At 37.3% G+C, this 144179-nt stretch overlaps 6 protein-coding genes across 8 annotated transcripts; all 6 read right to left on the bottom strand.

Moving 5' to 3' along the window:
- Window positions 1-2017: 2017 nt before the first annotated feature.
- Window positions 2018-27895, bottom strand: LOC127961082 (ras and Rab interactor 3-like). Its single transcript, XM_052560016.1, has 11 exons — window positions 27337-27895; window positions 15700-15816; window positions 15251-15353; window positions 14844-14916; window positions 14659-14750; window positions 13627-13997; window positions 11198-11702; window positions 7487-7792; window positions 6396-6527; window positions 5575-5741; window positions 2018-4575 (listed from the first exon to the last, which is right to left on the bottom strand). Exons 2-11 carry the CDS (start codon window positions 15814-15816, stop codon window positions 4258-4260), a joined length of 2184 nt encoding a protein of 727 aa, XP_052415976.1. The 5' UTR covers window positions 27337-27895; the 3' UTR covers window positions 2018-4257.
- A 13194-nt stretch (window positions 27896-41089) lies between these two features.
- LOC127961179 (galactose-3-O-sulfotransferase 3-like) lies at window positions 41090-65520 on the bottom strand. Its single transcript, XM_052560167.1, has 3 exons — window positions 65227-65520; window positions 46686-46783; window positions 41090-45093 (listed from the first exon to the last, which is right to left on the bottom strand). The coding sequence occupies exons 2-3, from the start codon at window positions 46766-46768 to the stop codon at window positions 43827-43829; spliced, it is 1350 nt and encodes a 449-aa protein (XP_052416127.1). The 5' UTR covers window positions 46769-46783; window positions 65227-65520; the 3' UTR covers window positions 41090-43826.
- A 4808-nt stretch (window positions 65521-70328) lies between these two features.
- LOC127961312 (alpha-actinin-3-like) lies at window positions 70329-96575 on the bottom strand. Its single transcript, XM_052560372.1, has 21 exons — window positions 96228-96575; window positions 86314-86428; window positions 85601-85720; window positions 85415-85501; window positions 85241-85328; window positions 84172-84250; window positions 83705-83786; window positions 80077-80162; window positions 79787-79879; window positions 78704-78934; window positions 78319-78466; window positions 77501-77655; window positions 77287-77391; window positions 76995-77135; window positions 76302-76484; window positions 76091-76225; window positions 75110-75289; window positions 73888-74034; window positions 73750-73815; window positions 73450-73608; window positions 70329-72439 (listed from the first exon to the last, which is right to left on the bottom strand). Exons 1-21 carry the CDS (start codon window positions 96363-96365, stop codon window positions 72281-72283), a joined length of 2697 nt encoding a protein of 898 aa, XP_052416332.1. The 5' UTR covers window positions 96366-96575; the 3' UTR covers window positions 70329-72280.
- A 593-nt stretch (window positions 96576-97168) lies between these two features.
- On the bottom strand, window positions 97169-106393 carry LOC127961313 (RNA-binding protein 14-like). Of its 2 annotated transcripts, XR_008154419.1 has the most exons (5): window positions 106235-106393; window positions 104287-104639; window positions 102162-103155; window positions 99773-101883; window positions 97169-99362 (listed from the first exon to the last, which is right to left on the bottom strand). XR_008154419.1 is itself a non-coding variant. In XM_052560373.1 (4 exons), the coding sequence occupies exons 2-4, from the start codon at window positions 104633-104635 to the stop codon at window positions 101577-101579; spliced, it is 1650 nt and encodes a 549-aa protein (XP_052416333.1). In that variant the 5' UTR covers window positions 104636-104639; window positions 106235-106393; the 3' UTR covers window positions 97169-101576. The 2 variants fall into 2 exon arrangements, 1 of the variants encoding a protein (XP_052416333.1); XM_052560373.1 differs by having other exon boundaries at window positions 97169-101883.
- Window positions 106394-110730: 4337 nt separating this feature from the next.
- On the bottom strand, window positions 110731-130554 carry LOC127962680 (serine/threonine-protein kinase D3-like). Of its 2 annotated transcripts, XM_052562322.1 has the most exons (18): window positions 130045-130554; window positions 129597-129757; window positions 119214-119352; window positions 118992-119123; window positions 118376-118530; window positions 117259-117463; window positions 115968-116045; window positions 115731-115836; window positions 115515-115638; window positions 114447-114524; window positions 114120-114333; window positions 113524-113552; window positions 113247-113426; window positions 113003-113164; window positions 112609-112707; window positions 111895-112162; window positions 111128-111213; window positions 110731-111033 (listed from the first exon to the last, which is right to left on the bottom strand). In XM_052562322.1, exons 1-18 carry the CDS (start codon window positions 130097-130099, stop codon window positions 110848-110850), a joined length of 2457 nt encoding a protein of 818 aa, XP_052418282.1. In that variant the 5' UTR covers window positions 130100-130554; the 3' UTR covers window positions 110731-110847. The 2 variants fall into 2 exon arrangements, with proteins under 2 accessions (XP_052418282.1, XP_052418283.1); XM_052562323.1 differs by lacking the exons at window positions 129597-129757; window positions 130045-130554 and adding an exon at window positions 123210-123365.
- A 312-nt stretch (window positions 130555-130866) lies between these two features.
- LOC127962459 (kinesin light chain 2) lies at window positions 130867-143934 on the bottom strand. The gene is made up of 14 exons (XM_052562027.1): window positions 143655-143934; window positions 141292-141532; window positions 140869-141172; window positions 139321-139537; window positions 138094-138283; window positions 137025-137198; window positions 135568-135667; window positions 135153-135202; window positions 134553-134620; window positions 134367-134475; window positions 134044-134181; window positions 133409-133533; window positions 133267-133324; window positions 130867-133064 (listed from the first exon to the last, which is right to left on the bottom strand). Exons 2-14 carry the CDS (start codon window positions 141517-141519, stop codon window positions 132981-132983), a joined length of 1845 nt encoding a protein of 614 aa, XP_052417987.1. The 5' UTR covers window positions 141520-141532; window positions 143655-143934; the 3' UTR covers window positions 130867-132980.
- Between the last annotated feature and the right edge of the window lie 245 nt (window positions 143935-144179).

Here is a 144179-nt window from a genome sequence, read left to right as displayed (position 1 = left end):
TCTTTTTTTCTCAGAATTGTATTATAAAGTCAGATTGCAAGATATGAACCATCTTCTGAGAAAAAAAAAAGCTAATTTTTATTTAGTGGCAGAAACAGGCTTCCATATAAACTTGACTGGGCTTTTTACAGAAAATAAAAGTTTGACTGACCTTTCTTGTGTGCAGTTACCAGACGATAATGTTTGGAGGAGAGAGGTTTTGAGGCTCTCATCTCATCTCATTAACGTGGAGGGTGTTGGTGTGCCATCCAGGCAGCACACATTGACCCCAGGTCAGCATCATCCTCAATTAGACCCTTAATGCTTGACCCTGTGCAGAAGTTGCCCTGACGTATGGTCAGTAATTGGACAGATTTGTTCTGCAAATGCAAAAGTTAGGGGACATTTTTATCCAAGACCTTCCGGAGAGACATTTCAGGGTAGATACAACCGAAGCACTTTTTCCGAGGCCATTCTCAGCATGTCACAGTTGTTCCTGCATCTGGATTTCTCCCTCATGTCTTACCGTCCATCTGAAGGTCAGATTTCCTCAAGCTCATCGTCCTCTGTCTGGAGGAAGCACCATGTTCCCGTCTGGAGCGAGAGATCAAGCAGCTGGAGACACTGAGAGACTGTCTGTAAGCTGTTATAACGCTAATGATGCTCATTTATATGCTGGGATGTCTGTATGATTCCCCCTCGTAGAAACACCCTCAAAACTAGATACATTTATATAATAATGTTCAATACTGAGACTTTGTTTTAAGCTTACTTGTAGTATTTTCCCATTAGAAATATATATTTTAAGCATAAACCTTATGCTTAAAACAAGACAAAAACTAATTGCAATTGATAAAAATAAAACAGATAATAAAATATAAAAACGAATTCAAAATATGAAATAAAACTATAATAATTATATCGCAATAATACTAAAATAACCCTCATAGTTTAGACTTCATACCATATTGATTATTTCTAATAAGACTAAATATTATTACTGTTGTCTTACTAAACTGAAACACCAAACCTTATCATTTTAAAAATAAAAATGAATATTTTTTTTCTCTATTTATGAGCTGTTTTAATTTCGATTTTGTCTAACTCCTGGAGATTTCGACCAAGCAAATTTGTCATCAACATGCTAAACATGCTTTTTTTTTACATTTTAAAATAGATCAATTAAAGTAATTTGTTGATCATGCATATTTCTAATTGTTATTTTTCCAACCAATCCACCAAATAATTAAAACAGAAAAAGAGCTGTAAAACTACACTATCCTCGCTACTGTAAGCTGCTGCTGCCATCTGGTGGACTACAAACTAATGCTGAGGTTAATGTGAATAACCCAGAGAGACAGAAGTCAGGCGTTTGCATTCATAACACGGTATGTTTAATACTGCATGTCAGTGAACAAGGCAGTACACATTCAGAGAAATTAATCTGAGCGAGATGATGCCATATGAAGCATATTGTTCACTCATGCATCACAATGAACCGCATCACAAACGAGCGCATGCATCGGCCACGAGTTCAACTGATCGCGCGAGAAGAAGCATCGAAGTCATCACCAGAGCCCCATCAATCATAGAAGAAGCATTACATAAGAGCTGCACAGTTCACTGTAGAAAGAAAGCATCACATCGTCACATTCAGAGAGAGGGAGTCTGGAGGGAGATTCGCGGGAAACGCTGCCGTGTGTGTGTGTGTGTGTGTGTGTGTGTCCAATGATCAATCATTCAGAAATTATACATTTGCATATTATACCCATACATCACTATTTCATTGTAATAGGATAAATAGTGTTAGAATAAACTAATATGAACCAAAATATTAGACATTTTGACACTGATGTTCAAGCCTGAATGATTGGTAATACTAATAATTATATATGTGTGTGTGTGTGTGTGTGTGTTTATTATCAAAAACAGATAACCAGTTTTGATAAAAATCATGATTTATGAAATTTATTGTTTTCACGTTTTGATTGTGTTAGATTACTTATTTTGTATTCATTATTATTTAATAATAATAATAATAATAATAATAATAATAATAATAAACAAGTGCAGTTTGATTTATATTAATTGCAATGCGAGATAAAAATATAATATAACAATATCTATTTATTTGGAGTTGAACAGCAGCGCAAAAATGTCCCACAAAAATAAATAAGAAATGTCAAAATTAATTCAATTAAAATGCAAAAACTATGTGATTGCATTTTTAAATGCAAGTATAATTTTAAATACATTTTTTAAAATTTAATGTTGTAAGGCACACACAACTATTGATACTACTAGAATTATCTTTTGTCAAAACTGTTTTTTTTATGGTAACGGTTACATTAAATGCTGTGTAATAGTTAGTCATTTAAATGGGTTATTAATTCTGGTTCAAACAATAAAATCTTTTGTAAAAATCAGGCATTTTTCAGGCACAAACGCCACCGTTTCATGCATATGCCCCTGGTTTAAAACTAAAGCTTGGCCATGTTGAGAATCACATTCCTCTCCTCAGCCGAGAGGGAAATTCATCCCGACTTAACAAAATTTGCTTCCCAGTATGAGCTGAGTTGTGGGCAGCTCCTGACAGTTTTATCTGCCCACCGTGAGCTGAAACCCGAGCCGCACACAACTCACAATATCAGCGCCGAACACAACCAGCTGCTTCTTTGGAGTCTATTTACACGAGTATTCACAAATGATCATAATGCCACGTTTACTACATCCTTCACACAATGAAATAGTCTTGCTTTCTGAAGAATATGAAGGAAAAAAATCTAATAAACACAAATATCAGGCCAGTGGTGATCAGTTAATAATGTTCAGCGAACAAAACAGCCAGAGCATTTCAAGTAAAACTGGTAAGACTCACTCCAGAATCACACTGTATTCACACTGGAAGCGTGTCGCTGTCCACACTGGAGGTGCTGAAGCTGCACGGCATCTCATGAACAGATACACATACAGTACATACGCAATACAGGTCAATGTTACAAGCTCAGCAAGAGAAAAATTAAGAAATTACTTCTTTTTGTCAGCAAAGATGCATTGGATTGATCGTAAGTGACACTAGAGACGCTTATGTCTCAAATAAAGGCTGCTCTATTTAACTAGCTATTTAGCAAAAAATTAAGGTTTAACAAAAATATGAATCAGTTTTCAGCACTGATGATAATCAGAAATGAATTATCATATTACACTGACTTCTGAAGATCATGTGACACTGAAGACTGCAGTAATGATGCTGGAAATACAGCTTTGATCACAGGAATAAATTATTCTTGAATATATATTCACACAGAAAACGGTTATTTAAAATTATAATAATATTTCAGAAATATTACTGTTTTTACTGTATTTTTTAAAACATAAATGCAGCCTTGGTGAGCAGAAGAGATAAAACATTAAAATACCTTTAGGTTTTCGAATGGTAAAAATACAAACACATATTTTAACGAAATAAACTGGTGTACAAAGGTATTTATGAAATAGACGTTACATATGAAATTATCATTTTTGCCTATTTCTCTAATTTGCTAAACCGTGTTTATTAAAAATAAATGAATCAGCATTTCAGTGAAGTTGATGCATTTGGGATCTCGAGCTACAACGGAGCTTCAAATAAAAAATCTAAATTGGATTTTTTTGTGCTTTTTTTTAAAGGGTATAATCTTAGGCCAAAATTAAATCAATAAAAAAATTACAGATTTTATGTAATCTTATGGGCACCAATGTAGAATTAAATTAAATGAAATAAAATTAAATAAAATCAATATCTATCAATTAACATGTATGATATTAGTAAATAAGTTTTTGTATGTCAGATGAATGAAAGCATGAAGTGAAAGTGCAGTCCAGTGTAAACAGCTCCAGTGATTCAATGCAGCATGCTACATGCATCCAGTGCAGACACAGTGCCGTTACTCAGATGTGCACATATACTGTTTAAACATTACTCATTTTTATTTAGATTTTTTTTGTGTGTATAGTCAACACTTTGGTATTACTCTGCAATGCACACCTCTGCAAGCCAATCGATAAGTGACGGTTTGGCAGATATTGCTTTTTGCATTATTACCAAGTATCCATTTGAAATGCTATTGTGCTTTCTGATTACACGCGACACACCCAAACACACAAAAATAATCACCATCATCCATAGAACTGAACACATGTACAGCATTCAAATACTTTATGACATCCATAATCCTCTTGCCACCGACGTGACAACAAATATAAATGGTAAAAGTCACATTGTGCACCTGCGTCTCTTCACTCCTCGCACACCGACTCGCCCAGATCTACAGCGCCTCCTCTGGTCAGTCTGCGCATCTTGCTGAAGTCGTGATCGGAGCGGAGGTAAGACAGCGACACTGCCTCGTGCATGCCCAGCTGATGTGGCTGAATATGGGCCGGTAGAGGGCGCATTTCCCCTTCACTCCTCCAGAACAGACAGTAGTGCTGCGGCTCCGTCACGCCGAACAGACCGGCGCAGGTTTGGGATAAAGCCTCCACATTTTCCCCCGCCTTCCAGAGGAGCGTTCGCACTCCACTACGACAGTCGTCCTGGAACAACACTCGCACAAACCTCTGCACTCCGGCAGGAAACAACAGAAACAAACACAAAACACAAAACACATTTAAAGCTGATTTAAAGGAATAGTTCCCAAGCTGAAAATGATGAGAAATGTAGCAATGGATGCTCTGCAGTGAATGGGTGCCGTCAGAATGAGAGTCCAAACAGCTGATAAAAACATCACAATAATCCACAAGTAACCCACAAGCCCATATTCTATAATAATGCATTATCCATTTCAAAAGTCCTCTTACTTCAAAATCCATCAACGTTATTTGTTATGATTATGTTGTAAACGGTACCTGATTTGTGCATATTTCTCTCCTGATTCAGAGCACTGGAGAAATCAATATTATTGACACATATTTTAGCTGGAACAAATGGTTTAAAGTTAAAAAATGATCTTAATGATCACTTTGTTTCTTACAAACACACATCTTTCACTTCACAAGTCATTAACTGATGGACTGGAGCGCTGTGGATTATTGTGATGTTTTTATCAGCTGTTTTTTACTCTCATTCTGACGGCACCCATTCACTGCAGAGCATGCATTGGTGAGCAAATGAAGCTACATTTCTCCAAATCTGATGAGGAAACAAACTCATTTATGTCTTGGATGGCCTGGACGGGTGTACCTTTTCAGCATATTTCCATTTTTGCATGAACTATTAAACTAGTAAATAAATATATAATCAACCAACTGTTTATAGTGTTAATACAGTTTCAGTGTGCATTACTTAACTGTTCACACTATTAAATGTTTAATCAAATTTGTCCTAAAACCTAAAACCAAAACGTGTTTGATGAAATTTTTTGATCCTCTTCAAATCTCGACCACTTATATTATAAAATATTATTACAAGTCAGTTGATTTGGACCTACCATCCCTTTAAAAATTACTTTTGACTACACGGAAGACAAATCCACAACAGTAAATTATTAAATATAAAATGTAAAAGAGGAATAATATATATATACATAAAAATATATATATGTAGACTATGGTTTCAACCTGTTTCAGCTGATTGTCTTTCTGTGTCTTGGCTTCTTGGCCCCGCCTCCTGCTCCACTCCCTCAAGTACTCTTGAGCCTCATTGGTTATACTGCAGGTGGGCGTGGCCCCAGGCTTGTTCTGGATCAGACATAGGCTGGCATACACACTCGTCAAATAATATCCACCTACAAACAAACAAAAATACATCAAAACTCCTCAGTCCAGGGTCATCAACAATGAACACTTCCAAATCGAAGAAAATCTGAATTCATTAAGAGAATACATAACTAGTTTTAAAGCGTAGGTAGATCAACCGGATTACATAATTCATAAGACTTTATGGAAGTCTGCTGGGTTTCCATGGTAACAGCAACTTGTGATTGCCATTGCTGTGTTCAGGTAGTGTAGTTCTTCACTGGGAGTACGGCTACTGAAGTTGATGGAGATAAATGATAAATGATGTGGAAATCACACCCACTCGCAGCTCGGAGCTCAAGGTAGGTCTGTCTTGAAAGGTCTGTGTTTTATTATAAAAAATCACGAGTTTCATGATCTTTAGAGCTGATTCATTTTTAAATGAAATTATTTTGATTTACATTTTCCTGTAATTAATGTAAATTTGCATATTTATAATTGCCTTTGTATATCCCTTTGATTCTGTTCCTCGCAGTCCGGGATTTTGTGAAGGATGCATGCAGTACCTGTTATCTAACAAATTATCTTACACGGTAGCATAAAAGTGCTTGTCTGCTCAGTGGATCTGATTGAGTCTAACAAACATGGATTTTAGACATACAGTAGTCTGTTTTTGTTTATTTCTGAGGCAAATTCTCCTTTACCTTCTCCTGTCAGCCATGACGGCTCAAGCAGCTCCATCATGTACTCTGTCTCCAGCAGCAGTTGTGGGATGTTACATTGAACTAGCACGTAGGACAGCGCTGGTAGGAAGTCCTCAGACCCCACGTCCTGATCTGCAAAGAAGAAATACGTCATGAACTAAGACACCAAATTCCCTTGATGTTTTGACATATAAGAAAGATGTCACTGTACTATAAAAACATCCTGTATGTTTCAGAAAACGTTCTCCTTAGTCTAAAAACAGCTTATATTGAAGGCAGTTTGAAAAAATGACACTTTGCTTGTGGAATGTACAACGTTATGATGTAATAGTGTGGAGCTCCGCCTCCTCAGAAGAAGATCAACGCCTGCTTCTACATCACTGCCTGTTTAGCTCCGCCCACCGATTCTCACATGTAGTGTGAATAACAAGAGAGTCAAATGCAGGACTGTGCAGAAACCAAACTAATAAATACGCACTAAAGACAACAAGTAGCTGTGCAGGGCTTAGCTGTGGAAAAACTGGGCATTGCCTTCCTTCTGATCCCAGCGTTAGGAAACAGGTAATGAACTTTATTTTAAATGAAGATCATGACCACATCAGTAAGAACTTGGTCCTTTGTTCTCTTAATATTACCACGGATTAGTTTACAAACAAGGCACAATTCGATACGGGATTTTCAGAAAGAAATCAACACAATTGTAACAACTCTTTTATTACGTGATCACTATTGCTTTGTCTTTAAACAGATCGTTTGAAATGATCATTTAATGCATTTTTAACCTAAATCACTGAAGCGTTCATCTGTGTAGGATGTGGCTTTCAATCATACATAACTGTTAGCCAATCACAGCAGTGGGCGTTTACTTCCGAGTCTGAATCTGTCATGCCTATTCAAACAAAGCATTCTGATGAGGGGGGTCAAAAACAAAACAGACGGAAAATAAAGAAAATAGCCAATTACAAATTCTTGATAACATTATAAGTGGACCTCAGAGAACAGTGTGAAAAAAACAAAAACAAGAGGCAGTTCATGACCCCTTTAAATTCCTGCCCTAAAGATGACAAACCAGTCTCTAAATCTTTGCTCACCAGGTTGTGTTCCCATGGCTTTGTACACACTCTTGCACACCTGCAGCAGAAGCAGCACCTTGTCAATGGGCGAATGGCTGCGCTGCATCAGTGTGAGCTTTGCCTTCGCTCTGTCCATGCCGCGAACGTCCAGGACGCCGACTCGTACAGCCAGGCGCTCCAGTGCGCCCTCCTGGTAGGCCAGCAAGCTGTCTGTGATCTTCTGTAAGGAGCCGTCCTTAGTGTGGAGGGAAACGAGCGTCTGCTGCAGCTGAACCTTCAACGGCTTCAACACGCAGCCAAACAGAGCCTTTTCCAGGGCAAGATCTGTGGGTCACATAACAGAAAATATGCATCTTTTATTGTTGGTAAAGCACATGGTGTTATTTAAAGCTGTAAAGTAAATTGTCCCTGTGAAATACTGTGGGTGGATATTTCTGAATGATAACAGTCTCTTTGTGTGCCAGTTACATTATTTGCTGGCTTTGTATGGCCTTGTCAGGGACTGAAATATAGAATGGAACTTTTAATAGACAATGTTAATGATTTTAAATGAATTTCACACAACGTTGATGCTATACTTTATAAATAATCTGTATCTCAATGTGTATTGTGGTGCAAGGCCTTGGCCTGTAGACTAACATTGTAAATGCATTACTATGCATGCACATTTTTCTGTCAATGCTGCCAACAGAGCATTACAGATCTTTTATTGAACCCAGAATACTTCTTTATACATTCATTTCTAATTTAATAATGCTTTGATCAACCAAAATGAATGCTTACGTTTTACACTGATTTGGCAGAAAATTAGAAGATATGGCACAGATTGCATAATGGCCTACTCATGTTTGGCTAAAGCTATTTGAAACGTGCACGTTTTCTCCTGTAGCTCTGTATAAACATGGTTATGTCTTTGGTAGTGAACACAAAGGCACACAGCCACTGAGCAGCTTGACGAAAATAAATAAGCTCTGTTCAATAGCAAATTAATGTTTGTACAGCAGAAGAAAGAGCCAGACACATTACAGCAAACAAGAAAATCTGTGCACTGATCAAAATCTCCTCCCCATCCCTCCTTCTATATCTTCTCTCTCTCTCCACACGCTTCCTGAAGTATGCGTGGGAATGTGCTATGTGCTAATGATAAATGCAAAGTGGAAAATGCGAATGCCTCCACCAACATCTGAAACAGCATCCATCTCCAGGGATGTGGCCAGCTTTTAGATTTCTTGCTTTGATTTGGGGGAGATATCTCATAATCAGCTCATAATCCCAGCTATGCAGGCTTATAAAGTATTGGATGTTCTTATTTGACTGATGTAATTGTTCTGCAGTATAAAAATAGAGCTACAGTAACTTAAACTTGTGTCTTAAGCTCTGCTGTGCTGCCAGAAGTTAGCATGCTGCATTAACAGTAACACATTTTCCTACAGAAACTCTGCAAAGAACATTTTTGAAAATATATACAATTTTACAAGTACACCACAGAACAGCAGTCATCATCTCACACCAAAACTGTTAAAGCTGTGCTAATAAAAGCTACATATAACATTGAAATTCAAACATGAATGCTATTTCCCAGAAATTCATTATTTTAAAGGATTCTAGGAAACCAATCAAATCTTTTATCCACTCCAGTGGTTTTAGAGTTTTTAAAACCTATTGATTGGATTCCATGATGCAATCCATAGCGTTGAGCCGTTTACTTCCTGTAAAAGCCTTAGTGATGTTTGCCAAGTCAAGCATCACAATTAATATTGCTCATGCTTAGAGTTAATTATCTGAACAAACTCCTAGTGCATCCTAGGTGTATTAAACCTACCTTCATTAAAATTAACTTAACTGCACCATTTGTGTTGTGAACAGAACTTGAATGATGCATCATGCTTCTTGTTGATTGTTTACTTTCATGAACAATCAGACCTTCAGTTTCCACTAGACAGACATTAACATGAGCAAACACTCATTTAAAGACATCAAAACGATATTAAAACAGGGACATATTTAAAGACAAGACTATCATGAGGATGACCCATCTACAAACTGCTCAGAACATCCAGGCAACATTCTAGCAATGTCCCACCAACTTAGTCACATTTTATTTAATTAAAAGAAAACAGGTCTACTTTCATTAATATATGACTGGTAAAAATTGGGGGTGGTATGGCCTAGTGCAGGGGTTTTCAACTCTGGCCCTCAAGGTCTGCTTTCCTGCAGAGTTTAGCTCCAACCCCAATCAAGCACACCTGAACAATCTAATAAACATCTTCAGAATTACTAGAAAGTTTACTAGAATTACTAGAAGAGTTTGATAAAGGTTGGAGGTAAACTCTACAGAAGGGGTGGGGAACGTTGATCCTGGAGGGCTTGTGTCCCTTCAGAGTTTAGCTCCAACCTTAATCAAACACACCTGAACAAGCTAATCAAGGTACAGGTAAACAGGTTGGAACTAAACTCTGCAGGGAAACAGGCCCTCCAGGATCGACGTTCCCCACCCCTGCTCTGGTAACCAAAACTTGGAGGTTTGACTTATATTGCATGCAAATGTGAACCCCTTCAGCCCTAACCACCCCGCTCCAAGGAGGACTCAATCCCAGCTCGCCATTATGGCAGGCGGGCACACAAACAAGAATGTTAAAGACCGCAGCCTATAACGGTTTTTACACTCATTCCCTTAAACCTCTATCCCATCCGGGTCACGGCACCAATGTAACCCCTCCGGTCCTAACTACCTTACTCTGAGCAGGAATAAAACCTAGGTCACCAGAACTCAAACCCAGGTCACCAATATGGGAGGTGGCCACACTAACAAGAACGTTAAAGACTGCAGTCTATAGCCTTCTTTACACTGACCCCCTAAATTTCATCCGGGACACTGCACCAATGTAACCCCTCCGGTCCTAACCACCTTACTCTGATCAGGACTCAAACCTAGGTCACCATGACTTGAACCCAGGTCGCCAATATGGGAGGCGGGCATACTAACAAGGACGTTAAAGACCGCAGCCTATAAAGGTCTTTACACTCATCCCATTAAACCTCACTCCCATCCGGGTCACGGCACCAATGTAACTCCTCCGGTCCTAACCACCTTACTCTGAGCAGGAATAAAACCTAGGTCACCAGAACTCTAACCCAGGTCACCAATATGGGAGGCAGCCACGCTAACAAGAACGTTAAAGACTGCAGTCTATAGCCTTCTTTACACTGAGCCCCTAAACTTCATCCGGGACACTGCACCAATGTAACCCCTCCGGTCCTAACCACCTTACTCTGATCAGGACTCAAACCTAGGTCACCATGACTTGAACCCAGGTCGCCAATATGGGAGGCGGGCATACTAACAAGGACGTTAAAGGCCACAGTCTATAGCCATCTTTATACTGACCCCCTAAACCTTATTCAGGTCATGGCACCAATGTAACCACTCCGGTCCTAACTGCCTCTCTCTGAGCATGACTCAAACTCAGGTTGCTGGAATGGGAGGCACTAACCCTAACCCAATGTTAACAAGGATGCTACAGACCAAAGTGGCTAGCGTCAGTTGTAGTGCACCTTCTGAAATCAGGGGAGTGAGGTTTACTTACGCACCTCTTACCAGCTGGTAAAGTTCACTGGAAATTTAACTCCTAACCTTGGCATTGTTAGCATCTGCTCTGCTGTTTGAGATACAGGAATTAATGCATCAAAACTGGGTCACTGATTAAATCTCAAGTGATGCCTCCTTACCTTTCTCATTCTCAGGCACCAGTGTCTCAATTGGAGGTTCTATTTCTCCTGCTTCCAGAAGGAGACTTTTGGCTTGGGACAGAAATCTTCTCATCCCCTGAAGCAGCTCCACAGCAGAACTATGCTTTGAGGCCTCCATCTCCTGCCTCTGCTTCTCTAAAAAGTCCTGCACCAGCGACCCAAATGTGGAGCGCTTGTCACATGAGAGTTCATCCACCAATCTGGCAACTCTGCGCTCAGGAGCGAACACGCAAACAAAGGCGGCGGTCATGCGGCGCAAAGTCGATGTGGGGTTTGCTGAGGGAAAACGGGTACCACGTGCGGCAGGTGGCCATTGGTGGGCAAGGTCCGCCTGGGCTTCCTCCTCTTCCAGACTGCTGAAGGAACTATTGCTGTCCAATTCAGCAAGGGAAGGAGCTCGAGTCCTTTCCAAAGCCAGACACACCTCACCATCTTCAGTATCTTTGTTGAGGTTAGTGTTGCCTTGCTGGGGTAAGGAATTACTCTAGAGAACCACACAATGTGGAGGGGGGTAAGGTAAAAAAAAAAAGGAAAACGTTATTTTTAGAAAATTGACACTAGGGAAACAGTTTCAAACACACATCACGATCATGACCTTCCAGAACCACAAGTGCAGTGTAGGCACAGTATGTGGAATATCATTATATTGTTTGTAGGAGGCAGTTAAGCAGTAATGGTTATATTTGTGCAAACCTCTTTCCACCCGCGCTAACTACTGCACAGTTGCATGGGGACTGTGATTTAATCCAGTGGTTTTCAGTCCTTGTCCTGGGGACCCATCACTCTCATTTAACACACCTATTTAAGATCATCAGCTGGTTTGAAAGAAGCTCCATAAACTTAAAGGCGTGAGTCAGATAAAAGAGAGCAGTGTGTCCTCGGGACCATGACTGAAATCCAAAAATGTAGCCAAGTAGGATGTGCTGCTGTGTTGCATTTTTTTGGTGCCAAAACAATGTTACTGTAAAACAAAGACACCCTAAACCCTTTCCATATGCAGCTATTAATTATTAACTATCTCTAATATGAGAGTGAAATGAGAGTTGATCAGAATGTTGCTGCTGCTGCTAGAGGGCAATTTTCCTGAGTTTAGCTCCAACACACCTGCCCAAAAGTTTCAGTAGACCTTGATTAGCTCACTCAAGTCTTTTAATTAGGACTAGAACAAATTCTGAAATACACTGATCCTAGCAAACATAGTCTTAACTCCAAGCCTACTCCCACTTTAACCATTAACTAGCCCTAAAAACACAGATAAATAATAGGTTGCTAATGTTGTTTAAGACCTTTATCCAGGTGTGTGTAATCCTGGGAGGGCAAAGGGAAGGATGAAAGATTCTAGAGTTAAAGCCATAAACACACTGCACGATTTTTGGCTGTCCCAGAGGAGAGATGGCATCGTGAAACAATTGCGACAATTTCTGTGATTGTGGCTCCTAATTGGTGGTCCTGTGTCATACAGTGAGAGAGGTTCAAAGACGGCCATTTTCATGGTCTTGCGACCAAAGACACAGTGTGTTTGCTGGTATGATCCACGTTTACTCACCAGCCAATAAAAATGTGACATGAAATCAACGCGACTTGGCGATAAAACAACATAAAACAAGATCTTATACTTTCCTCTCTTGCCGCTTCCACTTTTTTTCAGCACACATAAAAATACCTCACCTTATCATGCTCTTTTTGTTTACCACTAGTGCATGCTGATGACATTTCTTCTTCCATAGAAACGTGCATCTTATTGTACAAGTTAATAATTGTAATCATCGTACAGTCTACACACAAATTTATTACATTTACCAGATGCTTTTATCCAAAGCGACATACAGTGCATTCAGGCTGCACATTTTTTTTACCAGTATGTGTGCTCCCTGGGAATTGAACCCACAACCTTCTGTGTTGCTAACGCAATGTTCTACCACTGAGCCACAGGAACCATACTAGATACCATATATTATCACACAGTGTGACATGCAGTGATCTTATGGGATTGCTAAAATTGTGCAGTGTTCTTTTGGGTTTAAGGAGAGATTAGCTCTAGCTCTAATTAGACACCCTATCCAGCAAATCAAGGTCTTCAAGACAGTGCTTCTCCAACCTGTCCTGGGCACCCCAGCCACTGTACATTTCATATGTCTCCCTCAAAGGTCACAACCAAGACTTGCAGACTCTACTTATGAGCTGTTGAGTTGAATCGGGTGTGTTAAATGAGGGATACATACAAATATTCCGTGGCTGGGGGCCTCGAGGACAGGTTTGAGGCAGGTGTATTGGAGCGAAACTAGAAAATGGACCTACAAGACTAAGGGTTGGACAATCATGTCCGAATCACACCCTTGAGCCACAGTAACCCTTAACGTTGTCCCAAGACCAAGAAGTTTCAGTCAGCCAAAGGTACATAAACTTACAGGTGGTATATATCCCAACATCTGTTCATCTTCCTCTTGTGAAGTGGGAGTAAGTGCCGGGGTCCTCCTGAGCACGCTTAATCCCCCCGCTCGTCTCGGGCCACCCTGGTTGGAATTCTGTCCATGTGTCTCCCCTTGGGTTAGGTCCGATTCTCCACCCGACAAGCTGAGGGAGGTTTCATTGGACACACGGACCCTGAGGCTGCGTTTAAAGCGGTGGCGTTTGTGTGAGGCAGATCTGCTGGGTTGGGGAGGCTGAAGGAATAGGGGGTTTACAAAACATGGGCTGATCAATCTGAATGTCCGGTGTGGCACTGAGGGTGGAGGGGGGCCGTTAGGAAGGCCAGGAGATGTCTGAGAGCTCCAGAACTCTGAAAAATCCATGGAAGTTTGCAAAGAATGGAATTGAGAAAGAAAAGATAGTATTTCAGAGCATTTGTGCCATATTCTAGTATCTATCGAAACTACAGCCTTCAATGTATCATGAAAACATAAGAAGATCATTTTGCGTCCATCGCGTCCATCTGTTTTGTGAAACGTGACCTGCCCTGTTTTGGTATGATAATAAGGATGCTATTTGGCATGCTTGTTGGAATTGCTTAGGCATGTGGTATTTGTCCGTTGGTAATTAAAAGTAAGGGTAAGTTGTTGGGAAAGTTTGCCAAATGTTGTTGAGTCACTCTTGCTCCCAGTACCAATTAATTATCCCGGAGTTTGAGCAGTACATTTCAGCACTTTTTCAGATGTACATTTCAACAGATTTTTTGACAGTGTCAAAAGGAAACACTAACTTTGCAAAGAGGCTGTTATTGAAGCATGGATGGGAAAATTAAAAACTATAGAGGACAAAACTGCACACCCGCAGGTGGGCATAAGCACAGAAAATTGCTGCAGCTGGTTGCAAGAGGGTGTTAAGGATGCTTAGTTGGTGTTTACATATAAGCATTAAAGGTACATCAGAAAAAATAGCTAGTTTAGATTTAAAGGTCAGAAAGAGGGGTGGAAATGGTCGTGATAAACATGCATTCTTACCTAGACCCAAATGTGAAATGCTTTCCAGCTGGGTGTGTGTTGTGGCCTGTATAATTGCATCTGGGAGCTCCAGTGGGAAAGGCAATACATCTCTGTTGAACACATACATAAAGAGCAGAGATTATATATAAAACACTTGTTTAATTTACACTAATCATTTTCCTATGATGTTTGATGTGTGTTACCTGCTAATGGTGTAAAATGCCACTAGTCTGCAGAGATCAGGGAAGCTCAGGGCAGAACTTGCAAGAGAAAATGCTAAACAGTGTGAAAGAAGATGCAAAAATTTGACAAAGATATTGCTACCAGGCATAAACCTTTTTTGGGGATAGTGAAACTGTGCATGCTTGTCTTATTGGTGAAAATAAAATAAAATGCATGTCAGGTAGTCATGCATAGACACAATAATAGCTTACATTGCAAGTTAAAATACCAGTTGTTTAGGATTTTAATTAGCTTTAAAATAATAGAAGCTCCACAGCACAATACAACAACAAATAAACAGTATATGGGACCAAAGGATTGTTTGTTAGGTTTAGGGGATAGAAAATACCATTAGCTTAGTTTAAAAGCTGTGACATGTTGAACTCACTGGAGTCTTCCTCACGGATGGGATACTGTGACACTCCTCCCTCCTGCAGCCGCACACACAAAACCTTCCTGTGGGACGCACTACACTTACACACCAGAAACGTCTGTGGACGAAGAGGGGATATACAGCATCCATTACCTCTCATTAGATGATGTTGTACACATGTTAAATTATTATACTTTATATAACTACAAAGTTGATATTTAATGGAATAGGGGTGGGTGATAAACCTTAAAATAAAATGACTGTATATGAAGGTAATGCAGCAGGCTGTCTGTAGTTCAGTGTAATTAGTTGATTTGTTGCAGATTACACCCACCATACTGGACATTGTTATGCAGTCAAAGGTAATACTGAGGTGCATCTCTGCATTATTACTGTAATTATGACTTTAGGTTGTGAAGAAAACATGATGATTTGATTGTAAGAGGCTGTTGGCATTCCCTCACCCCAACTATCTCTCGTTGCAGGATCTGGTGGGCGGAGTCTGGGTTGATTGACAGCTGCAACCATATGGAGTGTGTGAGGAGAAGACGATCCAAAACACTCAAACTCCTCGCGTCCATCTATAACACATGGGACAGGGGTCAACAAACATGCAATAACTTCACAGAAAGTCAAATATAATGTTATATAATGGCTCTATTTGTGTAGTTAACATGAACAGTTCAAAATGTATATTTTAAATTAATTTTAAATTATTAATGTACTGTTATCAATGAACAGTTGTGCATTATAAGTTCATTATTATTTCATTATGTTCATTATTAGTGCATGCCAATATCATTACATCTTTAACATTGTCATTAGATTACTAATGTCTCTTTCTAAGTGCATAGTAGTTAAGGCCACTAAAACTGCATACATTATTACTGAATGGATCAGAGCATTTAAAGGGAGAAGGTTACATTAAAAACATGCATTAATTTTTTTATGTTAAATCCACTATGTTTTATATAGAATTGTTCCATAGTCTTAGTAAATAGTAGTAGTATAACATTTACATATACATTTAATCATTTAGCAGACGCTTTTATCCAAAGCGACTTACAAATGAGAGCAATAGAAGCAGTCAGGTCAACAAGAGATCAACAACAGTATACAAGTGCCATGACAAGTCTCAGTTAGTCTAGTAGAGAACGCACAGCAAGGTTTTTTTAAAAATTTTTTATATATATATATATATAAATGAAAAGACAAGAAAAGGAAAAGTGCTGGTGTTAGTTGGTTAAGTGCAGGCGAAAAAGATGAGTCTTTAGATGTTTCTTGAAAATGAGTAAAGACTCAGCTTTACGAATTGAGATTGGGAGTTGATTCCACCAGCTGGACACAGTCCAGAAAAAGGTCTGTGAGAGTGATTTTGAACTTCTTTGGGATGGCACCACAAGGCGTCGTTCACTTGCAGAGCACAAAATAATGATGTCATGTAGATGGAGAAGAGAAGTGGTCCAAGTACTGAGCCTTGAGGAACCCCAGTAGCAAGGTGGTGTGACTTTGAAACATCAGTTTGATTGTACAAGTTCGAGTAGCAATGAACTTCTTCACACAGCCTGCACATGTGCAATGGTGCTTTTGAACAACGCACACTCTCTGATGATGATTGTTAAGTCACGCCTACCATAGAGGATGCAGAGACTATAACACAGGCTTTACACCCAACGCTGTTCATAACACTAATGGAGATATGCTCAGCAGTTCTCTCTGCACTTTTTACCCGCAGAGGAACTGTGGAAAAACTCTGCAGGTTCTGTCTGAGCCTACATGAAACACGCAGACAGTGAGCCGTGCAGCAGTCACCGCTTCAAACGCTCGCTCTCTCTCTAAATATCATTGCGATGACACTGTGTGGGCGGCCCGAGAGGAAGCTTATGCATAACAGCAGATGGTTGTCATGGCAACAGATGCCTACACGTCCTACCAGGCAGTCCCACTCATCCACAGACACCTACTCACCCGAAACACGCTCGCTCGCGCACAAGACAGACTGCGCTTTAAACAGGAGAGAGTAGAGAGGATGTTTTTTAATTCCTGCTCCTCTTGCCCTTTCCCAGCGGTGTCAGAGAGCTCTCCTGCACAATCAGGGCTCGTTGTGATATTTTTATATCGTTTTTGAAGCCCACGTCCCTTCCTCAAACACTATCCGACAGGTAGATTCAGCTGCCGTCGGTGTTTTATTCGCTTCGGAATGAAGAAAGGCGAGCGATGACATAAAAGTAACCATGCAACAGTGCTGAAACTGTGAGGTTTAGGTTTAGTAATATGATCTGCTTCTGTAAATGGCACGAGCACAATATACATACATTGGCTTTACAGCTTCCAAAAGCAGAAATGTGCATGTAATTGCATTCGTGCATCAAGAGTCTCAATACAGAGAGGTCTGCTAAGCACACAAACACACAGAGTTTGACAGTGTTACATTAACAAATTCAGTGTGTTGGTTTTCTTTATCGTTCATTCTCAGAAATTGGTGCGTTTTGTGCCTAAAACTGTCAGGAATTAATTAGCACATCAAATCAGCATATCAGCTTGAATAGAAGACTGATAGTATCACAGTAAATTAATTAATTAATTAACATGCGTACCCTTTATCTTTCAAAACTGGCTTTGTGCTTTAATTGAGCTCTATTACAATGTTCTGGCAAAAAAACAAAAAAAAAACATCTCACGGCCAAGAAAATATCACTGCATCATAATTTACAGTCCAAATGCTTGTGCCAAGATTATTATATATATTTTTGTTTTACAGTCAAATATTTATTAATATTTAGTCTAATGATGAGATACACTTAAATATATATAAACACTTCAAGTCAAGTCAAGTTACCATTAGTCATATATTTCTTTTTACAATGCAGATTGTGTCAAGGCAGATTTACGGTATCACACAGGGAAATCGTGTGTCGCAAGCCAATATACAGCAAGGATTAAAGCTGCGGTAGGTAACTTTTGGTAACTACTTCTCTCTGTTTATGTCTTTGAAGAATCACAAAGGTACTGGGTTACTCCGCCGCGGTACCCCCGAAGCAATCTAAAATAGTCTGAATATAAACACTTATTATAGGTGCACCCTAGTGATTCAGGACAAGCTAAAAACACGGTTTGGAAAATGGATTCATGGTGTACTCGCTTATTATGTAAATTTTTCTACATTTTGAAAACAAACAAAGTTACGGACCGCAGCTCTGATTGGTTGTTTTTTACCGGGAGCGATGGAGTTTCTGCAAATGGCAATAGGACACTGGGAGGAGCTTTTTCACAGATTATCTGTCTCATATTCTACTGTCAGGACATAATGACAGGTTTAACAAATATGTAAAAAATATATTTTTACAAAAGTTACCTACTGCAGCTTTAATACAATTTTATAAGATTAATAAAAAAATTATATTACTAATAAATTATGTCTCTTTTGAACCCAAAATAAAAAAAAATGGAAAACTGCATCACTTTCTCTACATTATGAAGCAACTGTTTTCAACACTGATAATAATCAGAAATGTTTCTTGAGCAGCAAATCAGTTTATTAGAATGATTTCTGAAGGATCCTGAAGGAAGACTGGAGGAATGATGGTGAAAATTCTGATTTGATCACAGAAATAAATTACAATCTACAATATATTCAAATAGTAAACAGCTTTTTAAAATTCTAATAACATTGAACTGTTTTTATGGTATTTTTCTCACATTCTCACAATTTTTTAAATAAAAAAATACATTAAATTAATTAATTTAACAAATCAAATACACTCTTAAAATAAAGGTTCTTCACAGCGATGCTATATTATGGATATATTCTGTCTAAATGGTTCTATAAAGAATGTTTAACATCTGAGGAAACTTTCTGTTTCACAAAAAGTTATTTGTGGTGAAAGAAGGTTCTTATAAGATAAGAAAGAGATGGTTCTTTAAGGAATCTTTGACTGAATGGTTATTCTATGGCATCGCTGTGAAGATCCTTTAAGCACCTACAATAAATCACATTCTCCTCTGGCTAAACGCAGCCTTGACTGGAAATTGTGAAGAAAACGGTTCAATGGTGTGAATGGTATCCAAAATATACCAGACGCTCCATTCAACAGCACAATGCCAGCTATTATATCTCAGTCCTGCTTTGTTTATTCCATGTGTACGTTGTAGACCTCTAACACCCATCTGAGGTTTATGTAGAGGGTTTATTACATAAACATCACATCATGACTTTACCACCCACAAACGCAAGCACTAACCCACTGCAAGAGAATCTGAGAGCGAGTGCCATCAGCACACAAAACTGATGGGTCAGTAACCTCCAAACCGCAAACCCTAACCAGATAACAACTGAAGAGAGACAGATGATGTCCGATTGCAGCGTAGGCCTCCTTACATAAAGCCCAAGCAGCCTACACACAGAGTTATGCAATTAAGCGTCACACGGGGAGAAACACGGGAAGAGAAGCAGAGAACGAACAGGAGAAGAGGGAGGTGAGTTCGATTTCAGCAGCGAGTCGCTTTCTCCACGTCAACAACCTTTTTTTTTTCTTGATGCTATTTTTGAGTCTGAGTTCAGGAAGATTATAATTACGAATCAAGCTAGTTTTAAATGAGCACATAAAAAGGCAGATTTAAGAATCACTGTCTTTTAAATACGCAGAGGGTTTTTATTGCTCAACGTCTGAGACATTGTTGAGATATCTACAGCGAATGCATGTGAGATTACCGGGGTTCTTAGGAAAGATATTAAATAGAGAGTTTATAATATTTCGAGTAAACTTAGTTTTGAAAGTTTGCTAAAATGTTTCTCAGATTTCAGAGAAATTTAACATTGCATCACTTTCTCACCAATGGAGGCTCTGCAGTGAATGGGTGCCGTCAGAATGAGAGTCCAAACAGCTGATAAAAACATCACAATAATCCACACCACCCCAGTCCATCAGTTAATGCCTTGGGAATTTAGTTTTTAAGAAAATTAAAACTTTTACTTTTAGCTATCCACATTAATATTTTTCACTCCAGTTAATGGTCTTGTCTGGATCGGGAGAGAAATCTGCACGAATCAAACATTGTTTACAAGAAAAACCAGTCTAAAACTGTTTTAAACTAATATGTGAGAGGACAACAGTGAATGGACTTTTTCCACTGGAGGAAGTGTTGTTATGGATTGTAGACACATATTTTGGGCAGAAGCAATGGTTTAAATGTAAAAACTCTCTAATGATGGATTTGTTTCTTACAAACATGTAGCTTTTGTCTTCTCAAGACATTTATAGATGGACTGGAGTGGTGTGGATTATTGTGATGTTTTTATCAGCTGTTTGGACTCTCATTCTGACGGCACCCATTCACTGTTGGTGAGCATGTAATGCTAAGTTTCTCCAAATCTGATGAAGAAACAAACTCATCTACATCTTGAAACTTCACTTTAAAGTAGTTTGACTGTAAATGAGATTTGAGAGTTACAGCAAAATGATCAATTCTGAGAACAGCTCAGATTGAGTTTTTGGAAACCAATGAAATTAATGCATTCCTCAAATTAAGTATCCAAGGCCACTCGGGGAAAAAAAACATGAAACGAGCGAGCCGTGGAGCAGGTGGTCATTTCGGCTGCTCTGCCGAGATGAAAAACTGAACTTCAGTGACATGAAGACAGTCTGTCAGACAGCTCACAACATTTCCAGTAACAAGCGCAGAGATGGAGAGAAAGAGAGGACGAGGACTTGGAGACACTCAGAGAGGTGGTTTCATGAAGCAGAAGCGTGTGGGAGACCAAACACGAGTCGCAGCAAAAGCCTGTTGAGAAACATCTCCAGGGACAGAAACGAGAGAAAGAGCGACTGGAGGAAGTGAGGAGAGATGGAGGGAGAGAGACAGGAAGCAGAGGAGCTGCATCTTCAGCTGGAAATGAGCAGCAGCAGCTGTCAGAATAAAAGAGCTCAAACGAAGAACGTCTCAGATGAGATCCAGCCACCTATGATGGTGGAGGGGAAGATTTTGAGAAGAAAATGTGGAGCATGCAGAGCACAGACGTCAGACTGAATCACTCTACAATCTCATACACTCAATTTAATCTGAATTGTGATATGTCTTACATGTTATACATATTATGTTGGTTAATCTTACACAATTTTATATATATATATATATATATATATATATATATATCTCTATATATATATATATATATATCTATATATATATATATAGATATATATATATATATATATAGAGATATATATATATATATATATATATATAGAGATATATATATATACACACACCACAAAACCAGTCTTAAGTGTCAATTTTTCCAAATTGAGATTTATAAATCATCTGAAAGCTGAATAAATAAGATTTCCATTGATGTATGGTTTATTAGGAGCAGAAAATATTTGTCTGAGATACAACTATTTGAAAATCTGTAATCTGAGGGTGCAATAAAATCTAAATAATGAGAAAATCACCTTTGAAGTTGTCCAGATTAATTCTTAGCAATGCATGTTACTAATCAAAAATAATCTTCATAGAACATGATCTTTACCTAATATCCTAATGATTTTTGACATAAAAGAAAAATCGATAATTTTGATCCATGCAATGTTTTTTGGCTATTGCTACAAATATACCCCAGAGACTTAAGACTCCAGGGTCACATATACATATATAATTAATAATTTTATGGGTGTGTGTGACTTTCTGCAAGCTTTTAAACAATGCATATAGGAAAAATACACTTTACAGTTAAATTAGATTTTACACAAATAAATATATAAAAGACTCATGCTACTGCTAGAATTACAGTTCATTTAATCTGAAGTCAGCCTGGTACAATTTAAGTTTAAATTTAAGTTTACTTAAGCATACTCAACCCCAAAACAAAAATGTTGTCATTAATCACTTACCCCCAACCCGTAAAATCTTTGTTCATCATCGGAACACAATCTAAGATATTTTGGACGAGAACCGGAAGGCTTGAGACTGTCCCATAGACTGCCAAATAACTTACACTGTCATCTGCTATCAGTAGTTCAACCGTAACATTATGAAGCAACAAAAATACTTTTTGTACGAAAAGAAAACAAAATTAATGACTGTCCTCTGTGGGAGAATATGAGCTGAACACAGGCAGCGTATCCTCTTCTGTGTCACAAGGATGCACTGTTTTCTTTCAAATCAAAGCGTAAATACACGTAGAGAATGTATCCGTGTGGCGTGGCTGACACAGAAGAGCGTACACTGCCTGCGTTCAGCTCATATTCTCCAAAATGGTGCTACGGTGATGTGGAGAGACACAGAGAAGTAAAATTGTTGAATAAAGTCATTAATTTTGTTTACTTCTCATACAAAGAGTATACTCGTGGCTTCATTGCGTTTCGATACTGATGGCAGGTGGACTATTCTGACAACATCTTTCATACTTTTCTGGACCTTGACAGTGTAAGTTATTTGGCAGTCTATGGGACAGTCTCAAACCTCCCGGTTTTCATCCAAAATATCTTAAATTGTGTTATGAAGACGAACGAAGCTTTAACGGGCTTGGAACGACATGGGGGTAAGTGATTAATGACTAAATTTTCATTTTGGGATGGAGTATCCCTTTTAAAAAAATTAAGTCAGCAACTGAACTTAAGTTTTTAAGTTGAAATGTTTTCTGATTAAAAAGGAAATAGTTAATTAATTTAATCTGAATTCACTTCCATTTTACTTCAGTCAGCTCAATTACATGTTCACTAAATTAATCTCCGCAACTTTAAATGAACTTAAACTCAATAATTTAAAGGGATAGTTCACCCCCTAAAAATAAAACTGTCATTATTTACTATCCTTCATGTTGTCCCAAATACATTTGACTTCATTCCTTCTAATAGAAATGTTTGTTGAATATTTTGAAAAAAAAAGTTTGTTTCTTTTCAATACAATGAAAGTCAGAAGGGTCCAAAGTTGTTTGGTGAACTATCCCTTCAATATAATTCATCTCACCTCATCTTAACTCAGTTAAACTCATCTCATCCAATTTGATTCAGTTGTTAGCGACTACTATTAAGCGTTAAAATCTGTCCATGTTCTCATGTCATCTGAGTGAAATGTGTCTGAATGTGACTGTCATTATTAGCGCAGCGATGCTGTCATACTCTATTTAAGCGGCTGATGAATGATGACACAGCGCAGCCGAAGCGGATTGAGCTTGTGTCTAAAACAGGCCTAAAGTGACGGATAAGATGAGGTGGGATGTGTGAAATCAGGGGTCCTAATGCCAGCTGCCCACTGATGAGCCCGAATATAAAGCTAGCCTTTATTAAAACAGATGACGGAAGTGAGAGAAGAGAAACGGAGTTAACATTCACTCGCACGCAAACAAACATGACACACAGATGAAGGGCTATTAAAATGACCGTGATTATGACGAAGACCCCGCCATTTGAGTATATTAAGTATCACGTGACACACCTCAGTCTGTGTGTCTCACAGAGATTCAGAGGAAATATCAACCCTATCAAGACCACATTATACAATTACACATCAGAGAGATCAACGTGAACTCAAACAAATTCAGTTCAATCTCAAAACATACAAGCTCTGAGCAATAACTTTGCAGCTCCTTGAAATGTTTTAGTAAAGTTAATGAAAAAAAATCAACAACAAATAAATCCTACAGTAAAATATTTGTACTGGTTAATTATAGTTGAATATGGTGGAAAAAAATGAATAAAGTACATTTATTTACACATTTCTTGGCACTAAAAGGCATGAAATACCTTTTTAATTTACAAATAAAAAATATCTATAATATATTTGTAAAGAAATATATGTATAATAATAATAATATGAAACTAAATAAATATAATAATAAAAATATTTATTTAATTTTGTTACATTATACTAAACATTTATTTATATTTCATATCATGAATGATATAATGTAATTTCATTTATGTTAAATGCATACATAAATGATTAATGAATTATGGTAATAATAATAGTTGTTGTTTTTCAAAAAATATATATTAATTTGTTATATTTATTATACTTTATTTTAATTTATCTTTGTAATAAACAAGATAACATACTTTCATAATATTGTACTGCAATGCTATCTAAATAAATAGAAAACTAATAACTAATAACTAATAATAATAATAACAACATATAACACAAACTATAAACATAATAAAAAAAAGAAAGAAAGAAAAGAAGAAAAGCACAAGTAACTTTTTAATTTAGAGGAAAAACAAACTATGCTTCCATAAAACTTACAAAATTACACCCCTCACATTTTGAATGCTGATTACTCTTAACGGCATTTCAGAAAAAAACAAACACTTCCTAAAATGCCTTTATTATAGTTTTAAACCTGTTCTCTCTCTCCAAAACAATCATGTAATCAAATAAAGCATCACTAGAGTAAAGATGAGGAGCTCACAGCGATGGAAAGCTCTGCTGTGGTGTGATGGAGGGAATGACTCATGTAAGCACACACGGCTGGCTGCTGAAGGGCTCTCCACATGCAGAAACACCGTTTATAATGTCCTAAAGCAGGGAGCTGGTGACTGTGAGCTCATTCAGACGTGTGATCGTTCTGCCACAGGTGCTCTCGCCACGTCTGAACACCACTCACATCCAGCAGAAGTTTACAAACCATACTTTGTGTGAAGAACAGATCAAAACTTCAGTCAGTACTCGCTGAAAATATACATTTTTATGCACTTCATCATATGTTTCTTCATCAGATTCGGAGAAATGTAGCATTGCGTCACTTGCTCATCAACGGATGCTCTGAAGTGAATGGGTGCCGTCAGAATGAGAGTCCAAACAGCTGATAAAAACATCACAATAATCCACACCACTCATGTTCATGTCATGTCAAGTGAAAAGCAATGTGTAAATAAGAAACAAATCCACCATTAAGACGTTTTGTCTTTAAACTATTGCTAAAACAATCCTCAATCATAATTTTTTCCTCCAGTGAAAAATGTCTGAATCGGGAGAGAAATATGCAGTGATTAAGCACCGTTTACAAACGAAAACTGTTCTAACCAAATATGTGGATGGATTTTCACTGGAGGAAGTGTTATTATGGATTATGGACTCGTATTTTAGCCAAAAGCGACAGTTTGAAGTTAAAACCCCTTTATAACATATTTGTTTCTTACAAACATGCATCATCACTTCACAAAGCATTACCTGATGGACTGGAGTGGTGTGGATTATTGTGATGTTTTTATCAGCTGTTTGGACTCTCATTCTGACGGCACCCATTCACTGCAGAGCATCCTTTGATGAGCAAGTGACGCAATGCTACATTTCTCCAAATCTGTTTCTGATGGAGAAACAAACTCATCTACATCTTGGATAGGGGTGGATAAAATTTTCAGCAATTTCCCATTTCTGGATGAACTATTCCTTTAAATCAAATGCATTCCCTATAAATCCAGGCATGGTAAGCGGCATGCGCTACTGTCTGTGCTTGCTAATTTGTCATGTGAGTAGGAAATTGCATTTTAATGAAAAAAGGGAAAGAAAGGCAAATGGGTTTGACTTCTTTCAAAACTAATAATGGTGAGGGTGTTATGCATGCATATCAGTGACAAAACAGGATACATATATCTATATATAAATATATATACAGTGTCAACAATGAGTGATTATGACATGACAGCACAAATGACATCATTCTAATAGACTGATCATTATAGCACTGGAAAAACAAGAGTTTCATCCATCAGTCAATGTGCTGCGAACAAAGCCACTGCGAGTGTGAACAGACTGCTTCTGTGTGTGTGTGTGTGTGTGTGTGTGTGTTTCTCCCAGGAGGCTCACCACCACACTTTTCACACTGCCACCCCCGCAGCCAAAGATGCTCAGAGCCGCGGTGGTTTTTCTGTCTAACTACCACCAGGCAACAAACCTTTACTGTACATGCTAAAAAAAAAAAAAAAGGATGTTTTCCAAACCAAAAGAATAAGACATTTTAGAGAGTGCCTCATCCAAACTCTTCATTTAACAAGAAACCTGAATCATTGTAGAGATCGTCTATAAAAAAAATAACAATAAATAAAAAAGAAGCAGATGGACCACCCAGATTCACTGTAGAAAATCAAAACTATCAATCCAAAACACAGACTATAATCACTCATTATACTTAATAGCTATATTCTGACATTCTGCATTCAATATCCTCTTTACGATTCACTGTGTTTGATGTAATTATATCCTGGCTTCACATGGAAAATATCTTACCTTAAATACCATAGTATTCATGTGGTACCCCAAGTTGCATTAAAAGATAACATAGTATTACAATGGTGCATGTGCCAAAAACGCATGGTAATACTTTTAGGTGACAGTACCATGTCAAACTGATGGTATCTGACAGTAATACCATAGTACTCAATGATGGCTATATTATGTACAGTACTATAGTAATTCAAGGAATATCATGGTGCACATCCAAACAAACTGCATGGTAATACTTAAGTACTTTTTGTTAATCCTTTTATCCATTCACCTACCTGTCCTGCATCTCTTGAGATTACTGTGGTGACAAATGCATCGGTACAGTAATGTATAATACCATGATACTGCATGGATATCATATATTTATACCAAGGTATTGACATGGTACCTCAGGTTGCTTCAAAGTATAACATGATATTACCATGTTACATGTGCACATAAGTACTTCTCCTTGGCATTTCTTAGCATATTCAACTATTCCTAAAAATACAGTAGCAGTATCATGTGACACTGATGGTTTCGGATTGTAATAGCATGGTACTGAATAATGACCATATACAGTACTACAGTAATTCAAAGGATATCTCTTGTTCACATCCAAACGAAAAAAGCCTGGTATTGGTACTTTTTGTCAGTTCTTTTATCCATTCACCTACCTGTCCTGAAAGTACTGTGGTGATACCATGGGATTAAATTATGACCAATTTGGTACTCCAAAGAATACCAGATATAAGATTACAGACGCTTCAAATAATGCCATAAAATATTTTATCATAAAAAACATGGTATTACCATGGTAGACGCCACAATAATGCTAATTATTTTTAATTAGTGTCAAATGTTGTTGAAAAAGACTCTAGACGCGTGAATAACTTTACCTTCTCCGTTAATAGTTCTTCACCTCTTCGTCCATCATCATCATCATCATCAGGTTGGTGAATTCAGCTTTCGGTTGAGCATCGTTTGATCCGTTCGGCGGCACCGGGGCTTGTGAGGATGTGTTTGATCTGATGAGGTGATCCTTGTTCATGTGATATGATGAGTTTGATATCATTAAACGATGCTCCGTGTTCATCACATCGTGATTCACGAGCACTGGAGCTCCGCGCGCAACTTTACCCACGCGACACAAACTCTCGTGTCACTGCGTGCGCAGGTACAGAAAAACAACAAGAATAATACACCTCAGCCAAGTCAAAATAATACGATTACGCACGAATATTTGGTACCAAGATATAAAATCAAGTAGAGTATAAATAATTTAAGTCGTTTGTCGCAATCATTCTTTGTCACGGTTGTCGAATAGTCGGCTACAATAAAATCTGCTGAGTTGTATGTAAAAATAAAGGAATAAACGAATATGCAAACACTGAAATATGTCAATTATAGCTCATAAATGAGACAGAAAGAGTGGAAGACAGCCTACATGACAGCGCCTGCGTTTCACGTCATATCCGCTGGATGTCGCTAGAGGAGAGAGAGAGAGAGACAGAGAGAGGGGGGCAAAGCGCGCGAAAGAAAACGACCGTTAGATGATAGACGGGTCAGATGTGAGAAACTTAGACTTGAGATGACTAAGTCATGTTTTAACAATATAAAGTGCTTTTTAAAAACGAATAGGCGTTTAATTCACGACCTCACTTAGCCCTTAGCATGAACACAATATCATATGCTTGTGGATACTTTTGACATCCATCATTCCCAAATGTAAGGTAGGCTAATTAAAATCTCTCTTACTCGTTTTTTTTCTTAATTGGTGGTTTAGGTATGGTTTTGTAGTTTCAATGCAGACAGTATTCGTTTAAGCTTTAGATTTTCATGTGTAATTATCAAATTTTTAAAAGGCGTATTATAATTGCTCAAAATATTATTAGTATGTTTTGTTTCTACGAAGTTACATTGTTATCTACTATACTGTTGTATGCATTATTTATTTAGCCTATTGATCTAATATTTTTTATAATTTAAATGTTTAATAATAATAAAAAAAACATTGAATAAATAATTTAATAAATTATTATTGTAAATAATAAAAAATAGCAAACTTAAATAATACTATTGGTAAAATGTTTAGTCTCTATGAAGTTATATTGTCGTCGTCGCCCCCCCCCCCCCCCCCCCCATTCTCATTACAGTACTATACTGTTATTTGCATTATTTATTAACTTTCTTAAATTCACATTTAATTATTATTTAATTATTTTATAAAAAATAATTAATATAAAAAAATAGAATAAATACAATCAATGAAAAATATTTTTTTTAAATAAAAAACGGAAAACTTTACGAATAATATTAGTTATACATTCCAATATTTATTATACTTTTATAATTTTTATTTATTAATTTATTTTAATCACATTTTTCATAATTTATTTTAATCAAATTTGTTTATATATTTATTTAATGGTTTTATTATATATTTTTTTAATATTTTTATTTTCATTTTTATTTCATGTTTTTTTTTTTTTTTTTTTTACACAATTTTTTTTATTTTTCCATGGACCGCCTAGCACTCCCTTGTGGCCTCCTGGGGGTTGGCCACTATTTTATGGTACATTTTATCCTTTTCTAAGCTTGATAACCCAAGCAAGTTTCTTGTTCCTACAAAAAAAAAAAAAAAAAAAGGCCAAATAAGACTGTGAATGAGAGTGAGTGAAATGACAGAACTGTTCCTTTACAGGGAAGAAATGTCATCATCACATGCTTAACAAACATACAGGCCTACGGTTCACACACAATTGTGAAAAAAAAATTGTGATTTGTGAAAAAACTTTTCAACCGAAAACCAAACACTTCAGATCTGCAGACTTATTTAAATATTGTGCAGGAAAGACAGATCCGATCGGTTATCCAGATAGAGAAGTCAGCTGATGAAGTGTAAACACTCCGTGTTCTGATTGACTTATGATCTGATGTGCTTGATCGGATCACGATGATCGCATGTTAATGCCAAGTGTAAACAGCCAAAAAAATCTCTGCTTCAGCAGCAAGAGGTTAAAAAAAGCAACACGCCACAATCTCCTCGCGCTCCAGTGCCCTTATCCTCAGCCGTAATTAGTGCCGAGAGCTGACTGCTGCGCCTCTAGCAATCTCCATGCCTGAATAAGGTGGACGTTTCCCCTTCAGCGAAGAGCAGAGGACCACACCGCTGCGACAGAAGGCAGAAAGAGATACATCTCTCTAACAACAACCACGGGACAGTTTATAGAGGCATATAAGGACAGGGTCAACCCAGAGCAGGCTAAGCTCAGGGGGGGAAAAAAAAAACTTGTTGTTTAATTATAGTCTGCAGGCAAACTCTGGAGACGTGCCCCTCACAAAGCAATCATGCATGACCTAGGAACAAAATATGCTGCTCTGTCTCTTTGGTCAAGCTGTTGTATTGGGTCAGATTGAATCAGTGCTTCAATCAGGTAAACTCAGCTTGTCACAGTAATTAGGCTTGTCATTATGCCACATTGGTAGAAACGTTACAGTATCCTCAATACTGCCACATAACGAATTGATAACTCTAACTACAGCAGTGTAAGTATATCCAACTGTACCACATATATAGTAAAAGTAAACTGGTGTTTTCAATGCAAATTGCAGTGTGAACAGCCCTTTAAAAGTGACTCCAGGCCCCCATCATGGTATAATGACCCACTTACTGTATATTATGGTACAATTATGTAATTGGTGAATTTTTGATGGGAATAACTACATAAACAAAGGAGCTGAGGCAAAAAGGGCTAAAAAATTATAAATTGCATTTAATTCCTCTTCCATCATCCCAATATCAGTGGATATTTTAGTTTTTTTATGTTTTGGGGTGTTTTGGTGAAATGCCTGAAATAAGGTCTGTGACAAACATAGGTTCAACATATTTTCACGTTTTATTCTACAAGGCTGTTGTTTAGCTATCAAGTGGTGTATACATGGGGCTACAGATGTTGTCAGGGACATTAAACATCACGCCGACCAGTAAAACCACTTTCACAGCCTTGTCTGCATAATCCCACTCTTGCAAACAATTACAACCCATTTTGTATTAGATTTTAAATAACCACTGGAAGGGTGGTTGGCAGTTTGTTTATAGCCTACATTTGGCTTTTTACTACTTGTGATTATACTGTATTTAGGCTTCAAAATTCATAAAAGTTCTGTTCTTTTATCTTGATTAACGAAACGTGCATAAAACCATGAATTTTTGTAGGTCACAGAGTTTCATTTCTGCAGTAATCCAAAAGCCAATGGAAAAATCCTGTTAGCTTATTGTCAGGGAAACCAGGATGATGTGAACCTACAGAAACATGTCATCCCTGCAGCACTTTGTGTAGTTGCTGTATTTTTCCTTTTTGTGGCAGTATAGGCTGACTAGTTGGTCATAATGGAGATCGTCTCAGCATCCACATTGACTATATTCACTTGATTGCGCCCACAGAACCCTGCCATCCGTACATCACCCATCATACACTTATCTCACCAAAATACGTCCGATTTGGATGAGGATTAACCCGCTGGCCTCTCTTCCCATCACATGCTCCAGATTTCCACATGGAAATCCCTCCCGAGGGACCCACAAGAGCCAGGATGCAAGCTGTTCATGGCTTCATCACCAAAGCAATGGCTATATAATTCAGTGACTCAAGATACCTGCAAGAAGGAACATTTTGTCAGTGCTGACTTGGCGTTGATCCTGTGACCTGCTGAAGAAGAATAAGAGGAGGTTACAGCCTGTAAGATGGAGACAGAAGACGTGGAGAAGTAACTGCAGTAATTTAACTTCAACAAGCTTTTAGCATCCAATCATAAACAAACAAACAAAAACCTTTGCTCTATGATGGCGTTTCTAGACAATTACAGAAAATAAGTACATTACCATCCTGATGCCGGAGAGAGGATGTAACTGCTCTCAGAAACAGATCATCAAAGATAATGGTTTCAATTAATTGATTAAGCTAACAGTTTTTTAACAATCAGTCTTAGTTAGATTAAGCACAACTAGGGAATACCTTTTATTGGTTATTATTATGTTGCTTTCATAGCTTTTAACCGAATTCATCACATTTTTTTTAATGCAACACAAAAGAGAATATTTGAAGAATCTTTGTCTATTCCGCACAACGATGCTTCATATATTTTATATTCTTTACAAAGACAAGTCAGATAACTCAAAATAGTAATCAGTAGTTCACATCATACGACTTAAAAAACTACTCGTATGTCTTTTTGACAGATGCACATGCAAATTAGCTCTCAGCAATGACTAAAATTTCTACTTTTCTGTGTCGTTGTCTTTTTTTGCCATTGTCTTTTACTGTAATTCGTTAGAAGTCAATAGTCATAAAGTAACAGCAATGATCTAAAAAATAAATTAATTCAAGATGTTTGAGCTCATACTGAGATATTTTGATTGATTTATGGTATCTCTTGAGTTATGGTATTGATTGATTTATTGAAGAAACATCTGACAAGTAGACTTAAGTAAAAGTCTCCTTTTGACATCCGTTTAACCTCACTGCAGTCTTGAACAGCAGCGATATTAAGGGTTCATTTGTCATCAGATCTGTGTATGTGTGTTTGCACATGTACATTCGTGTGGGTCAATGAGTGTGAAACTGTACATGGAGGGAGAACATCAGGAAATAGGTGCCTGCAGCAGGATGTTGTGTGAGAAACGGTGAGACGGTGTGAGACGAACAGGCGGGGAACGGAGTATGTGAGTGGGTGCTGTTCAGCTCAGCCTCGATCTTCTAACCAGCTGCAGGCCACGTTCTCCACATTCAGCTTTAACCCTGCCCTCTGATAACACGGGTCACATCTGAGACGCCTGCAGTGACCGAGCGCTGAAAGAAACACGCATCAATATGAAATAATCCCCAAACATCAGATTCTCTGTCCAGGGCTTCACACCAATCCTCTTTCACATATATGTGTCAGCAAAAACACGCCGCAGTGTTACATAAGCAGCCCTCTGCCAGCTTCACAAACACACCGCAACCAGACGAGAGAGAGAGAGAGAATGGACAGAATAATGAGACTAAGAAAGAAAAGAGCAGTGAAAAAAGAACAGAATGATAAAAAGAAAAAGGATGACAGACAAAGAAGAGCTACAGAAAAAGAAAAGGATGACGGAAAAGAATGATAGAAAAAAGGATGGCAAACAAAGAACAACAGAAAGAGGATGACTGAAAGAAATGAAGGCAGAAAAAGAGTGGCAGAAAGACAGAACAACAGAAAAAGAACGAAAAAGAGAGTAAAGGAATAAGGAAATGAGAGAAAAGAACATCATATTCATTTGGTCATTTGATTAGACAGTAACCCTCGTTTTATGAAAAAAAACAACAGAGAGATGGACAGAAATGAATGACAGACAGAAATATACAGTAGAAAAAGATAGACTAACACAGACAGAAAGAACAACAGACAAAAGAATGAAGGACACTGAAAAACAGAAAAATAACAACTGAACAGAAACATACAGAAAAAGGATAACAGACAAAATGACAACTGACATTGAAAAAGTAAGAAAGAGAAGATAAAGGGATATAGAAAAATACAAGGAATGAGAGGAAACAAAAAAGAAGCCAGAAGTATAGAAAAAGATAAACAGATGGAAAGAACAACAGACACAGAAAAGGACAACAGACAGACATAAAAAGGAATGACCAGAAGAAAGAAAATCAGAAAGACAGACTCTCTTCAAGACAGATGGTAATATGGATATGGAAAAATAGAGGGAACCAGAGGATATAGAGACAGACAGAATTAACAACAGACACAGAAAACGACAAAACAAAAAAGAAATACTAATCTAACCGTAAGAACAAGGGTCATTATCTAACCACAAATGGAAAGACGAGTAAGCAGGATTGATGTGTAATTGGAAGAAGGGTTTAGAGCTGATGAGAGTTTACACATCCACACAAACACATGGCAAATGTGTCCCAAAACACGATGGACACATCTGTCCCTCAGCCAAATTAATCACAGCAGAACAGTCTGACCGCTCTCTCTCTCCCCCCCTCATGCAAAACAATCACGCAGAGACATTTACTGAGAGATTACGGTCATAATCCATCTTTCCATTCGCCAACAATCACACCTTTTGCCATTTGTGCAAGACAATTCCAAATTAGATGACGTCTGTCAGTTAGCGCTTAATCCCAGTCAACTGGAGAATTAAATCTGGCCACGAAAGCATCACAAGGCCAGGCTTGAGAAGAGACTTTACATTCATTCGTAAAACTCCCAGGCGGTTCTGCGTGGGAAAAGCATAGATTAACCGTAACGAGCAGCGGCGTGACAGTAGGGGGGTCTGCGGAGAACTCATCCAAGGGGAAAAGACCCCATTCACACACCGTAATCCAATTCTGAGAGTCCCTCGGAGGCCCCGCGCAGAACGGCCGGGCTTGATTTCAGACTCGATTGCAGTTCTTTAAAAACCGGAGCCTGAAGGGGGGGGTCGTATTGCACATTTGCACACGCACAAAAACACAAGCTGCCCCTGGTCCTCAAATCCCAGATCCACGGCATAGTGACTAGTGAAAAACAACTCGGATTACCTAATGTCCATGCGCTTTTATTTAGGGCTTGAGTTACAGGGGCTTTCAGAAACGCAGACGGGAAAAAGAGCGAGGGGTATGGATTGGAAACAACCTCCCGAGGGACCCATGTAGGCAATGCAGCATTGATGTTTAATGATGGCACATCTGCTTTCACTCGCTCTGTGTAATCGAAGGCACACTCGACCCGTCTGCTAATATCGAGCCGTGGCTTCTTAGTAAAGAGTGAAATCTTGTTCATCTTGGCACGAGTCTCTTCATGGTTCATCGATGGTATTAATCTCCGGGCGGGATATCGGTCGTTGTGCTTTACTGCCTGATAAACCAAATGAAGTGGAGATTTTATCGTCGGTCTTGACCGATATCAGATCTGGTGATGGAAAAATAAACACTGAAGGTGAAGATTTCATGCAGTTACGTTCAGAATGGCAGATTAATCATCATGCAGTGTGTGTATGGTGCACATCATATGTTAATGCATGCATTCAAGTTCAAATGACCTACAACATTCACTAAAATGTGCAGTACACAAGATATTATCCCATTATGCAATGCGCTCAACTTGACCTTTCACTTCCACTGTGATAAATTAACTGGAATATCAACATATGGGTATTCATTCATTCACTTGCATTATTAACTTAAAATTAAAGGTGAATGCCGAACATTTTAACACATAAATGAAAATACATGAAATGAAATAGAATGTAAATAAATAAATACCTACATACATATATACATTTTTGCCAGTCCAAAATATATATATATTTTTTTATTTAAATACATTTTAAATTAAAAAGTGAATGCCAAATATATATTTTTTAAACAAACTAACAAATAAATAGACCTTTCATTGTGACAAATTAACTGAAAAATCAATGGCCAGTCAAAACTTTTTTTATTTAAGGGTTGTAGCTGCTCTTTTCAATACAATAAAAAGTAAATATTGACCTCAATATCAGGCTTGATTTTCAAAGCCAGGTTTTGAATGCAAACAGCCTTTCCCTCATGTCTTCACAACAAAACCTGCCCAATCGTTTCAGGGGGTAAAATACATGTTTTTTTGGTGCGGTTCCCCTGGTACAATTCACATTCCAGGGGCCAAATATCACGTTTTTGGGGTCACTTCAACCTGTGGACATGGAATACAACCCGTGGCAACAGTGTTAAAGTGCCTGATTCCACGGGAAAACCACAGACTTGGCAACACTGCCCTCACATAAAGCATTGTATGATATATGAGCGTAGTGTTTCCAAGACTTCAGAAGACTTGTAATATAACACAAGTCATGTGACTGTCTTTTAGGATACTTTTATGCCACGTTTTGTCTTTATAGGAGCTTGTCCGCATCCTTCCACATTCACTTTCATTGCTTTTTTTTGTCAAAACATCTCCTTTTGTGTTGCATGGAAGAATTTGTTGCAGTTAGCTCAAAAAAAAATTATTTATTCCTGCAATTTAGCCTGAATTTTCAGCATCATTCCTCCAGTCTTCAGTGTCACATGATCTTAAGAAATCATTCTAATATGCTGATTTGCTGCTCAAGAAACATTTCTGATTATTATTAAAGTTGAAAACAGTTCCTGATTTATATTTTTGTGGAAAACAGGATTCTTTGATTCTTTCAGAAAGTTGGAAAGAGCAGCATTGATTTAAAAACAGAAATCTTTTGTAACAATTTTGGTCAATTTAATGCATCCTTGTAAAAAAACTAAAAGAATAATTCTTCCTGAACTCCAGCATCTGATTGGCGGTGTACTGTATGTGGCACAATCCATGATATCTCAGCAGTCTAAAGAAGTCTTAAGATGGCTGTGACAGAGCAGCGCCTCACAAGCTGTTGTGTCTTTGCCCCGAGCGGCCTGCAATCTGTGCACACACACACACACACACACACACACACATTTATTATTCTCTCACGATCAGGACTTTCCACTGACCTCTGGTTTTTACAGAACTAAGGATAGTTTCCAACCTAAAACTTGACCTTCACTGTAACCTTTCTGCATTTTCATATTAAGCATATTTATTAACTGGTTTTCCTCATAGGAAGCATTAACTGAAGGAGACACACACACACACACACACACTCCTCAGGGCAGTTGGGCTTGTTTATTCTCTAGTGATGGAGTTGATCTCTGAAAGTCTCTGTTGGCTGCAGGGTTTGTAAGAGTCCTGAATAATTCACCTCCGAGCATCATAAATATTTAGTCTGCTGCTGAAAGATCAGCGGCCGCTCGCTCACAGACTAAACTGCCAGCGTGTGTGTGTTTGGGGCATTGACGGGTTTTAAATCCTTACTGCTTAGTGTTAAAATCTCCCATCATCCTTCCTCTGCCTCTCATATTTCTGCTATTTTTCATCTACTCATCTGTTTTTTCCTCTGAAGGGTCGTCTGTGCCCACTCGCTTGCTCTCTCTCTCTCCCACACACACATTATTCTGCTCTCTGGGTCTGTTTCCTGGAGATTTCCTCTCTTTATCTCTCCATCACCTCACTTCTTTCTCTCTCACTCTTCAACTTGTGCATTTTACAGCTTGTTACATTTGATTCCTGTAAGACTTGAATATTCCATCAGATAAATAATGTGTTTAAGGGTTAATAATTGTGTCATTTTATACTAAATTAATGTTTAATGTTTAATATACTTTATTTAGATATGCAATCAGAAAGCAACCACCGGAAAATAAATAATTATGTAATTACTTAATTAATAAGTGATGTTATTTGCTGTAAAAAAGGAATGTATGGTAGCAGTAGTGTAGCCAGAAAAGAGACTCTGGGTGTGCCACATTTATTGTCAGATTACTGTGCAAAATTATGGGATAGTATTTTTGTCACACTGCTTCCGTCCAACCATACTCCTAGTGTTAATTTGCAGGTCGTGTCAAAATGTAGTTAATTGTTAAATGTAATAATTGTCTTCTAAATACGATAATTTTGAACTTTAGCTATTTCATTTTGTTTATTTTTCATTACAATTTATTCACTTTAAATAAATTATAATATATAATTATAGGATTAAAATGAATTGTAGTTGCTCAATATAGATCTTTTTTTTTTCATGTTTTTGTAATGTCTGGGAAGCCAGAATGTGCATGCATCAACAGAAACATTTATTAGCTGAACCCTGTTTTTTTACGTGCCATTTATAGCAAGCCATATTACAGATGATATTACAGATGCTTTGTCAGATTTAAGTTGAAGCGCGTGCCGAACCGTGTGTGGTGAACCGAACGGTTTGTTTTTTTTATTTCGGCGAACCGTGCCATCCCGATTACCTCAATAATCAATCAATTACAGGCCTAAAACAATCATGCCCGAGCAGACGGATATTAGTACATCTCATCACACCGGCACCCGCGTCTAAATCAGTTGTATGGTCTGGTTTTCAGTCTAAAACAGTTGTGTCAAGTATAAATGTCTCGTCTGTGTCGGGAGGTGCGCGCGCAGTCAGCGGAGGCTCGCACCTTTTTTTCTCAGATTTAGAAAAATCTTCGCGATCGACTTAAAATGCTTCCAAGATCGACTTGTCGACCGCGATCGACGGGTTGGTGACTCCAGATATAGCGACCAACTTTTTTTGAGCAAGCATTGATTATGCGTGACACAGTCTCAATTTGTGGGAGGCATGTATTGGACTACAAACGCTGTGCGCGCACGCGCTACGCGGGACGGGTGGTCACCCTACCTGGCACACCCGTCTAGAGTCTGTCCACCTTTGTGTGTGGGTCCATGTACATGCTGAATCGACAGGTAAAAAAAAAAGCCTCAAGTCCAAATATTCATTTATCACCAATTAACTGTTTGGCAAACACTTCCTGCTTTGATGTCCAGATCTGCATTTAAAAAAAAATCTCAAACATGCTTTGAAGTGCCGATCTGAATCAACCGAGTCGCGAACAGGCTCCGAAGTGCCGATCTGAATCAACCGAGTCGCGAACAGGCTCCGAAGTCCCGATCTGAATCAACCGAGTCGCGAACAGGCTCCGAAGTCCCGATCTGAATCAACCGAGTCGCGAACAGGCTCCGAAGTGCCGATCTGAATCAACCGAGTCGCGAACAGGCTCCGAAGTGCCGATCTGAATCAACCGAGTCGCGAACAAGCTCCGAAGTGCCGATCTGAATCAACCGAGTCGCGAACAAGCTCCGAAGTGCCGATCTGAATCAACCGAGTCGCGAACAGGCTCCGAAGTGCCGATCTGAATCAACCGAGTCGCGAACAAATATATATATTCTAAGTAAACAACTATAGTCCAAGTTTAGTAAACATTTTTTATTGAGACTATAAAAAATAATTCTGCATCTATTTTTAGGTGTGCCAGCTGCCACTGTGGGTGGCACAGGCACACCCTGGCACACCCGTGGCTACGCCACTGTATGGTAGTACTAGAAACCAACTTTAACTGAAATAAAATATTAAAATATGACATTATTTTATTTCAGCTATAGCTGGCAAGGCAACATTTTTTAACTTTGTGCTAAAATACAGAAAACTGCAATAAAAATAAATAAAAAACTATATTGACATTACAAAATTGTATAATTGTATTACAAAAAAACAAAATTATTAAAACTTTACAAAATTAAATAAAAACAAAAATATTAATAGAAAATATAATATCCCGATAACACCAAAATAACACCGATGTAATTCACTGTAAAAAATTAAAATAAAAAAGTTGACAATGTTTACAGTATGATATATTATTGCCTGTATATCTGCTTTGACAACCAGTATCTGCCTTTTTCTTTAATGGACAGGGCAACACACATAACACTAAAACAATGCAATAAACATTAACTAAATAATAAAATGCAACACAGAACTCAACAACTGTAATAACAGAAATAATACAAAATATACAATATTGATGAAATGCTTAATTACCTTGAGTTAGCCAAAGATGACCGATGTCATGTGACACTGAAGACTGGAGTAATGATGCTAAAATTCAGCTTTGCATCACAGGACTAAATTACATTTTACAAGTTACTTTGAATTGTAAAAATATGTCCAAAAAACCATAAAACATTTAATTATAACTTTTGACTGTTGATATTGTTAAAGTACATTTTCACACACACACACACACACACACACACACACACACACACATATATATATATATATATATATACACACACACATGAGGGACACAGGTGGCACCTGTTCTGGAGAATGAGCCTCTCCTGCGGTTGCCATCCCTGTCTTTTCTGTCCTGTGTGTTTCTCCTTTTGCTCTTGAATGAACTGATCTGTTTGGTTAGAGACAGGACACACACACACACACACACACACACACACACTCTTCACTCTTTAATGCCGCGGGGCAACCGCCTACAGAACGGCAGTGAACACACACACAGCGCTGATGCATCACAAAGCTACAGACGCAGAGCAACATGCAGAATAGTCTGTGCACATCAGATTTGACCATGTTTCTGCTTGCTTATTATAGACCTACATCTGCAGGTTACTTGCATCCACAGAAAACACTCTTACCATGAGACTAGAAGCTAAAAGGATTACATTTCTGTAGGGAGAGTGGTTTGAATGTAGAAGTCCTGAGAGTGTTTAAGTGAGTTGCTATGTTGTGGGTGTTCCTGGGTCTTTTCACACTTTAACCCCTGGTAAACTAAATACTGGGTTACCTTGCTTCGGGTTCAAGCTATGCATGATTACCCAGGGTTAGTATTTAGTTTTATGCAGTCATAAACTGATGTTTCACACTGTACATTCCTAAACCCCGGGTTAACGTTATTATTTGCGGTGTCCGTGTCACTATTTGGCTCAATGCAGTCAAAGCGTCTCTATCTGCAGGTCATTCAGCTGTAGTGATATCTGATGCATTTGTCCATATAAAGGATTTCCTGAGTCTCCCTTGAGAAACAGACATTAAAGTATGTGAGTGTTAGGGTTAGGGTGAACCCTGCTCCATAATGCTCACATCGTCAAATTTTAAGTACATTTCCTTGTATGTGTAAACATACATGGCAATAAACATAATTCTGATTCTAATTTTATGATTATTTATTTATTTATTTTGGTGAGTAATAAAAAAAATCTAAATTAGTCAAATAAAAATAAATAAATGTCACATTGTAAACGTCACAAGCTCAAGTCAAGCACACTGCATTTTCTCGAACCTAAAGTACTGAAGTTGATATAAGTGTAAAAATAATAAAACTGCTTTGAAAGAACTAATGAAAATGTAAATATCAACCTTTAAATGAAAGGTTTTCCTCAGTAGTACTATTGTTATATAACTATTAAAAGAGTTTCAGTGACATAGAAACCTGCCGACTAACATCCATCCCCGAGTGACCATGTTAAACCACGTGATTCTATTCAGAATCTATAAGCTCCTCTTTTTTCATTTTATAGCCGTTCCTATAGAGCTATAGATTAATGACACGTCCATGACAGTGGTAGAGGTTTATAAAACACTGCAAAGCATTTTAAAAACATAGGATGTTTTGGGTTATATTAAAATGCATATAAAAAAGCTTTTCCCAGCAGGGATAGGGCTTGTTAAATTCAATTTCTGTAAAACTTTAATATTCCATCAGATAAATAATTGTTTAACAGTTAATAATAGCGTAGTTTTATATTAAAATATGTGTAATACAGGTTACATGCAATCAGAATGCAGCCACTGTTAAAAAAGTGATATTAAATTTGCTGAAAAATAAATTAAAAATAAATGTATTTAAAAAAAAATATATAAAAAATGGAAAAGTTTTTTTAGCATGGACATTACCAAAATCAATTGTTATTCATTATATATATATATATATATATATATATATATATATATATATATATATATATATATATATATGCACACGCACACAAATACAGGTGCATCATGCTATTACCTTAAGCTTCCATAATCACTCTAAATAGCAAAGAAAACATGTTTGAGAATATTATATTTTATATTTAAATTGCAAAGTGTCCCAGGTTGGGCCAGCTGAAATATCATGGCAACACCCTTTCTACTAAATGCTTAGCCCTTTGTTAGTCAAAAATGTTGAACTATTACCAGATTTGAATGAAGTGCGTGAGCCAGAAGGGTGTTGTTTTTCCAGCTTTAATGGTCAATGTTTTCACATATTATTACATAGCTTCAGAAGCCAACCTCTGATTGTCAGAAGCATCTTATTCAAAGCCCCTAAAAATCACGGAATATGTAGCAGTTAAATAAATAGAGAATGAAAGAATGAATTGGACGGGAAAACATCTAGTGTCATCTAATCATCCAGCACAAAAAGCATGAAAATCTCTCTCTTCACAGTCTTCATGAAAAAGTTGTCCAGTTGTACAGCAGATTCTTTGTATACAGTAAATTATGGCAAATCACTCCATGCTTTACTTCTCAATTCTCTTACAATACATCAGAAATGAAAACAAACAACAACAAAAACTTGAATTGTCAGCAGTTATCTGCCGAGAGGTTTTCTAACCCAAACAAAAATGCAGAACGAGTCATGTGCTCAAACTTCATCTTTACATTTTAAATCAAAATTGTGTTATGTTCCACAGAAAGTACATTATATACAATCAAAGAGCACTTTCTACATGTCTAATGGCTTGATAGTCTTTAAAGACTGAGACGCTTCCACTAACAACAGTTTTAATTTTTTATCCAAGTTTTTTCTAATTTTGAAAATGAGAATGTTGTCTTTTAGATTTGTAGATCCAGGCTGTATGTTCACAACAGATAAAAACAGTATTTCTTTAGGTACTAACTAGCACTCCTAAAAAAGGAGTTGGTTTATGGGTGAATTGTTTCAAGGCTCTCGTGATGTTTTGATCTACATACCTTCATTTGACTAGTAATTTGACATTGCTATAATGCTCCAGATACTATTCTCTACAATACAGTACATCTGAAGAAATACAACAATGAGATGTTACCAAATGAAGGATGCCTTTTCATTTTGAAAAAAGAAAGGGAATTCTTATTGCCAGAAAGTTTGGGAGAGAGCAACAAATTTAGCATCCTGTCCAAAAATATATTCCTCTACCGAACAAACCTTGTGGCTTTGAACATCAAAGAAACAGATATTAAAAATGATGTTCTTTAAGAGGCTGTTCTTTCAGAGGTATTCGGTTTCTATTTGGTACCCTAAATCAGTGTTTCCCCAACCTTTTTTTAAGGAGGGACTTCAGCAGTACACAGTTTGGATGTGTCTCTTATCTGACCCATCCATATCAAGTCTTGGAGTCTCTAGTGAAGAGTTGAGTCAGGTGTAATTTGATTAGAAATCGTTGAAAAATGTGTAGTGTTGGGGTGCCTCCAGGAACAGAGTTGGGAAATACAGCACTAAACCAGTGGTTCTCAACCAGTTGGTTTCAAGTCTGATTTGCTGCGTCCAGTCATACTCTATGGTAATTTGGTGTAAATTTATTTAAAAGTCAGTCCTGTATTGCAAAAGCAAACCAGCTGAAAAGCACTGGCTTAAAAGATGGGAGTGTTGCATTTTAAGTACAAAGACACAGTCAACAGACTATGCATTTACATTCCACTGGCACGAGTCTTTGTGTGGGTGGCCACCATTCACTCGGTCACCACCCAGTACCTCTACATCACAGTGCCTTTGTTAAGTGAAGCTCCAGTAAAGAAACGTTAGGCCAAAAGCACACTCTACACAAGTATGCAAAAACGGGCATTAAATTCAATCTCACACAGCTAGACGTTTTTGTGTTTGCCTACTTGTGTGTAGAGTATGTCTTAACAGTATTTCCTACTATAATTTAATTACATAAGTTAAGATATTTGCAAGTGCACTGCAGTATAAGCATTATCCCCTAAAAAAACATAAAGATGAAACTAACACACTTCTTACTCTGGCTTATAGCATATAGCAATTCTTCATAACTGACCTCGTTTGGGTCCATGTGGATGAAGTGTCACTATTCCCAGGTTCGAGTCGAGGCTGAACCTCTCTGGCTTGGTCTGTAGCGGCCTCATAAAAATGCAGGGCTGTGTAACCCTAGCACTGCCCAAAGAGAGTCTAAAGAATAATTGATTAAATATTTAAATGTCCTTCGAGACGGTTGCATCATCATCGACACATGATGCTGGGTTTTTGGACCACAATTGAAGAGTCAATTATGGTGATTTGTGGCTCAGGCGCAGCTGACAGTATGTTGATAAGCATGTGTAAAAGATTACGCTCAAACAGAGCACCATTGGTAAAAAGGAAGCCTAACAATGGCCAGATGAAGTTACCAGAAAAAAAGTCTTAACTCCAAATATCAGCAAAGAAATATTCTAAGACCCTGCTGGAAAAACCAGTTCACACCAAGCTGGTTTGTAGCTTTTAGTCCTAAACAAGCTTGACCAAAACAAGCTTCACCTAAAGATCACCAGCTGGTAATACAGGTGATTTACCCTCAAGATTGGACCAGCAATAACCATAAGAGATTAGTTATAACTAGCTAGAAAACATGTAAAACCAGGTACCAAATTAAAATTGATTTAGGATTTTCCAGCAGGGTAATGATGGCTTAAATGCAAACAGTAAGTGATGGTATATATGTGGAGAGAGAGTCCTTGGGATATTGAGACACATTCCAGATGTCAGGCATTTAGACTTCAATATACAATATATTTTCCTTGACCATTTTACATTTCAATTTGAGAAACACAAAAATATTTTTTTAAAACTTTTAGAACAAGAGTTGTGAGCGTACATTTGGTTGTGCTCACGTCAAATACAAATGAGGTATGACCTCAAGCTTTCAAGTAATTCCAACATCTCATGGACATTTAGCTGCAAGGAATGGGGAATAAATGAAAATAAGTTTATTGGGAAAGCCGTAGCGCTCCTTTGGTGCTCCGAGCCATAGTCTCTGAGGGTCGCGGATTCAAACTCGGAGCTGGGGATTCTTTGTGTGCCCGTACTTGTCCCACAGTTCGTGAAGTCTGCTGGGAGTTTCGTAATGGAAACCGCTTTCGATAATGTAGGGACTCTGAGCGCAGCAACAGTCGTGTGTATTGCACTTCGGGCATTACCATCTTTAAACACTCATCTCGTGGAGGAACACGGCCTTTTTGTGTCATGTTAAGTGGTAAATCATACCCAACAATTTCCACTTTGGCACTGGGCTGCCAAGGCCGTAATTCCTTATTCGTGATCTGTGCAGCAGAGCGAAGCGGTGGCAAATTCCCTCCGAAGCAGCTCCGGACAAGTCGGTCACGAGACTGACGCAACAGCTGGACTTCCCGCTCAACACACGCTAGTCCCATCGCTCTCAGCTGTCGCCACAAAGAGGCATTGAAGTGATCATACAGTGCCGAATCTATGGCATTCCAGGCTCTGATTTTGGCTGTATTTTCTCCTGAAAGGCTGCTCTTGGAGTCAGGTGTGCGCATGTTGAGACTGACATACAGAACATCGTCGAGATCCCAAGACAATAAGCGGCGGAGCAGCACCAAGGATTCGTCAAAGTATTCTGAGATCATAACTAACGAGAAAACTCGCTCCATTTCTGCAGCGAATCGTTTGGCATATGCCGGCGCCTCCGAAGATGGCCTGTCTTTATCACCGCCTAGGTCAAAAGTCAGTGTATTTCTTGCATACATTGAATCCTTCTCTTCTGGACGATAGTAGCTCCAAGGATGGTCCAGGAAAGTCTCTAAAGAGCCATTTGGGACACGTCTAAAGCTAAGACAGTATTGATTGAAGTAGGTAAACAGAGACTCAAACATCGCTCCCGGTTCCCGCAATATCGTGATGTAGATTGTGTTGTTGGGCATGAGGCGTCGTATCTCAGCCCGGCTGAATCGTAAGTGATTGGTGATGATGTCAGGTGGTGTGGTGTGTGGGTGAACGAAGTGGGCACTGAACGGTCGAGGGTAACAGAACTGGTGGTCACAGGTGGTAATAGGCAACGCCACAGTGAGGTTGTTGCGCTCAGCAAAGCGGAAAAGAATGTTCTGCACAGTGGAGCTGGCCGTTTTGTGCGTCTTAAGGAAGGCTACACTGGTGTGTTTAGCAGAAGGTCCACTGTTGCTCTGGGTTGAGGAGAACGTGGAGGATGGACACCCCAACCAGAATGCCTCTAGCGTCCTGCAATCAGAGGGGAGAATTAACGCAGAAATAAAGACAGGTTGAAAGATCAGAAAAATGGTAATGCAAAAACAAATATACCCTACTCATAAAACTTTGTCAAGCCTTAAGGTCCTTGCATTTATCCAAAAATGTTAAAATTAAAAATGTTGTGTCACGTTGTTTCAATCAAATCTACACACTGCCTCCAACACTTTCATTGGTCATAAAAGAAAGTGGATCGGATTTTCTGCATCCTTTTTAAGAGAAAGGACAACAAAATCATCCTCACTGTTTTTAGACTCTATTTTGTATTAATTAATTAAAATCAGGGATGTAGTGGAGGCTAAACGCACGTAAACACCATTTACGCACCTCACAAAATTCAGAAATAGCGTTTACCCACCTCCAAAGTGCCACCTCTAAATTGAGTTTATCCACCTCTAAATAGCCTATAGTTCCTAAGCCATTTTAAATTAAGCTTATGTCGTTTCAGTTTCATATTGTTCATTATTAGTTTCATAGGTTGTTTGTTGTTAAACCGAAGATGAAGTCTTTCATATTGCGCTGCAATTGTCATTGTTGACCAATTGCTTGCGATGTTGCAAGCAGTAGTGGTTCGGATTAAGTTTGGATCATTTTACTGACCCGGATCTTTGACTCGGTCATACAGAATAACATTTCTATAAATTTTGCATTGATTTATGCGATCTGAAGAGCTCAAAGAGCTAACAGAGCTAGCAATTTCTCTACTATTTCTCTTATTGATTTTCATCAGCTATGACATCAGTGCGATATCATTAGTTTGCGAAGCAATTTTTTCTATTCAATTTTACAGACATTAGATTAATGTATGAATTGAATAGTGATTGTGTGACCTATATGACGGAACAACCAGTGATACCATTTGTAGAAATATCAAATGATAGCCTATAAATGATGTCATCAGGATACAAATACACCATTAGGCAGTGGCCCACCTTACCATGACCATGATGTGGTCACCCAGAATTTATAGTTCACCCACCTCTATTTTTACCACTACACCTCTGATTAAAATATATTGGACTCAGGGTGCAAGGTTTCTGTGTGTGATTAATATGAAAATTTCGGATTCAGTGTGCAATAACCTTTAGCCGGTTTGCTTTTTTCAGCTGGCCACTTCTGGCCTGGTACGTTGGTTTTAGAGTCATTTTCGGGGATTTGGTCAAGATGGGAGACCAGTTGGCTAAGCAGCTAAACCAACCATGACCAACTTTTACAAGTTAAAGATCATTTTTTCAGCAGCAAGAATCAAATGGAATAGACTAAAAACAATGAACGCAAACACAGTGATGCTCCGAAATTTTGTCAACCACAAATCTGGCCAAACTAGTTTTGAAGGTCCAAAATCATGAACAAAACAATGTGTTTAATTGACACTTATCCAAAGATGCATTTTGACCATGTAAGTGTCTTTATGCACACAATATATAGTAGATAATCTACATGAGCTACAGTTGCAATATGTAAAATTTGAAATAATGAAATATGTTTGGTAAAAAAAATGTTTCAGTGCATCACTAGTAACAAGGTAGGGATAAATGGAGGGATCGTTCTTCAAAGGCTCTTACAAGTTCAAGTGACCCCCATGGTGCAGAAGCAAGCTGACCGTACTGATTGCAATCAATACTAGGAATATCTTCTTCTGAGACATCTCCAGGTTCTTTCACTGCAAAAGAGAAGAATAGGACTTTACAAAGGTGTACATTACTCATACATTTAACACGTATCCAGAACACCAAATATAACCTTTGCAGCAACATAAACAACAAATTCATGAGCACAAAAACTGTACTGATCATGATTTCTTTCAAGCTGGATCTCAAACTGCAAAGTGCCTTTTTTATGTTCTGGGTCATTCAAACACACGTTCAGAGACAAAGACAACAATCAAACCTAAAACATGGACAGAACAGGTGTCACGTATTAGCATTCGGACAGTGTTGCCTGTCTAATGCTAACAAAGTCTTGGATATCTTCCATACGAGTCAGGGCCACCTCTTCCCTCGGCTTCTAATTACAGTTATCTCATCTCACTTTCCCTTCCTCTCTCACCGTATCGAATGGCACTTCTACACAACCTGCCTTTATTTCCCCTGATCAAGCCCTGATACTACTGTAGTTTAATTAGCATTAGTATTACAAAAAGGGTAAGCCATTTCACTCCCGATGCCATTCAAAAAGAGCCAAGACAATTAAATGACATGACTTCCATTTTAAGCACAAGCGCAAGATTAGCAATACAATCCACTGACAAATATCATGGAAAAACAGCTTCTGGTTTTATGATTTTATAGCAGTCTGGACTGTTTGCAGATTTTACAGCAATGCAATTGACATTTAAATGCTTGCTACACAAATATCATGGTTTGGATGGTTAAGCAGTGTACACCGAGCAGAAGAGTGAACGCATTACAGTGACTGTTTTCTATAACCGAAGGCAAATTCAAGTTTAAAATGCAGATGCAAATGCATACTGCAGGTCAGAGTTCAACACAGACTGGCTGTCTGGGTTTCTTTCTCCAATGGTAATATAAACCATCACCTACAGCATGAGTGCATGGTCTCTTGGTACTGGACCAATCAGTGTCATGTATCAGCACATGAAAAAGCTCATAGGAAAAGGCTCTAAAGACACATCAAGTAATTAATAGTGAGGTTCAAAGCACAATTAATATTCCTCATACTTTAAATTAGGGATTTGTACCAATCCTTTAAACCGGTTACATTTTGGTACTAGGGGAACAAATGATACTTCAAGCCATGCAGCTTGAGAAGAGATATTCTATTAAAACTTCAAATTACTTGAGTGCTTTGAAGAAGTTCTTATTTTGGCTAGTGAGTCTCACAGTTAGAGGCAGCTCATTTCCTGCTCTTTAATTAAACTGCACATTTCTATTGGGGGAAGTTGTGGCCTAGCGGTTAGAGAGTTTGACTCCTAACCCTAGGGTTGTGGGTTCAAACCTCAGACTGGCAATACCACGACTTAGGTGCCCTTGAGCAAGACATTGAACCCCCAACTGCTCCCTGGGCACCACAGCATAAATGGCTGTGTGCGTGCGCGTGCGTGCGTGCGCGTGCGTGTGTGTGTGTGTGTGTGTGTGTGTGTGTGTGTGTGTGCGCGTGTGCTCACTGCCCTGTGTGTATGCACTTTGGATTGGTTAAATGCAGAGCACAAATTCTGAATATGGGTCACCCTACTTGGCTGAATGTCACGTCAAAAAAATTTAATAAAATAATGATCCAGAAAGATCTGGTAGGTAGGACTACCATCAAGTTCGATACTTTTTAGGCACCGACCGAATTGCCTCAATACCATAGTGCCCAACCCTGCTCCTGGCGATCGACTGTCCTGCAAAGTTTAGCTCCAATCCTAATCAAACACACCTGAAGCAACTAATTAAGGTATTCAGACTCACTTAAAAATTCAAGGCAGGTGTGTTTGATTAGGGTTGGAGCCAAACTTTGCAGGATAGTCGATCGCCAGGAGCAGGGTTGGGCACCCCTGCCACAGAGTATCGAGAAACGTCTCGTCGTTCAGTACCAAATTTTGATACAGAAGTGGCTAATCTTATCAACGTCAGTGAGCCAATGAGCCTGCAGCACTGGGTGTGTTCGACCAGAAGCAGTGCAGATCAATCAGTGCTTGATATCCGTAAGAGCGATTCGAAGGCGTACGGAGCAGTCTGCTCCCTATAGCTCTTGTGGTACTGTAATACACTGATCGGTCTGCACAATCAGTCCACGTCACCGGTTACACTCAGAGATGAAATGATACTCGCTGTACTGGTTTTTCCATTGCGTTTCAAGCCAGCTTTCCACTATCTTTGACAAACGACAGACTGGAAGTCATTCATTTTCAATGGAGAGTAGCGCGGGAGCTGTGTGGAGTTCTGATCATATGCAGATGTTTGTTCATACTACACTAATGAAAGCATGTGTTACGTGACCATTCATGCATACTGTAGCATCATGACCTGATGGGGCATGTCGACCACGCGATAAAGTTAAGAATCCTACAACTTGATGCAAAGGAAGAGCAACTTTCAGGAGCAACGGCCAATAGGAAAGACGACGGTAGAGCTTCATTCTGGTCTCAGCCGTAGATAAACATACAATGTTATTGTATTAATGTATACAAAAATAATTATAATGATTGCTTTTATGTTATTAGTAATTGGAAGACAAACATTATAATACTTTCTTGTTTGCCGTCAGCATTAAGCAAATGCGCATTTATATTATTTAAACAAATCTTTGAATGGCTAATGAACAGTTAATTTTACAAACCTCGCAAACTTCAATCCAGCTGTGAGATCTTGTGAAGTGTGCGTTTTTATCCAGCACGATCGCTTGTTCTCTGCATGCAAATTATTTCTCTGCATATTCATGTCATTTTCTGTGTAAAATAATTTTTATTTGAAAAATATGATTCCCAGTGCACACAAACTTCCCAGAATACTGAGTGCCCTGTTGGTTACAGTGTTTACTTCCTTTTTAATTGTATTTATATTAAATATTTATTTATTTGTGAAAAACACTATCATCTAAAGTATGTTTATTGTACACATTTTTTTTATTCCATTGTCAAATGATTTCAAAATTCGTAAATATTAATAATAATAAACAATTATCAGTTTTATATCGTCTATCAGTCCCGATTTCCAAAATATCGGCTGTCAAAAAACCAACATCGGTCGACCACTATTTAAGAGTGAAGTAAATTCCTGCATCCATCTTCCAACATCTAGTGTAAATTCTTCAAAAGAGTGGAAGCTGTACTAGAAGCAAAGAAAAGATGATTTTATCCATGAAATATATATTAAAAACATCATCTTCCTTGAACGTAACAGCTAATCCCTTTAGTGGTACATTAAGACCAGTAATACTACAACAGATTCTCCATCATTCCCTGTCATTCAAGCCACACAAAGCCACAGTTAAGGTGAAGGCAAGGAGATTATAATCCGATCTGTGCTGTTTTTTTTGGAATCAAAATATGGCTTTTGGGGGAAAACACCGAGAGTCAAGCTGTGATCCTATGGTGCTGAGTGGTGCTATTGTGGATTTGTAGAAAGACGCTCTCTGGAGAAGGCATTGAGTTACTGTGATATAGCCAAGCTTGTGTGACCAATCCAGCAGTGACGCGAGGAACGTCCAGCCAGGCAGGCATTGAGTGGTGGCCCTGAAACCAATTAATTTGAGCAATTCCAGTTTAAATATACAGCTACTGTAGCACATACTAAATCCAAATTAATATTAATTTAATTAATGAAGATATTACTTGTCACTAGCATTTGCTGCCATTGTTGATTGGCGTTGAAATGCCTTCCATGGCGAGTAACAATTTAAATGCTAAAACAGCAATTTAAAAGTCTATTTAAGTTTTTATAGTGTTATTTTGTATAAAAACTCTTGCACATTCATTGCTTATATGATCAAAAGTAGTGTATACTATTATTTAGACACCTACAACTTAACCATAAGTGCTACCAACCACGAAAGTGTCAACGTAAACTCAAACATAAAAGCCACACTAATAGGACTTTCCCTTTACTAAAAAAAGCACATCAAATAATACTTATTTTCATTATTTATTCTCCTTATCCAGTCCGTTGCAAATCACACTTGAAACTAGAAATACACAGGCCAACTTTCAATTCTATTTCACCATTTCAGACCGCCAGAGACGGTCTATACATGGTGGAAGAAGTCGCGTCTTGTTCATCACATCGAGCACCTTGAATTAATACATTTCAGTTCAACTTTGTTTGTACAGCACTTTTCGAGATACAAATCATTGCAAAGCAGCTTTACAGAAAATTAAAGGGGGGGTGGGTGAAATGCTCGTTTTCACTCAATATCCTGTTAATCTTGAGTACCTATAGAGTAGTACTGCATCCTTCATAACTCCAAAAAGTCTTTAGTTTTATTATATTCATAAGAGAAAGATAGTCTGTACCGATTTTTCCCGGAAAAACACGACAGCTGGAGGCGTGACATGTGGGCGGAGCTAAAGAATCACGAGCGCCAGTAGGCTTTTGCGTTGAGAGCGTTTGGAAGCTGTGAATTTACCGTGAGGAAAAAACCATCATCCAAAACAAACCATGGCTAACAGTCAGATTCAGCCATTTATTTATGATCCAGAATCAGATCCCAAGACTGAAACTGAACGAGAGCAGCAGCAGCAACGACTCGCTCTGAGCGGGGCTCGAACCCGGGTCTCCGGCATGGGAGGGGACGCACTAACAAGGAGGCAGAGATATTTTAAGCAGTTTTACTCACCGCCTGGGGTTCCAACACACGATCGTGACCCTTTTTCATTGGGATTGCATCATCCTTAAGAAATAAACGATACGCAAATCCATCGTCAGACTGGGCCTTGTTTGTAAAACAAGCATCTTCGAAATGCAGGGAACAAACACAAACACTTGCACAACTCCGTTGATGCTCTGTAAAAATAAACTCCATCCACTGGTCCCTTAATGCTGTTTTTTCTTTGGTAATCTGTGCAGGGTTGTCTTGCCCTGGCAACCAAAAACACACTCCTTTTATGACATTTCGCGACGCTCTCGCTCTGATCAGTGATTGTCTGTGCTTAGCCTCTCAGTGCTCTGCTATACGGGAGCGTCACACAGAGCCATACTCGAAAAAAACTTTCCGAAACTTGTGACAAACCGGAAGGAGTATTTTTGGAACAGAAATACTCCTTCAAACATACAACTTAATTTTTTAAACTTTGTCCATGTTTAGCATGGGAATCCAACTCTTTAACAGTGTAAAAAACTCAGTATGCATGAAATGGCATTTCACCCCCCCTTTAAGATTCTACAAAATATTTTGTAGTTGCTTATCAGTGGTGACTATGTCAGTTAATGTTCATATGGTAGAAATGTATGGAAAAATCAATTAAAGACATAATCAAACAGTCCGTGAACATTATATAACAGCATTTATTATATGTTGCAAACAAACTTGGTAGTTCTGTATGTTGTTTCAGGGTTGGCATCATCTGAGGTCCTCTGAGGGGTTGATATCTCACACATGACTTTGACCTATGACCTGCCAGAAGCTATATCAACTCCTGACTAACCAGAGTTATTTTTCCTAAAGGCACAGGCACTACGTCTGCCTCATGTTCTACATGTTCAGGTCCTATGGACCTTATGGATACACATATTCACTGCCCTGACTGTCTGGGCATCAACCATCTTAAGGAGGCTTTAACTGAACCTTGCCAAGAATGTAGTCTAATGGCATTCGAATCTAGGCAACAGAGATTAGCAAAGTTTGGACCGGGAAGTGGAGATTTCTTAACATCAGTCAAGACTAGGACTCAGACAGGTAGCAAGCACTCAGCAAGAAAAACTGAGGGGCTTCCAAAACATCTCACCAGGTAGTTGAATTAGCTAATGCGATTCAGAGCGTTCAGGCTTTGTTGGCTAGATAATTTCCGCCTGCTACTCAAAGTGCAAATGAGGATTTGAGAAAATCAGTAGTTAACCCCATATTGCACAAGGTTGTACCAGTGTCCAAATGTCCTACAGAGGACATGGACACATCGTCTTTGGTGGCTTCATATTTGCTGGTTAGGAATGAGCAGGACTGTTACATACCCTTGGAGGAGACTTCTTCTGAATCTGCACACTCTCAAATCTTCAGTCCAGCTACTCAGGAGGAACTTGAGCACAGGGTAAGAGCAGCTGAGTCTCGTTCCCAGCATACTGGGCATAGCATGAGCTACCTTGCACTAGCTGCACAACAGTTACCTGCTCGTCATTCAACTTTGTAGCAGGACAGACAGAGGCAGTCTTACAGACCACCACAGCAGGATTCCTGTCTTGGACTGTCTTTGAGAAGAGAGGTGCCCAATTCTCAGTTGAGCACCCAGGCTGTGTCTATTGAGGACTGCCTCTGCTTTTTTTTCCTGTTTTGGACCCAGCAAGTAAGGTGCACCTTTATTGCAACAAAGGTTTGCTCGCTGGGAGGTGGACTCCATTGTTGAAGCATGTCATGCATAAGGCTTGTGCTTGTGACTGTTAAATCTCATTCCACTCGGGCATTGGCCACTTCTTATGCAGCATTACGTAGTGTGCCTTTCAGAGATATTTGTGGCAGCTATATGGGCATCACATTACACATTCACAAGGTTCTAGCAACTTAACATGACCCCTTCTTCCTTGATCAGTTCTGCCATACTTACAGAAGATGCTTCACCTTATATCCTCGTAACTTGGCTGTAAACCACTGAACATATTCCTCACAAAGTGTTTTCAGTTCAAACCATATGAACATCTCTTCGGGTCATTATTCAGGTCAAAATTGTTTTCCAGGCCTTTTCTAAAGTGACGGCATGAACACTTTTCTAAGCATGGGTAAAGATGGAATCCTCTATAGAGACGTCTTTCCTGTTATAGATATAAGCATACAGAGCAACACAAAATGAGTCCTGCTTTAGCTAAAACACAGTATCATGATGAATACATCATGCAAAATGCACACAAATTGTTTTTTAAGCATAATGAACCTTAACAGTGGAATTGATTACCGGAAGTGCCCATCAAAGCAGTGCTTCGATTCTCCTGGTTACGTATATTTTTCAGTATGCTGTAATTATCTAGTTGAATAAAAGTCTGTTAAAATTAGCATTTGCAGGATGATATCAAAATCCAGACATTTTTAGAGACAGGTGAAGAGATATTCTCATGATTAGTGTGTACAGAATACTCCAAACTCAATGGAACTTTTAGTTTTAATTAGGGCTGTCAAGCGATTAAAAATTTTAATCAAATTAATCAGATTATTCAGTGGATCAATCATGATTAATCACTATTTGCAATTACACCTGAATCCTTACCATTTTTTTTCTGAAATGCATACCAAAAGATAAATAACAGGACACAGATACATAATTTTCATGTATTGATTTATCAATATGTAGTTCTTTTTTTCAGAATTTCAAAAGTTTAACTTTTACTTAGATCAAATTTACCTGAGCACTATATCAAACCATGCCATTTAACTACAGATAGCGTAAGAGTTTTAGGTGAACCAGTGGTTAAATATAGCCACATATCTACACTGTAAACCCTGATAAGTTCACAGAACTCAAAAAATATTTTGTAACAGATTACACAAAAACATTTAAGTGATGTTTTTAAATGTTTTAAGTTTACATAAACTTAAAAAATTTAATTCCAGTTGCCTTAAATTATCTCAGAGTTATCTTAAATAATTATATTTCTGAACTTATAATTAGGGAGTAATTCACTCATAATTTTATCTATTTTTCAACTCCTATAATGTGGGAAATACACTCAAAATTAGGCTTTTGCTGTCCATCCTCAGTCTAACCACAGGCTCTACTCTTCACCACAACGGTAACACTACAAATCCAACATAACATAAACCTTTGTAAAATCTAATATAACACAACATTTATGTATTAACTTATGTCCCTCTATGTTAATCTTGTGTAAAAACACACAAAATAACACTTAATTTCTAAATTTATTTTCCTTGTTTTCTGAAGCAAAGCATGCTGGGAACTAGAAAACACAATCATTTTAAGTTCACCTCACTACAACAAATTTTTGAGTTAACAGAACTTATTTAAATTAAGTCCAATGAACTTTCGTTATTATTTGAGTGCAATTAACTAATTTAATTTGATTAATTTCACTGTTCGGTTTTACAGTGTATGAAATTATGCATAGAGAAACTCGAAATAATGAACTCAGAAACACAAACATGCGCCACAATCACATAAGCAGCACTCTGGGCACTCTTGTCTCTTGTTTTTGGGAGGTGTTCATTTGCTCTGCCACAATACGGATCGATATTTTCACGTTCTGAAGGCTTCAAGTGCCAATAAAACCAAGTAAAAATGCATATGCTTTCCCAAACAGCTGTAATATTCGCTGCATTGCATGTAGGCGTTCTGCGCATGCGCAGTGTGAAACACAGGACGCTATAACAGGAAGAAGCTCCAGCGTATCAACTACCAAAGTCGTCTCTGTTTATCGAGCTTGGCATGAATGTATTTGAGAGTAACTCGGGTAAAACCTTAAGCTTCTTCTGTGTTTTCGTCGTGGCGCTCGCCGCTGTTTTTTACTATCTTGAGAATTCAGAGATCGACGAGACTTTCCTGACCTGAATAATTTGTCACACTGCTCGAATGCGTGAAATGCCTTAAAAAATTTGACGTAATTAACAACAAACAACTAATTAACGTTGTTAACGTGCTATTTTTGACAGCCCTAGTTTTAATTCAACGAAACGTTACCGATTTCACCACACTGTGTCAGAGCTCGTTTAAATAAGGACTGAGATGCTGCATTGAGATGCTGAAACCTGATGAATAAGATCAGAATTAACATATTTATTCATTTGTATAACATTTCAGTCATTATTCTGTAATTTTTCAATGACAGCCATTTCACTGTATGTAATTTAAATAATTATGCCAAAATTCATAATTTATATTCAAAGTCTGTAAGCGTGTTGTTCAACATTTTTACATTTCTTGCAATGCCTGCATTAATCTATTTTACTACTGCTCTTACGAATATAAACCATGGTATGTGTAGTAAAACTGTAGCAATACAAATGGAAATCAGTACGAAAAAAAACAAAAACATGGTTACCACATATTTACTATAGTAAAACCATTGTAAATTTTTGTAAGGATGCTGCATACTCCATGCGAACGTATAAATATTCAGGTATTTATACTTTTTAATTGAGCTTGTATTTAACACACAATATTCATTTTTAAACATCTGGGATTCTAGGACAATGCTTACAAGTTCAGTCCCAAATATAGGCTCAAGTCCCAACATAATAACAACAGTCTCACAAGTTACAGTAACAGAGTTGAACAGAAGGCAAGTGTATTTATCACTTTTTTATTACACCATGCTGAAAAGGTCTGCAAACAGCTGTCACGAGTCTTTACATTCGCTTAAACAGTTCACATTCACCTGTCTGGGTGGGCCTACTGTTACTATCTGTTTGTTCTGACTGCAATTTGCAGCATGTGGAGAATGTAAATGTGATTAGCATGCAGTATTCTTTATGATGTTGATTTAACTGCTGGTATTTGGCAAACAAAACATCTAATAGTAACAGCAGTGACTGGACTTGGACATACAGTATACCTTTTTTGGTGAACTACCTCTTTAACATACTCAAATTTAAACAATACGTTAAACTTCTCTAAAAGTGTCCCTAGAAAAGGAAGCTGTTTTGAGTATTGGACAGAATTAAACCAAAACTAACAGTGAAGAACGCCTGTGAGAACAGAAACAGAAGCCACTAATTTAACAAATCATGCGACTCTAAACTCAGATTTTAGGTTTACATTTGAGTTTTTCTTCCTATATAACATTACAAATCACTTCTAGAGTACTTTATTGTAAGCACAGTTCAGTAAAGCATGAAACACCCCCACCCCTCCACCACCCTAATGCAGCATTATTGTCTAAATCCTCCAAAAAAAATCAATCTGGGAAATGAAGCTTGAAAATAAGCATCAGCAAACCCCCAACCATCCACATTTGCATACATGCTCTCTCTCTCTCAAACTAAAATTTATCAATTTTTCTCTCTTTATTTTGAAAGTAGAGCAACCCTCAAAGAATTAATATTATAAATATTATAAAACAGCTCCTGCTCTGAATGTATGAGGCACAGTTGAAGCAGATATGATCAATGTTTGCAATAATGCTTGGCCATTATTATAAACCACACCAGCCCACACCACTCCATATCCCTCTCTTCTGGAAATATTATAATTGCTGCTTAGATGCTTGGCTTGTTTTTGGTCATTTATCCTACGCACCTATCGATCCCTTACAGGGTGAGGGGAATTGTTAACTGCTGACAAAACAGTAAAGACATTTAAAATGTTACATAATATAACATTTCAAATAAATGCAGTTGTTTTTAACTTTCAAATAATTCATTTTCACACAAAAAAGCACCTTTTAACATTGATCCGTTTTTTTTTTTTCAGCAGCAAATCGGCATATAAGAGTGATTTCTGAAGGACATTATATAAACACATAACAACATCAACAACAATAAACAATTAAAACACAAAGGAATACCATTCTTCAATACAACTTCCAGAATAAGTTCACTACAGCACAGTACTTCTTAAAGTATTATTATTATTATTATTATTAATAAATAATTATAATAAAAAATGTCACTATTTTGAAGGTATAGTACGTTCCATATTCATGTTTTACCTTGCCAAAAAAAAAAAATGAAATTTTTATACTACGATTCAACTTTTAAAGATTAAAATGTTTTTAGATTCTTCACTGAAAAAAAAAATTACTTTCTTAAAGTAATTTTTACTGCTACATTTCTGTACTTAACTTTCATAAATAAATGAATTAATATTGCATTATTACATATAACTTCACATATAAAATTAAGTAAAATCCCAAAGTTAAGTAGATTTAACAAAGAAAATAAGGGACTTTAGCCTTGCCAGTAAGTTGGAAAATGTTTACAATAATAATGAATTAATTTAGTTAAAACATCTTTTATGATTTTCAACGGTAATGTATTTGTCTACATTTTTAAGAGTTACAGCATAATACCTATTAATTGTAATTTATTATTATTCATTCATTTTTATCATATTTTATTTTTTCTATTTTATTAATTATTAATTTTATCAATGATTTAAAACAATAAAACAATAATAAAAAATATGATTGATTATGTGTTCATGAGGATTTTCATTTTTCAAAACAAATTAGTATTGTAACTTGTAGCTAATAATAATAATAATCACACTTTGTTATTTCATAATACAACTAGTAATTATAAACCGTAATATATTTGTCTTCATTTTTCCAATTGGATTAATATAATTATAATTAAAACATTATTAATACACTTACACTGATGTTTTAAGAACCAAATCAAACTGTAAAATAATAATAAGTTTGAGTCCACTTTAAAGTCCAGCTACAAAGTCCAAATAAAACATTATACAAGATTATATACATATAAAAAAGATTTAATATATTAAATGTTTGCATTCATGTCATGCAATCATTAACTGACATTAGAGAACTACAAACATGAGAAATATTCTTTGCAACTAATATATATATATATATATATATATATATATATATATATATATATATATATATATATATATATATATGAAAATCAGAAATCACCTACTTTATGTTTAGGTGCATCTCTGAAACTGAATATAATTATAAAAACTGTAGATTTTAATTGTTTGCACGAAGACATTTCATTGACTTGCTCCTAAATATCTCGGGTCGCTCCTAATTATGCAGCACTAAACAGTGAAAAATGTTCCTGTGGTTAATAAGGGAACAGTCTGTTGTCTTGCATCAGTGGCAGTGAATAGAGAACGAGGATAATTATTCATGAAGTGCGTGATGAACTACTCCTTCATATTGCACGCTTGAACTCCAGAAAGATTTCAGAGAGGTGCGCCTTTCCAACATTAATTTCCAGCGTCCTCTACAGGATTTGATGTGTCCTGAGCATCCCGACGGGTCATGGGTTCAAGTCCCCTGGTGCTCGTCTAACTAAATCCCTGCAGAGCACAACATCCCGAGAGACAGACAGATCCGCTCCAAGCTCCAGACGAGCCAAGCGCGAGATTGAATTATTGTGGAGATGTAACAATCAGCACAGATCTGTTCGGCCCTCGCTAGCGCCGCTCGTGTTTTTGGACTCGAGCAGATGGCACAACCTCTGGTGAAACGCTGAAGGGAGATAAATGAAAGCGATCGGGAGGTGTGTGTGTGTGTGTGAGAAAGATGGGAACATTACGTCCAGAAACATGCACATGAGTGCAGACGGTGCTGCTTGACGACGCATTATAAACACACGGCCGTGCATTATTTCAGAAAAGTTCAGGGCTCGAGGGGGCGACATACAGTAGCTTCCTTCAAATGTCACATGTGCAGTCAGTGTCGCCTTCATAAACATGTTTTGTTCAGGTTAAAAGGAAAGTAGTACAGTACTGTGTTCAAGCGCACTTCAAGGGTTTCATAAACAGGTTTGTAAGCTGATGAAGAGCTAATTACGGATAAAGCTTGTGTTGTTTCTGAGTGAAGCGCAGCACTGTGTTGATTTACACAGCTTGTGATCCAGTGTTTTCACCATCTTTCACCAAACACACTCTCATTTTTATTACATCTTTGCATAATTTACAACATTTCTGTGGACAGTCTTTTATAGCGTTTCACCAGTAGCCCACCAAAATAAAAGCTCAAGGGTTTGAACATTTAAAAGTAAAAAAATGTAACTATTAGTATTATATATTTTAACATACACATTTTTTTTTTTAACTTAAAACAGTAATACATTTCTGTCTTGATTTTTTATAATTAGAGTTAAAATTATTATTGTTATTAATCATCATGATTACTATTATTATTAAATTTGGGTTCCTAAAACATAATAATAATAATAATAATAATAATAAATTGATTGCGTTTATTTATTTTATGCGATTGATTTTGTTATTATTATTATTAATATCACTGGAGTTTTAGGAACCCAACCAAATTAAATAGTAGTAGTAATACTATTATTAAACTTGATTGGGTTCCTAAATCACCAGAACCTATCACAGAGTCCACTTTAAAATCCAGCGACTGTTTCAAAATAAAAGACCTTACCCCAAAAAAAAAAGATTGAATATTTATAGCACATTGTGTGACCATACTGAACAAATTTGTCATTACATTACTGAAATATTAACATAACACAAAATATCAAGAGGACTGCATGTCAATATTTTATGTCTAAGGGGGCTCGGCTGACAAAAATGGTTTGGGAAGCCCTAGTTTACACTACACTAGCATTCAAGTCAGCTTAAATGTCTGTATAAGGCGTACAGAAGACAAAAAGAGGAACGCTTCAGTGATGGAAGAGGTGTCTGCGGGGTTTAACGCGAGTCACTGATATCCTCTTACACCCCTGCTGTCTGAGCAGAGAGAGACCCGCGGGGGTTCAGCGCACCTCATTGTGTCTGCACCCGTGCGGTTGTGGGGTTATGGGATCTGTTGCTGGGAAGGAGCATCTGTAACAGACTGATAGTCAAGACCCTTCCTAAAGAGCATTTCATTAATCCTGCAGTGGCCCCTGAGCAACCAGCCATCCGCCGCAAATCTGACGATACGATTCAATAATACTATAGTGTTTATGCAATGACGTACTACACACTAGTTTTACATGCATCTAATTGAAGCAAAAATCAGTATGAAACTAAACATCCCACAATGCAAATTGTTCAACCTTTTAACCTTTCACTGTTACAAATAACTTTAAAACTAAATGTGCAAATTCAATTTTCTCCTTATGCACTCAGACCACCAATAATAAGGACTTTTTTTATTTTTAACACAATTATATTTTTATATTATAATAATAACAAATATTTGAATATTTTTATATTACATATCATCAAATATATTTAATTAAATATTTTTTATTTTTAGGATTTAAAAATAAAATAAAGTAAAATAAATTCATTTCTGGGATAATAATTCTGACTCACTATAAACATCAAGTCATGTAACAAATCCAATGAATGACCAGAATAATAAAAATAAATTAAATATATAATTTTTTTTAATTAAGATTTTAAAATAATATAATTAAATGAAATAAAATGAGTAAATTTCTCATCTGAGATCAATCTGACTCTAACTCTAATATCAAACATAGTCATGTAGGAAATACAATGAATGACCGAAAAAAGCCCTGTCTACATAATTTACACATAATTGTATTTAATAATACTAATAATAATAATAATAATAATGAACAATAATAATAATTTAAATATACAAAAATCATACTTTGATATTTAAAAAATAAAACAAATTATATATATTTTTTATTTTACATTTTGTGTATATATATATATATATATATATATATATATATATATATATATATATATATATATATATATATATATATATATATATATATATATATATATATAAATAAAAATATAATTTAAATTTAAATTTAATTTATGCATTTAGCAGACTTTAATTTATGCATTTATGCATTTTATCCAAAGCGACTTACAGTGCATTCAGGCTAATATATATAAAACTTTTTTTTTTTTTTTTGATAAATCTTACTCCAAATAAATTAAACGTCAAACATAGTAAAGTCATGTAAGGAATCCCATGCATGACAGCCGGAAAAAGCCCCGGGTGAAATTTTCCCGTCACCTAAACCAAGAGCTCAGCCTCCGATGTTATCATACGAGCACATCTGAAGTTTCTGAGAACACAAGGAGTGACTGTACAGATTCCCTTCTCCATTCACAGAGATGACAGGAGGAAAAACGCTGCTTTGAAACACAATATCTCCGAGACCACAACAGCGGCTAATTTCAGTCCGCTGTAACACTGAGGTCAAAGTGGAGCCGTTTGATACAACAGCTGAAGTTTGCCGAAAGCAGAAGAGGGAAATATTAAACCTTCTGAAGACGGACGGCCAGTTGGCTTTAAATCGGTCCATCAAAACCAGTTTGTCTGGGCTTCAGAGAACCAGAGAGTGTTGAAAAGGTTCATGGGAAAGCTATTGGCTCTCTCTAATTAACTCATTAATGGGTTTACTAAATCATGTGTATCAGGGTGATCATTAGCTTAGCTAAATGTCAAGCTGTGCTGGAATCAATGGTGAGTTTCTGCTAATGTGAGGTGTTTTAAATCAATCACTTCTAACAGACGGAGTGTATTTACTCTGACGAACACACAATAACACTTAGACACACTCACATGCATGTTACAGAGGCATGTATTTAGTATATAATGGGTAAAAACTGATAGCCTGAATGTGCAGCTGTATTTACAGCATCATTCCTCCAGTCTTCAGTGTCACATGATCTTCAGAAATCATGAAAATGTGCCGATTTGCTGCTCAAGAAACAATCAAATGTTCAAAACAGTTGCGCTGCTTCATATTTGTGTGTAAACCATAGGTAATATATTAATAGAAATCCTTTGGAACATTTGAAATGTCTTTACTTACACTTTTAATCAATTGATATGGGGTCTTTGCTAAACAAAAGGTCTACAAAAGTATGAATCTTAAAAAGATAATCAAAAACATTAAAGATATTGACACTATAAGTAGGCTACCTTTAAAATGTCACTTGATCAATTTAGTTCATCATTGCTGTATAAAATAATACTGACTTAAGACTTTTGACCAATGCTATAATATGGAAGACATTGAATAAACAGAAACGAGAGTAACTGCGACTTTCTCACAATTCTGACCTTTTTCTCTGAATTGTAAAATAATAGTATTTTTTCCCCTCAAAAGTAGACTTTATAAATCATTATTGCAATCTTTTTCAGTCTTCCATACAATAGCGTATTATATAATAAAACCACAAAAGTCTCAAGTCTTTTCTTTCCCATATTTTGGCTTGAAAAAAAGTAAACACATTGTCCGGTTTATAATTCATCTCTTTTCCCCTTCCTCCTGTAATTGATTTGCACGGAGAACACAAGTTACTCTGTAGGAGGATGAGATTCATATTAATGCACATGCAGGTCCCTGAGAAAGCAAACGGACATTTAAAGTCAAGTGGAAGAAAATGAGGACAAGAGCGAGGCACTGATGAAAAGACACGAGAAAAGCAGCTAGCATCCTCAGAGGAAAACGAAGGCAAGAGTCACAGAAAAGGTTGTGACCAGGGAAACCAAAGGGGATGCAGAGAAAACATGGCTGGAGTTTAATGAGTGCAGTAAATTAATCCCACAGACAGATGCACGCAAGCAACACACTTTCCTGCCTTCACTTTTCTGTGGAGCAGCCATCGGTAAATATTTAATCACAGGCGATCTAATCAGATTCCCACTTTACATGCAAACACATTCCAGCACAGCAGAAGAACGAGAGCAGACGAGCGACCAGACGCACATCTCACCTTACCTTCTCAAGTGCCCAGAATACATGCAAGAATAATCAGGAGCAACTCATCCTTATTACTATTGACTGGCGTCATTGCAATGGAGTAATAATAACTGATAAAGATCAAAATCTATCCCGTAAATGTCATTTGAGAGTGGCAATCAGACTAGATTAGCACCGAATGAAGGATCTATTAAAAATGTAAGCGAATCATATAATTGATCTCAGTAGAACACGCGTTCTCCTGTTGACTTTCAGGGAGAGTGGCGATCAAACTCTCGCAGACAAAGCTGCTTCAAGATATATTACTGTAGTAATGTGATATTAAAGCAGTAAGATTGTAATTATGTTTGGTCTAATCAAGTCAAGCGGCAAACAAACTATATGGTAAATTTGTAATTCTCATAAACCAAAAATAAAAATAAACTGGTGAAACAATGGTCACTCATTTTCACAATTACAAAGAAATGGTTAGTAATCCACGGCCGTTGTTCAGTCATCTTGGGAAGAGCGGTTTATAAAGTGGCTCCAACTGGTCAACTAAAGAAAGCTGCACAATTTCATTCACCAAACCAAAACGAGGAGTTTTTAATAACCAGAGTTGTGTCCATCCAAGGCATTGATTAATTTTATTCACTGGAACAATTTCAAGTTCATCATTGCATCACTTGCTCACCAGTGGTTCCTCTCCAGTGAATGGGTGCCGTCAGAATGAGATTCATTAAGATTCATTAACATCATTAAGATGTTTTAACTTTAAACAGTAGCCTCTTGCTAAAAAAGGAGTCCATATTTCATAATAATGCTTCCTTTGTGTCCATCCCTGTTGTACGCTCACATCAAAGTCCACCCACAAATGTGTTTCCAATGATTTTGGCTTGCTGTGTGAATATTTCTCTCCTGATTCAGAGGAGTCAACTTTTTCCACTGCAGAACACAAATTTTATGGATTACGGACCAAGCAATGGCAGAATAAGCAATGGTTTTCGGTTAAGAAAAAACTATTAATTAAACATTTGTTTCTTAAAAACATGCAGCTTCACTGCAGAGCCTCCATTAGTGAACAAGTGAATCAAACTCCTCTACACAACTGTTTCTTTAATAATTAGACACTCTCTGCTGCTGAGAACAGCGTTTTCGGTTCAAACTGGTGTTCATCGAACATGCTGGTAAACTACGTCTGCTAAAACACTGGGATATGATCCAGCTCAAGCGAGAGCTCTGGAGAGCAGGTTAGTTTAGATATAAACTTCAGATTAGATTACATTCTTGTAAACTCTTTTTATAAACTCTTTAAAAAAAAGAAGCATTTTTTCATCCATATCTGATCTGCAATTAAGATTCAAATTTCTGTTCCTCTTAGTTCAGATTTTATAATTCTATTGTTTTATTATTACCGCTCTGTATTTCTTGCATTTGTTCCACCAGATGATGTTGAGCCTCTTAATAAAGAGATTATCTGCCATGCAAACACCGATTAATAATTTTCTGAAAGGGGAAATAAGGAACAGCAGGACAAACAGAAAAAGATAAACACAGATCAGCTCATGCCACACAAGCCTGATGTGCTAAAGACTGCATGACTATTCAAAGCCATTTCAAATGGCAAATCACAAAAAGTGACAACTCTATTTCACACTTAAGAGTTTGGTGCTAATGTAAAATGTTTGGGGGCATTTCAAGCATTCAAAGATGGAACAACTATCGATTTTTATTTAACAAATTAACTCTTGTAAGCCATCAATGAGCTTTAAACAAGCCTTATATTTTAATGCTAAACTGACATTTTAATGCGGAATACTGGAATAAACAATTATATTCATTCAAATCAACTAGCGGAGGTCAGATCCTGAATGAAACCGACTGGTCAAACGCGTTAGCACAGGTAAATCTGTTAAAGAAAACCTTATTTATAGCATGCATCTCAATGAAATCAATATCTATAAATCAGCTGGTCATCACTGTACATCAGAAAGGTTAATGATGTTTGCTTTCTGCTGCAGACGCACCAGGCTTGAGAAGCGAACAATGTAAATGCATCATAAACCGCCTGCGTATTAATATTAGGATGTGTTAGGAGACAGGTGTGCAGTCAATCCAGGCCACTGACAGTGATCACGCATTACGGCAGCCGGCGGGATTCTCACCCACCTTTGTCATCTCACGCTCCGCGGCTGGTGGATGATGGATGTAGTTTCCGATCCGCGCAGGGAAACAAAGATCCGAGCCGCTTTGGGTTCGCTCCTCCGCGGATATTTGCGCTCAGAATCCGCGGACGCGCTTCAGTGCTCGGTAGGTCATCTCAGCGTTGATAAATACCGGCGCGTCGTTTGCCGCTGTCTGTCATCAGCGTTTTCACGCGACTGGCTGGCTGCAACGTGCGCCGCCTCTCTCGCGCGCCCGCGTATTCACTACGCACGCGCACGAGTCAAAAACCGGAGAGCCGACCAGGCACTGCAGTTAACTTCTAGCTGTTGAATTGAGAAAGTAAATCCGAATTTTAACCAGTCACGAGGATATAGCTCGTCAAAAAGGCTATATCTCGCAATTCGTCTCCATTACAAAATAATTCGCCTATTTAGACGTTTTCCCTTGCATATTTCTGGTTATTTTTGATCCTGAATCACAAACCCATCATAATGGTCAATTTTAATTTTGAATATTCCGAAAGCTGAATATATAAGCTTTCCAATGATGTATGGTTTGTTAGGATAGGACAATATTTGGCCGAGATACAACTGGTTCAGATTTAAATATTGTGAAAATCACCTTTAAAGTTGTGCAAATGAAGTCTTTAGCAATGCATATCCTACCAATCAAAAATTAAGTTTTGATATATTCAAGTTAGGAAGTCTACAAAATATCTTCAAGGACCATGATCTTTATTTAATATCCTCAGTATGTTTTGCATAAAAGAAAAATCAATAATTTTGATAATGTATTGATGGATATTGCTACAGGGGTGTAATGATCCATCCATATGGATCAATACATCGATTAAATGTCTAACGATGTATCGATGCCACACGTAAAATATCGATATCAGTAGTATAAATAATTAGGCATCTTATTTTGACACATTTTCACCAATGTCCATCTATGCATTACTGCCAGCGCGTGCATTCTCGTTCAAACTCATATGTCGGGACGAGGTCGAGCGTAAAACTGACGGTATTGTCACGCGCTTGTGAGAAGTTTTCAGCACGCAGTGACACGCGCACGCACAAAGACAGCTGTATCGACAGCACTTTTTGTGCATGGATGAACCAAATTACATCAAAATGGGCTTTGTTTAATATCTTCGTAAACACAGACGGTTAGGCCTATGTCTTAACACAGTGGTTCTCAAACCTGTCCTGGAGGACCCCCTGCCCTCCCTGCATCTTTTGTATGTCTCCAATAATTATCACACCTGATTCAACTCATCAGCTCATTAGTGGAGACTGCAAGACCTGAAGTGGGTGTGTCAGATAGAGGGAGATATGCAAATAGTGCAGAACTGATTTTGACTGAACAACTTTTAAGGATTAATCTATAGGCTATTTAATTTATTACGGAGCACATGACATGCAGGAAAAATAGGTTATACTAAAACGTGCACCCGATTACTATTGCGTTCCCTCGATTTACCATTTCATTCACTCGATTTATAAATTGTGCGAATGATTTACTAATTCGTTCCCTCGATTTGCTAAATCGTGTGAACGAAATAGTAATTTGAGGGAAGGCAATAGTAATTGTGGGAACATTTTAGTATTGAGGGAACGAATTAGTAAATTGTGTGCACAATTTATTTATTTTTTCTTGCATGTCATGTGCGGGGCTCCATAAATTTATACGCTGAAGAAGTCTTATTTTACATTTGATTATTAGTTTCCTGTACCTGAAAAGATTTTTTTTTATTTTAGACCTGAAAAACTTGAAAAGCACTATTTATTTAATTTTTTGTATTATTTTCTGCTATTCCTTTTCATTTGGTTATCTGTAGAAAAGTTTTTTAGTACTGAGCCCATAGCAGTCAAAAATATTTTCAAATAAAGTTTTAACAGCTTAATTTTTGTGAATAAAGTCCTCCTGTACCGAATGTGGCTAAGTTGTGGGTTCTAGCATGTTCCCTTGTTATTCTCTTGTAGGGTGTTGCATTGTTGTTAAGGTGGATTTAGATCATTTTCTGCCTTTTGGATATTCTGGTCCCTGTGTTTTGACTCATTTTCTTTCTCTCTTTTTTCTTTTATCTACATTTATAATTGTCCACCAGATCTTAATCTGTAGCACAAATACTGTCCAAAATAAATAAATAAATAATAATTCTCAAATATGGCTCCTCACCTCTGCTATGGTTTCAGCCGTATTTCTTATCCTCCCCCTGCTGCTCATTTTCTCTCCCTTTATTTCTGTGCAGTGACTTTGTCCTTGTGGGATCAAGTATCCCAGCACACACAGAGCACTGTTATCAACAATGAGGGCTGGTGAGACTCTGTCCATGTGTGTGTGTGTGTGTGTGTGTGTGTGTTTAAGTGCAGGTTGTCAGAAGAATAGATCTTGTGTATGAGTCCTGGGTGAGAAAGAATCAATATGGATGGTGAGACTGGAAAGTAGTTAAAGATGAACAGAACTTTGTTGAATTCTGTGAACGTCCTGAGATGCCGCTCTCACAAGCGCTTGGACAGGTGTGTGAGGAACTTGTGTGAATCGGTATCTCTGTCCCATTTCAGACTCCACCCATCCACATCTGCCACTGCTTCTCACAGGATTCATCAAATAAACCATGGGGAAAATAGTATAATTTAATATGTGACTGATTCACCCATGCATGTATTTCTTCAATTATTTTTTTTGACTTCGTCATATTGGCTATTTTGCTTCCATAAGATGCATTCAGAAACATCCAGAATGCACTTTTAAGGGTATGTTTAACTGCACTTTATCTATTTGCATCTGTAGGTTTTAATTTCAGTGCATAGCTTTAAAGGCTGTTTTCTCAAAATGGGTTTTCTGAAGGTTTTTACTGAGAGAGAGGTTTGTTTTGACATCATTTGCATGATTTCGGTGGGACATTAATTATAAAAACTGTTAACTGTTAACATTATTTATACTGTCTGTTGACAGTATTATCTGATTCATGGAGAGATAAAAGGAAAATTAAAAATCTAAAATGTTAACAAAGCAAGTACTTTGAAAGTGTCTTATTTCAATGTTCACAGCAATCTTCTAGAAATGTATGCAAATTAGTGCATATTCAATTAGATAATGCATCATTTACATATTTAATATTTTAGAAAACTTGCTTACATTTTGATGGTATGTGAAACAGTATGCAACTACAAATATTTTAAACACTGACGTCACATTAATACTTTATTGCATGTTTAATTCAGCAGGTGCGTCCTATTTTGTCTGAAAATACTTTTTAAGCCTAATCAAATAAGTCAAAGAGAAGAAAATCATATTTCTTCATCTTCATTCCTCACACTGGAGCCATATTGAGTGCATTGCATTGTGGGACACAATATGCATGGCAGCAAAACTAAGACTAGTAATAATGTATTACAAATGTTAAATATGTACTGTGCAAGATTCTGGATGTACATCTCATTTCTTTTTCACAAGGAAATGATGCACGGATGATATTAGAGGACAGAGGGATTAAAACAAGACCAGTTTATGAAAAAGCATATCCTTATTTCATGCATTGTGCACTGGCTGTATAATGCACATTTCAGCTAAAGCAGTAGATCATCTGGGTATTCAATGCATGCAAAAATACTGCAGTACGACTAGGGTGATAGTAAGTTATTACGAATGCAGGCACACTCCAGTATTATGCAGTGTAATAACAATCCGCCTTCACTGTCACAGCACAGTTTGTACCAGACACACTCGCTCACATACAGAGCAGCTTAGCATTCCCATTGCATTAATAAAACCTTTACGTCGCTCCCAAATGAGATGGAATGGAGATGAAAAAGGAAATCTAGACCAGCAGCCAATCTTCATAATGAAGGCCAGTCTGGTGTCGGCCACAACCCACATCCAGATCCAGCCAGGGCCATTCAAACCAGCTTATCTATGAAAACACCCCACACATCATCCCCTTCAGATCCACCGCACACACATCTCTGGAAATAATCCTCTCAACTCAGGTTGATTTCAGCAGTGGGTCTCCAAGTACCGTAAAGCTGCGGTGAACGGATTGAGGGCTCTTTGACACAATGGAGCAGTTCATGACATGAAAACAAATCGCTGGAGTCGGGATTTTGCTTTGCCGATAAGGAAATTATTTTCTGCGGGGTATAATTAACTCCGACTTTGTTTTTATTGACCTTTCTCTGTGAGGATCCTCCCGATTCAATTAGACCATTGAATGAGATGGACTTTGATGGATGTTAATATAAAACACATCAAGATTTAGTGGCAGCCTCTCATTAGTATATAACCTTATCAACAATCAGAGCATGTGCAGAAATCAGATCAAGGTGTTCATAGGTTAAATGCAATAAATAGTACACTTCTTTTATTAGGTAGCCTACAATTAACAGAAAACACCTGGGATGGAAAAACAGATCTGAAGTAGGAGTGCACATGCGCACCTGTGACGTCACAGAAATAGAACGACTCATGAATATTTATGAAAACTCAAGATGCAGATATATGTTTTACACTTAATTTGTCTCAGTGTTTTTAGAAAGCACTGGATGATAGAGAGATGTGTGGTTGCAGATGGTTTCACTCTCACCTTACAAGATGTAATGTACAGAATATCCAGAGTGACCTGTTTTATACAGTCTGATTAATAATAGTATATTATTAGCAAAATACTTAATAGCTACATGTAGATATTTTAAGTCTCCTTCTTTGTTTATTGCATTTAATGATCTAAAATACTTCTCAGATGCCTTTAGATAAAATCAAAAGGCAATACAAATATTTGTTTGTATTGTATATAACTTATTATATTTTCTTTATATGATGCTTCTTGGAATGTTATATGTTTAGTCTGGAATTAAAGTGGTTCCAAATGTGCAAAAGTTATTGCGAGTCGCGTGAATCATTTATTACGAACAATAATGTATTTGAAAGGCAAAGTGAAATAAAAACGTGAGAGCTTTGATAACAATATCCGAGGTTTAAATCCCTGAAAGCCACAGCTGACCGTTGAGAAGATCTCGAGGTTCATCCTAACGCTCCCTCTACTGGAGAGAACAGAGACTAACACACACTCAACAGACAACAAAAGACACGTACAGAAAAGAGACGATTGACACGTTTTATTCTGGGTTTTTCGGTTGAACTTTTAATACTCTGTGTTTGAAAAGCGTTCGAGGAAATGGAGACAGGGAGTGATCACAATGAGGCGAAATACCTTTACCCAGAAATCACATCATGGTACAATAATCAACAAACAACATCTGTGATGGAAATAATTAAAATATCGCCAATAGAGACCATATCCTTAACGCCAAGGCCTGCCTGAGGACGAAGGTAATCAGGACCTTCTGCCTCCTTCCAAAACTTCCAGAACATTCAAACTTCCCTTTCAAAGAACCAGATAGTGTTCCCTCGATCTCCTTACACCACTGCTCTTAAAGGAATAGTTACCCTAAAATAAAAAAACGTCATCATTCACTCGCGTTTTTTAAAACTAATGTTTTTCTTGTCTTCACAGATAACTATAAAGTCTTATGTACGTTAATCCTTCTGTGAAAAGTCGTGATGTTCCCACCACAACTATGAGGATAACATACAGAGGACCAATTTGTTTTCAAAACTTTTTTTAGAACGTTAAAACGCATTGACAGCCAATCAGATTCCACCCAGTGTTAAAGCGCGCGAACATTTAAAGCTGAAGAAGACATAAAGGAAGCGCGCGCTTATCATAAACTGAACGTTATTGTCCGTTGGTATGGATGCTAATATAGCTATTGTTCTTGTGTAGGGTTTGTTTTTCGCAAGCTGTTGAATATTTTCAAATCAGAATATGGAGTCTTGACAGACCCTGGTTAGCGGATTTAGACTTAAAGAATATCGACTTAAAGAATATCACAAAGGCTTGCAATGACATAAGGGTGAGTAAATGTGACAGAACTTTATTATGTTGAGTGAACTATTACGCTTTAAATTACAGGAGTGAATAACAAAACTCTTAAAAGACTGTCTTGTATGTACCTGTGGCTTACAGTCGGTTTTAAGGCAAACCTGGTTTTTGTTTAGCTTTTTGACTAGCAGAAACCTTTCCGGTCAGTACAACACATACACTCTGCCATTACATCTTCATTTACTGGCTTTTGTTGATAATTTTTGCACAAACTCTCCAAATAAAAGGAAAACAAATAAAAAATTTGCCTCCGAACAGTGAAGACGTACATCATAAACGATATTGAGGGGTAAACATGACAAAACAACATACAGAGACATCATGTTCTGTGTAGAGACTATTCAGTTGTTCTCACAGTTTCATATTAAGAAGACACTGGACAGCAGTAGTGCTTTTTGGGGTCTTAAAATAAAAGTACAGACTTAACGAAGAGGGGGGCTCTCTCGCATATTACTGTCTGCAGAATAAACGCAGCATGCATCTTCACAAGCGCTCTTTAGCATCAACAAACACACTTTTTAATATATTTTTTAATATGTTGGAAGGTTTTATTTGGCACAGAGAGGGACAATTTGGCTTAGCGTGCTAAAGTCTACATGAAATGGTGTTCATAACCCATTTTACTTTTATATTGTGATTGCAGCTTTCTGATTGTTTCCAGCCTAGATAAAGTCAACTAATAGTTGTATTAGAGGCGGAACAAGTTATTATATTTCAATGAAAGATCCTAAACTGCACTGAAGAATTTATATATATATATATATATATATTTATATATATATATATATATATATATATAAAATGCAAATTAGGAACGTAAATAGGGTTGGTCTAACTCCATGCTGACTTTAGACTCATCATATGAGATGCATATAGGAGGTTTTGGCATCAAAATTGGACACAATATTGAGTGACGGCGAGATTAAACCCCTTCAATTACACGTCCTTTACACGGTGGATGTAGTACAAATATGATGTTAAAGCTAGCAGACAGAGGGGAAACGAGGGATATTACAAACTCCCTCGTAGATCGAATACTACATTTGGGGGTTTGGAGAATATGAGAGGAGAAAGATGAGAGGAAAGAAAGAGAAAAAGAAATCAGAGCGTTTATAAATCGCTCTCTCCATAGAGGGCACTGGAGAAGGAGATGTAATCCAGGGCTCCAGGAGCCGCCTCGGGGCCGACGTACTTGGTCATGCGGCTGATGCAGTACTCGGCCTGCTCGGGTGGGAGTTCGCGACGGAGCTCCTCCATGGTGATGTAGGGCTGAACGACAAGAAGAGACACTTTAACACCAACTCTCACTGTGTTTTTGTACTAAAACTGATACTAAAACGTGTGCAAACAAACACAGAGCAAAATTAATTCAGAATTCTCCCAGACAATATGGCAAGTTGTTTTAACATTAAATAATTAAAACATACTTGTATCTATTCTATTTTTGTAGCTACAAGTATCTATTCCAACTAGGTATTAGTACTCACTCACTAGGTACTAGATCTTATTTATTAGTTACTAATACTAACATGGCAAGCCATTTTAACATTTAATACTTAAAACATACTAGTATCTATTTTCGTAACACTTTATTTTAAGGTGTCCTTTTTACACATTACATGTATTTACTATTATAATAACAATAAACTATGCAAGTAACCCTAAGACAAACCCTAATCTTAACCCTAAACATGTAATAAGTACATGTAGTTGATTAATACTACTCAGTACTTATATGTATAATTACACAATAAAGAGTTAAAATACTAGTATTCATACTACTAGTACTTAATTTGTAGATACAAGTATCTATTCTATTAACTAATAGTACTTACTCATTATATACTAGTGCTTATTCTTTAGATACTACTACCTTTTTAAATGATACTAGTATTCATAAGCTATTAGTATATTTATTTATTAGATACTGGTACAGTTATACGATACTAGTAAAAACTGCAGAGTTGCTATTTCAATGACAGATCCCCATAGACGTCAATGGCAAAAATGTTACATGTGTTACTAGTATCTATATAATAGTTACTATTGAGACAAGTACTAATATCTAATAAATAGCAACTAGTATCTTTAAAGTACTAGGACCTAAAGCATAAAAAGTAGTGTCTTAAGAATAGGTACTAGTACCTGATGGAATAGATACTAGTAGTTAAAATAAATTCTTAAATAGACACTAGTACGTTTAAAGGATTAAATGTTAAATCAGCCTGCCAAACAGACACAAATGGATTAAAGAGCAGCAACACTGATGTTGATCTCACCTTGTCGGAGGCCAGGATCTTGAAGGAGGCCATGACCTGTTCAGCAGTGTCGGTTTCAGCGGTCTCGCGTGTCATGAAGTCGATGAAGGCCTGGAAGGTCACCACGCCTGTGTTGTTGGGGTCCACCAGCGTCATGATGCGGGCAAACTCCACCTCACCCTAGAAGAAACAGCCAATGAGACCAACCAACTCTTGAATCGTATGTGCATGTAGTTTGGTGATGATGAATGATTTCATCACAGTGCATTAGTTATATCCATGCAGAAGGTGTTTTAAGTGAGTGGGAGGATGGTCACTCACCAGATCATAACCCATGGAGATCAGGCATGCACGGAAATCGTCGGGATCCATCATGCCGTTTCTCTTCTGCAAGTTAAAAACAATAGTGAGTCTCCTTGTTTAGGGTCAGAAGTGATTGTGGATGTGCGTCTCACTGACCCTGTCGAAGTGGTTGAAGGAGGCTCTGAACTCATTGAGCTGCTCCTGGCTGATGCCCTTGGCGTCGCGGGTCAGGATCTGGTTCTCCACCTCGTTGATGGTGCGAGCGATGGTGGTGAGCAGCTGCTCCCAGCCCACACGGATGTGCTGAGGAGAGAAAGATGGGTGATGCCAGAAACAGAGACATTGTGAATGCTTGCTGGCTTTTGAACATTCATCATTCCTCTCCTAATGCTTACTGTGTGTAATGTGTATTAGTTTATGCAAGCTCTGCTTAATGTGTTTATTTTTGGGTAAGACTTTATAAATAAAAAAAAATAAAAAAACGTATTGAATTAAATATTATTATGAACACATCACTAAAATATATTGGACCGAACAGGTTAATCATTAATGAATTATATTTTATTTAAAAAAAAATTATAATAATTGTGATTCATTAAAGGTTTGCTATTTAAATGTTGCTAAAATTTATATATTTTTTAAATGAACAGAAAATGTTAAACATTAAATACATGCATAATGTGACTTTTTATACTTTATATACGTTTTATATTTTAGATAAAATATTGTGTCAGTGTGTTTTAATGAGACATTATTAGGGTTACTACAGTTAACTAAAATAAAACTACAAAAACAATTTAATAAAATAAAGTCTAAAAAAAACATTAGATTAGTGAACATCTCATTTTAACTCAGATTTTTTTTAAACTAAAATTCAATTTTAGTATATTAATTTAGTATACTTGATGTACTCAAATAAATGGGAAAAAAATCGAATGAAAGTTAATTAAAACTATTTCAAAATAAAAACTTAATTTATTTTGTGAGATTCATAATAGGTTTACTATTTAAATTTTGTAAAAAAAACACTTAGATAATTATTTTAAAATAAAAACAGTGACATTAAATACATATCTGGTATGGAAAATGGCTTTTTTTAACTTACGCTAAATAAAGACAGTCCTCTTGAATTTGTGTAAAAAAAATGATAGGTTCCCACTGTGACAACTTACCCCACTATAGCACCAATATGTCTTTCAAATGATCTTTGTAAAAACTTTGCTTTGTGAAGACTAAGTTATGTGTGTAAAAAAATAAAAAATAAACCCAGCCTGTGAAATATTCATAGGTAGCATGAAACTAGTCCCAGTCGCCTGTATAAAACACACACAAAATAGTGACTGTCCTGAAAACGAAGCCTGTGTTTGTCACAGAATACCTCCATGGTGTAGTTGGTGTGTTTGTTGTCGAAGACGAGTGCCTCCTGAATGAGCTGGTGATCTCCCTCCAGTTTGTCAATGTTGGATTTGTAGTTGATGATGTTCTGCTCGTACTGCTTCAGATTATTCATCTGTTCCTCCAGAGAGCCGGCGATATCCACCGACACGTGACCGATCTCCTAATAACAGCAAACCAACAGAGAGAGATGTGCATTAGAAGAGAAAGAACAGAAGAACTTACCAAGCTAAAACCTAAAAGCTACTCATAATTAAAAAGGATTTACCCTAAAAGTAGCAAGTAACTACAACTAAAATACAAAAAAAAAAAAGTTAAAGGGAATTTTTTTTAACTACCGGGCAAGGAAGCATTTTAATTTAGTTTAAACTGATGCTTTACTTCTAGTTACTTCCCAAAAGTTATACCTTTAAATTATACTTTAGGTTTTCTGAAAGAGGTTTGAGGCAACTGAAATGAATAAAAATGCCCCCCAAATTCAAGATATAGGAGCAAATGTCCCCCAGAACAACTAAACGATCCCCGTTATGGCTGTCGAGATTAAAGTGCAATTAAAAATAAATAATAATAATGAAAATGACAAAAACACAACACAAAATTACCAAAAATTAGAGGAAACCAAAAATATAAAAACCATTCAAAATAAACGGAAAAAAAAAAACACAGAGCAAAATTACTAAACTAAAATTAAAACGAAAACTGAAGAAAATAACTGTAATCTATATTAAATCTGGTACGGCTGTACTGGTTAAAGTAAAATGAATGAAAAGTATTCATTCGCATCAGATTTCTTCACTTATATGTCGGTCTGAATTAATGAATCAGTTCATTAAAGTGACTTGGACTTAGAAAGAAAGTGTTTGATTATTGTTTTAGTAACTTCCCAACACTGATAGCCTCCCAACTTCATTAAATCTTGTCGTTTAATCCCAGCACCTCGTGGTTTGGTGTTGAATAAGCTCACCTCCATCTTGTTCTGGATCCAGGGTCCGATGATGTTGGCCTGAGCGGCGAAGGAGCGCCTCAGCCTCTCGTTGGCCTGTTGCCTCGCAACCTCCTCCTGCAGCATCTGGTCTCTGAGGGGAACCAGCTGCTTCACCTGCGACCGGAGACACACACCTGAGTCTCTCCATGCAGTAAACGACCAGCCGTGGGCTTTGTGTGTCTGTACTCACTGCCTCCCATTTGTTGGTGATGTCCTGTGGGCTGAGGACAGTGTAGGGGTTGACTCCGACCAGCTTGATGCCGTAGGTCTGGGCGATCTTGGTGATCTCGTTCTGGATGCCCATGACGGCGATGCGCTCCTTATCGGCTTCGGGAAGGGTGGCCTTGAACTGATCGTGAGCTGTGATCAGACTCTGAAAGACAAATGGAGAGTAAAGGTGTCCTGTTATGCTTTTTTTTTTTACTTTTTCAACAGTAGTTAGCTTGTAGTGTTGCTGTTCGTGCAAATGAAAACCAATGGAGCTACGATCGACTTGTTGAGATGCACTAGAGACCAATGGCAAAATGAGTTCATTATTACAGCTGGGCAGATGAAACTCATGTCATGGTGAGGGGCGTGTCATTTCTGGAACTCGCTCTAAGTTCTCTCCAATCACAACGCACTGGACCAGATAACCAATCCGATTGCATTTTGTGTTTTGGGAGGAGGAGCTTCATTGAAACAACTGGGATTCTTCTTTTTCGGTCCTGCAATGCAACCTTTATAGGAAGTTTGATTGACAATATGCATTGCTAAGAACTTAATTTGGACAACTTTAAAGGGATTTTTTCAATATTTAGATTTTTTTTGCACCCTCAGATTGCATATTTTTATATTTTATGTATATTATACAAATCTTTAAATGTATATACATGCAGCTGACCTGGATCTCCTCGATGCTGTGCACGATGAACATGTCCTGCAGATCCTCCATGGCTCCATCCATCCAGTTGTTGAAGGGCGCCGCCCTCTTGGCGAACTCCAGGTACAACTGATCAATCGTCTCCCACAGTTTTTCTACACGCTGAAGAATGAAAGGATATAATCAGCTTGAGTCATAACAATTACAAATAATTTCATTTTTTACACATATATGACTGATACTCCAGTTGCATGTTTATTATGGGCAGCTATTTGGCTTCACACTGTATCTTGAGTTTGTTTGGAGTGTGCACCTCTAGAGCGTCTCTTCTCTTCTGGGTCAGGGTTCCCAGGTTGTCCCACTGGTCACAGATGCCCTGACAGCGGGTGTTCACCGAAGCAGCATCATGATAGTCCAACTCACTAGACACAGAGACAAACACATCTGAGCATATGTTATTGACCATGCAGTGAAACATTATCCCAGACATGTTTTGGGTAGGTTTTGTGTGGTGCACGCAGTGAAACTTGCTTCAGCTCTTGAGCGATGGCTGCGATCTGCTCCACGCGGTCCTGGTGTGCGGCCAGGTCACTCTCAAACGCCTCGTGCTTCCTCATCAGAGCCCTGATCTCCATCAGAGAGGCCGTCTCATAGTCCTTCTGAGACAGCAGGTGCTCCTTCCCTGCAAACAGACACGCCAAATCAGAAACCCAACAATGGCTGCACATTTCAAAACAAGTGCCTGTGTGCATTGGGCCATATAAGTGTGGTGTTGTCATCGTAGGATGCTCAGCTCACACAGAAGTCGATTTCAAACCAATCTGTTTTCTTTTGGTCAATGTGGCAAAATTTTGTTCATTTTCAGGAAAACACATCATCTCATTAGTCCACTTTTCTTAGCCTATAGTGTTTATATTCACACTCTTGCGCTCTATACTGACTCACATTTTCCAAATGAGAGATTTCAAGTAAAGTTTTAAAGAGCTGATGGATGCTTGGTGTTGATGTTGAACTTTGTGGTGTGAGAAAAAGAGTTGTGTGACCTTGGTGTGGTTTGTTTATGGTCTATAACTTTTTACTTTTGCCAATTACATTAATGCTTCAAAATTCATAAACGTGTTAATTTGACCACAGATTGGTGTCAATTTTGATGGCCATATAAAAATAGCAGTGTACTGTATGCAACATAAAATCATACATATTTTATTGTTCAATGGTAGATGCTTTACTAGCAACTGGTTCTTTTTTGTAAAGCTCTTAAAAGTGTAATATGATCATGTATATTTGGGGAACGCGAATGCTAATGCGTTATGTTTTAACATTTGTGTAAACTAAGTATGGTTACCTGTGGTCCAGGACTCATGAAGGGCACATTTCTGCTTGAACTTCTCCGCCAGATGATCGAGTCTCTCCAGACGACGGATCTCGGTGAGGAGCCATTCCTCGTAACCCTTCTCTACCTGCTCTAGACCTTTCCATGCGTTAGCAATATCCTGCAGACAAACAAACAGACAGTTTCTGTATCAGCTTCAACACAACCAATTCACAATCAGTTGATCTGACTGGCTGAATTTCTAAAGGGGCGCAACTGGCTGATCATAAAGTTTGAGTTTCAGGTTGTGCAATTTGAAAACTATGCATAGGACCTAAGTGCAGAAGATGCTTCAAAAGGGTAAAAAAAAAAAACGGGATGGGGAAACCCAACTTTTCAGATGTTTTGCACGACTTACCGACACCATCTTGCCCTCGGAGGGCATGAAGGCCGGGCGGTTGCTCAGGCGGAGTTTGGTCTGCAGGGTGTTGAAGTTGATCTCCAGCTGGCACTTCTCCTGAACGCGTGGAGGCTTGTGGACACGCCTGTAGTCGCGGAAATCCTCCAGCTTCTGCTGCATGGCACGCATGGTCTGCTCCGCCACGCGGTTCTCCAGCCACGGGATGGTGCGACGGATCCACTCCAACAACTACAGAGAGATGGAGGAGTTAGAGACGGAGAGATGGGCTGAGGTAGGGAACAAAATTAGGGCTGTTACCAAACCCTAGTGAGAAGTCACCTAGAAGGCCCCAATTATGCTGCCTTATACTGTCATTATGCATCATTAGTTTAAAAACACTGACATTTTCCTTTCACTTTTTACAATATGTAATGTAAGTCTCAGCTGTACCCAGAATGTGTCTATGAAGACACAGCTCAAAATACCCCACAGATCATTTAGAAAATGTATTTTTTGAGCGGAAGCAGTAGCATGCTGTTTTTCGTGCCTGTCTCTTTAAATGCAAATGATCTGCTGCTCTCCGCCCTCTTTTCCAGAATAGAGTTGGTCAGCTCGGACCTGCTAAAGACATCCGTTTTGGTTTTGATTATCATGTTTATCATGCTGAAATCATGTGTTTTAACCAATATAAGGTTTTCTGAGAGCACATAGACAGAAAGCGGCTGTCACAGCATGTAAACAACAACAAATAAAGGTTTTCTTCAAATGTGAAATGTGAATGAATTTTTCAGAAATGTAACATTTTAGCACTTCCAGATCCATCATCCTGAAGTCAAATGGTTTTCCGAATTGGACACATTAAACATTATCAAGCCAAACAGCTAAACCCATCTATTTACAGTATTCCTTGTATTCATGACTTCACTCTTGCAAATTAATGTTTAGCTTTTTACCTTTGCCATTTGTATTTATGCTTCAAAATTCAAGTTGTGTTCATTTGTAAAGATTATCATGATGAGCAAAGCATCTAACATTCATAAACTTCTGTTGGTCCCAATCCATCCCATTGGCTTTTGCTGTTAACATCTGAAAGACTCTCACCTCACTGGCCAGTTTCTCATACTCCTCCATCAGCCGTTCGTTCTCCTGGTTCACAGCCAGAACCTTACAGATCCTGTTAGCCGCGGTCTCGGCCTGGAGATACGGAGAAAACAAGCCGCTCATTTAGTGATATAACAAATTCAGTTTAGAGTTAATGCGCCTGTTTCCAAGTCTCCTCAATCTCCTCAAACCTTCTTCAATCATTTACACAAACTGGTCCCAGTTTATACATCTTACATTGTAATCATGAAATTGAATCCAAATCTGATAGGATTAGTGGTGAGTTTTACCTGCTCGGCACCGGCGAAAGCGTGGTAAAAGCAGGACACGTAGGTCATGATGGCTTTCTCATCAGGTTTAGGAGTATTGACGATGTCTGAGGACAAAAAGAAACACAGAATCGAGTTCAACCAAAGGCACTTTCCAGCAGGTCATCATGACCATATTTATAATACAGTGCAGAATGTGACAAAGCAGTTTCACACAGTCAGAAAAAGGAAAATGTTAATGTTGTAAAATCATTTATCATGTATGAAACAAGTTCATAATAATAGTATCAACATTCAGCTCAATGCTGATTCAGTTAATAATGAAACACTTTTAATAAATGACTCTAAAGAAGATATCAGGGTCATTACTCCACTCAGTTAAGATCAATGTTGATTCAGTTCAGTTCAATAACAGTATTAATCAGTTATTAAACAAATTGAATTGCAGCTCTAAAACAGCTTCACAGAAGCCAGTAGTGTTGAGATTAAGCTCAATGTAGTTCAATGTTGATTCAATTCATTAAAATAACAGTGTCCGTGTTGCAAAGTGAATCAATTATGAATCAAATTTAACTATAGAAGCTCTACAGAACATAATGTTGTCATTGTTCAGCGCTTTGTAGTTTAGTGCTGATTCAATTCAGTCAATGTTAATGTGTATTGTTATCAAACTCAATTCAGTTCATATTTTTGTTATCATCCAATATTATCAGTGCAGTTGAAATGATATTACTGAATATTAATTGTAATGATGTCAAACTATTAATCATGATTAATCGGATCCAAAATACGTCTTTGTTTGCATAATATATATGTATATATACACACACATATATATATATATATACATACATACATATGTATATATATATATATACAAACTGACTCAAATGATTCGCGAACCCGCTCCGAACTCCCGAATTGACTCAAATGATTTGCGATCCCCAAACTGACTCAAATGATTCGCGAACCCGCTCCGAACTCCCGAACTGACTCAAATGATTCGGGATCCCTATAACTGACTCAAATGATTCGCGATCCCGCTACGAACTCCCAAACTGACTCAAATGATTCGCGATCCCTATAACTGACTCAAATGATTCGCGATCCCGCTACGAACTCCCAAACTGACTCAAATGATTCGCGATACTGACTCAAATGATTCGCGATCCCGCTACGAACTCCCAAACTGATTCAAATGATTCGCCGTCCCCAAACTGATTCAAATGATTTCGCAAACCCGCTCCGAACTCCCGAACTGACTCAAATGATTCGCGAACCCGCTCCAAACTCCCGAACTGACTCAAATGATTCGCGATCCCGCTCCACACTCCCAAACTGACTCAAATGATTCGCGATGCCCATAACTGACTGAAATGATTCGCGATCCCGCTACGAACTCCCGAACTGATTCAAATGATTCTCCATTCTCCCATCCGCGCTCACGACCTCTCGCACCTCATGTTTGCGGCTGAATGTTCATAATTGATGGATGAATACAATCAAGCGAAGAGAAAAGAAAACTAAAAGTAAAAAAAAAAAATACAGACATAAAGTTGGCTTGACGTTGGACGAGTATCAAATTTAGGGACCTTCTCTAAAGTTACATGCGATATTAGTATACACTTTTCTTACATCAGTAGCATTTGAGGAGAATGACTTACAGTCATAAAAATAACTGTAGTTGTTCATGTAGGTGTCAGCTATAATATACAATTGAATTAAATATTTGATATTTATTAAAATAATATGTTAATCATATGTAAATTATGCTACCTCTTTCACATGGGCTCAAACGCAAATTTGAAGCTCAATAGCATTTGAGGAGAAAGACTTGCAGTCATAAAACAATTGTAATGTTTTCATCTAGGTGTCAGCTACAATGCACACCTTATACATTTTTAATAAATATTAAAATAAATTATAAATCATTTGGGTAAAAATGAGGCCCGTTTATCACTTTCAGGCACATTCCTGTGAAAGATTTTTTTTTCAGGTTCCCTTACGAATATTACCCATGGTTTTATCAATAACACCACAAATCATTGTTCTTGTAGCCATGGTAACTGCAAATTAACCATGGTTTTGTTACTTCAAATAATAATTTACAAAGTATTAATATACTATCATATTTTTTGTTGTTGCTATAAAAACATACCTAAGCCATCAATAGCCTTTAAAATGACTTAAAATGCATTGTATAAAAAAATAATGAGGCAATAATGATTGGTTAATAATAACTGTTACAATACATAATGTAGGCAAATACAAAATAAACAATTTATGTACATGTTATTACAAATGCCACGTGATTGCTGCTGTTACACTTACAGGACAATCAAATCCTTGTTTAGGCTACTGACCAAACATTTAATTCATATTCACTTAATCTTTCATTTTTGGACACCTTTTTGCTATAGATGACACAGTCTTTATAATTTCTTCAACAAAAAATTTATTTGTATTTTTGTATTTAAAATGTATTTTTGCGTGATTTTTGTCAAATTTGTTTACATGTCATTCGAGAACGGTTGGACGAATCAACTTGAATTCTATAACTTTTTGCCAGCATGGTCTGAAGATGATCTGAGCCAATTTTCATGAAAATCGGACTAACCGTCTAGGACGAGTTCGAAAAAGTAGGTTTTTCCAAAAATTTAAAATAGCGAAAAAACTAAACCTTGGGGAATTTTGGGGATCATTCGACTTTTGACTTGAGCCAAGGATTCAGAGGAAAAAATAATTTTCATTTTATGGCTTACGGTTCAAAAGTTATTAGCATAAAAATATTGAAATTTTGGACAAGTGGTGGCGCTAGAGAGTTGGAGTTAGAGACTTTAAATTTGCTAAAGTTAATGTTGGGACTGTCCTCTATCAGTGTGCCAAATTATACAACTTTCCCGCAATTGGTTCTATGGGCTGCCATAGACTTGCGGTTGAAGAAACGGAAGAAGAATAATAACACCAACGATTACAATAGGTGCCTATGCACCTTCGGTGCTTGGCTCCTAAATATAGTACTATTGCACAGTAGAGTATGCTATACTTCAAGTAGGCCTATTAGCTAATAATAATAGTTTATTAAAAAACACAGAAACTCTGTCTACAACCCACCGAAATAAAAGTTTGGTCTAACTCAAAGAAATTATGTAAGAAATTGCTTAGTAAAATATACTTAAAAGATATACTAAAACATTCTTTTAAAGGAATACCACACAAGTTTTCATAGAAGTTTTAAGAGTGTGGTGGTGCTTATGGAGTATGGTCACTTCTTCCTTATATGAACTGTTTCAAATGCAAGACATTGATTGCATGAGATTAAGTTTGTAAATGATAGCCTGTGCTCTTTTGTAGTGTGCACATATATTTATCATCAAACTGTGATAACTGTGACCAAATTCTAGATCCGCCCCTGTGTATTATGTAAATAAAAACTTTTATTTTGGATGCGATTAATCACGATTAATCGTTTGACAGCACTAGTTAATTGTCTTTTAAAGCCCAATTAAGCAGGCCAAAGGCAAGCTCAAGTTTTACATCCAGATTATATGAAGACACGTGCATTAAGCTCAGAAAGATGACTGGCTCTTTTAAATGAAAGGTGATGTTAACCTCCTGTATTGTGATGAACAGGATAGATTTGACTCACCTTCAGCGTCCAGCATCTTCGGGATGTCCAGGTACTTCTCTGCCACCTCAAACGCAGTGTTCAGGTTTCCAATAGGGTCGTCCTGCAGAGGTCCAAACAAACACATTTTTAAGAGATTCAGGCCTTATATTGTGCTCTGTTTGTCCACAGTGTCTGATATGTATAATTTTCTAAATGTTATAAATAACATTACATGTCTGTAGAACAATCATAGATGTTTAGAAACAGATTCCAATCAGATTTTACTGTCAGTTTATACTGATTTGAGATTTCTGAATCAATCGTTTGAGCCTGCAAACAATAACCTGATTAGATAAAACAAGAGCTTTTGACTTTAGGGTAAACCTTTTGAGTTTAGAGGATCAAAATAACAAAAACATTGTGTGTTGAATTGGCATAAAACTGGACACAGGAAATAAATGTAAAATATCTGAGGAGAACCAGGTGGATAAAGACAGAAGCATCACCTTTCTGAGTTTAGAGTAGTCGATGAGGTCTGGTCTGTGTCTGTGGATGAGGGCACACAGAGCCAGGCCGTCCTTCCAGCTGACAACACACACACAACATATTAGCAAACCTTTATCTGAAACCAATAATACAAATGGGAACACTTTACAATAAGGTTTCTTTTGTTAACATTAGTTAAAAATAACTAACAATGGGAAATACTTCAAAAAGCATTTAATAAGAATCGTTCAGGTTAATTTCAACATTTACTAATGCATTACTAAAATTACAAAAAGTTGTTTCTGTTACACCTGAGCTGACAGTTGAACAGTTGTATTTATATGAATCATGTTTATTTTAGATCATGCATTAAATAACATTAAATAATGGGACCTTATTGTACAATTGTCACTATTGTACAATTCAACCAAATTATTCATAATTAATTAATAATTTAATAAATCAGTGTTTTTAACTAGTCATGCAAGAATATTTTGCATGTAAACTAATGCTTATAAGCTCTGAATTAAAATCTTGAGTTTAAATTATTTTTGTAAAATTGTTATTAATTTAAATTAAATTAATTTTAAAAAGGTAAATATATATTGTTGTTTATTAAATGATTTTTGATCATTTCCAGTTTAGGTCTATTAATTGTGAGTGATGACATTCCAAAAAATATTTTCAAAATGTAAAAAAAATGGCCAAAAATATATATTAGCACTGGTATAAATGTTGACAATATTGTTGTTGATAGTTTTTTGGTATCACAACTGAAAAGTACAATGAATGCTTTTCAAACAAATGTGAGGTGAATTTAATTGCAATGTTTCTGACAGGGCAAAGATAGCATAGAGAGATTTGACTGAGAACTTGTATATTATATTTGGTAAAAAAAAAAAAAAACATATATAAGTACAACTAGGATGTCAGTTTTAAATATTTACCTCTAATCTAATTAAGGATACACACACTTCTCCAAAAGTGAAAGCAGATACATTTAGAATGTTACAAAAGATTCTATTTCAAATGAACGCTGTCCTGAACGTTCTATTTGGAGAGTCGTCCGGTCACGACTCTGACTCTGACCTGATGTGGAAGTTCTGTACGTTGACGTTCCTGTAGGGGGCCGTCTTCCTCTGACACCACAGCAGCAGACCCTCTTTAGCAGACGTCTCTGAGGAGTCACACAACAGCAGTAATGAGTCTTTAATTAGTAACATGACCGGTCACATCGTGTGGTCAGTGTCTTTGTGTTCGTACCTTCCACAGAAATGTCCTGGATAGCGAAACGGAGAATGATGGTCCAGATCATTCCCAGAGTCATTTTCACATTGCCATCAACAATCTCTGCAGAGCAAGAGAGAGAAGTTTGGAAGAAGTTTAGTTTATAGTAGGTTTGAAATATCAAAACAAATCAGCAAATCATCATATGAGAAAGATTCTCACCTTCAGCACCGATGGACACCAGTTTGACTCCTTTGCTAGAGATATAATCCAGAGCCTTGTTGACGTTGGCGATCTTGTGGAAACGCATCTTTCCTTTATCAGGCTTGGGCAGTCTCTCACCTGCCGATCAGTCAGACCAAACCGATGTCAGTTATTGAGGTAAACCAATCATTATTCTGACGGTGGAGTGTGAAATTGCACACATAATGACTGTTTCCAAACAGGTTTCCAAATCATATTTTATGTCAAAACAAAGCATTTTAACATTTTCAAAGATTGCAATCTTTAAAGTCAACTTAAGTCAAATGATGCAACCCATTTTGATTGCAGTTATGAACATATTTAGTTTGCTTTGGGATAAGATGCACTGATGAATCGCTCATGATAAGAAAGTAAAAAGGAGTGCATTCTGTTCAGACGTTCAGACAGCATGTGATTTTTTTAAGTAGTTCTGATTCTGACTAATGTATTGAAAACGAACCGCGCCGTCTGTCCTCTGAGGATAAATTAAGCTTTACATGAGTCATGAGCTCCATTCACTGCTTCAGTCTCTAGTCACAAACTCCTTTTAAATATGACTGTTCAACACCACGGCTGAGTTTGATGCAGCAGTTACAATGTTAGAATATGAGTCTCTGTCCTTACGTCTGCTCCACTAGCTCAGTGCATCCTAACACATCAGTACAACAGAGCCGTGTCCCTCCGGTCGATACCTGAGATGACCTCGAGCAGCAGCATGAGTTTGAGGCCATTCCTGAAATCCTCTTCAATGTTCTCGATCTGAGTTCCTGCTTTACGCAGATGAGAGTTACACCACGCCGTGAACGTCTGAGGGACAAAGACAGATTTTTAAGTGAAGGCTTATCCTCAATAACAAAAAAACCCCCACAACAACTGTCATTTTCAATAAGTACAAGATATATTTCAAATGCATGAACCAGTTCTGTGGTGAGAACAATATTAGGTACAGTATATTAAGGCGAGACACTGCAGGTGAATAGGGTAAAAAAAAATCGTCTTACTTACCAAGTTGATTGATGATATTGATTATTGTAAAAAAAAAAATTGTATTACAAGTTTTCTCAAATGTTATGTTTAAATATGCAAATTAGGCATTGTTTAATGAAAGATGCGCTAATTTGCATAAATGTCTAGTACAACATCTGAACACTTCAGTTCATCGTCAGTTTCAAAATATTTGGTTATTATTATTTTTTTAAAGAGGGAATTCTAGGTATTTCTTTTTGTCCCTCCATAATTCAGAAAATACTTTGAACAGCCAGAAAACAATATATTTTCCCAATGTTAAATATGAACAAATCCCTCTGTAAAAACCTTCAGAATATAGACAGGAATAAAAATGTAAAGTTACATTTTTTGCTACTGAAGTGGAGATTTATGGCTCAGTGTTGGAGGAAAAAAAAACATTTTGAGAGAACGGCCTTTAAAAATATGTATTTGAAATTGAAAACTATTGACACAAATAGATGAAGTGCTATGAAAAAAACACTTAACAGTGTCTTTAGGATGTTTTCCTTCCACTAATTTGAAAAAGCACTTTATGAAAAGCCAAAACGCTTGAAAAATAGGCTGAAATATTATTGCCTGATTATCTGTAGGGTCTCGTAAAATCCCAGGGGGAATTCAAGGTATTGTTTAATGGGTTCGGCTGATAAAAACATTTGTGAATCCCTGAACTAGAGAATAAAAACTGAAAAGAGTTCAGGCTGCGAAAGCCTCTTAGGTTTTAAGTGGAACCACCAGGAGCCTTTAGGGAACATTTAGACAAAACTGAGAGGAGATGTACGGATAGAGACACCACGGGGGAAATGGAAAGGTGAAAAGATGCAGAGCAGGAAGGCTGGATGGAAGCGCTGATGGAGGAGGGGTGACGGCGTCTAAATGTGGATGACACAGGACACTCGAGACTCAGCTGAGAGAGAGGGATTCCTGAGGAGCACAGCTCCAGAAGCTCTGTCATCTCCTCATGAGCTTTCTCATACAACACACACACCTCACAAACAGCCGTAACGTCCAAACACGTAAAAAAACCACCCCTAGAATGAACCAAAACACAAATAAGCAGCCAATAATGTAACCCTGAGGCTTTAAATAACAGCCTTCAGTGAGCGCACGCAGCTGCCACTTCCACTCTGTGAAGTAAATTCATTTCCCAGAGTCCACCTGTTACAAGCATATGTGTGTGTGTGTGTGTGTGTGTCGGTCTTTAAATGTGAGGTAATGTGCCATCAGCATGCGAGGAGATGTCTGTCTTCTCCAAACCCCACGGGACGGCCAGGGAAGCCCTTTAATAGGTGACCTTTAAACCAAATTACGACTGACCTCTAGGGTCAGAACTGGACTGCTATTTTAGTTAGTTGTGTTTAACCAACAAATCTCACACTGAGAATGAATGTGAACACACATTATAACAGCAGCGTTGTTACAAATACATGGACAGGTTTACATTTATTATGCGTGCAATAATAAATAAATGCTGACTTTTGTTTGAATATTTAAATCTGACTGACCAATCAGAATCAAGTACTCCAGTGAGCTGTTTGGTAACGCATTAAAAAGCAATAAAATAAATACGAGTGAGATCTGAAGGGCACTTGTTTATTAGAGCTCAGCTGTGAGGTTATGAATGAGGTTCACCTGTTCATTTAAACAAACTGTTCCTTATAATGCGCTCTCGTGCCACACTGTGCTCAGTGTAAATACAGAACAACACATTCATAAAGTCTGTGTCAGGCCAAACACACACACACACACACACACACACACAGTCAAATATGCTCGTCTTATGCCTCTAGTGGGAAGGAATTATCACCTTACCAAAGCATGGAGCTGGAAAAACTCTCTCAGTAATTGTGAGTAAATAAAGCGGATAGGACTGTATTAATAGCTTGTCATTTGTCTGGACGGCTGCCATTCGTTCTCCAGCTCGTTCTTTCTCTCCTTCACTCGCTCGATGGAGGTAATAGACAGAGGAGGGAAAACAATGACCAGGCCACAGGGGACACAGCAACAGTTCACATACACAAGCACTGATTTCAGCCATCGCATCAGAAACACACTGAACTCATTCTCTGAGAGGAACAAAGCTGATCTATGTTCTTCAAGGAATAGAAGTTCTCACAAATGCTAATGACAAAACTGCTCTTCATGCATAATTCATTTAAATCAAACTTTAGCTTACATTCCTTTACATTTGGCACAGATTTTAAATCAATTTGCCATTAACCTGTTGCTAAGACTACAGTGCATGTGTATATATTATAAAATACTTTAAACAATGACCATAAGCTGTTATTACAGTCATATTTATTTTTCTTGACACTTTAGGACAGAATTAAATATAGGTTTCAGCTGCCCTTTTTGGTTTTTGTCATACACAGTTTATGCAGCGTAGGCTAATGCACAAACATGTTGTGTGTAAACGGCATCATAATTAAGGGGTTTTATTTAATTTTTTCATTGCTGTTTAATGTAAATGTGCACTAAGCAGCAGGGTTGCCAGGTCTACATAATAAACCCACCCAAATGCATTCTAGGGTTAAATGACTATCAAAAATGCTCCAAATTAACAGGGGCTTCAGTTCAACCCACATATAAATGTGTGGCAGCAGTATAAAAACAGCTCAATTATGCGGGAAAACTGTGGACTTGGAAACGTGTGTTTGAACATTGCATTAGCATCTCTTTTCTTTCACGTCTCACATATGTCACAGCATTAAAATCCAATGCTCAAGTTAAAATAAGTTCAACTTTTAAAAGTGCATTTTGTATGAATGTCCCTTAACATCGGAAGCACAACTTTGGCTCCCTAAAATACTTTGTAGGCAGCTCACAGGGTTTCATCTCATCTCACCAACAGACACAGCTACAGGATTTGGGGATGTTCACACAGAACATGTTTTTTTGTTTTATTCCAATGTGCTACTTTTACATTATTTTTCTATGCAAACATGCACTAGACAGATGTGTATGACCAATACATTTTTACAAGAAGTGCTGCTGATCAATGTCAGCACCAAAACAGTGGACCAATCAGAAGACCCCGGAGGCGGGGCAAGCGTTGTGAGCTTTTGTTTACAGTAGGCAAGCTGGCATGGCAACGGTTTTATTTGACAGTAACATGATGAAGGCATTCTGTGCTTTGAATTTATAAAATCCATACCCGAGCTCTGCGTCTCATGTTTTTAGATGCAAAAACGTCTTGTAGGTCTATTGTGTCGCACCACTGTCATTGCTTGCAGCAAAAGCTGATACATTTTTAATGCATCGCCAACGCAGCCGTAAGCCAATCAGAACGCCTTATGCAAATACCTTAGCGCAGACGCTAGCCAATCATGTTCATGCAACACCGAGAACGTAATGTGATTGGTTGTTGTCACTATGACGATCGTGTCAGCACAAGCTTCAGACATGCCCTAGTAAATATACTATTACTCACAATGTTCATGATAAACTGGAGTCATGTAAATAAAGCACTAAAGCTAATACAATATTTTATAATATACAATATACTTCCAATGATAAAACTGTGCTATTGGTTTTGTGAGGGAACACACTGGTAGGATTGTTTTTATGATTATCATTAACATATATATTGATTTTCAAGGTAGGATTTTGTGTAATGCATAATGGAGATTGTAAAATATGCATTTTTGGTATGGGAGTGGAATAATTTATACTAATTAAAAATAAATAATTTCTGAGTGTGTTATACCTAGTTTTGTTACTCAGATCTGGCAAGCCTTCGAAACACTGACTAACCAAGTGTCCAATGATGTCTTATGGTCCGTGTGTTCTTGCGACTCTGTGCTAAATTATGTTAATGGAAATGGAAAATCTGAAATCATCTAAAAGGAATGACAAGGCAGCAACATTCAGTCACCCAGCACACACACTTGAGGCATGCCAGGACCTGACATCTCACATTTCCACATTTATCGACTGCAGCAGCACTCATTAATGGGTTCACAGAAATGTGACTGACGATGGCTGAGGATTCAATGTGAGAAAGACTGTGTGTGTGTGTGTGTGTGTGACTGAACGAGTTTCCTTAAAACTATCTTTGCCACTATGGCAACCTCATCTACAGCATCCTCTATTATGAGACTAATACTGTCAATAGCGTTTCACTCCAAAATCTGCCTTCTCCTGCCTTTAAAGGTGCAATTAGAGCAGAGAATGGTGTTCAAAATTAAGATTGAGGCACAGAGAAAAAAAAAATCTCTTGATTTTTCTATTTTTCAAGTTAAAAAGCATTATGTCTATAACAATCAATGCACCCATAACATGCACATCATGTATGTAAATTATTATTATTCATTTTTATTTACATTTCTGATTTAACAATTAATTCTGGATTTGTTAAGCTTTAATTTTTGAAGGGTATATTTCCAGGGAACACATGTTGGGAGAAAATTGTTAGCCTGAATGCAATGTAAGTCGCTTTGGATAAAAGCATCTGCTAAACGCATAAGTTTAATTTAATTTAATTTATACAGGTATTTATGAATATATACTAAATGTAAGGAATTAACATGATAGAAGAACGTGAATAATACAGAAATCTCCTGCATTACAGAAACAGACAGCTGAAAGAGCATCGCACTTAAACTGACTCCTCAGTAATGAGCTGGGCAGATGGACACACACACACACACACACAGTCATACAGTGATAATTCTGAAAATATCACCCTAACATCACGCTCAAGCCTTACAAAAAGTAGGGGTATCATATCATGGTGCATAATGGTATTTGATGGCTATAATATGGTGCTGTACGATTAACCCATTCATATCCCCAGAATCTACAAGGAAATGAAAGGTATTTTAAACAGCACACTGGTAATACACATATGAAAAGTGTCTGTAAAAACCAACAGTTTTACCATTTTCGTAAGTGAAGCAAATGATGATATATAACTGCATATACACAAACTTAAACACACAAATTTCCAAACCCTTGAACGCACGCATAAAGCCGTCGTGAGGCCTGTGTGTCCCTCTGGTAGTTTATAGTCGCTGCCCTACATGGCCACAGCTTCTGGAATAGCAACTGCCATCTGATCTGAGCACACAATCCCTCGCCCGCTTGTTCACTCGCCCTCTGAAGCACTTTCTCTCTGTGAGAATAATGCAAAAATAAGAAATGACACTAATACACAATAGGACCTGAAACTCGGAAAAAAATGAGCATCAAAAATGTTTCCTTTTCAACAAGTGCTAAGCTTTTTAAATATGCAAATTAAGATCGAAGTTTTAAAAACTGATATGTGATTGATATTTTCTAGCCACACACAGATGAGACTTTTATAGACATTTTAAAAGACTATAAGGTAGATGTAAAGAAATTGATTGAAACTTATTGAAACAATACAAATTATTTAAAAAATAAATAAATAACATACACAATGTACAAAATAATTGAATTAGTTAAAATATTTTATATTTATATATGTTTGACATTATTATTTGATAATAAAAAGAGTTATATGAGAGGTTATTACATAACACTACACAAAACACATCCCCACAGATTTCACAATACTGAGAATCTAAATATTATCTGAAATATTATCAGGATCGTTTTCAGAAAATGCATACAATATTTTATAAATGATATTTAAGTATTCATAGGAGGTATGCATATATATGAAGTTATAGATAAATGAAAGATTGTTGAAAAAAATACTATTGAAGTCTTTCTACTGCAAATAAAAGAAATGGCACGTAATGCATTGAATTTAACACGAAAATTTGAAGGAATTACGATTATTTCTGCAATTAACTAGCAATTTCTGAATGAAGATTGTTTTCACACTAAATTTGTTTTAGAGCAGACAGTGAAAGCATGACATTTATATTTCAACATACATCATATTTAGGCAAAAGTCATTAAATAAATAAAAAAATAGTTTTGGTAAATCTCCTGTAAATCATTTAGTGAGTCGTGAAGAAAAAGACTGATTATGCAAAGTCGAGTCAAACAGATTTCTACAAAAATGTCGACAATCTAAACCTGATCTAAACGCAAAGTGTGCCAATGAATTTTGGCATTGAGAACGACTGCCATGTCCTCTTGATATCTAAGCCTTGACCAGTGGATCAGTTCACACTTAGAAGCAACGGAAACATTGTAACTCAACTCAGCGACAGAAGTAGAAGCGACCCTCACAAAAAATGACTGGCAGAAAGAAGCGACTTCACACCACAGAGAACAGACGTCAACTTAATTTGATCAGCGATGACTTTTCCCACATGAATAACCGTTTTATAGCAAATAAGGATCTTGAGCAGACTTGTGTAAAGGGTATTTATATCTCTCTGTTTTATAGTGTGACTAGAACATGGTCTCGCTGGGTTAAATCTCTGGGTATTGTTTACATCTTGATGCATGTCAAAGATCATTTCAAGGTCACGGTAATGTGTGTATATTTATAGAAACGTCTGCCCTCCAAACAGCAGCAAAATATTTATCTTAGAGTCTTAAAATTGACATATGTTTACACTTTTTAATGATAGTTAGTCGCTTCATATGTTTGCTCTGAAATTTGTTACAATGTTACTTTTCAGTCAGTGGAACTGTAATTCTCCACTAAATGAAAAGAAGAATATACAATAGCATTTATTTATGTACTGATATCAATAACAAGAAAAAAGGAATTATCAACATTAATGTAATTTTTGTTGCACGGAAATGTCTTAAAATGTAAAATGCCACGTGAGGACTTCAAGTGAATAAATCTATATTAGCTATTCATTGCATATAAACTCATATTGTTCAGAGACTTAACCGGAAAAAAGAAACTCAAGCCATGACACTCAAAATGTTGCTATATTTCCAACAAAACAATACATTTTTAATATATTGTCCTGTCCTGTAGGCAAAAACCTATGCAAATTCACAAGTTGCCACAACATCAGCTGCACCTTCTTATCCTTAAAGTCAATATTTCAATAATAGCAAGGATGGGTATAAAACTTAACAGTGAAGTTGACACTTTAGCTACATTAGCAATAGCTTAGCTGCAGCAACAACAACAAAACAATGTCTTAAAACGCAGACGATCTCATTGAAATTTTTCACTATGTGTCATAAAATCTGTATTTTTTTATTTTATAATGGGAGACTTCCAATATCTCTATACTCCTCTAAGTGGCAGCACTTAGACTCTATCCACTGATTTATTCTTTCTGTCATAGATACTATTTAAAAGCAGCCATTAGGCTAGCAGGCAGCATGATAGCAGTTATTTTAAACCAGATTGTGAGAGAATTTAAACTCAGAATTTACTAGTCAACAGCACAGCGATGCTGAGAAACGATTCATCTATTTTCTGCTGCCTTTTGAAGGATATCAGATGAAACAGCATGTTGACAATCACTTTATTACTGGTACGTCTGTATATGAGCACAGTGGAGCTAGAACAGGTGCAGAACCTCCACCCCCAAGCAACCCCCATATTCGTTTCATTGCAAAATGATGCACTTTCTATATTTACGCTGTGATATCAGCTCCTTATGCTGATCTTACATGCCTTAGGATGTTTAAAGACCCTCTGCCATGCACTCAACTCTGAAACCCATCTAACAGCCTGATTTGAAGCCTTTTAACACTGCAACATGATCAAGTATGAACTCACATTAGCTTAGTTTCATGTAATCAACTGGCGTGAGCTCAACCGTCTTTAGTTAAAAACATAGATCACATGGATGTCACATAGATCATCCAGGTGGCGCTAGTGGGCATGTTATTACTTTTACAAAATAAATATCACTCCATAACCTTATGCTAAACCAAATGGAGCCACTTAAATTTCACCTACTTTTATTTTTTAGTTGAGAAGCGAGAGGTATTGACATCTAAAGATTATGGTTTACATCAGAGAAGGTGCTGGCTATGGAATACCACCGTGTGCACCTTAAAAATGTGCACCATTAAAATAGTGACAATTGACATGGTGCCGTTTTTTGCGAGCTATCAAATACAGAGGGAGCAACTGCACAGGCAAAGGAGCTCAGAAAAGGTCTTAAGAATGGAGGGAAGGAGGGAGCAGCACGGAAGATGGGGCGGCAATGTTCAGGAGTATTTTTAGGACATGTTTATTCACATGCTGAAATGAACCCTCCTTGCACTTCTCTTGCTCTCACACCATCTGTTGAAGTCTTTCAGCTTTGTCAGGTCTAGCCAACATCCCACAAGTGTCTGCGAGACACCTTAAAGGAGAGTCCTTACATGCAATGCTTTTCCTACATTATGATTAAGGTCTTGCAAAAACACATTTTCTCCCAATAAAACATAAAAAAAAAATTAATGGTTAAGGTTTTATATATATATATATATATATATATATATATATATATATATATATATATATATATGTGTGTGTGTGTGTGTGTGTGTACCGATAGCAATCGATATTTAAACAGTTTCCAAACATAACATAACTTCCTAAACCGGAAGTGACCATTTCACAATTTTCTCAAAATATAGCATCTGATATACAAGGCTGATATATTCAAAGAGTCTTTTTCTGTCTTGACAAACGTATCTGAGCTTGACACCTCGAACCTGTGGTTTGCAGAGATCAATCGTTGTTCTTGACTGACGTCACCTCAGACCGTGGCACGAGCTCCACTAACGGCTAACGTCACCTGTCATTTCCATCAACTAGATGCTGTTCAAAAACGTCTTGTTAACATAACTTCTCGGCATTCACACGGGAAAAACCCGAGTTTGTACTCTAAAAATCGACAATTTGTCCGTTTAAAGCACAGGTAAGTTCAAAGCGTAGGCTACGTGTTTTCAAATAGTACATTAGAATTACGCGCGCTTTTCTGAGGTAACGTAATTTACAACTTTGAAACTGCAACGATTGTCTAAGACAGTATCCGTGTTCCGTAAAGCGATTAATTATATTGTTTTATAGACTCATATAACACATAGACTGATTAAAATTAGCCACAAACTTAATGAGGGCGGGAATGTGGTAAGACAACACGGAGGAAAACTGCGACTGGAACCAACAGCTGTACAACATGTAAACTCGAAACGATAGTAAAAAAATATTTTTAAATCGTATCCAAGCGTTGTATCGTTTATTCAGTACGATTTGCTTTCTTCAAATTTGCTTGGGTAATCATAAATTCAGTTGCAATACCAGTCGCTACAGTCAGTCTTACTATAGTGAAAGAGCTACCCTTACTATGGTAAATGAAAATAATAATAATTAAAGTAGTTGGAGTAGTTTTAGTTTAGTTATTTTGTGACCATATTGTTAAACATATTATAGTATTTTAGCAAAAATGTTCCACAGTAAATGTATCTTATTGGATATGATTTAAAAATATATAACATGGTAGCCATCATTCACTCCAAAACTAAAGCACTTACAAACACTATTTTCATAGTGATACAAACTGTGTGTATAGATATATATATATAATTTTATATTTTAGCTATCAAAATAACTAGTAACCATTGAATTTGGTGGATCTATATTTGCCAAGTAATATAACAAATACTATAAAAAAATATTTTAAAAAAATCCTCCCCTCAAAGTGACTTGATTGTGTAGCAGTGATGTTCAGCAGTCATATGAACATACCTTTCTCTGCTGTTTCTCCCAGGCAGGGTCCAGCAGAAGGTCCCTGTCCCAGTCGTCCTCCTGAGTCATGTAGCTTTCCGTAGTAGACATCATATAGGTGTTGTTATACTGCACCTGTGTCTCAATAACAGTCGCCATCTTTTACACTTATCCGTCTAACTCTTAATATTAGAAGTTAAGTGCCTTGCACTCTAGATCATGAACTCTAAATCCTGTCCCTGTGTAAGTGTATGACCGTGGAGGAAGAGGCCAGACTCCACTCTTCCGAGGTGCCTGTGTGGAGGTGCGAGCAGAACTTCTGCTGCCCAGTGCTCCTGTCCTGGTCAAAAGTAGCACACGTGACTGCACCCCAATAAATAAGAGATTTGGTTGTGTGGGTGTTGGGTTATGCTACCTAAAAGGTGTGAAAGGCGGGTCTAACTGTGCACTGGGGCCAATAACTGGAGGCTCTTTTAGTGTAGGGCTGGGAATGATCTCATACACGCCTCCTGGTGCCCTCCACTTAGCTAGCACCTGTTGTCCTTGGCAGTAGTCTATATCTACTTACCCAAGCAGCAGTTCTGGGGCCTGCTGAAATGACAACCAGCTGACTGCTATGGATTTAAAATAGGTGCCCAAGCAGATCCCGGGCCTGTTAGAATCCCTGACTGTCTTCCTCTTAATAAATAGCAATGCCTGTATCATCTCTATACATGCTATGGTTACTACACACAATAGTTCTTTTTTTATATTTAAAACAAATAGAGACAAGTCTGTTACAAGGAAGATGAAAGACCCATTTTCAATAAAAAAAACAGTCTTATGGAAAAATTTAAAATATTATTTAAGAATACAACATTAAGAGACTGAGTGTGCAATAATTTACTTATTTAAAAAAAAGAAAAGAAAATGAAATCATTCTTACTTTAAACTGATGACAAGTAAATGAGTACAACAGTGTATGCTGTCATTATTCTAGTTTATTGCAGTAAGCATGCGATGCCAAACAGTGTTCATGCAGAAGCTGGTGTAGGAGAGTACACTTTACCAGTCGCAAGGTTTTTGCAATATACACACATTAACAAAGCATGCATATATTCATTAGAAGGTGGTAAAACATTACGACCAGCTCACATCCTGTCTCCTGCAACAGAAATTATTCTTGTTTCATACATGAATTATAAAAATTATGCACTTCCAAAAGTACTGGAGTAGGCTTTTCACTCAGTAGGGGATATCCTTTTATAGAATCAAAGGGGAAAAAGGGAAAATAATAAAATACGATTTCTAAATATAATAGGATACAGACAAGAGAGGTTGTGTTATTGTTATATTGTCCAGTTTAAACAATAAGGTTGACGATATCTAGCGAGGAAGTGGACAGAAAGAGCATTCTGTTATCCAATGAAAATTTTGGAGCGTATCATTTATATTCTTAGAGGAGACTTGAGCTGGAAGAGCAAGTATGAGAAGGAGGTAAGTCATTTGCTTATGAACCAAGAACCACATTTAAGAACCACAATTCATTCTAGAAGCTTCTTCTTGAAAACCTGTGATAACTATCTGCTGCAGACACCTGTCGTTATTAACTGATGCTACGGACATCATGGAAATCTGTCAACTGCACATCTGCAAGCCAAAGATCTTAATACCGTTAACATTGGGAGTACCAGCTACTACTTTCTCTCTGGCACAAGAGACATCTTCTTTCAGGTAACGAACAGTTCCTTTAACTCCAGAATAAGATCTAAAAATGAGGTCATCTTGTCCTTTCCCCTCATTCCTACAGGCAAAGTTAAACAGACACCATTGACAAGAAGCAATGCAGATGTGTGTGACAACATATGGGAAGATGCTACACATCATCAGAAAAATCAAGTAAAATCAAGAACAACAGCACCTTCTAGTGAAATAAGCCACACTTCACTACCATGCTCCCTCTAGAGGAAAGGTCCTGTAAGTATCCCTCCAGTAGCTCAGGTTCGGCAGTCATTTGTTCCCCCAGCTTGTTTTCTAGGACATTCCTTTATCGGCTATGTAATTTACCCAGGTAGGCGATCTTAATCTGGTGCCATCTACTTATTATACAGACAGCTATGTCAAACACAAACATTATAACAGACTCTCATTTGAACAGGTAACGCAAGGTTGCTTTAAAATTAACTCCTAAAATAGAATGTCTTTTCATCTGACAAACAAAAATCAAATATGGTAAGTGGTATGTCTATAACTAAGCTGCTGCTCAAGAATTGTTGTCCATCTAGGTAACAAAAGCGTATGTTTATGATAAGAATGATTTGTTGGTTTACGGCGGAGCAGTGTATAACAGTCAAGCACTGCTTGATAAGGGTTTCCAGTGTCACTGAGCCCAAATGAGAGTCTTGCGAATAAACTTTTGGCCAGTGTCTCAGGTCCAGTCACAGAGCTTTTGGGGATGCGCTCAAGCAGTGGCTAACACTGAACAAACGTAACAACTAGCACTGGGGATGCGACGAGGGCGGCGGTGAGCTGGGCGTTAACGGCGAGTAAACTCGAGGAAGCCTGGGGGCAAGGGTTAAATCAAATTAACAACAAAAAAAAGGCACATGGAGGGGGCGCCAGGTGAAGTCGACGATGCTGACTCACAATCACTCACCTTTGTCACACACTTTTATCAGCCACCCTTTTGAACTTCTTTTAACACTCATTTTATGCAGTCTTTCAATCATTAACCAGCAATCCCACACATTCATTTGCTTACGGACATTGTATCACCACACTCTCTCCGAAGCTAAACCAGCACATTAGTTATTAAAGCACCAAGCACCCATCCATTACCGAGACACATTAACCACAGAAGCAGTAAACGGTCACCCCCGCCGCCCCCCTTTTTGGCAGTGACAGAGAGTAGCATAACACTGGTGTTTAGAGAACCAATTGGCTATGGCAGTGGTAAGGAGAAGTGAGGAATCTACAAGAGGGGTGGGGTGGTGGCGAGGAGAAATAGAGTGGATACACGGTCAGGCGCAAACGCTATTGGGGAGGACGACAGGTAGAAAGGGGGCGAGGCACAGTGCGTTTACCTGTATGGAGAGAGACTTTCCCGTACACTGCGCGACGCTAACTTTCTTCCCCCCAAACCAGCGCTGCGTATGGTGTCCACAGTTCCACAGGGACCTAGTTCAGTTGGAACAGTCACATCAGACACCGTTTGTTTTTGGGGGTAAAAAAAAAAAGAAGATGCATGCACAATGGAAGCAGAAGTGAGCGAAGCCTTGTGGGAGAGATCTTGAATTTACAATTGCAGCCCAATCACTTACAAATAAAGGAAATAAAAAAAAAATGGTTTACAGTGTGAGTGCCTCCTGACACTCACACATAAACATGTTTTACAATATGCTTGCATCATAAAAGCATGTCAAGGATAGTCATCATTGTAGCACACTCCAGTTAAAGAAGCTGCATGGGGACTATGGGTGGTTAAAAAGTACCAAAAGCTGGGTTGAAGATTTTGCTGCTCCTGGGGAAGGGGTTCAGTATGGTGTGTGCAGCTGGGGGGTATAGAGTGGGGTTGCCCCTAGACTTACCCCATCCATAGAGAGGGGTGAGATTGGGATCAGTCTCTAGTCCTTTAGCTTCTTTTCATGGCTCCGATTCATACGAATCTGGGCGTTTCACAAAGGAAAAACAATCATGAAACATCAAAAAGCAAGAACAGCTAAAGCTCCAAGCAAAAGCTCTTGAGTTCCCTCTTTAAATGATCAGGCAGGCTCTTTATTTGAAGGCTTTTTATAGTCGTAAAGATCATGTACAGATCTTTAAAGTCTTCTCTTCTGAGAACACTTGCGGCAAGAACAGTTACCGTGATATGAGCTACATACATGAATGTCGATGCAAAACGTTTTCTAAGGTCACATTCACATTCACACACTGGCATCCTCAGCACATAGGTGTGAACAGGGGCATGGTAAATGAATGAAATACTGTCACTAAATGAGAGGTAGATGCAAAGAGAGATGGAGAGAGATGCAGTGAGGGTCATCTATGGAGTTGCAGCAGCGAAATGAGCAGGAAGACTGAAAGAAACTGATAGGAATCTCCCAAATCATTTAATCCCAAATCACAGCACCACAAGAATATACAGCACTTTCGTGTAGCCTTAATCCAGTTTCACTTTATAAGACAACATTAATACAATTCTCCACTTAGGCATAAGAATCGTAGGCCACTCATAATTTTGGCTATTTGTCTAGAAAAAAATGAGAATTTTGGCTATAAACAGTCACTGGGAAAAAGCCACAAGAAAGAACATGTTCTCTCTCTTGCAGCTGTAAACAAAAGTTAAAAATTAAAAGAAGTATGTATCTTTAAATGGATAATTGAGTCCCTTATCACTGTTTATAAAAACATGATAGCATTAATAAAAGACACGTTACAAAAACAGATTCTACAATGCATCCTGGCAGTTAAGTTGGCGAGCTCAAAGACGCTCCCGTAAGACAGATCCCAGCAAAAGCTGACTAGCTACACCTTCCTCTGATTGGTTGCTTCCCATACATCACCATATCTATGGAAGTAGCTACATTAAAGTCGAAGGGGAGAGAAGTCACAGTGTCTTTCAGCTTTCAGGATGGGTGGACAGGGATGGAAGGGTGGGGTTAAAGGTCATCACTAATGTTTCTCCCATCTGAGGTGTAAGGGATGCATATGTATTTGCGTGTGGATCGAGGTCGCTTCCCTGTGCACATGTACACGTGTGCGTTCCTGTCGTGACAACCAATGGAAAGCATACACGCTACACCACAGTCCCAGAGAAAAACAAGAAACACACACACACAAAAGACACATAAAATACTGTCCAACCCTGGTCCTACACTTCACACACCTTTGGAGTAAACATACATTCAACTCATTTCAACATTTTTGAAATGCATCGAAATCTAATGTCTTAATAACTATATGTATACGTAAACTGGTTAAGTTCATATAACTATAATCAAGCAGTATTTAAAAATATCAAGTCCAGTACTCATTCATAGACTACAAACACTTAGGAATATAAAAGTTAAAAAGCATCGTGGCTAGTGCCTAATCTACCCTTCAAAACTAATTGGCAATAGATTGAAGGTTTCTTTAAAGAGACAATGTGTTACATTGGTTACGTCTGCAGGAATGAGAGCATGCAGTTTCCCTTTTCAGCCCTGACTACACTGGGTGTGTGTGAGATCAGAACCAAGGTTAGAGACTCCAGTCTGTAGTTAAAACCGACACAGCCACCGTCTTAAACCCAAGCACGCACACATCATAAACATACACCTGTGGCTTCTTTCTAACACGCACACACAAACACGCAGCACAAGGAAAGGAGAGGCAGAGAGGACGTGGAGCACACTATCGGAAGGGTGTTTCAGGGGTGTGTAGGGCGAGTTCGGGGCGGCGGAGGAGGGGCTCCTTGTGCGACGGCGGAATCGGCGGTGGCTCATACACGCGGGGTGTTGCCATGGCGATGGCGGCAGCGGCAGGCACGGGGGTGGCGGGCATCACTGGCCTGAGGGAGTCGAGCGTCGCCTGAGTAGGCACACCAGGCAGAGTCTGCAGTGCGGACATCGCTGCGAGGTGGTTGGCATGCGGATACGCATACTGGTACTGTGGATACTGCTGCAGCTGCTGGTACTGCTGGTAGTATTCCGCGTAGTATCTGGGAAAAATGGAGGAGAGGAAACACACATGCACATCCACGCAGACAGGGAACGAGAGACAGAAATCACACAGACGTGCATATAAAGACATATACATACACACACACACACACACACCATTGGACAGGGAGAGAGAGACAAACACAGAAACACATTTACACGCGAACACACATACACACATCACCGCTACTGTAAATCGGTACTTCAACAGCCAGCATTTGAAAATTGATAAACTTCTGCTGTATCTATTGTGTATCCTTTACTGCAGTCAACTCACCTGGCTACAGCTTCATCCTCCTGTGCAGCGGCTTCCTCTCGACCCGCAGGCGTAGGCAACAAGGCTCTGCGCTTGGCCCTCTGGTACATAAATGGTTTCATAACAGGGTCTGGCAGCAGCGGGGCAGATCTTCTTAGCGGACTCCGGTCCCTCTCTCCAGACTTTGAGCTAGCCTGTTGCTGTTCAGCTAGAACTTGCTGTCCTTGTGCAAAGTAGTGTGCCCTTGCTGCCTCAAAGATAGCTGCTTGGTCAGCTGCCCCAAAACCCCCGTAAACCGGCGAAGTGGTGTAGAGAGTTGGTGCTACCGTATAAGCTTGGTTGACCGCAGCAGCGGACGGTACCTCCATGCCGTGCGCTGCAGCTAGGAACACTGGATTCCCTAGATGAGACGTGTAAACTTGTGGACCGTATGCAGCAGCGGCAGCTGCGACTGCGCCGTTTGTCATCTGCCCGTAGAGAGCTGGGTTAACGGAGCCGTACATCTGTGCGGCAGCTGCAGCTGCACTAGAGTTGAGTGCCTGATTTGCAACTGCCCCACTGTAGAGCTGATTGGAAACCGTCCCGTACAACTGACTAGCTAGTGCACCGTACACAGCTGGCGCCACTGCAGTCCCTCCTTCCGCCCTTGCTCCAGCAGCTGTAAGTCCAGTCAAAGCAGCATACGTGGGGTCAAAGGTTGAGGTGTTGTACACGGAATTGTGGACACTCTGTTGAACCTGCAGTGGAAGGCCGGCAGCTGCAGCGGCGGCGGCGGCTAACACGGCGGCTTGGCTCTGGTACTGCTCTAGGGTGGGTTTACCAGCTGGGCATTCACCTGCATAATGACCCTGTTTACCACAGCTGACACATGGGATTTTCCCAGTTGGAGTCTGCTTACTTGGCTGAACTTTGGACAGCTCCACGGAGAGTGGTCTCCCTTTGAAGGAGGTCCCATGCAAAGCTTCAATTGCCTGCAGTGCATCCTCCTTGTTCTCCATGTGTACAAAGGCATAACCTTTACAAAAAACAACTTAATTATCATGGGGCACTGGTAGTAAATGTTACAATAGTGCAGAGTGGCCAACCATGCCCTGGAGAGCTAACTTGTTTCGACACATCTGCCTGTCATTTTCCAGTAACCCTGAATACTTTTAAATAGCTGGTTTCTGAATATGTTTGGTTTTACTGATGCATAGATCCGATACTCTATAGTCTCCATATCGGCTCTGATCCTGACGGATCTGGATCGGTCAAACGAAACCGCTCAGATGTTGTGCGTATACTATTCTGTGTTATTGTTAAGTCTCACAAAGGGCACAAAAATATTAGAAACCCATAAAGCTTTGGTGCACTATATTTCAAGTGATCTGAAGCCGTTCCATTTAAATCTGGTAAAAGAAAATCTGTCTTTCCTTTGTGCTTTGAACTTTCCCATGCAGAACGCTGCAACTCCGTGTTGCTTTAAGTAAATCTTTCTGCGCACTGGATGTGCATTAGTGCTGCCCTGTACTTTTGAGCAATGAAAGATTATTAATAGTCCTTCTTGTTCTGTTATATCTATTATATATTGCTGCCTTCATTACTGTGCTATACATTTAAAACAAATGTCTTAATTTTTATAGTATATTTATATATAAATATAATTACTTGTTTTTCATGAATGTTTTTAACAACAACAGATGTAGTCCTACACTTACTAACTTTTATTTGTTCCCCAATAATGTTGTTTGACTAAATGTTTAGATTTTATAAAATTATTGTACGCTCAGAATTTTTCTAGAGTATCTTTTGATGAATTATTTTGAATAACTTTTGCTGTATCTTTTTGCGGAATTATCCTCTAACTTAGTTTACAATAGTATTTCAATCATAGATTGTGATTTTATATATTTTTCCATTTGTTATTTTTCATAAAATTGAAGCTGTCTATATTTAGCAGATTGTGTTTAACACACAAAAGTAAAGATATTGTACATTGATAAAAAAAAAAATACCGCTCTTGTATCGGATTTATAGATATTCAGTATTTTCGGGTATCGGATAGAGTTGTTTCTCAGAAAATCCCTAGTTTGATTAGAGATCAACTCCAGGAGCAGGGCTGGCTACTTTTATGTTAAGTTTCAGCAGCGACTTCATACTCTCTTACCTTTCACCTTATCGCACTCCAAAACTTTGCCAAAGGTCTGAAAGAGCTCCCGAAGATCTTCTGTGGTGCACATACTACTCAGATTACCCACAAACACCTTTGTCGAGTGGAGCGGGCGTCCTCGGGACTCCTCGACCACAAGGTTGCGTCCTTTGAACTCTCGGCCATTGAGCTCCCGGATGGCACGCTCAGCAGAGCCCTCTCCTTGCAAGTGTACAAAAGCAAACTGTCTCAAGACGCTGCAGCTAACCACCTGGCCATACGCCTCAAAGATGGCTGACAGTTCTTCTTGCGTGGTGTCCAGGGCCAGATTCCCTACGAAGAGCTTAACCGTGTGGCCCTTATCCATAGCGCTGAAATGAGTGAAAGATGTGATTTTAATAACTGACATATAATGTCATATACATGTGCATACAATTTGAGAAGTGAAGGGTACACAATTCCAGGGGCGTATGCCATATTTGCGTACGGCAGAATCATGCAGTTAATCAGCCAGAGACTCACCGCTCCTTCAAAACAATCCAAATGTTGTGCATAGGCCAAAAGAGATTCCCAAAAAGTAAAATACTTGGAGTTTGTTGCATCTATTATCACATGTCTTAATACTGCAAAGCTTGCTTTGATAATCTGTATCGTAAAAAGCGCTATATTAATAATAGTGACTTCACTAGATTTGACTTATGCAATACGGTAAGACATATTATGTGTTTTATTTAATTAATAGTTTATCATACACTTTGATTAGGTAATGTGGGTTTATCAATCAGACATGTTGTCTTTGTCCATGCATGGGACATTCTCCACAGAGAATTAGGTAAACCCTAGGTTTTTGTGAAATGTTATCGTTATGCAAGTCTCCTACAAAAATGTGGCTGTACCATGGTACAAATATAGCATCAGATATTAAATATTATTCTATTGTCTTGTCTGAAGCATAGCGAATAGTGATATTTATCGTACTCGGGTGATTCATATAGTACAGGGCACCATGATTTACAGACATTTATAACAAAATAACAACAGTACTGTTGCATTGTACTTTTTCATGAGTTATCTCCCATTAATTGGGAAGAGAAATACATTTACACATGCAGGAATAGGGTAAATTTTAATTAAAAAAAATGCGTCCCTAGTAAAAACAGCATATTGTTTGTGTGTTGTTTTAGGTGTGACCAACAAAAGAAAACCCTGAGGACACTGTGTTTTTCATAACTATATAACGATAACATACATATCACACTTCATTTAACGAAGACAACGTAAAAGAAAATTTTTCAGCACACGAAAATCTAAGTAAAACATCAAGGAAACGTTAATTGAGCACAGTTCAAATGAATTAGCTGCGGTCGTCACAAAGCCATAGCAGTCTGGTGACGCAGTGCACGCAGAGTAAACACGTTCACTTCCTCAATGTAGAGCTCACGGAACCAACACGCACACAAACATCTCTTTAGATGATTACTGCTTAAAAGCAACCCTGAAAACGACGTAAACACGATTTAAACACCCGCTCGGACGAAATGTGTGAGAAACGCTGACTCGCAGCTCGCGCGTTTGGCTTCGAGAACGAGACTAGCGCGTGTCGAGTGATTCACTCAAATGTTACACTTCTGACACCAGATGTTTACATAAAACACTCCGGACGCTTCCGTCATCGACACCATCAGTGTCTGCTATCTAGGTTTATATATATCCATCATATACATGTTCGTATTTGCTATTCATCCCCTCCAGCCGAAATCTCTAGATGACTCATTTTGTTGGGATTTTTCTGGGTGTCCCCGCGCTCGCGCCCCAAACCCTTCGCGTTTCTCTATAAATCACACCGCGTGCTCGTCTATAGTCTCGCTTTTCATCGGCCGTCGTTAACTACTGATCCTATATGATAAATTAAGGTATTACTTAAAACATAAACATATATAGAGAGGGAAATAATCTTCCATCTTACCTAAGCGGAGCGGGGTTTCAAAATGGTCGGTTCACTTCCGTTCTTTAGAATCGCTCTCATTCTTCAGCAGTGGGCACTGAACGCATGCTGATGCATTCACACACACACACACACACACACACACACACACACACACACACACACACACACACACACACACACACACACACACACACACACACACACTGAGACCGCCGACTGTGTGTGCATCTGCATTGCTTACACACCATGCATCATTTAGTTTTTTCGTTTTAAACAGGAATCTAACAAAACTTAACTGAAAGCATAGAGAGACCTTGCAGAAATGCTTTAAATGCGCCACAGATTTCGGTTGTTTTCATTGTTTTATTTGCTATATATGCACAACCAATTCTAATTTTTAGAAAGTCAGATATAAATATGTGACACTAGACCACAAAACCAGTCAAATTAGGGTAAAATTCTTGAAATTGAGATTAATGCATCATCTGAAAGTTGAATAAATAAAATTTACATTGATGTGTGGTTTGTTAGGATTAAGGCAATATTTGGTTCAGATACAACTGTTTAAAAATCTGGAATACAAGGGTGCAAAAAAGCTTAATATTGAAAAAAAAAACACCTTTAAAGTTGTCCAAATGAAGTTCTTGGTAATGCAAATTAATAAACAAAAATTAAGTGTTTATATATTTACAGTAGTAAATTTACAAAATATTTTTGTGGCGGCTTACGAAAAATAACCATGGTTTTATTATAGTAAAACTGTAGTAACCCATGTTTTTTTGGCGTGTTGACTATTATTTGTATAACCACAGATTTGCTACAAATACCATGGTTAAACTATGGTTAATTTCCCAAAACCATGGTTAATTTGTGGTTACCATTGTGGTTTTTTGGTTTTATTTGTAGTAAAACCATGGTTAATTTGTGGTTACCATTGTGGTTTTTTGGTTTTATTTGTAGTAAAACCATGGTTAATTTGTGGTTAGCATTGTGGTTTTTTGGTTTTATTTGTAGTAAAACCATGGTTAATTTGTGGTTAGCATTGTGGTTTTTTGGTTTTATTTGTAGTAAAACCATGGTTAATTTTCGGGGCGGAGCCAGACATTATAAATATTCAGGACCACTGTTCATAACATAATATTCATAAAACCACTGTTGTTATACTATGGTGCAGTACAGTTCATAGAATTAACCCAAATTACCCAAAATCAAAAATGTTGTCATGTTGTTCCAGACATGAGGGTGAGTAAAGTTTGAAGAATGTTGTTAACCGAACGGGTGAAAGTAGCCATCGTCTTCCGCTGTATTATTTCCTACTGTGGAAGTCAAATACGGTAAACTGGCTGATTAAGAACATTCTTCAAAATATCTTCTTTTTAGTTCAATAGAATAAAGAAGATCATACAGCTTTAATGCTTAGCTAACAAATGTGACATTTTTTTTTGTCAAAACTGATGCTTTTTAGTGGGATCTATCATATGATTTACATGTTACACCTTATAAATACAATACAGTACGACATTATTTGATGTCCAAAAAACTTTTTGTTAGTGGGAATACAATGAAACAAGTGCTAACTTTATTTTATTCATTACAACTGATACAAAAATGACACTTTAGGTTACTGATGAAGAGCTTGTTTATAAGAATGAGAAATTCAGAATATTATTGTTATTATGTAATAGCATGCGCTTTGTGAATAATTTATAATATTGTATTTTTTATTTTAATTCAGTTTTATATTATCTATTTAAAAAAGACAGAATCTCTGTGATAATAGCATTTAGATATTTACACACGGTTTGATCAGAACATGGCTCACAATCTCATTCAGTTCAATCTGAACGTACATTGATGACAGGCACGTTCTGGGTCTCTCATCATTTATTCATGTCCATCTGCGGTCCCTGATGTGTTGGAAGGTCTCCTCCTCACCCCATCACAGATCCGCAGTGTCCCAGCGACGGGCCGATCTCTCTCCTCCCACAGTCACACCATCACAGGCACAGATCAGTTTGGGGTTTTGAAGCAAGCCGGCGGAGCGGGCGATGACTCCACAGACCAGCCTGAGACAGCGGGTGTTAAGCAAACCATCACACGGTCCACTGAAGGACATTAAACAGAAGGGAGACCGCTCTGGACGGACTGAGTGATTTCAAACAGCTTTACACACAAACACTTTAACAAGAAGGGGGTGTTTCCCTCGCCCCAAATCATCCTCTCCAGAAACCACCACTGTAGACCGACCAATCACATCCCACACCTGGTCATGTGACACGTGACATCATAACATTCCATAAAAAATATTGATAATACTATTCTTTGGTGAAGAATTAAAGCAGCATGTAACTCAGATATATATATATTCTGATTTTAATTCATCTAAAAAAAATTGGGGTGTTTTTGCCTTTTTTATTATAATTTTTTAATACACATTAAGTTTTTATTCATTTTATCATAGTAATAGTTATTTTAGTACTTAAAGTCAAACTAAATGAAAATGAGAAACGTGCATGTGCCTTTAATAAATTAAGTCAATTTATTTTTATATTTTAAAAATCATTAAAAATTATTTTTAATGTTTTTGTATAGTTTAGTTATAGTTCTACACAACTACAATATATAAATGCCGTTTTCTGCCACGGCCTAAAAAAATTAAATGGGTAATTGTGACTTTTCATCACCCAAATCTGACTTCCCAGAACTAATCCCTCGACTGCGAGTTATAAAGTCAAGCCAGCTCACAGTTCTGATATTTTCTTACAGTTGCGAGTTAACATCTTGCCATTTTGACTTTATAATTTTAATCACAGATTTCAAAGAAAAAAAAAGTCAGAATTGTGAGATAAGTAACCTTTTTTTTTATCTCATTTAGCAAAAACTCCACATGCGTGCAAAGAGCACCACTGGCATTTCTCTGCTCTGATCTCTGCTACAGAAAAACTAATGCAGTGTGCCTTTTTTGTGTGATATATTGACACGCTTAAGCAAAACAGACACTATTTTTAGAATCGACACCCAGAATGAGCAAGCGGGAGGTGGTTAAGAGCTCAGAAAAGTGCTTGACTCAGCGGGTCTTTACTGCTTTAACACAGCTGTCACGTGACATCTGCTCACGAACTGCAGCTGCGCAATCACTCCAGTGACATGGACAGCTTTAAGAGCTGAAGAGAGTAGACATTTAAGTGTTTATTAGACACAATACCATTTTAATCACACTTTTGCAGTTCAATTAAATCTACAACGTAACAAATGCCTCTGCTAATATTGAATGTAGTCTCTCTAATAATTAAATATATATGTATATTGATTGGAATTGTTATAATATATACTATATAATAACAATAGATAATAACACTGAAAAGTACCCAAAATGCTACCCACTCTTATTTTCGATGTTTCTCATATTAAGTATATGTACTAATTTGCTCATAAGCTGCATGCATAATAATCATTTCATGCAAGCTTCCTAAATGCAGACATTAAAAACTATAATGATGTCCAGTAATATTCCTGAATATGTTTGACACTTTTTATAAGTTTATGAATGGATTTCTATAAATTTATGAATATATAGTAAGTGCAAGACTAAAACAGCATGTAAAAATGATAACTGTGCAAATCATCAATGTTAACACGTTATGTTAATTTTGCTGGTCATTATGATTGTCTGAATGATGCTGCAAGTTACCCTACTGATATCCTTCTTAAACAATTTTAACACTCTCAAATATATATATGTGTGTGTGTGTGTGTGTGTGTGTGTGTGTGTGTGTGTGTGTGTGTATGTATGTATGTATGTGTGTATGTATATATATATATATATATATATATATATATATATATATATATATATATATATATATATATATATATATATATATAACGCAATTAAAGCTCATTATTTAAATTGTTATTTAGCATTCATTGTAGTTACTTAAACAAAAAACAAAAAATAAAAATCATTATAAAGTCATATCCACACCTTCGCTGTTCTGTTTACAAATACCGCAGGTTGATACTTACGCAAGCGGAAGCTCCGTGCTCAGAATTTTCTTATAAAATAAAAGTCCCGGAAAATGGGTTAATTGGATATAACTGGATTATGTTTGATTTAAACATTAAATATAATAAAATGTAATAACAACAAATATAAAATCTAGAACTGACAGTAACAACTTCAGCTGAAAAGAAGTCTTGTAGTTAAAATGGTTAGCCAGAAATTTTATAATATAATATAATGTAATATAATATAATATAATATAATATAATATAATATAATATCATTAAATGTAAAATTTAAATTTGTGCATTTAATTTATGCATTTAGCAGACGCTTTTATCCAAATCGACTTACAGAACATTCAGGCTACTTTTTTCTATAATTATTAATATAATATAATATAATATAATATAATATAATATAATATAATATAATATAATATAATATAATATAATTATTAATTCTATTAATTTGACGTTACTTACAGTTTCTGAGAAAAACAAACCCAGGATTAGCCTTTTTCTTATTTTATTGAAAAATATGTCACATATTATTAAAGCACACCAAAATAATTAGATTTACAACACAGCAGATTCACAAAGTTGCTGATATAATACAATATTCACAGTTATATATAAGTGGCTGATGGCTGTTGCTTCTGCTCTTCGTTTGCTGCTGCTGCTAAATGTTGTGGGAAACTGAGGCCTTTCTCCAGAGCGTAGGATCTCCATCGCTCGTCATCCGCCTCATGCGTGAGATAACGATATCCCATCCGCTGCTCAAACTCACGCAGGTCACACCACATCTGGAAGTTCTGCAGCGGGAGAAACATAAATCACTCTGCACATGCAGTCAGTGCATTTGAATGCCAGTACAATGTGTTTTATTTCTGGAGTGAGTCAACAGACCTGAAACCAAGGATGACCCATGGCTTTGCCAACACTGAACCTGCGTCTCACCACCACCTGCAGCAGGTTATTGATCAGGTTCACCGCTGAGAGACAGACAAACGAGTTAGCAGGAAGAAGCTTAGGAAACCATCTGACATAGAACTATGGAGGCTTTGCCCATTTCTGGGAATGGAATACATTTTTTTTTTTTAAAACTGCAGATTTTAGTCTCATACTTTTTTTTTCACACAAAGTTCTCTCTAATACTTCTCAAACTCTCTTCTGCATCTTGCAATTCGGGAATTTTTTTTTTTGCTAAGTTGCAATTAACTTTCTATTTTCTAGGGTTCTATTAAAAAAAAAAAGTAGGAGTAATTTATTAAGAGTCATTTATATACTATATTTTATTTCAATAATATTTACTCTTCAATATTTAATATTTTAAGGGGAATTCATTGTACTATACAATATTCACCTATTATGTATCACTTATATATATATATATATATATATATGTTTAATATTATTTTAAATTAATACAGTATTAAAGTTTTGCATTTAGCTGTTTAGACATCATTGAAGACTACATCATTGCAGCTGATTTATTGATTGCATTTGTTCTTTTTAAGCCATTTAAGCCCTTTTCTAATTAAGCTCAGTAAAAATAAGTAAAACTCAAAACGTTAAAAATTGCAAAATGAATTTAGTCTAAACTGACAAAAGGCTACTATGTATAGATGCATTTATGTATGTGTGTATATGTGTGTTTATACATGGTGTCTTACCCTCCAGGGAGATGAGGGACCACTGCTGGCGTGGATACATGAACGAAGCGTTGGTGATCTGCTGATTGATGTCCTCGTCCTCGTTGAAAGGGAACGTCCCGCTCAGACTGACGTATAAAATCACGCCCACAGCCCACATGTCCAGAGAGCGATTGTAACGCTTGCTACAGATGACCTCCGGAGCCAGATACGCCGGCGTCCCGACGAGAGTGTGCCGAAACGACTTCTGCCCGATGATGCGAGCGAAACCAAAGTCACACAGTTTGACCTGAAACAGACACATTGCATTCGATGCATTCATTTATCATGCATTTGGTTTTTGCTTTCCATGGCTGGAAATCAAAACATAATTGTGCCCAACAGTTAAAATATCTCGATTGAATTGATAACTCTCTCATTAATTACTCACCCTCATGTCATTCCAAACCCATAAGACCCCTATTCATCTTCAAAACACAAATTAAGATATTTTTGGATGAAATCCGAGAGCTTTCTCACCCTCATTAGACAGAAACACAAATGAAATGTTCCCAGAAAGCTCTCGGATTTCATCGAAAATATCTTAAATTGTGTTTTGAAGACGAAAAGAGGTCTTTGGAATGACACAAGGGTGAGAAATTAATGACAGTATAGTCATTCTTGAGCGAACTAACCCTTTAAGTGTCAAAAACATTGACGATCTTGAGTAAAGAGTCATATAAGAGTGTGTCAGACCTGAGGAAATGGTTCAGGGGAAGCCAGCAGCACATTTTCTGGTTTCAGGTCACAGTGTGCAACGTCCCTCATGTGCAGATACCGCAGAGCCTCCAAAACCTTCAACACCAACCACAGATCAGCAACAGACTCAGACTTTATTACTCAGATTTGTAATAATATTACTGTATTTTTACTTTAAGCATAACATGAGCGTAACAGACTTATTAAAAAATAAAATGTAAAACAACCATGAGATACTGTTCTGTTTAAGGTGGTCTGGAAAAAAGCCACTTTCTTGGAACATTAGCTATGATTATTAAAAACGAGAGAGATTTATGTGTAGGCTCCTCCTGAAAATGGGACTAGCATTAGAGGATTATTCAGTGTTTGAAGAGCGAACGAGCTTCTTTACCTGAGTGACTAGAAAGCGAGTGGTGCGTTCAGACAGACGTCCGTTCTCGTGAGATAAGATCATCTCTAGCATGTCGCTGTGGAGCTTCTCCATCACAACGAAAGTGTTTTCCATGGTCTTAAACATCCCTTCTAGATGAATGACTCCTGGATGAGACAGTCTCTGAAACACACACACGAGGAGGACAGATATAATAACCACAAGTGTTTGATTTCTGTGGGGAAATGGCATCTTGAACTCATACCTGCAATATCGAGACCTCGTTTCTGGTCTGTTCCTCGTGTTTAGTGGGAAATCTTGTTTTATCGATGACTTTGACCGCGACCGGACGCCCCGTGTGTCTGTGAGTGCCTCCGTAAACCACCCCGAACTGACCCGAACCCAACACCTCGTCAGAGAAGATCTGGTAGAGCTCACTGATGTCCTGCGACACACACACACACACACACACACCATCAGACGCCTCGTTCTCTCTTTGAGACACAGTGGTTTCATTTTAATGATCAATAATTGAGTCCCACCTGTGTCTGGTCACCGTTCTCTCCGTCACCTGGCAAGAGACGAGGTGGCATTTAATTTGAGGATCGTAGAAGATGTGGAAGTTTGTTTCTTTTGGAGAAATGTAGCATTGCATCAATGTCTCACAAATGGATGCTCTGAAGTGAATGGGTGCCGTCAGAATGAGAGTCTAAACAGCTGATAAAAACATCACAATAATCCACACCACTACAGTCCATCATTTAACATCTTGTGAAGACAAAAACTACATGTTTGTATAAGAAACAAATCAATCATAACAACGTTTTAACGTTAAACCGTTTAAAATATGAGTCTATAATCCATAAAAACGATCTTAATGATGGATTTGTTTAATACAAACGTAGTTTTTGGCTTCTCGAGTCATTAATTGATGGACTGGAGTGCTGTGGATTATTGTGATGTTTTTATCAGCTGTTTGGACTCTCATTCTGACGGCACCCATTCACTGCAGAGCATTGCTACATTTCTCCAAATCTGTTCTGATGAAGAATTAAACTCATCTACATATCTGATGACCCGAGGGTGACTAAATGTTAATTTTTGGTTGAACTTAGAGTGTATTTGATCTTTTACTCACCGGTGTTGTTAGTCGTGTGGCACACAGTGCCCTGCACCGGTCTGAGAGCCTGATCGAGAGCTGACTCCCATGATGGACCGTCCTGATCCGCAAACACACAGTACACCAGAGACACGGTCCCCAGCTCGAACGAGTGTGTGCTGTTACCTGCTAACACAGGAACAGTGAGCTGAGCCGGACCTCGAACCTGCAGCACCTCTGACAGAGAGATCTCCTGAAACCAAGCACATGCAACTAGATCAATAACTTCAGGAAAGCCCTAGCGTGTGTCTAACCTTGCTGTATTTTGCATGTGAAGTGGTAAATGCATTCTAAAGACTTGCAAACCTTGTAGTATTTAGTGCTGATTTCATTCGGGTACAGGGTGATGCTTTTCCCGTCTAATACCCAGTAGTGACGTTTTCTCTGCAAAGACAAAAAACATTATAGAAATGTATATAAAATATACCAAAGATACAAATTTGTTTATTTTAATGATACAAAATATTTCTATTTCTAACAGATGATCTACTTCTGAAGTTTAAATTCAAACAATATTGAAAAACAAAAAATTAAAGAGAAAGATCTTCTAGATCAGATGGATCAATTATGCTGAAAATTCAGCTTTACATCACAGGAATAAATTACTTTTTACAATATATTCATACAGTAAACGGTTAATTTAAATTATAATAATATATCAGAATATTTGACTGTACTTTAGACCAAATGAATAAAGCCTCTGTGAGTAGGATTATTAAAAATTAATACTAATTAATAATTACAATTATTTTTACATTAAATACAAACACATTCATGTATATAGTTAAGAAAATATGTAATGTTTATATTAAATATATTTATGTATATTATAAGTTGTATGAATATAAATATATACATTTAAATACTTTCAAAATATATACTGTATATATATATAATAAATATACACTGAACACATACATACATTATGTAAACAAAAACTTTTATTTTGAATGCAATTAATCATTTGTATCACTAATATATAGACATATTAAAATAATACAAATAATAATAATAATATGACAACAATAATATAATTACAAGGATGACAAAAAACTTAAATAAACAGTCAAAAGAAAAATGTTAACAAATTAAGTACATATAAAGACAAATTAAAATAATAATAAATAAAAATAAGAATGTCAAAAAACTTAAATATTTAAATAAAATAAAAAACGTCAAAATAAAAACAAATCAAAACTTTTAATAAAAACTATAATAGTATTGACACTAAAACATTACAAATGTTTTTTTTTTTTTTTTGCCAAACCCCAAACATTTCACCTGTAGTCTATATAAATAAAAATAATAAAATATAAATAATCTGTAAATAAAAATACACAATATTAATTCTCCATATGAATAAGATTCACTCACATGTGTGTCAGTGTTGGTGTGATGGATCAACCAGCCTTTCTTCAGCACTCCACTGTTTCTTCTCTTGCGGTGTTTGACTGATTGCACCACTCGCATCAGAGGAATATTACTGCTGAAACACGGCCTGACACACACACACACACACACACACACACACACATGAGCTCAGTCTGCAGCGCTGCATTGATCAGGAGCAGGTGTGATGTGGATCCTTACGCGACGGACGGTTGCAGCGGTGTTATATCTATGGTCGGAGGGTCTTTGTATCGCAGCTCTTCATAGAGATCATTTAATGTGATCACTTTTGTGTTCTCCTCAGGCTCTGAAAATACAGCACAATTTCATTGCTCTTATGTTGATTTTGATTGCTTCCTCGTTTGTCAATCGCTTTGGATAAAAGTGTCTGCTAAATGACTATTGATTTTTGTCCCATTCATACACAATCAAACTGACCTTCTCCGTTTGCTTTCTCACCATTACACTCGGGAGGAACAAGAGTCATGCACCTGCGATGACAGTTGTACTTACAGTCTGAAGAGAAACAGAGAGAAACCAAGAAGTTATTGCTCTTTCACAGCTCAGAAGACTTAAAGCAGAAGTTCGCAGTTTCTGAGAAACGCTGTTGAAAGTGCACCAAAATACACTTCCAGCCAAATGCCAGTAAGGGGCTTGTCCACTCGTGATGGGGGAGGGGCATGTTGAATAGAATGTTCATGAGTCTGGGGGCGGAGCTCTCAAGATAGGGGCGTGTCTGTTTTGGTAATTTCAAATATCAACAGTGTTTCTCAGAAGTCGCGTACTGCACCTTCAAAGGAATAGTTCACACAAATTTATTTCTCACCTTCGTGTTATTCCAAACCCATAAAACCTACATTCATCTTCGGAAAACACAAATTAAGATATTTTTGATGAAATCAGAGAGCTCTCTGACGCTCCATAGACAGCAACACAACCTAAATATTCCCAGACCCAGATACAAAGCAAGGGCATCGGTAAAATATTCAGTGGTTCAATTGTAATTTTACAAAGCGACGAGAATACCCTTTGCAAAATAAATATAATGATTTTCTTGCTACGTTTCTGGACCTGTGAACATGTCGGGGGGGTATTCCAGAAATACAGATAAACCTTTTGAGATATTTTGGATGAAAACTGGGAGGCTTGTGACTAGTGGTCGACCGATATATCGCCAATGCCGATATATCGGCCGATATTTGGCATTTTTCAAATATTGGCAAATATATATATATAATAATTATCTTTACATTAATTATAAAACATTATTATAACAAGGTAATGTTCAATCTAATCTAATATACTTAGATTTTATTGTCATGCATCTGTATTTACTGTACTATATTTCTATAATAAAAAATAAAACATATATGATATTTCTTCTTATATAATTAGCATCAAACAAACAATATAGTTCTTATTCTCAGTGATTAAAAGGATAAACGTAAAAATATGACAAATGATTGCACAACCATCAATTAGATGGCGATATGTGGTAAGATGGTAAGTTAACCCTGCTTTCTGGAATCCATCCCAGTTTTTTCTCTCGGATTTCATCAAAAATATCTTCATTTGTGTTCTGAAGATTAACAAAAGTCGTACTGCTTTGGAATGACATGAGGGTGAGCAACTAATGACAGATTTTTCATTTTTGGGTGAACTATCCCTTTATTAGTTCTCAGTATTAACTTGGACACTGAAAATGTTTTGAAAGAGGTGTTGTTCTCACCGGAGCACTGCATGCCCTGTCTGAAGAGGCCCTTGAGCAGCCGGAAGCAGTGCATGCAGACGGTGGGTTTGGTGTAGGAGTGAATGTGGAAGGTATGAGGGACTCGCGGTCGGGCCTCCTTCCCCTCCGACAGCCCCACAGACACCGGCACGTTGACCCAGGACGGAGGACGCGAGCGCGTGCATGACGGCTTCGACATGCTGATCTGAGGGAGAAAACAAACCATTTCAGAGATCATTTTAAACACCTTCACAGAAATCAGCTGCCATCTGTGAAACTCCTCTTGGGTATGCATGCACAGCTCCTATCTCTTAGAAAGAGGAAAACATAAAATTATCGAAACGGTTCACTCAGCTTACGATAAAATTGACAAACACCAATGAAATCTGACAACAACTGTATCATAAAAACAGCTAAAATTGCCCACAACACACTGCATGGTGAACAAAGATTCATTTAGAACTACAAACACGCATATAAAGTCTTTAAAAACTACAAACATGGCGGACATGCGAGACTGACGGACAGCCAGAGAAAGGGGTTTACGTGATAAATAGTGTGTCTCACCTGATTAAAATAATATTTATTTAATATTATGCACGTTATATTGGATCTGCAGCAACATTGTTAACTTTTTTAATGATACGTTTAGTCATTAACTTTTAAGTGCATCATAATGCAAACATATGAAGAGAGTTTTAGGCATGATAGACCCGCGACTGGCAACCTGACTCTTCATCTCTCTCCAATACTTAAATGAAATGTGGATTTTCGTTTACTGTGATAAGATGATTGACAGTTGTGTTTAAACAGTGGCTGTAGATAACAAAGCCACAGAGCGTCTGTTAAAGACGCAGTTATGACGTGTCCCAAAGCTTGCCTACTATTATGCTACATACTCAAAAGCATGTACTTTTTCCATACAGGTCATTGTATAAGTAGGTGAACTGGGATGCAGCATGACTGTTTGTGACGCACTGATTTTACCCATCAGGGATTGGCTCTTTTTGCTCAGAAGGCGGGGCTTTGTTCAATAGAGCTCCCATACTGAGTCCCATTCAAACCTATTCAAGCGACACATCTTAGGTATTCTACAGTGTTTGGTTAGGATGGGTACCTCCTCCAGGCTCCCGCCGGTGTGACTGGAGAGCGTCGGGGTCCGGGGCCGACCGGGGGGGAACAGAGACAGACTCGGGCCACAGCGGCGATACACACGAGAGCAGTCGTTGGGCAACTTATACGCACAACGCTTGTGGAAATCCAGACCACAGCCTGCAGAGAAAAACATCTAATAACTTTACATATTTTGATTAATAATTTCCAAAATACATATTAAATAATAAATATATGGTGACTTAAACTAAGCCAAAAAACTGAATAACGTGATATGATAAATATTATAAAAAATATGTATTAATTTACATAATAAACAATAAATACAAAATAGATTTTATGTTAATATTTTATACAAGATAAATATTGTATAATAAACAAATCTCTTCATAACACAATAAATATAATGTTCTAAACGACATCATGAAACAAAAGTAAAATCAAGCATCATGTCATAGAAACTAAGCAACGTAAATAAATAGGCCTAATATATTTATTACAAAAAAGTGAATTTATAAATATAAATAACAAGTGCTAAACAAATAAAGGCAATTTACCAAGAACACATTGTAAATATTTTGTACATGACTTGTACATGACAATGTTTTGTGCAGTCATACCTTCACATTTTAGGCCCTGTCGGACGAGTCCCCACAACATCTCACCGCAGTAGTGACAAAACGTAGGAGAGCGATACGAATGGACGACCAGAGAATGAAGACGGTACTTCATCTCCGTCAGTGAAGCTGTTCCTAGAGTGATCAACGTGATTGACAGCTGTCAGCATCACCTGCAGCGAGAATAGTGTGTGTGTGTGTGTGTGTGTGTGTGTGTTTACTGACCAGCGAGCACCACCTCCACCAGATCTCCGTTGTGTATGTCGTGTTTTTCAGTGAGTCTCTGTAAGATCTGCTCTGTGTTCGGCTCATGTCTGAATAACAGCAGCTTCTCACCGAGACCCACGACACTGCACTCTGGAGCCTTAACACACACACACACACACACACAGAGTAATTATCATAAAACTGACAGAATAGCACAACAAAACGTAAACAATATTTAAAATATTATAATTCAAGAAAAGTAACAACAAACGTTGTCATTAAGATATAATATATTATAATAATTAGATATAAATATTGTAATATATGTATAAACAGTGTAATGTATATTACACTAAACAAAATAAACAAATAAAAAACAACAATAAAAATACTGTTAAACATCATAATGAACTGTGTTCCAATCGATCTGATCCCTACACAGTGTTCATTGCTCCCTACTCCCTGAGCAGGGGTTTACTTCACTCCAGAACATGGGCTGGAATTGGGAACCGCTGATGTAGCCTATTGTATTAATGTTGTCTCTGGTATTCAGGTCTGTGAGCATAAATGCGTTCAGGGGTGTGGCTTTGGACGGTGATTGCAGGGAGAGTGGGACGGTCGCTTTCAGTGCTATCAGGCTAATGCTAGCATTTTCCAAGATCTCCTATTGCACCTTTAACAATGACATTAAACAAGAAGGAGAATATGAGCACGTTTTTAGCGCCGTCAAAACAAAAGTACCACCTCAAAGACATCGGGCAAACAGAAAAACTTAGCGGCCGATGCCAATAAAATGCCAAATATCGGCCGATATATCGGACGACCACCAGTCACAAGCCTCCCAGTTTTCATCCAAAATATCTTAAATTGTGTTCCGAAGATGAACAAAGCATTAAAGCACTTTAATGCATTTATTAACCTTTAAATCAAGTTGGTTTTAAGAGGTTGTACTATATTTGTAAAAAAATTAATAAAAAAAAATTGGCCTTTAAAGGTGCTGTAGGGAACTTTTGTAAAAAAATATTTTGTACATATTTATTAAACTTCTCATGTCCTGACAGTAGAATATGAGACAGATAATCTGTGAATAAATCAAGCTCCTCTGGCTCCTCCCAGTGTCCTATTGCCATTTGCAGGAATACATCGCTCCCGGTAAAAAACAACCAATCAGAGCTGCGGTCCGTAACTTTGTTTGTGTTCAAAATGTAGAAAAATTTATATAATAAGCGAGTACACCATGAATCCATTTTCCAAAGCGTGTTTTTAGCTTGCACTGAATCACTAGGGTGCACCTATAATAAGTGTTTATATTCGGACTATTTTAGATTGCTTCGGGGATACCGCGGCGGAGTAACCCAGTACCTTTGTGATTCTTCATAGACATAAACAGAGAGAAGTAGTTCCGGCTACGATGTTCTTCCGCAAGACGCAAGCAGTTCTGTTTATTAACCGCTAGAGCGTCAAAAGTTACCAACCGCAGCTTTAAGAATACTGCAAACTCCTGAACCATCTCACATCGAGATACTGTGCATTTGAGTAGTTTTTCAGTGTTCGATTGTGTCTCGATATGAGCTGGTGCAGGAGTTTGGAGACCATTGATTACAGAAACACTTCATGAACACGTCTGTTCTCTTCTACAGTGCATTAGATCAACTAATATAATGACAACCACACACTCAAACACACACACACGCTGGACATGAACACTACTTTAAGAAGCATGTACAGTGGATATAAAAACTCTACACACCCCTGTTAAATTGGCAGGTTTCTGTGAAGTTAAAACTATTTTAGGAAAGGAGGAGTAAGAATAAAAAACTAAAATAATGTGATTGCATAAGTTTGCACACCCTCTTAGAACGAAGGATGTGGCTGTGTTCAGAATGAAGCAATCACATTCAAACTCATGTTAAATAGGAGTCAGTATGCAGCTGCCATCATTTAAAGTGCCTTTGATTAAACCTAAGTAAAGTATAGCTGTTCTACTAAGCTTTTCCTCACATTTTCTCAGTAACATCTTACAGCAAAAGCCATGGTCCGCAGAGAGCTTCCAAAACACCAGAGGGATCTAACTGTTACAATGTATCAGTCAGGAGAAGGGTACAAAAGAATTTCAAAGGCATTAGGTATACCATGAAACAAAGTTAAGACAGTCATCATCAAGAGGAGAAAATATGGCTCAACAGTGATAGTACTAAGCACTGGATGTCCATCCAAATTTGATAAAAAGATGAGAAGAACACTGTTCAGGGAGGCTGCCAAGAGGCCTATTTGGTACTTTTTGGTCTAATTCTAAAATAATTTTAATTCTATAATTCTATAATCATTCGAAAACGCATGTTTGGCAAAAAAACAACACTGCACATCACCGAAGGAACACCATAGCCGCAGTGAAGCATGGTGGTGGCAGCATTGTTCTTTGGTGCGGTTTTTCTTCAGCTGGAACTGCAACTTTTCTGCAAAGAAGAGTGGGCAATATTGCTAAGTCAAGATAACCAAATGGACTGAGTGGTGTAATAAAATCAAAAGGTGCTTCTGCAAAGTTTTAGTTTAAGGGTATGCACACTTATGCACCACATTATTTAAGTTGTTTAATTTTACTTTCTCCATTCCCAAAATAATCATTTTTTATTGAGTTGTACAGGTTATAGTTCACTTTAAAGATGATTTATCTTGGTCTGATTTTATTTTACATCACAGAAACCTGCCAATTTAACAGGGGTGTGTAGACATTTTATATCCAGTGTATGTTCAGTCTGTTAAGAGTCAGAAGCCGCAGATCTTATCATGATCAGCATCTTCAGACGAGGCTGAGAGTGTGTCAGATCACGATGAACCACTGCGTAACTGATGGCTCTTAATGTCAATTATTGGCTTTTCAAATCTAACGGATGTGAGTCAAACTGAGACTCTCCTCAATAACTCGATAACACCTGATACTCCAGGTCTCTCAACTCTGCACATGAACAGTGCGAACTGTATGCACTAATTGATCAGCAATATTTTTAGCTAATTATATTGAGACTACAAATCACAGAGTGCTTTAATATGAAATGTTAAAAATTTTCCAAATTCCATTTTTTGTGTGTTTAAATTTTTCTAGACTCTATTTGAAAGGTTAAATACAATTTTATTAATCAAAAGACCTGTGTAATTAATTAAAATAATACAACTTACTATATTAAACAGCAAGTTTAACAAACTAAAATTTTTAAGGCCCTATACAATATTTTTTTTTTCTTAAATTCAGTTTTATTTTTAAACAAATTCCTGTTTTCCATTAATTTTCTGTATTCCATTTTAAGTGGTTTTATTGCATATTAATAATAAAAAGCATTTCTTATTAATTGATGTTTCGAAAAAAAAAAAGTATTATTATTTTGTTTATTTTTTCTTTTATTGGAATTATTCAAATTCCACTTTATTCATTAAATTTAGCTTTTATGATTATATTCTGCGTTTCTGTCTGCGTTTTCTGTCACATTGCGGAAATCATTGGGCTCTAAAATTGCTTAAGCCAGGCCTACCTAAATAAATAAAAATGGGGATCATTTTGACAATATTCTGGTCTTTATGCAAAACTTTTCAGTAACAAAAAGGAAGCAATTTTGTTTTAATACATTTTTCATTTGCATTATTATGTATTATTGATTGATTGATGTGAATCGGAGCGCTAAAACATGGGATTTTTAGTTTTCCTGTTTTAACGTCTACATACTTTAAATACCACAACATTTCACAATCACAGTAATTACTTCATCAGCTCAGTACCATATTCACTTGGTTCTGTCAGTTATTTCTTTATAAATTAGGCCTTCCTCTTCCACATCGACTTCAAACACATTCAACTTCCTGTTTGAGACTAAACACTCAGTACCTCGGCAAACAAGCTCCCACTCAGCTAATACTCAAGTCAAACAGACATAAAATGTGAAACTAAAAGCACATCTAGAAGAAAAAATATTTTTTTCTATATGATACATTAACGGTAAGGGTTCAGGGTGTTAAACCCACTTGAAAGGTCTGAAAACGTAACGAACACAAACACGTGATCGAGCTGCATTTCCGTTCACCGGTCGCTCGCGAGCTGGTCAGAGTGTCGCTTTGATGTGGTGCTGCCCAGGTGTGAGGTGTTTAGCTCGTTTTCAGATCACTGGAGCTTTTGGAAACACTCGGGATGAAAACTGTAAACACAGAATTGGATACGCTTCACATTCACCTGCAGAAAGGTCGTTCATAAACTGCGCATGCGCAAGATGCTTCGTCTCTGACATTTACGAGTTTCGTTTCCTCAGACGGATCGTAGGTAGATATCACCTCATCCGGCGGTCGTTTTGTTCTCGGTTTCATAAGGTATCCAGTTATTACGACGTGAGAAACCGCTGGAAACTATTCAGTGTGTCCGTGAACTGTCCGAATGAATCTAAGTGAATCGCGAACATTTTTTTTAAACCTTTTGACCGATTAATCTGATTCATTCGATTTATGAATCTCGACTCGTGCGATTCTTAACAGCTGACTGAAAACACTGGTCATATATCGTCAGTTAAAATGATTCTCAAGTCATTATACAGTATATGTATCAAGGCTGTAACCCTGTCTGGAACAGGTCTCACTTTATTTAGATTTTCTCCATATGAACAGCATACGATTGCAGATACCATTGATATATTTGGTTGATACACACATACTGTAAGACTTTCATGTCTCTGGTTGATCAAGGGTCCATGCAGCAAATAGAAACAAAACCAGATTCAAACTGAGGTATCAGTGCATTTTTTAATGATTTTAAAAGTTGTTTCTTTCATCAAGGCTGAATTTATTTGATCAACAACAACAACAAAAAAAGTTTTATATTTTAATATACTTTAAAATATTTTATATTCTTGTGAAACAAAGCTGAATTTTCATCATTATTACTCCAATTATTTCTATTATTACTATGCTGATTTATGATTTATCAATGTTACCAATGTTTTTTTTTTTATGAGGGAGACTACAGTGTTTGAAACCGTGTTTATTGAAAATATAAATTTTGAGTTACAATACAGCCTACACTACTATTCAAAAGTCTGGGGTCAGTTAATTGTTTCTTCTTTAAACTAAAAAAAAAGAAAAGAAAAGAAAAATAAATTAATACTTTTATTAAGCAAGAATGTGTTAAATGGATAAAAAGGTATAGTAAATACGTATATTGTTAGAAAAGATTACTATTTTGAATAAATGCTATTCTTTTTATCCTTTATTCATCAAATAATAAAAAAGAAGTATCACAGGTTCCAAAAAATATTAAGAAGCACAACATTTTCAATATAAATCAGCATATTATTTAGAATGATTTCTGAAGGATCTTGTGACCCAAATGGCTGGAGTAATGATGCTGAAAATACAGCGCTGCATCACAGAAATAAATTATATTTTAAAATAGCCTTAATGGGTGTTTTTTTCTGAATATTTGATCAAATAAATACAGCTTTGAAGAGCATAACAGACAAAAAAAATCATTAAATATTTAAATGATTTTGAACAGCAGTTTAGGCTATATATATAACTGTATTAATGCACCACAGTTTTGATACTGGGTCGAAATATTATATTACTCAACAACGATGAGGTAAAATCGCTGTTTTTAAACTCACAGCTTAAAATGTTTGTAGAAAAGGTGTTTCACAAACACAACTTTCATCTCTCTCTCTCAAAATGGCCATATTTCAAATGTAAAACAACAGCTGACTAATATTAAATGAGTTGCAACTACTGTTACATTGCTGTCTTGTTTCAACGTTAAACTGATGCTTCGCACTGGAAATCACTTTTAATAATGGGGGGGGGGGGGGGGGGGGGGGGAACTTGTCCCCCTCAATGTCTATGGTGGTTACGGTCCTGATTTGTATATTATTAGGCTATATGGGACCTGCAAACCCAGTCATTTGGGCAAATTGAGATTTATACATCATCTGAAAGCTGACCAAACAGGATAGGACAATATTTGTCCGAGATACAACTATTTGAAAATCTGGAATCTGAGGGTGCAAAAAAAAAATGCCTCTAAAGTTGTACAAATTACGTTCATAGAAATGCATATTAATAATCAAAAATTTAATTTTTGTATTTTGACAGTAGGACATTTACAAAATATCTTCACGGAACATGATCTTCACTTAATATCCTAATGATTTCTGGCTTTAAAAAATCAATAAGTTTGACACATACAATGTATTTTTGACTATTACTACATATATACGCGGGCTACTTATGACTGGTTTTGTGCTCCAGGGTCACATATAGTATTAGTTTTCACATTACACCACACCTGGAGGACGAAACAAAGCTTTCCTCCACTGACCTTTGCTTTAAATAAATGGCTATAGTCATGGTATAAAGAACAGTGAATCTTTTCTGGGAGCGTCCTAGGCTGTTTCGTGCTGATGGCCTGCACCCCAGCAGAGTCAGAGCAGAACTCCTATTGGACAACATCTCCAGGACACTTCGCTCCATGTGACTAGTAAGCCAATTCTCAAATAACTGCTATGATGGCTTTTGTTCTACCGACTTAAAAGATAGAAGTACTTGCGCTGTCCAATCTATTAAGAATTGATGTCTGTTCCCTGAATAGTGGGCTCAAAATATAAATTTAATGCAGGATCTAGAAAAAATCGGTTTGTGATTAAACCAGAAAACTGTCAAATAAATTGAACAAAAACTATTTTTTAAGTTTGTGCTCATAAACATTAGATCACTCGCACCCAAAGCAGTAAATGAAATGATCACAGATAATAGTTTTGATGTACTCTGCTTGACTGAAACCTGGCTAAAACCAAATGATTATTTTGGTATAAATGGGTCTACTCCACCAAACTACTGTTATAAGCATGAGCCCCGTCAGACTGGTCATGGAGGAGGTGTTGCAACAATATATAGTGTTATTTTACAATGTTACCCAGAAAACAGGATACAGGTTTTACTCATTCGAAATACTTCTGCTAAATGTTACACTGTCAGAAATGCAAAATAAATCTAATGTATCTCTTGCTCTGGCTACTCTGTGTAGACCACCAGGGCCGTATACAGAATTCCTGAAATAATTTGCAGATTTGTAGATTCTACAGCATCTAATACTTCAGTTTCATCCATCGCACCCAAAGATAAACTGCAGTGCCTTATAACTATAGGACAGGAAGAGCTAAATAAACTTATCACTGTATCTAAACCAACAACATGTTTATTAGATCCTGTATCAGCTTTTTTACTGAAAGAGTTGTTAACGGTAGCAGAAGAACCACTTCTCAATATTATTAACTCGTTGTTATCTTTAGGTCACGTCCCAAAACCATTCAAGCTGGCGATTATTAATCCTCTTATTAAGAAACCACAACTAGATCCTCGTGAACTGGTAAATTACAGACCCCTTTCAAATCTTCCATTTATGTCTAAAATTGTAGAAAAAGTTCTGTCTCCTAAATTGTGATCTTTCCTGAAAAAAATCAGTCAGGTTTCAGACCCTACCATAGCACAGAAACTGCATTTGTTAAAATTACAAATGACCTGCTTCTTGCGTCAGATCAAGGCTTCATATCATTGCTAGTTTTACTTGATCTTAGTGCTGTGTTCGACACCATAGATCATGACATACTCATAGATCGATTACAAAACTATACAGGTATTCAAGGGCAGGCTCTAAGATGGTTTAGATCCTACCTGTCCGATCGCAACTACTTAGTTTATTTAAATGGAGAGCGATCTAAATTATTGCCAGTAAAACATGGAGTACCACAAGGATCTGTCCTAGGTCCTCTGCTATTTTCAATATACATCTTGGCCCTTGGTAATATTATTAGAAAATGCGGGATTAGTTTTCACTGTTATGCTGGTGATTAAGGGTGCTCTGATTGATATGCTACCAATCACAATCAGCTGATAAACGTATTGGGATGAATGATTGGCGGTCTCTAAAAAGACTGATCTCCGTCTCAATCTCTGTCCAGCTGAGGTGAAATAATTGTAATGATTTAGGTGAGGTACAATTAATATTTTTTAATTTAATAAAGTAATTTGAACTAGTTTCTGTGAGATATAATTTCACATAATTTTATCATGGCACACTCTCTCTTTATTCAAATCACATTGTGTCTGCTCTATATGTGCTGCACAGTGACACAGAAATTGTCACTTGCACTATCAAGGCAGAGATATTACTTATTGGACCAAAAAAACAGTAGACTACAGTTTGCTACTAGACAGATTTACTGTTACTTCCTTTGCAGTCAAAAATCTGGGTGTTATATTAGACAACTTAGAAACATTGCCAAGCTACGAAACATGTTATCTGTTTCTGATGCAGAAAAGCTAGTTCATGCATTCATGACCTCTAGACTGGACTATTGTAATGCACTTCTAGGTGGTTGTCCTGCTTCTTCAATAAACAAGCTACAGGTAGTCCAAAATGCAGCGGCTAGAGTCCTTACCAGGTCAAGAAAATATGATTATATTACCCCAATATTATCCACATTATTTTGCAACACAGAAGTAAGTTATTATTATTTTTGAATGTGTGCGAGACTTTCAGTACATTAGTCGGCATTGGTAAATAATAAGAAAAACAAATAGTGGTAAATGGTAAACCTATTTGCTCTACAAACCAGTATGTTTATGTTTATGATGTTATATTAAAATAACATGATAACAAATACAAGTTTGCAATATCAAGCAGCATAACGGACTGTTTTTGTGCATTAATTGAAAGCGAATGTTCCCAAATATGCACACATTCAAGTTAATGGCCGTGTTCACTTGCATTAAAAATAAGGTGGATGGTGAAGCCCTATAAAAAAAGGGTGTAGCGAAACCCTGTTTCACAGTTAAAAAATATTCTACATCCTATTTTCAGGCCAAAAGGTCAATTTTACAACCAGTGCACATCCCACTCAACTGCATCCCACAATGCAATGCACTTGCCTTGACCTTACATTGCAATGAACCGCTAGTGATAAATAAACCATGTTTCATTTATTTCCCCTTGATTGTGTGATTAGATATAAGATGCTTTTAGAAAAATCAAAAATAGAAGGAAGTGCAACATTTCTAAATACATATTTCAAATAACCATTTCCATACAGCCACATTTCTGAGATAAATGAAATTAATCATGCAGTGTAACAGGGTTATGTAAAATTTGGCTTGTACTAGTAACATTTATGACTCATAGAAAACAGCTGGAATGGCAACGTATGCGGTAAGTCTCAAAATGTACATGAATGATGTTAGGTGAGTTCGGTGAGCATTCATGCATTGATCATTCATACATTAAATGAATGATCAGTGTGTGTGTGTGTGTGTGTGTGATGATCCTGTCCCTCTGCAGTGGAAATGGCACCATAACAAGGTCAAGCAGAGAAAAAGGTGTGTGTGTGTGTGTGTTAGGGGAAGAGTCTGTGGTTGGAAAGTTACATGCACATGCTGTGAACCACAGAGGACAAACAGAGAGGCGTCCGGAGGGGGAGAGATGTTGCAGGAGGGCGCCGATACTGAGTGTGTGTGTGTGTGTGTGTGTAGAACCTAATTCGGTAGCATCTTTGCACACACACACTCTCTTTAACTTCCCCTGCTTTCATAAACACAGGTGAGGTGAGAATTCTTCAAATTGTTTTAAAAAACGTTTTAGAACAAAAAACACACAAAGGAAAAAATCCTAAAGAAATCAAGACTGCATGTTCATTTTTAGACACCTGTTTCTGCTAATTCAGCTAACGGACAAATGAACAATGTTTTTTTACGCACTATAAGGAGGTTTTGATGGGTCTTGCTAACGTTCCACTTTAAAACAGAAAGGCCGAAGGCAATGAAAAGGTGCTTTTGTTGTTGTTGAGTAGAGAGAGAGAGCGCTTTCCCTTTTATATATATAATATATATCCACCTTTTTCCTGACGTAAAAATGGGTGGCGCCATTTGTAAATTCTATGGGTGTATCTTCCGGTCTCATATTATTTTAATCTTTTATAGTAATTAAGAACACAATGGTCTCGCTAATATAAAAATATGCTTTTTATAACGCTATTTGGAGCAAAAGAAACCCCATTTTTTTTTAATATGTCAGATTTCTTTGGTGATTTTAAATATGAAATTTAATCGTAAGCTTAATTAACAGTTTTGAAGAATTGGATGTTTCCCCATTTAAAGAGATAGGAGTTGCACTTGCATACTTGAGAGGCGTTTCAAAGATGCTGCCAAGTGACATGATTAGTCTTAAAGAGACTTTGTAATAATGCACAAACTCCCTTTATAGTGCTTTTTGAGCTTGACTGCCCCATTCACTCAAATATATCAGAGTAGATCTTTTGTAAAAAAATGTTTCGACATCACTACGCCTCAGAAAGTGACACGTTTGTTGAACTTGAGCAATACCTTTCTCTCAATGATTTCGGACGCGAGATGCTTCGCCTCTTGGAAGCTGAGGTGTCCCTCAGGGATCCGTACATCTTCTTTATGGAGCCCAATCTGAAAGTGGACACATTTGGGCCCCTGTTTGGAGGACTCGGGCCCCATGGACAGCACAGAGAAAGCACCTGAGAGAAAGTAAGGGGTTAACCCTCATCAAATGGTGCTGCTTTAGAAGTTTAAAGGGCTCTACAGCTTACCCAAAACATTTGTATAGTGATACTGCAATCATTTTCTTTCATTAATTGTTTATTGTTATGTACATATCATCATCAGAAAGCCTTTAGGTGTTTGAAGGAAAGTCCCACAAAGGCTTCTTCAAGTGCAAGGCAACAACTGAAACTAGCATTAACCTGCCTAAGATTAACTTTAAGATTAAAGCTTAACATAGTCGAGCTCCGAAAGAGGAACTTACCAGAGACATGACTGATGTCAAGGCTTTTTGGCCGGTGGTTTGAGTTGGCTGCCATTTTCTTGGCTTTGGAGCTAGCACATTTCGCAGCCCTGTTTCAGACACTTCTGCCGCTGCTCTGGTTTCCTTGTGCGAGAGCTTCAGCAGACGAACGACAGCCAGCCGAGGCAGGAAGTTGACACTCAAACTGTTTGTGTGTCTGACGAACTGCCCACCAAACACAGCAAAACACATCAGACCTTATCTGATCTCAACTTTAAAACTGGCAAATACAGCAGCACTGGGGGCAGTATCCCTGTCATGTAAAGATGGACATAAACATAACATAAACCACACACTCTGAAGAAGAAAAAAACTTTATCTTGATTGGAGAACTTTGGAAACATTAGGGAGTTTTCTTTTCTGGATGGACAGATAGAGAGAAAGATAGACGGATGGATATCAGAGAGACAGACAGATAGATCAAATTATAGATAGATGGAGAGAGAGAGAGATAAAATCATAGATGGATGGATGGGCAGATAGATAAAATTATAGATAGCTAGATAATCAAATTATAGATAGATCAAATTAAAGATAGATAGAGAGAGAGAGAGAGATAAAATCATAGATTGATGGATGGGCAGATAGATAGATAGATAATCAAATTATAGATAGATAGAGAGAGAGATAGATAAAATCATAGATGGATGGATGGGCAGATAGATAGATAGATATATAATCAAATTATAGATGATTGGATAAGCAGATAGATAGACAGATAGATCAAATTAGATAGAAAGATAATTGTCTGATTATCAAGATCATATAATAATGAGACATTAATTTGGTTTGAAAAGCAGAGTTTATTCCGATCATTTATTAAAACACACAGGAGGTTGTCCTCGTTCACAAGTGAAACACATCTGTGAGGAAAGACTAGATCAGCAGAGCCGTGTTCCTTCGCCGCTGATCTGGGGACGACGAGCTGCTTCTAACACCGCCGCGCGCTCTGAGCGGGACAGGGGGCGCTGTTCTGAGATCAGTGCGGAGGTGTGCACTCTAACCGCTGAGACCGTTAATAACGGTCATGTGGCGAGAGGGAGGCTTCACAAATCATCAGAAAACATGACAGACAGCCAAGGTGGGTCACATTCATAAGTGGTGTAAACACGGCGTTATTACAAACTACCTGTCTGTGCTAGCATGTGGAGGATACACAAGTGTGTGTGTGTGTGTTTGTGGTCGCAAGTGAGTCAAAAATTCAGTATTTTACAATCATTTGTATCTATCGGTCTTTTTCTTCTCTCATCACTCGAGAGCTTTCTAGAACCTTTGTTTTTGTTCAGCTCATCCAAACATCATCATCAGCATCAAAGCATTACTTTTTGCAAATTCTGTTTGAGAAAATCTCACAAACTTGTGTCATATTTCACAGCAAAACCAAAAGTAAACAATTACACAGAATACAGTATATTTTTAGGAAAACTGAGCATAATAAAGACGTTTAGCATTGTGATATTAATTACAACCAAGCACTAAACCCCTAAATTCTTAATAATGTAATACTGTAAATTACAAAACTACCGCACAGTGGCAAATAAATTACATTTCAATGAATTATTAAATCTAATAGTAGTTGTTGCATTCCTTATTTTGGGGCTTTTAATGTATAGCTATATAATGTATAGCTTTTGTGATTAGAAATTGGAGGAAAAATGTGCTTAACTAATGAAAGTAATCTGGCAATACAAAGAAGAAGAACAAAACAAAAATCTTTATGCAAAATGTGATTGCATATGATTTAAGGTGAAATATGACATTTATTTATAAGATTGGCTCATTTGTATGGCTGGTTCCCAAAGCTAGTGTCGTCTGCACATACAGAGATCACTCGCCTCCGATGAACACAAGAAAAATCAAGCAAATAAACCAAAAATCAAACACACACATCCTTAAATCAATGTAAAAAATGGGCAAATGAGTCACAAAAAGGTGCAAACGTTTACATACAAGTACACTTATAAGACATTTGTTGTTCCTGTTAGGATTGGCAATGTATGAACATGAAAAGATAAAAACAAAAACAAGAGGATTTGTCTGTTTTACTCACATCCTTATATTCCAGTGGCTGGAAAATCAAATAAAATGAAAAACACGTAAACTGATGGAAAATTCCAGTTGTATAGGTTTGGCCTTTTCCACCGATTTGACCGCAGAGCTGGAGGAGTTTGCCTCGCAATCAGATAAAATGACTGAGCGTTTGTATTCTGAATCTAGATTCGCTAATAAATAAGAGCTCTAGCTCGAATCAGCTTTAAATCGTAAAGCAGAAATCCTTCATTGTAACATTCAACGCGATTTCCAGTCGCTCCAGGACAGACGTACAACTACAGTGTAAACGAAATCCTTGTGCGCTAATTTCGCAAAAACACAAAGACCTTAAATAATTTCAATCATCATATACATTAAACTCAAAAGGCAAAAGTGAGGTCGTACCAGTCAGTGCTCTCGAATTTCAACGCTCATATTTTTCGTAAATGCATTCGTAGTAATTTTTCGCACCGTTTCAACTCAGTGAGGTCGTTTCGTGGAAGTTGTTAGCATCTACTATATATTAACTTTGTTTTCTAAATGGCAAACGTATGCTTTGATAACTTGATCATTGTGTGCTAAACTTCGCGATTTTGACGCCATGCATTGATGTAATTTTACCACTGGATGTCTGTGGTTTAGTAGGCGATAGCGTGCTACATTGCGTTTGATCTCGCTAGTGGCGAAGCAGAGAGACGAATCCCAGATTTTTGCAACCGAAGTGTAACTAAAAGAGATGTGTTTGCTTTTAAGATCTTTTTCTTAGGATAACGTTTGTAATAAGTATCATTTAATGGTATTTTCGATTCAAGTAGGTAGCAAACAGCCTCTCCGTTTGGTTCCTTTTTCACGTTCAGACGTCGTCTCTAACTGATCAGAGAGCTGTGTCCGGTCAGGTCCACATTACTAGCGCTTAGTCCTCTGGATTCTGACAGACCGCTAGTAGATTCCTGAAGAAACACAAACACACAATTTTTTTATCATGTGCATGTGTGCATGTCAAAAATATAGTAAAAACACATAAAATTTGAAATATTATTACAAATCAAGATAGCAGGTTTCTATGTGAATATATTTTAAATTATAATTTATTTCTGTGATGTGCATGTGTATTTTCAGCATAATTACTCTCCTAAGTATTATTAGACACACCTGTGAGGTTTCTTCTGCACTCTTGTTGAGGAAATTTAAGGAGCTCGCCCTCTTCATCCTTTTGAACCAAACAACATCAGCAGTTACAGCATCATGTCTGATCTCTTTGGAGGAGATTGAGGGTGATGTGTTGGGGTCTCACCCGGGGTTTCGTGGCTCCTGAGGGCCGCTGCCCTGCAGCTTCTTCACCAGCATCTCACTGCTGCGCCGCAGCGCTTCCCGAATCTTCCCGAACGAGCCACTCCTGCGCAGCCCGCCGTTACCATCCTGCGACCACAATACATGATCAACCTCAACACACACAAGACCAGTCAGAAATGATGAATTAATGAGATTCATAGATCTTCTGTTCACCAGGGCTGCATTAATTTGATAAAAAATACAGCAAAAATAGGAAAACTGTGAAATATTATTACAATTTAAATTAACTGTTTTCTATTTTAATATTTTTTTTTTAAATATAATATATTTCTGCAATCTAAGCTGTATTTTCAGCATCACTCCTCCAGTCTTCAGTGTCACATGATCTTCAGAAATCAGAATGATTTGTGAAGATCATGTGACACTGAAGACTGAAGAGTAATGATGCTGAAAATTCAGCAGGGCATCACAGAAATAAATTATATTTTAACATATATTCACATAGAAAAATGCTTTTCTGAATTGTAATAATATTTTACAATTTTACTGTATTTTTTATTAAATAAATGGAGCCTTGGTGAGCATTACAGAACATTTGCATTAAAGATTGTAACAACACACAGGGTCTCCACTGACCCCGCTCCACTCGGCTTCGTCTCCATCACAGTCTCCTCGGGCGTTTACTCCGTCCCGACTCTGACGTCTGTCTCCTCCAGCACCGCCTCCATCCTTCAGCAGCTCCACCACCTTACTCTGATTGATGGCATCGATGCCCTGACAGACACAAACAGCCTTTACAGAGCCACCGTCTCATTTCTAGAGCGCTCAGTCAGTTCAGATAATGAATGACAGAGAAGTCAGTGATGTTTTCCTAACAGCGTTCTCTTCCTGTATGAGTCATCTGCGACAGGAAGTCAGCCTCAAGTTTAGCAGGTCGAGTGTCAGCATGCGTGTCGTACCTGTTTGCGGTTTTTCGTGGCACACTCCTCCAGCGTCTCGGCGGCCTCCAGCTTGCCCTGCCGGCGGTACAGAGCACCTAGACTCTTCAGCGTGGTGTTAACAGTCGAGCTGCTCCAGAGAAACATCCAGAGTCACTCCAAAACACTCTGATACCCAGAATCCTCTGGGGGACACCGGACACTCACCTGTCCACTTTACAGGCTTTGTACCAGCTGCCGTGTTCACCGTACGGACCCGGGTCCTTCCTCTTACCCTGGAAATGAGCAGCAGACAAACTCAAATCAACTCGTACTGAACACACACAGACAAATATAATGAAATGAGAGCATTAAAAATGAAACCTGGTTAAAAAAAAAAAAAAAAAGTTGTTGTACTGAAGAATTAATTTTTTTTTTTTTAGTACTTGTTTATTGATGTATAACAGAAATGTCATGTAGCTTAAATATGATTAATATAGATGTGTTTATTAATCATGTTTAATATACATAAAATTCATGCATTATTGTTTAAAAGTTTAGGGTCGGTAAAAAATTTTAATGTGCTTGAAATTAGTATTTTTTGCTCACTAAGGCTTGCATTTATTTGGTCAAAAATACAGTAATTATATTACTGTTATCAAAGCAAATGTCATATGCATATCCTTTGGGAATGCATACAAATTTATTAAAAAAAATAATATATATATATATATATATACATACACAGGTTTTTACATTTAAATACAATCGTACAAATATTTAAATTTAAATAAATGTATGAAAAATACAATTTAAAGCCTATAATACCTTGCTTTCTTCTCTTTCCTCTGCATGCATCCAGATTGGTTTGTTATCATCTGAGGAGTATACAAATAGATTCAATGTTGTTACTTGTTTCTGACAGTTTTCCTGCATGGCCTCAGACAGCAGAGTAGTGGCTAGTCTTCTGTGAACTATAATGAGCTTGTTGAAGCTTTCAGGAAGAGCAGGTGGATGTTTGATCCTAATCCTGGAAGCGTCTGATTGGCTTAAACGGCTGTGATGTCACAATAGACGGATTAGACATAACGTCTGAAAGATCAAACATCTCACCACGTCATCCTGACAAAAACTGAGCATTAATGTCCATTCTTAGAAAAACGGATGATTAACATGCAAAGCGAGTCAGATGAGATGAACGTGTGTGTATGAAGGTATGGGTTGTGTAATGATAAATACACACTGTTGACAGATCCGAACTGTTTCTCATGCGCACGGGTCAGGATCTCCTTGTAAAGCGTCTCTGCGTCTTTGAATTTGCCCTGTTTCAGGTAACACGTGGCCTGTGGAGGAAACACAATCACAATCAAACAGAGCAATGCTCTCCAGTTCAGATCCAGAATATTCACCCGGAGGACTTGGGTGCATCTGCCGTTTCTTGAACATTTATTTTCACAGATAAACTCAAGACGTGATATATAAGAAGCAAACAGAAAGACTGTTTATTTGCTCTCAAGAAGCTTCACTTCTTCACATCCTGTTTGCACTGGGTTCGTTTGGATTCAAGCATTTGAGAGAATATAAAATCAAGTTGTGATGGCTGGATAACTATTGATGTGCTCAAAAGACTTGACTGTGATACAATAATCAGCGCTGCAACCTTCGGTGCAATGTAATTATAGCTAAAAACAATGAATCAACACATTTCATGATTCGTTAATCATGCCAGGTCCACACATAATACTCATTTCATATGCGAAGGTGTTAGCCAATCACAGCAGTGGGTGTTTACATTAAACCTTCAGATAGACACGCCCCTTTAGGCTGCTGGGATAAAATAAGGGTGGAACATGGCCATGCATATTATTCCTGAATTACAAATATATATATATTTTTTAATATATATATATATATATATATATATATATATATATATATATATATATATATATATATATAAAAACATTGGGTTAAAATTAAAATTTCTAATTAAATAAAATAAATGTTCAAATATACAGGTAGGAGTAAATCAAGAAAAATAAGAAATAATAATAAGATCTATTACTATAACTAATATCATATATTTAACATTTTCAAAATAAGATATATTTATTGCTTGTGTAATTGTTGTGCATTTACATTAATATAAACAAATATATAAAGTCTAAAATCCATATAATGTAAAATCATTCTAACATTATAAGTGCATCTCAGGAAACATTATAAAATAATAATAATAAAATGTAATTCATCACCTGTTTTTTAGGGATTTTTTTTATGTTAATGTTCCCAGTTTGGTGTATAACCAGATGACTTTACTCAACAACCTAAAACTTTCTGCACTTTCTCTGTGACACTTGTGGTGTTCCTGGTCAAAACTTACTGGCCTACAAAAAATTGCTTGCATTTTGAGGTTCAAATATTGTATTCAATCTTTTTTCGACTAGTTTTCTTCAATTTAGCACAGGTTTTTTATTTCTGAATTAATGCACTTAATATTTTGATTGCCGAAATTATCCACAAATAATGTTGTTGTTTTTTCACTCATACACTGAAGCTTGTGAGCCTAAACTAGACTGAATCCAGGATTCGGAGATACTACAGCATCAAAACAGATTCACAAGCAATTTTTGAAAAAGATACAGCATGAAGAGTTGAAACCCTGCTGTCTCAGTTGTGGGTGTGTGGATCTGGCCTCACCAGGTTGTTTTTGGTCTTGGCCACATTGGGGTCGTCTGCGCCCAGTTTGTTCTCGTAGATCTCGAGCGCCCTGCGGTAATAATACTCCACTTCCTCATACTTGCCCTGATTCTGACACAGCAGAGCCAGATTATTGAGCTGCTTCGCCACGTCAGGGTGGAACTTACCCAGAACCTGCAAACACAGGAGCACACGTGTGACCCTGCACCGCAAAACCACTCGTAACGCTCTGTGTTTTACATCAGCTGGATAAATCAGCTTTCCATTAATGTATGGTGTGTTATCATCGGACAATATTTGTCTGAGATGCAACTATTTGAATATCTGGAATCTGAGGGAGTAAATAAATCAAAATATTGAGAAAATCATCTTTAAAGTTGTCCAAATGAAGTTCTTAGCAATGCATATGTGACTCTTGAGCACAAAACCAGTCTGAAGTCTCTGGGTTATATTAGTAGCAATAGCCAAAAATACATTGTATGGGTCAAAATTATCCATTTTTCTTTTATGCCAAAAATCAATAGGATATTAAGTAAAGATCATGTTCCATGAACATATTTTATACATTTCCTGCCGTAAATATATCAACACTTTATTTTTGTTTAGTAATATGCATTGCTAAGGACTTTATTTGAACAACTTTAAAGATGATTTTTTTGCTCCCTTAGATTCCAGATCTTCAAATAGTTGCATCTCTTTCTTTATAAACATACATAACTGGAAAGCTTATTTATTTAGCTTTCGGATGATTTATAAATCCCATTTTCAAACGTTTTTACCCTTACCCTTGGTACAGGGTCACATACTGTCAATCAAAAATCAAGTTTTGATATATTTACACAGTAGGAAATTTGCTAAATATCTTCATGGAACGTAATCTTTACTTAATATCCTGATGATTTTTGGCATGAAAGAAAAATGATGCATTTTGACCCATACATTGGTCTATTGCTACAGATAGCCCTGATCTACTTCTGACTGCTCTTGTGCTCCAGGGTCACACAGCGGCTCCAGGAGAGCAGCAGTAGCTCAGTGTAAATCCTCAGTCTGACAGCTGTATGTTCTCCACCTTCTCTCGGATCTCCAGCGCTCTCTTGCAGAGCGGCTCGGCCTCCTTGTGTTTCCCGCGCTTGCCGTACAGCACGGCCAGGTTGTTGAGGGTCGCGGCCACAGCGGGGTGATCTCTCCCCAGAGTCCTCTCTCTGATGGCCAGAGCGTCGTTCAGCAGGTGAGCCGCCTCTTTATACTTGTTCTGGTCCCTGGAGACACACACACACACACACACACACACACACACACACACACTCGCTAGTTATGCATCACAACTTCAGCCGCCAAAACTGTTTTGGAGGATCATCGAGTGAAACAGTGATGTTCAAGCAGCTCTGTGTCAGTGTCGTTTTCATTTTGATGAACGGAGATCTTTCTTTCTATGAATTTGTATTTGGAGCTCGTCATCAAATTATATAATTCAGAAATAAAAGTCAATTATCGACTATGATTTTAAACTTTACTTCTGTATTCTTTATATATGTAAATACATTCAACTTTTTAAATCAACTTTATAAATGAATATATCATTAAACAAGTTTAACAATTATTTATTTTAATTAAATGTCTATTTCAAAATCATGTTAAAACAAGAGTATCAATTATGATCCATCGTTTAATTGTTTAGAATTTAACAATAAACTAATATTTAATTAACACATTCACAAAGCTGAATTAAAAACATAAAATATATATATATATATATATATATACAAATAACTAGTCCTAATGTGGACTTACAGAATATAAAAAAATTAAATCTAAATCTGTTATCATTTAGAAATAAAAGGCTATTTTTCTGAATAATTAATCAACATCAGGTAATTAGATTAAAAACTATAATTGACTGACAGTCCTAATCTTAAAATATTCCACTTTTTAAATGAAAATGTATCAGTCTATTAACTGAAAATATCATAAAGGTTTATATAAAATGCATTTAAAATGCTTCTATTTAAATTATACACAAAAATTAATTTCTATTTCAAAAAGAAATATATTTTCTTGAGCTGAACTTGTAATGTTTTTACATCAAACATTGTCATAATTTAGAAATAAAAGGCCATTTCTACCATTATTTTAGATTTATCTTCTGTATTTATCTGTAACTTTTAATGACATTTAATCAACTTATATAATACATTTGATTACGTTCTTCATTATTACATGAACTTCATGTTTGGTTTTTGGCTAAATTGAAAAGGAACGTTAATCTCGGTGCATGGCGAGTGCGGTGACCTCTGACCTGTAGACCAGGGCGAGGATGTTGAGCATGGTGGCCACGTCTGGGTGGTTGTGTCCGGAGGTCTTCTCCAGGTCCTCCAGAGCCTGTTTGCAGAGCGGCACGGCCACCTCGTAGCGTCCCTGAGAGGCGTACTGGATCACCAGGTTATGAAGCGTCCTGAGACGGGCCGGGATCTCGTAGCCCCCCTGCTGCGCCGCCGCTTCACCGCTGGGCTGAGCTGGACACACACACACACACACACACACACACACACACAAAATGCCCATTTTAAAATTATGTTAAAATTATTCCAAATAAAAATCTCAAATATGATCCATCAGGATTTCAAACAATGTTTATTTGTTCATTTCTCTATCGTCATTGCTTTGGATGTTTTGAAACTACAGAGCTTTAATTATGTACAGTACAGACAAAAAGTTTGGAAGCATTACTATTTTTAATGTTTTTGAAAGAGGTTTCTTCTGCTCATCAAGCCTGCATTTATTTGATTAAAAATATAGAAAAAAACAGTAATATTGTGAAATATTATTACAACTTAAAATAATAGTTTTCTATTTGAATATACTTAAAAAAATAATTTATTCCTGTGATGCAAAGCTGAATTTTCAGCATCATTACTCCAGGCTTCAGTGTCACATGTAACATCAGTCGATCACATGATCATTTAGAAATCATTCTCATATTCTGATTTATTATGAGTGTTGAAAACAGTTCTGCTAATATATTTGATCAATAAAAGGTTAAAAAGAACTGCATTTATTAAAAATAAAAAAATATATATATAATAATATATTTTCTTTACTATCACTTTTGGTCAATTTAACTCCTCCTTGCTGAATAAAAGTATTGATTTTATTTAAAAATAAAGAAAAAAAAAATACTGACCCCAAATTACTGACCAGTAGTGTATATTGTTATTACAAAATATTAATATTTTAAAAACATAGCTTCTTTTTTTTTTTACTTTTTATTCATCAAAGTATCATGTTCTGAAACAATAGTGTTTCCAACTTTGATAATGAATCATCATATTAGAATGATTTCTAAAGAATCATGTGATAATGATCCTAAAAATTCAGCTTTGCATCACAGAAATAAATGATCATTTAAAGTATAATACATTTAAAAACAATTATTTTACATTGTAATAATATATCACAATATTACTGTTTTTTCTGTATTTTTGATCAAATAAATGCAGGCTTGATGAGCAGAAGAAACTTCTTTCAAAAACATTAAAAATAGTAATGTTTCCAAACTTTTGGTCTGTACTGTACATATTAAGATATAATATTTTATAATCTTTAAAACAATATTTGGAGATTAAGAGTGATATTATATAATATTATTTACACTATACTGTTATAAAGACTTTTTGTCCATATAAATATCAGCATCAGCCCCCAGTTGCATATTTTTGCACAGAGCCATAAAAGCCTGACAAATCAAATATAACACTCAATAAAAAAATTGCCTATTCAGTTCTGACTTAACTTGGTGTGTGAGGTTAGACAGGTTTAAGGTGATCTAGAAGAGCTGGTCTCTCACCTGGCCCCGGCTCGTCGTCGTTTGGAAACAGGTCGTCCAGCTTGTCCTTCTCCTTCTCTCCCGTCTTCTCCTCGGAGGGCGAGGCGTCCCCGTCCAGCTTCCGGATCTGGTTCATGAACTCCAGGTGCTTCTTCTCCTCCTCCAGCTGGGCCACGCTCTGCTCGCTCTTCTGCAGCTTGTGTTGAGTGCTGGCCAGCTCGTCCCGCAGCCACTGGTTCTCCTGACAGAGACGACGCACCTGAGCACGCAGCTTCTGCTTCTCCGACTCCACGGCGCTCAGGTGAGCGGACAGAGCGATGATCACCTGAGAGCAGACGCCCCATCAGTCCTCTCGCTGCATTACACTGATCAGGTGACAGCAACACATTTACAGTGCTCCTTGACCCTAGACAGGCAGCTCAGAGATGTCAGTGTTTGAGATACCTGCGCCTCTCCGAGCCCCAGCTCGATGTCCTCCAGACTCTTTCGGAGCAGGCTGGACCTCTCCTGTGCGACGGGAGGCGGAGCACAGTCCAGGACAGAGTTTAGGAGCTGAGCGTGTTCCCCTCGCAGCGTCTCCAAACCCTGCATCACTGCTTTAGTGTTCAGCACGATCTCGTCCTGCGTCAGACGCTCCAGCGCCTCTTCTCGTGGGTACACCATGGTGGACATCAGCCGCGGGACGCTGAGAACACAGCTTTATTACAAACTGATGCCTTACAAATCCTCCTCTTACATCGCTTCGTATATAAAATACAATAAAGGTTGCCAAATCAAATGCAACATTTCAATTTCATTTAGTTCAACTTGATGTACTATAAATAACTAAAACTGAAACAAACAAAAAAAAATATTAAATAGAACAATAACTAACTGAACTAATAATAAGCGATTTTACCAAAATGTCAACAAAAAATATATATTAAAACTAAAAAATGATTAAATGCGATTACCTAAAATAAAATAGGCTAAACATTAAGTGAAACCGAAATAAACTAAATAAAACAAACAAATAAAAAAATTATTTCTGCAAGTTGATAAAGCAATATTTCTTATTTTCATTTTGTTTAAATAAAAGTATTAACTAAAACTGAAAAAAGACGCACTTAAAAATTCCAATAACAAAACTAGTAGACCTTCATCTAAAAATAAATAAAGCCATAAAAAATTGTAAGCAAAATAAAATAAACATTAAATGAAGAATACAATAAAAACTTGAATAAAAAAAAGAATTAATTTTCATTTAGTTTGAACTGATGTATTAAAATAACTAAAACTTAAATAAAAATGTATAAAAACTATTTTAAATGACATGAAAAAAAAAAAAAAAAAAGAACAAAAATAACTGGAACTGAAATAAAAACAATAAAACAACTTATAAAAATGGCAAACACGCACACAAATAATAAACAAAAGAAAAATTTATAAAACCATACATTTTAAAATAATAATTAATCATTTGATGTAACCGGATCTTCTTGAACCAGTTCACCAAATCAAACAATCAGTTTTAACGGTTTGCGTCTCCAATACGGTTATCTGGCTCAGCTCAAATATGTTCTTCTTCAGTTCAGTCGGTGTACTGTTTGAGTACATATATTACTCCGGGATATTGGTTTGTTTGAACTCAGAGGGAGTGTCAGCCACATTAAAAAAGTTAACAGCTTAAGTCATTTGTGGATTAATGCTTATTAGAGATGCGAACCGTTTAAAACGATTCAGTTCGATTTGGTGAACTGTTTCAAGAAGATCCGGTTACATCGAATGATTCGTTGGTGAACCGGCGTATCATTACACTGCAGTGAACTCTCTCTCACACAGACACGGAAGAGAAGACAATGCTGAATAAAGTCGTCGTTTTTGTTATTTTTGGACCAAAATGTATTTTCGATGCTTCAAAAAATTCTAACGGACCCTCTGATGTCACATGGACTACACTGATGATGTTTTTCTTACCTTTCTGGACATGGACAGTAGACCGTACACACAGCTTCAATGGAGGGACTGAGAGCTCTCGGACTAAATCTAAAATATCTTAAACTGTGTCCCGAAGATAAACGGAGGTCTTACGGGTTTGGAACGACATGAGGGTGAGTTATTAATGACATAACTTAGATTATTGGGTGAACTAACCCTTTAACTTCCACTGCTTCACCTTTCCTCACCCATCACAACTACTACTGACTGCAATGCAGCAACAGAGAGAGAGAAAGAGAGAGAAAGAGAGAGAAAGAGAGAGCGCATCTTATAAACACACCAGATCAGACCACAAACCGCCTTCTGATGCTCATCACTCTTCATAAACTCAAAATTCAATTTCACAATGACTGACAGCTGGTGACCCCATCAAGGTGACCCACAGGACAACACAACATGAGTTACCTCCTCCACACAATCACAACATCTGAGAGAGAAACAGGCCCTGCTCTCAATATCAAACACTTATTCCCATCACGCAAACTCCTCTCATCCTCCGTTTTGTATTCTCATATAATAACATTTGAGAATGAATCATGCATATTTGATCCATAACCCCAGAGATATTCAACGCACTATCACTGAAGACAAAAATCACCAGGTGCATCATAAACAAGTCATGCATCATCTGGTTTACTCTTTCAGACATTGTCAAAACTAATTATAATGGCAGAATTATTTGAATGAACATAAACACAGTCTATTCGGATATTAAATATGAGCTATTGTTTTTAGGCTAAACTTTGTCCCATTAAAATAGGCCAGTAGTTTAGCATCCTATTGTATAATCAATGCATATCAGAAACCTGCATTGCGAGCAAAATAAATACCTTTAATAATCCGCTTCTCCTGAACTCAAGCGAGTAAACTATGTGATGGGATGGATTCACACTCGCTCCAATAAAACGATATGAGACGTGAATCAGACGAATCCCGGCGACGCGCTCAGCACAACAGACGCCCGTGTGCGCGCTCACCCGCTTCCGCTTCGTCCATCCTTCTCGTCCCTTTCAGTGTGATAGATTGGCAGATATTTGTGCTGGAGTGAGGGAGGATGACCACAGCAAACTGAAAATGGCTGATGTTTGTGTTTGTGCTCCCAGAATCCAAAGCCCAGCGCTGACATCATTACACCCGCCCAAAACGGGCGGTGACGCGCTATGCTAATATTTTGGGCTACATTTGAGCTATTTTGAATTTTTGAGTTAGTTTGCTGTCATAACATCTCGTCTTACAGAGAACATTAGAAAGAGAACATTAAAAATACACATTTAGGTGTTTTAGTTTATGACACTTTATATGCTATACTTCTATATGCGTCTGTTGATTCCATTTTTACATTGTCCTTTGACAAA

Source organism: Carassius gibelio, chromosome B7 (assembly GCF_023724105.1).
Source record: "Carassius gibelio isolate Cgi1373 ecotype wild population from Czech Republic chromosome B7, carGib1.2-hapl.c, whole genome shotgun sequence".
In the NCBI taxonomy this organism is placed as follows: Eukaryota; Metazoa; Chordata; class Actinopteri; order Cypriniformes; family Cyprinidae; genus Carassius; species Carassius gibelio.
The sequence above is the reverse complement of the archived record's forward strand: the minus strand, read 5'-3'. Positions and strand labels throughout refer to the sequence as shown.

Coding starts and splice junctions, on each gene's coding strand:
- LOC127961179 (XM_052560167.1), bottom strand. CDS start 46,768: ATGTCTCAGAAGAAGATATTCCTAGTATTGATTGCAATCAGTACGGTC. Junction 45,094..46,685: donor CATGGGGGTCACTTGAACTT/GTAAGAGCCTTT, acceptor CTCTGATTGCAG/GACGCTAGAGGCATTCTGGT.
- LOC127961082 (XM_052560016.1), bottom strand. CDS start 15,816: ATGGACGCGAGGAGTTTGAGTGTTTTGGATCGTCTTCTCCTCACACAC. Junction 7,793..11,197: donor GGTGCCTGAGAATGAGAAAG/GTAAGGAGGCAT, acceptor TGTGACCCACAG/ATCTTGCCCTGGAAAAGGCT. Junction 4,576..5,574: donor AAGACAATCAGCTGAAACAG/GTTGAAACCATA, acceptor GCCGGAGTGCAG/AGGTTTGTGCGAGTGTTGTT.
- LOC127962459 (XM_052562027.1), bottom strand. CDS start 141,519: ATGTCCACCATGGTGTACCCACGAGAAGAGGCGCTGGAGCGTCTGACG. Junction 138,284..139,320: donor ATCCTCGCCCTGGTCTACAG/GTCAGAGGTCAC, acceptor GTGTGTCTCCAG/GGACCAGAACAAGTATAAAG. Junction 137,199..138,093: donor CGCTGGAGATCCGAGAGAAG/GTGGAGAACATA, acceptor CTGTGTTTGCAG/GTTCTGGGTAAGTTCCACCC.
- LOC127962680 (XM_052562322.1), bottom strand. CDS start 130,099: ATGGCAGCCAACTCAAACCACCGGCCAAAAAGCCTTGACATCAGTCAT. Junction 115,639..115,730: donor CCGCTGCAACCGTCCGTCGC/GTAAGGATCCAC, acceptor TGTGTGTGTCAG/GCCGTGTTTCAGCAGTAATA. Junction 112,163..112,608: donor CCCCTGAACCATTTCCTCAG/GTCTGACACACT, acceptor TGTCTGTTTCAG/GTCAAACTGTGTGACTTTGG.
- LOC127961312 (XM_052560372.1), bottom strand. CDS start 96,365: ATGGCGACTGTTATTGAGACACAGGTGCAGTATAACAACACCTATATG. Junction 76,485..76,994: donor ACAGCATCGAGGAGATCCAG/GTCAGCTGCATG, acceptor TTTGTCTTTCAG/AGTCTGATCACAGCTCACGA. Junction 73,609..73,749: donor TCTCCATGGGTTATGATCTG/GTGAGTGACCAT, acceptor TGTTTCTTCTAG/GGTGAGGTGGAGTTTGCCCG.
- LOC127961313 (XM_052560373.1), bottom strand. CDS start 104,635: ATGGATAAGGGCCACACGGTTAAGCTCTTCGTAGGGAATCTGGCCCTG. Junction 103,156..104,286: donor GGAGTGCGATAAGGTGAAAG/GTAAGAGAGTAT, acceptor TTTTTTGTAAAG/GTTATGCCTTTGTACACATG. Junction 101,884..102,161: donor GAGGATGAAGCTGTAGCCAG/GTGAGTTGACTG, acceptor CATTTTTCCCAG/ATACTACGCGGAATACTACC.